We start from the raw sequence: 144,179 nt of genomic DNA, 5'->3' as shown, positions 1-144,179 counted from the left end.
GTATGTATGTAAATATTTAACCGATAAACTCTTAAACTACTTGTCACATACAACTGAAATTAACAGGAAATAGTAATCATACACCAAGGATGGTTTATAACGAGTAAAATCTTTGTTTGGATGGATGAATAACGCGTACAGAAATATGTCGGAAAGTTGAAATGTTCATTTCAATTTGCCTACATATTTCTATTATTTTTGTGCATGCGCGAATTCATTCATAGCTTGAAGTGGTTTGATTTAAAAATCTTCCTTATTTATCTGTCCATAGCTCAAACGGTAGGGAACGCGACTGGAGAGCGCTAAATGTATGGGTTTCGAGTCTAGCTGATGGTACCCAAACCCTTTTTTTTTATCTTTTGAAATCAGTACTATATATTAGGTACAATATGATATTCAATAGAGAATTGGCTCTGTAATAATAAATAAGAAATCTGCGTGAATTTAAATATATTTAAGCGTATTTTGCGACCGGGCATGACTGGACGCCCCTGCTAGTTTTAAATGAAACGATAAAGAAATAAAGTGAACGAATTTTGTTTAAATATTTATAACGTTTTTGTTTTTTTTACTAACGAGTCACTACTTTTCAAGGCCCAAAACCACTTTAGGATGAGAGTTAATACGATGGGTGGGTTGTCAGATGAAGAATATAACGAGAGGATTGAAAATGATGAAAACAGGATATATGGGAATAAAATTCGAAAATCGGAAAAGAAGTTGCAATTGTATTTTCTTTTAGTTACGCCATAATAAGCATATTTTTCCCAAACACACACACACATGAAAAAAAACTGGAATTGTAGAGATATCACTCAAACCAGTTATTATAGGTGCCGCAGGGCTTACGAAGAAGAGCCTGAAGTACTACCTAACTAATATTCCTGGTGGACCAAGTGCAAAAGAGATCTAGACAATTGCACTTAAGGGAACAACGAGGATACTAAAAAAAGAGCTCTCGGTTGGTTTTAATAAGCAATGCAATGTTGGTAGCTGAGCCACGCCCATACCCAGTGTTACAATCTTCAAAGGAAGAAAATAAAAAATAAAAAAATACACACACTCTCTCTCTCTCTCTCTCTCTCTCTCTCTCTCTCTCTCTCTCTCTCTCTCTCTCTCTCTCTGTGTGTGTGAGTGTGTGTGTGAAATATATACCGTATAAAAATAAGAGCGAAGAAGTAAAAAATACTATGAGTAATGAAAGAAGTTTGTTCGGTTATTTGGGGAACATTATTAACATTATTAACATTATTAACCGGTGCTATTCCATTTTTGTTTATAATGGACTATTCCAGTCTTTTTGAGTAGGATCAAAGTGTAGTATTTGTTATGATACTGCATGTAATTTTTTTGTCTGTTCTCGGTCAGTGAAGAAGAAATCATGCTAAACTGAGGCAGTTTTTATTTTATTTTATTTATTTATTTATTTTTTTTTTTTGTATCCCGATCCAGAGCACCCCTTTTTGGGAGCTGGATTTTCCCCACATTAAAAAGTGATCCTGTAGAGGAGGCAAGTAGATAGAAATAGTTCCAATCGTTTTATTCTTCGTTTTCTTTCTTACCTTCGACTATTAGTAAACTAGGTACGGGCAATAATTGCGGATAAAAAGATGGGGGGGGGAGGCATAGTTTTGAAAGCCGGTTTCGGGTTTATCATAATTTTTTTGTAGGTTTCTAACTACTTTTTTATTGTATTTGAAAGATAAAAGCCTAAAGTAAATTTCCAAAAAGAAAAACTATTTGTACACGTGCAAAAAAGTTATAAGGAAAAGTTTTTTCACGGCGATATTCGGAAGCTGACAAATTCAAAAAGAAAGCTTACTTAGCACCCAAAAGCGAGAGATTCTAGCTTCGCTTAAGCAAAAACAAACGAAGTCGTCTAAATGGATTCACAAAATGTCAGAAAGTCAAAAAGGCTATCTGAAAATGACGCCGGATAGTCGGGAGGTAGGAAGGTCTGTTTTTTGTTTGTTTATTTTTCTCAGCCGTGCATCCATACATTCCTATCGTGAACGTTTGTATAATTTTTACCATTTTTTAATTTAATTATTTTTCTGCGTTCCTGCTTTTAAATTAAGTTTTGTTATTTTTTATTTTTCAAGATTATATAAAAATTATGTTATTCCGTTTCACATTCATTCAAGCAAGGGAAATATTAGAATCCTACATATAAAAATTACGCGAAAATTTTTTGTATGAAAATATATAAATATTGTTTAATTCAATGATAATATCGGTAGTTCGAGAAAATAATTTTTCTTCGAATTATATAGCATTCATTAATACGGACTTTAGGGGCTTTTTCGTAATGTTCCTGAAAAAATTCATTTTTCTTTTTTATTGTTTTAATTTACAATGCTTTATTTTCATTTTAAAAAAAAGCAAAAGTAAATTCATTTTTTTACTCCTGAAAACGATAACTTTAGTAAATGTGTTTTTGTTTAAACAAAATAACATATTTCCACTAAGATTCAAATAAAAATGATAGGTTCATTATATTTCGTGATCATTATTTGATAAATACTGAAAAAATCATTAAAATTGGTTAATTTTCTGATTTTTTGTGAATTTTTAAGTAAAGGGAGAGGTCAGCATCGGCATTCATTTTGCACGTACCTATTGTAAACACTAAACAGATAGATAGATAGATAGATAGATAGATAGATAGATAGATAGATAGATAGATAGAGACAAACAGACAGAGTGTCGGGCCATAGTGGCAGATTTGATAAGATCAGGGAAAGATTTCCACCTATTAAAATTCGTAGCTTAAAATTGACAAAGTAAAACAAATTAATTTTTAAAATACATAATGCATATCAGGGACTTTTTCTTTTTTTTTTTTTTTTTTTTTTTTTAATGTGGTATTAATTGATAGTTCGCCGTCTACTCCTGATCCGTTCCGTAAATAAATCTCCATCGGAAATATTCGGATCAATATAGGTTCCCAATATGGGGGTACCCAATTGATTGGCACGGACATTTCCAGCCGATCTGGTCCGTAAATCGCAATCGGAAACATTTGGGTCGATATGGATCCACAGATCGACAAACTAAAGTAGAATTAAATTTAAAAGAAAAACAAACAAACGAACAAACAAACAAACAAAAAATAATTAATGTAGAAGCATAAGAAGCATAAAACGTTACCTTTGGTTGCACGTCTCAGACGTTCAGTTTGTTGTTCGAAACTTCGCTGTGAAATGTCGGGTGAGCAAATGTCAAAAGTGTTTTGTCACACAGTGTTATTGTAATCTGCTTTGTTCGACAATGACATAATAATCCCAGCAGATAAGACTTCAATTCAGTCAGCGCAGCCGCAGCACTATTACTGCAGACACATGCACCGCACCGCACTTATTCGCGTCACGTAACTCTTTTAACTATGTCAATATGCAGTCGTTCAACCCCTTTTCTTCCTTCTTTTTTCCCACACAAGGATTTTCCCTTTTATGTTTTATTATTTAAATAGCAGGACTACCCGGCGTTGCCATAAAAATCAAAACAAATTTGTGCGACATCTTTATATTAAAACATCTATCTGTCTATCTCCCTCGACTGGTCTCTCTGTCTCCTTTCTTCATTTTCTCATCTCCACCTCTCTTTCATCTTTGTCCATCCCATTCTTCTATTGAAAGTAGTAATAACCAACATAACATTGGAAATAGTTTAAAAAAAATAAAAATAAAATAAAATAAAAATAAAAACGACCCCATTACGAAATTCGGTCGAGTTAATTCTCACAGAATGAATTTTTTTTTTTTTTTCGAAATTTCAGATATTATACATGCGGAACAACGCCGATCAATACAAGAGCAACTTTGTGTTGGTCCATGTTTTACTTTTAGCTGGACATACAAACATACAAAAATACAGATGACTATAATAGATTAAATGTACCTATCCGGCATTGCCCGGATTGCAGTGCCGTCATTTCAATGTTTTAACTTATTTTTAACTTATATTGTTTTTACATTTTTAAAACTTATACAGAAAAGGAGACACCAGCGTAGCTAGGGGAAGGGGCGGTCTGCCCCGAGTGACAGCCATAGAGGGGTGACAAAATTTTCGCCCCAAAAAGATTTTCAGTCAGGCTAAGGTGCGAAAATAGTCGGAAATAGAAGTCACTTCTTATATATTATGTAATTTGAAAGTTTTAGTTTTTTTAACTAAAACTTTAAAATTACATAATATATATGATAAGTAAATTCTAAAAAAATTTTTTTAGAATATTACAAACTCTTAAAGTAAATTAACTAGTCATATTTTTATTGAAAACTCTAAACCCTGTACTTTTGAAATCATTTGATGATATTCATTTCATTTTTTAACTGTGAAAAAAAAATAGAAAGAAAGGAATATATATATATATATATATATATATATATATATATATATATATATATATATATATATATATATATATATATATATTAATGAGAATAATAATATTTCTCCTAACAGCCATCCTAACACTAACAACACTCATTATCTCCTCCAAAATAGTCCTCATACAATCATTGTCCCATCCTTTGTTGAACACTATGAACAAAATTCAAACTATTTAACTCATACAAATCAGCAAATTAATATTAATATCAGACCTCGAGCTTTTAATAAAGTACATACATATATCGGCGCTACTTCAACATTAATTAAGAAAAAAATATCAAACCACATTTCTTCTTTAAACAACCATAATTCTAATAATAACAAAGGAACTTCTCTAACCACGTTAATTAAAAAACTTAACTCTAATAATACCTCCTTCTCAATCAAATGGACTATCATAAAAAAGTTAAATCTTATACTCCAGGCTCTAAGTCATGTTGCCTCTGCACAACCGAAGCTATAACTATAATTAATTCTCCACAAAGTAACAATATAATAAATTCTAAAAACGAACTGATCTCTTTCTGTAAACATAAGTCCAAATTTAATTATGGTAATTTTGAAATTACATAGTTATTACTTTAACCTTTCAGATAGATATATAATTTTTCTTTAACTTTATCGTTTTTTCTACTTACTTTATTAATACTTTATAACTTAACAATCCTTTATTTTACTTCTATATTTCTTCTTTGTTTGGCCGGTTTTTTATCTGCAATTTCCGTCTTAGTCTTTAGATATTCCTATCTATCTAATATATCAATCTACCCACACATCTATATCCTGTATGTATATTTACTTATATTTTACTATATGCATTTACTTACATACTTACTTGCTTTATCCTGAATTTGCAGATACCGGCCATCCTCTCCCTTAAAAAAATTTTCATTTTTTTATTTTATATTTTATTTTTTATTTATTTATATTATTTATTTTTTATTTATTAATTAATTTATTTATTCCATTTAGTGTCTTTTAACAACTCTTGCTGACATTTTCTTAAGTAATAACCTGTACATTTCAGTTGACCTATTTTTTTGCCCTATATTTTTTCGCGCCTGTTAACATCTTTTTGTCTGTGTCATTTTGACATTTGCTTTTCTATTGTATATTTAATTCTATCACCATTTAATTTTTTTTCCTCTTCTTCTTCCCTGATCTTTCTTATTTACATTATGTCTCGGCAGCCGCGTGAAAAGCATATCTTATTTTTCTTTTATTAATATTATTGGAATTTCCCCCTTTTCCTTGTATATATTTGTGACTTATTCCATGGATTTCGGCCTTTTGGATTATTTTGGACCATCTTCTAATTACGTGATTTCCTTGGATTTTACTTGTGCAAATGGAAATCCAATGAACTTTCTTGGAGTTATATTTTTGGATTTTACCGTCATTAGATTATTTACCTTTCACCAGACTATCCATTCACGTATAATCACTCTTTTCTTCACCATATTCCCTCTGCTTCACTTTTTGTAATCAAGTAAGATCTTTGACTTACTTGCAGTTTCATCAAATACGTTTGTATGCAAAATCCGATTCCGCATTTTGTTAATTCCTACCCTCTGATGAGAAGGAAAGTATTTCTTCGAAACTCCGCGGATTAAGGACTATCCACTTATCAAGTATTTCCTTTTCAGATTAAAAATGTTTTTAACTCTTTCCCAAAGTGTTTTTTTAACATGTTTTATTAACTGTTTACTCTCATATATATATATATATATATATATATATATATATATATATATATGTGTGTGTGTGTGTGTGTGTGTGTGTGTGTGTGTGTGTGTGTGTGTGTATACATATACATATATATATATGTATACATATACATATATATATATATTTATACATATATATGTATATATATATGTATATCTATGCATATATATATATGTATATATAGATATATATATTTATATATATGTGTATATATATGTATATATATTTATATATATGTATATATACGTGTGTGTGTGTGTGTGCGTGCGTGCGCACGCGCGTGTCCGGGGTCTCCTAGCACGGCCACCGAGAAGGCCTGTTAACTGAAAAATGTCTGCAGGCAATGTAGGTAAGATTTGTCAGACTGTCAGTACTATATGAGGTCCATTGGAAAAGGAACAATAAAACATTTTTAAAAAGGAACGCCGTTCGATTAATACTGAAACTGAACTTTATTCAATATAAAATAAACATATTATCTATGTAAAATTAAGTAATTTTAAAGCAATATACAATTTAATACTGATAAAACTGAATTATGAATTTAGGGAACAAACAATTAAAGAAACATTACACACATATTTTTTGGCCTTCGGAACAAGATCAGTGTAGTATCTGTTTTGATGCTACACTTTACCTTTTCTGTCCTCAGTCGGTGGAGGAGAAATTTTTCATGACTGAGATTATTTTTGTTCCTATCCAGAGTGCCCCTTATTGGGAAGCTGGATTTTCCCCACAAAATTATATGTTGAAATATTTAAATAACTATTACTTTAAATACAGAAATTATATTTAAAGTTTTGGTTTTCTGTTCTTCTATGTCCATTTTTCCCCCATGTTTTTCATCAAAATGTGCAGCGTATTGTTTCACCGTCCATCATCAGTAATCGCTCACTGGCAGTAACCTGTGGTGTTCCCTGGAGACCAAGTGACAAGTCTCCCCAGATTTCCAGTGTTCTCCACTTCTTGACCACTTGTGCAGATGATTGTATGTTATCGCAACAGATATTGTCACTGATTTCTCGTTGGCATCGGCCATTGGTGTTTCCTGGGGTTTGAGTGACAAAATGCCTTCCCAAAGTACCAGATTTGAACTGAACACATCCAGTGGAGATTTGGTCAGTACTCTCTCCCCTCGATCTTCCCATCCTCCCTGACCCTTCACAACTAGTTGGTGCGGTGTGGCGCCAGTCGATGTTATCTACACCAGTTTTATTATTATTATTATTATTATTATTATTATTATTATTATTATTATTATTATTATTATTATTATAAGAATAAGGTTGCTTGTGCAGTATACGCACGTGTATTTTAAATAGTATTTTCAAGTTAAATTAAATTTTGGGTTTGTATTACCGTATACATAGATTCGAAAAAGTTGTAAAAAAACAAATATAGACCAAATAAATGTTATCAAAGCCAAGATAAGTTACTCTTCTACCTATCTGGAAATGTTTTTAGTGGTTTTACTCACTTTAAAACGTGTAATCGCTTCAAAAAGCATACACTGTTTATCGATATATGTTAAAAAGAAAAATGTCGCATGTTAGGTAGAAAAGTAACTTATCTTGCCTTTGATAGCATTTATTTGTTTTTTGACAACTTTTTCGAATCTATGTGTATAGTAATACAAACCTGTCATGTAAATTATTTACAGTTAAAATGTTATAAAAAAAACAAAAACTTGAAGTTTTAAAAATATTTCAAAGAAATAAATTACCGTAAACTGGGGTGACACTGGCCACCCTGGGTGACTTTGATCCTTTTAAAATAAATATAAATTAAAATAATGAGTAAGTAATATATGATCTCTGAATTTTAAATATAATTTCCAGGTCCTATACGATTTCATAATTTTACAGACGCGTTGTGGTGCAGCAGCAAATATTTGCTGCAGAGTTATTTGCACATTTATTTATTTTAATTTTATTTTAATGGCTCAGTCAACCCAGGTGGTCAGAGTCACCCCACCTTACGGTACGCCCAGTGCTAAAATATCGATAATTCACCGATCTTTAAAAAAAAAAAAAACTGCCGTGAAAAATGCTTACTTTAAAATATTTGAAAATATTCAGTGAAAAATTGTATCTATTATTAAAAAAAAAAAAAAGCACGAACTGAAAAATATATAAAAATTGTTTTGCAGTAAAAAAAATAAAATAAAATGAAATATTCGACTTTCTCCGATAAAAATAAAAGTTCAAACACGAATTCACTTACGATATTTTGATTAAAATTGTCCGAAATGTGCAATTATAATAATTATTATCCGAATGGAGAAGTGTTCTTTCTCTTTAGAACCTACATGGACAATCGGTGACTCATATTAGTAGCCATATTTTTTTATGTTTGTTAGCATGACTACGTGGTTAAATACTGGAAGCTGTCTATACCTACAACTTAATCAGGAAGTGACGTTACGCTGTCATATACATCGGTCTTCTTTCTCGGTAGCCACGCTCCTAGCCAGCATTGGCAAACCAATGGTAAAAAAGCGTGAAAAATCTTCTAACAATTTCAAAATGTTGGCGTCAAGTAAAGTGGACATTAAAGAAATTAGTGAATTCAAAAGTTTTCACACCTCTACGCAAAAACACTTTTTGGTGACATTTCTCCTTGTGTTTCAGTTTATGTATCTGCCCGGAGAAATATAAGGCAATAAATCCCAGACTACTGATAGGAATTATTTTTGCTAATTAGTATCTTTCATATGGTTTGACAATTTAGTTTTCATGTTTCTCAGCTACTACTGACAAGACACACAAAAGACAGTGTAAATTTTCCAAGATAAAAATGTAAGTGTATACTTTTAAAACTATTCAAAATGTGTTTCATGAATTGAAATTTTAAAACTATTCAAAATGTGTTTCATGAATTGAAATTAATTTAATTCAAGTCTGATGTAAATAAATTCATATTAAGAAGCCCACATATATAGTATGGGTCTACCCAAGTTGCACCACGACTGATTTTTGTTTCGCCATCTACCTAACACTGTACTTTATCCCTGAGTGGTGTTCGTTAAAGTTATATATATATATATATATATATATATATATATATATATATATATATATATATATATATATATATATAAGAGCAAATAGTTAATAAAACATGTTATAAATCTTCTTCTTCTTCTTCTATCTAAACTCCTATAAATTTGTTTTTCTTTTGGGTGTATTGATATTCATATTAAATCTCATCTTTTCTGTTTATTTAAAAAGAAAATACAATTTTCTTATATATGGATTATGGAATTGCATTCACTAGCAAAAGATCTAGCTAATTTGCATATTCTTTTACACATTCACTTTAATTAATTCCCTATTAGTTGCTTCGGTTTTCTAATGGGATAATCATCTTTAGTTAACTATTACGTGTAATTATATTCATGCAAGTATTCTACATGATTTATACTTGCATAATATTTGCGTAAAAACTTTATAGTAAACACAAAATTGTTTCCATATATATTTATGTATACGTATATATTTTTGTTTAACAAATTTTGCCTACCAAACTCCTACTAGAGTTTTTGGTCTACAGACATAAAACTTCATATATAAGGTATTTGAATCCATGCAAAACTTTATATTTAGGTTTAGCCCGGAAAAATCGATGCAAAAGTGTGAAAATTAAAAAAATGAAATTTGCCAGGTGAAGGTCGAACGCCGGCATTACGAATGCATGATGTAGTAGCTATTAGTCCATGTTTTAATTTTTAGCCTTGTAGTAAACATGTTTTCATAGCCCAGACATTGACGGCAGAGGAAAAATAAATTGTGAGCTGAACGTTTTGGTTTCGATTCTCGGTGGTGGCACATGAGTCTTTTTTTTTTTAATACTTTTTAAATCATTACTATATATTGCATCCAATCTATCTATCTATCTATCTATCTATCTATCTATATATATATATATATATATATATATAAAAGTGAAAATGTCTGTCTGCCTTTTCTATGTGGTAGTTAAGGAAGACTCTTATAGAGAAAGGCCTTACTTTACATATTCACAATTTTTAATATAAACATATGCACATAACCTTATGAACAGTACATAGGGCCCGAGCAAAGTGGGGCGGAACTGCTAGTATATATATATATATATATATATATATATATATATATATATATATATAGAGAGAGAGAGAGAGAGAGAGAGAGAGAGAGACAGGTGTGTGTGTGTGTGTGTGTGTGTGTGTGTGTGTGTGTGTGTGTGTGTGTGTGTGTGTGTGTACAAACATAGATCGTACGCAATACGGCGGGCACGAAAAGATGTAATAAAGGAACAGAACACAAATTTTAGCGAAACGAAATCATCGAGTCGACTGTACAGCCTAGCATTTTTTTACACACTACTTTTTTCTTGACTAAAAAAAGACATTAAAATTGCTTTGTTTACTATTCTGGAGGATTACATGATTTTTTTTTTAGTTATTTATTTATTTATTTTTTTTACATAGGCATCACCACATTATCAAGGCCAAGAGGCCACTCAAGGATAAGGGTTAAAGAGTGTACAGTAGAAATTGGACAATATAGTAATCATTAGTAATGAAAATTTGGTAAATTTGATAACTTATATGGAACGGCGCATCAAGAACTTATTTACGTTAGACTTGAACACAACCATATTGTAGTCAGTCGGAAAGCAGGAAAACGGAAGACAATTCCACAGGTGTGCAGTTCTAAGAAAGAAGCTTTGTTCATGGAATCTACGTTTAGGTTTAGGCACAGATAAAGAGTGGGGGGAATTATTGATAGTGTTTACAGCTAGACGAGTGTTTCTTGTGAAAGTTTGGCGTGGGGGGACCATAGATTGAAGCTCAGTCGAACACTTTCCATGAAAATAACGATACAGCAGAGACAAACTCGCAACATCTCTTCTGTGAGATAGAGATTGCAAGGAGGAGAAAAGGACATCTCCTACAAGGCTACGAAGTCTATTTTGAACTCTATCAAGGCAGGACAAGTCCTTTCTAGCAGCTCCTGCCAAGATGTGGCAACAGTATTCCATCCTTTCATTGTTTTTGTTTTACTTTTCATTTCATGGTTTTGTTTTGGTAATTTATTATACAGAGAAAGGACGATGAAATTCAATTTTTACGGTATCTTTTGTTTATTAGAATGTTATGTGAAACTACAGTTTAGTTGAATAATTTTTTTTTAGTTATTTGATTTCATTATTAACATATTCATAACAAGTACAGATTAGTTAACAATTAAAACATCCTTATTATCAGTTGTTGTTATCCGCAGTCGAGTAGTATTTTTCTTGCTAAGCTGTACAGTCGACTTGCTAATTTTGTTTCTCTAAGATTTGCGTTCCGTTCCATTTTTTACATCGATTCACAACCGCCATCTTCCGTACGACTAACATTGTTACAAACACACATTTTATATATATATATATATATATATATATATATATATATATATATATATATATATATGTGTGTGTGTGTGTGTGTGTGTGTGTGTGTGTGTGTGTGTGTGTGTGTGGCAACCTTGAGAAGATTCATCGGGAAGATAGCGGCCGTGAATGGATATTAAAAATGAAACGGAACGCAATTTTTGCGAAACGAAATTAACGAGTTGACTGTATAGCCTAGCAACAAAAAACGACAACTCGATTGCTGATAACACAATTTTGTGTTTTAATGTTTAACTACTCTGTACTTATTATATGTTAATATATATATATATATATATATATATATATATATATATATATATATATATATATGGAGAGAGAGAGAGAGAGAGAGAGAGAGAGAGAGAATAAATGCCAAAAAGTTATATTCCAAAATTCATTATGTTGGCCATCTTATAATTTATTCCTTTAATTCAGTTGACTTATTATAAGAAAATATATTTTTGAAGATTATATAGGTGCACAGTAGTGTCAGGTTTTCTGAAAAAGCGTGCATTTCATTTATTTTCAGAACTGAAACCTGGATAATCATGAAACGACTGAACCGTCCAAGCGGCTATCAGCAACGTCAAGCTAAAAAAGCAAAAAGGCAGCGCTAAATGACATTAAAGGATCTTTGCCGAAGTGGATACAAAAAACGGAAACTGTCAAAAGTTCTGATTTTATTGAAGCTGAAAGTAGAGCGCATGAAAAACAGTTCGAAAGCCATTTTTCAAATGATAGCAAACAATCGAGAGACCGCGACACAGAATAAACTTATATTGAAGATCATTATAATACAGCAATTGCAACTCGATCAGAAGAAGAGTTTGAAGGCTCAGTCGCCAGCACCGCCAGTAATTTGTCAACATTCAACGATGTGTCATCATGGCAAATTCCTGTGCCTGGTTGTGTAAGAATTGATATCATCAAAAGGGGGAGCGAGACATTTCAGAATAAGCAGGGATCTTTCAAGTCGGTTAAAAGACCAGGTTCAAAGGTTAAAAGTGAATTTCGGCAACTTTCTACAACCTGGTTTTATTCCTCATTGTCAAATGGCGACGATCGTGGATGGCTTACTCGCTGCGTGACAGAAAGTTGTACTGCTTTTGCTGCGGGTGTTTGCCAAAGATGACAAGGCTCCTGGAACATCTATTTTCGTCACTGGTTTTGAAGCCTGGTGGAAGCTAAATCCCAAAATGAACAGTCAAAGGACCATCTGTCGTGCTGGGAGAATTGGAAAACGCTGGCTTCACGACTCGAGCTGCAAAAAACTATCGATGCAGCACACATTTCCCTTATTGAAAAAGAGAAAAAGGAAGTTCGGAAACATTCTGCACAGAGTTTTAGACGTGATACTTTTTCTTTCACAACAGAACCTGGCATTTAGAGAACATTGCGAGAATACGTCCTCATTAAACAAAGGTAACTTCTTTAAACTTGTCGAATTGTTATCTCACTATAATGTAGTGTTAAAAGAGCATCTGTTCAGCCTCCAGCAAAGCGCGGACAGTCAGGCAATATATTCATACATGTCACCTGAAACACAGAACGAGTTTATTTCTCTTCTGGCAAAACATGTGATTGGAAAACTCGTTGCTGACATCAAGAATGCAAAATACTTTGGTATACTTTTTGATAACACACCAGACGTTTCGTATGCAGATCAAATGTCAACAGTAATTAGATATGTCCATATCAGCGTTGGTGTAGTTGAAGTGCGTGAGTCACATTCCTGGGATTTTTACATTTGAAAGGTAAAACAGCTACTGCATTGACTTACGAGATCCTCGAGAAATTAGAAAACGAAAGACTAGATATTAAGTTCTGTCGCGGTCAAGGGTACGATAATGTTGCAAACATGGCCGGAATTCATGGTGTGCAAAAAAAAAGAAGATCAAGGACATTAATCGAGGGGCCGTTTTTCTACCTTGTTCTAATCATTCTTTGAACCTTTGTGGGAAACATTCGTTTTCTAACAATCCCTCCAGTGTAACATTTTTTGGCAGTCTTGAGGCGCTGTCCACTTTTTACGCTCTGTCAATCCATCGCTGGGATGTCTTAGTAAAGTACACAGGTCTTATAGTGAAGAGATTATCCACAACTCGCTGGAGTGCACATGCTGATGCAGTGAAGCCGATGAAATAGAAGTATAAACAGCTTGTGGAAGTTATTGAATCTCCGTGTGATGCCGAAGAAACTGACGAGACAAGAGGTGTTGCCCACAATTTGTTACCAGCTATATGCGACTTTTCTTTCTTGTTATTCTAGAGTGACGTTTTACAAGAAGTAAACGTAACTCATAAGTACGTACAAACGCCAGGTATTATCCTGGGTGTGGTTGCTACCAAACTAAGGGCTTTCAGGGTCTTTTTGGAAGAGCAGCGTATGAATGTTGTTGCCAATGCCGTCCAGCAAGCATTTGCAAAATGTGGAAGAAACGAAAATTTATTTTTTACACATGTCTATTTCAAATTTGATATGATGAAACAAAATTGTAAAATAGCTTAAAAGTTTTTACGTTACATATGAAGTTTTGTTAATACGATTTTTCCGAACTTTTGAGCGCTTCTGGGCAGATATCGAGAAGAATCGGTACATGATGATGCACAAAAGCGATGAAGACCAAAAACCCAAATAACGCAAAATGGTTGCTAATTAAGGAGAAAATAAGTAAAACACCATTGGTAATGTTAAACTTTTATTTTAACAAAAGAAAAAACGAAGTAAAAGAATGTAAAGAAGATATGAAAAAATAATTTTGTAGATGCCTTTTTATGAAACCTATTAATTAAAATTTTTATTTATTCATTGTTGTTTGGGGGCCAATGTTGTTTTTTCGAGGGAGGTCATTGTTAGTTATTAATTTTTTGTTGATTGTTAGTAATCATGTTTATGTTCTTTTGTTTGGTTAGTTTTTATTTTTTTTAATGTAGAGGGTAGGGTGGTTGGCAAATTTTCTGTTGCTGCAAGAGCAGACGATAACCGAAAAGATAAAAAAAGAAAGGATAGGGAAAGTGGAAGAAAACTGAGGGTTATATTGAGCTACCTGGTTCATTATGCAGGCGAAAGGATCTTTGAATTTCTGTCTCCACATGAACTCTGTCAGGTAGCTTTCTAATAATTCCTCGTTGATCCCACATTCGATTTTGTTTCTTTGCTTTGCTTTCCTCCACATTCTCTCGACGTGGTTCGTTATCGCGGGTGTAGTAGGGTCAACAAAGTTTATAGATTCATTATCTTAATTATCTGGAAATTTTGGTAAAAAGAACTTTATTTAAATGTGAACTTTACCAAATAAATAATTGAATAAAAAAAAATTAATTTAAATTTTTTAGCTTCTGCTAACTTGAATTCGATTAGTTAAGCGTCTCGGTATATCCTAGTTCTTCTAGATATCTGCCTGGAAATTCTCGTAAAGGTTCGGAAAAATCGTGGTAACAAAACTGAATATTTTTCTTTCTAGTGTAGATTTAAATATAAAATAAAAAGATCGTTAACTCACTGTTTCGTTTGTGTGTGTGTGTGTGTGTGTGTGTGTTTTTAAATATTTTCTACATAAATATACATTTTATGCATAAGGAACTCTGATGCACACTTGCAAAGATTTCTCCCTCATTCCTATTTCTGTAACCCTTATTGTTTTGATAATGTAATAAAGTTCCTATGTACTTTTACAATTTATATTTTTATTCCATTGTTTGCTTTTAGTTGAGTCGAACTTTTTTTTAAATCTAGATAGAGTTACCTTTTTTTTTATTACACAGTGATCACCACTTATCAAGGCCCGGAAGCCACTGAACTCCAATCTCTGGTCCCCCCTCGCCAATCTTTCACGAAAAACACCTGTCTAGCTGAATCCACTGTGAAAAATTTCCCCCACTCTATATCTGTGCCTAAATCAAAACGCGGATTCCATGAACAAAGCTTCTTTCTTAGAACTGCACGCCTGTGGAACTCTGATCCGTCAGCCTGCTTCCCACCAGACTACAACTTGGATGTCTTCAAGTCCAATCTTAACAAATTCCTAATGAACCGCCCCCTTAAGTAAACACTTCATCAAATCTCCACACTAACGTAATGTACTTGCAATAACCCTTATCCCTGAGTGGCTTCCGGGCCTTGATAAGTGGTGATCACTGTGTAAAAAAAAAAAAATAAATAAATTTATGCGTAAACTTTAAGTAACTTACTATATATATGAGTCTATGTAATGGAGATGTTAGACACGTAAAATGAATTCTCTTTTTATGGCCTATAGTTAATTACTGTGTGATTTGATATGATTACTGTATTAATTTTGGAATTGTGTTATGGTTACTGTAGGTTATGTTTTCATGATTACTGTTCATGCATTTTTTATGAGTGCTGTATTGGTTTATGACTTTTATAGGTACTGTACAAATTTTGACTGGTAGTGTACTGGGCGATGAGTTTTGTAGAATAAGTGATGACGAACATTCATTCTAATATTTGAAAGCAACTTCATTCCTTGTTCATCAGAATGTAGAAAAGATGGTTAGTAGAGGAATGAGTTTATGTGATGGAGATGAAAAGTTAGGCGATCCTGGGAGAAAAGAAAAAGAGTTCATGCATGTGTGTTAAAGTTATAGTTTGGTGATAGTCATGATGGATCTTTTGTCTCCTTGTTGACGGACCCTGCTGTGCCCCAAGACAGGAGGGTGTTGTTCCTATTTACTTGCCTCCCCACTACGACAGAGTTAGACACAAGATGGGTTTTTAATGTGGGAAAATCCAGCTCTCCCAAAAGGGACACTCTGGATAGGAACAAAATTTTTAAATTGTCTCAGTCATGAAGGATTTCTCCTACACTGACCAAGGACAGAACAGATACTACACTCTGATTTTGGTCCGAAGACCTAGCATAGAGCGCAGGCGCACATGTGGCAACAGTGACCAACGTATGCAAAAGATGACATCACGACGAGGAAAAAGGAAAGAAAAATATTATAAAAAAAGAAAAAAGAGATAGACGTGTTACACAGGTGGCCCGAGAGCAATAGAAAAGGGTGCATGACAAGACAGGGACAGAGCACCACGTGTTTAACACAACAGAGTCTTGTTAAGCACATTGGAGTGCGAGAAGACTTTTGAACAAGAGACAGGGCATTATTCTTGAAAGTACCTTTAAATAAAAGCTGTTGTTGCATTAAAATAAAGGAAAGAAGTTAAATTCTCTCCTTTTCTTCTGTTCCTTGTTACGGTGTCTACATGTTAACACATGTGTAACGTTACATTGTTAATAGTATTGAAAGCCAGAAAGGAGAGAGAGAGAGAGAGAGAGAGAGAGAGAGAGAGAGAGAGAGAGAGAGAGAGAGAGTTGTCATGGTTTAACCTTTTTATGAACTTCGTCACGTGCTCAGCCTGCCTGAGAGATTGCATCTGATTGGGCGAGCCATAAGAAAAGTTAACTGTTAACCCCAAATCAGTAGTATAATAACATTTTTTATGGATAATATATTAATTTATAATTTTTTTTATAAGAACTATACTAGTTTATGATTATTTATGGGGACTGTACTTATATATGATTTTATAGGCACTGTACTTGTTTATGATTTTATAGGTACTGTATTTGTTTTTGATTTTTTTTATATATATACTTTATAATTTATGAGTTTTTTTATATATACTTTATAATTTATGATTTTTTTACATATACTTCATAATTTATGATTTTTTATGGGTACTGTAGTAATTTATTAAACTTATGGGTATTTATGATTTTATAAGAACTGTACTTCATTATTGTACTAATTCATGAATGTTATGGCTAGTATATTAGTTCATGATTACTTATGGTAATATAAAAAATATATTTTTATGTATAGTGTACTAATTTATAATTTTTATTACTGTGCTGTTCATGGTTTTTATGGAAACTGTACTCATTTATGATTTTCTTAGGTACTATACGAATTTATGGCTTTATATGGACTGTACTGGTTTGTGATTTTATTGATACTGTATTCATTTATGATTGTATGGGTACAGCACTCATAATTTTTATGGTTACTATCATAATTTATTATATCTTATGTGTACTGTACGAGTTTATGTTTTTTATATATACTTTATGATTTATGTTTTTTTATGGGTACTGTATTAATTTATTAATTTTATGGGTATTTATGAATTTATAAAAGCTGTAAGGTTTATGATTTTTTATGGATAATATACTAATCTATGTTATTTTTTTGTAATTATTCGTTTCTGATTTTGTAGCTATTGTACTAATTTTATGTGTATTTTTATTTTGTCATTAAATGTTTGCTGTTGATCTTTTATGTTTGTTATCGTTCTACTCTTTGTTATTGTTTCATATCTTTAAAGTTAAATCAATGATCGAGAAACAATAGTAGATAAAAAAAAAAACGTCCTAAATAAGAAGTGTCTTGACTGAACCGAAAGTCAATAATTGCATTGTGTTTATCACAATAACACTTGTTCAGCTAATCTGCTGCAATGCAGACCTGATTTGGGAAAGGGTTGAGGTTAGAGTTGGTTGATGGTGGTGATGATGAGCCGATATCGTTATGGTCCTGAAGACTGAACTATTACCAAACCCCTTCCGAAGTAGAAACTGGTAATAAATATAATGCATTAGGTTGGCAGTAAAATATAAATAATTACGATTGTACTAATAACGTATTTATTAGGTTAATAAAAAGAGTTAATTCATTATGCTGGTAGTAAAATATACTTCATTAGGTTTGTAGTAAAATATAATTCATTACGTCTGTAGTAAAATATAATTGATTATGTTGTTAGTAAAATATAATTAATTAGGATTGTAGTAATATTGTAGTAAAATTTATTAGATTAGTAATAAAATATATTTCATTAGCTTAGTAGTAAAATATAATTAATTAGGTTGGTAAAAAAAATACAAATCCTTAAAAAATATAATTGATTCGGATATGTGTGTATGTTTGTTTATGTGGTTTAACATACATTCATTCGTCCGTCTGTTTCTCACACTTGGGTTCTCCCCATTTTCTCTTTCCATGAACAAAGTTTCGTTCCATGTATGGAACACATTACCACAGGATTGCTTTCCCAGAGACTACAACATGATCTTCTTCAAACTCACAGACAATAGATACTTGCTAAAGTAGTCATCATAAGCAATAACATTTTGTTGATTTCTATTAATAATTTTCAATCCTCTCATAATATTCTTCATCATTCACCTGGCAATCCATCCATCTCATTAACCTTTATTTTCGACTGACTTCTGGCTTTGATAAGTTATGACTAGGGCTGTGACAACAGAATATTCTTATTAGTGTTTTGACTCTCAGGTATATATCCAACACAGTAAGACACAGTCAATCAACGGAGAACCACATCCGTCTAAATAAAATCATATAAGATATTAACGGATATATATACTCAAGAGTCAAAACAATGAAAAGAATATGCTGTTGTCACAACCCTAGCTATGACACATTACTATAAGGTCGAATGATTGTCGTATAATACAGTGTTGAAGAGAAGTGTTTTTTTGTTTTGTTTTGTTTTTTGTTTTTGGTGACATATATATTAACGTCTTAAATTACCAATCTGTTACATTGTATATTAGATTGAAATATACGCAAATATATTTGATTTAAGTACAGAAAACCTTTTTGGCAACCCAAACTTATTAACTTATTAACTTAACTAAATATTGGGAGTTTAAAGAGCCCTATCACGTTTTGGTGAAAGAAAAGGTTTTGTCTGTAAGAGGGAAATTAAGCAAGTATTTTGTTTCTAAATTTTTTTTTTTTAGATGCGGATTGATAATTCGTATTATTTGTATTATTCAGACTATTGTTCTCATCCTGAGTGTTATTTTCACAATGTCTTCGCCGATGTAACCTCCAGCTTTCTTCATGTGTATCTTGTAGAATTCAAGAATCTTTTTGTCAAACTCGGAAATCTGCACCAATTTCGAATGGAAACCTTCATTTAATCCGCGAGAGTAACCTGCTTTCATTACATCAGCAACAACCGAGAAGGAGTCCTTAGTAATTCCCAAGTGTATTCTTAGTATCGCCCGCACTGAGGATTGAACCTTCTACCTTCAGAAGAGTGTCACTTAGAACCGAATTGTACCTAGTACTTTATCCATTATGCCATGAGTCTATGGATTAAATAAAGGGTTCCATTCGAAATTCTGTGAAGATTCATGAATTTGACAAAAAGATTTCCAACTTTGATAAAATACCCCTGAGGAATATCAGAGGTTGCATCGGTCGAAACATTGTGCAAATCACACTCAAGATGAAAATAGTAGTCCAAAGAATCCAAATAATATGAATTATACAGACATTTTTTTTTCTGTCACTGTGTGCATATGCTGTATATGTAGACGAGATATACATGAATATGTGTATGTATATTTGCATAGCTGTTTTGTTAGTGAGAAAGTGTTTGTACTAACTTGTGTACAAGAGGTTGGTTAGCAATGTGTATATGTTGGTGCTGTGTTTAGTAGTTTGTGAAAGTCATCTGTTGCATTTGCTGTGATGCCCTCGGTATGGGCTGCTGAAACTTTTTTGTGAGATCCAATCTCACGTGTGTCAACTGTAGAAGAAAACAAAAAAAATTTTTTTAAATATGTGTTTGAACTTTTATAGTATACGTGGATTTTCACAACTTAATATTTCTTACACTGTGATTGGTTACTTTAGGTAGTATTATTAAGAAGGACGTAACATAGTTCCTTAACTTTCTGGATAGTCAAAACCAGATAAATTATAGCTTTCTATGATTGAAAGAAAATGCTGATTTGAGTTTTTTATCCATAAAGACCGATTTGTAAAAACAACATTGACTACCGTTGCTACTTCAAACAGAGTTATTAAGAAACATGAAAAATAGATACTTAACTTTCTAGAAGATAAAAAACAAATAGACTGTCTGTAGCTTTCTATTGTTTATTGCTATATTGTTTATCAAATATTTTCGGCATTTTTTAAACACAATGGTTTGCTTTTATTTGTTTGTTTGTTTCTTTCTTGCTGTTATTGTTGTTTTTGTTGTTATTGTTGTTTTTGTTGTTATTATTGTTTTTGTTGTTATTGTTGTTTTTGTTGTTATTATTGTTTTTGCTGTTATTATTGTTTTTGTTGTTATTGTTGTTTTTGCTGCTATTATTGTTTTTGTTGTTATTGTTGTTTTTGTTGTTATTATTGCTTTTGCTGTTATTATTGTTTTTGTTGTTATTGTTGTTTTTGTTGTTATTATTGTTTTTGTTGTTATTTTGTTTTTTGTTGTTATTATTGTTTTTGCTGTTATTATTGTTTTTGCTGTTATTGTTGTTTTTGTTGTTATTGTTGTTTTTGTTGTTATTGTTGTTTTTGTTGTTATTATTGTTTTTGCTGTTATTATTGTTTTTGTTGTTATTGTTGTTGTTTTTGTTGTTATTATTGTTTTTGCTGTTATTGTTGTTTTTTCTGTTATTATTGTTTTTGCTTTTATTATTGTTTTTGCTGTTATTATTGTTGTTTTTGTTGTTATTGTTGTTCTTTTTGTTGTTATTATTGTTTTTGCTGTTATTTTTGTTTTTGTTGTTATTGTTGTTGTTTTTGTTGTTATTATTGTTTTTGCTGTTATTGTTGTTTTTGCTGTTATTATTGTTTTTGCTGTTATTATTGTTTTTGCTGTTATTGTTGTTTTTGCTGTTATTATTGTTTTTGTTGTTATTGTTGTTTTTGCTGTTATTATTGTTTTTGCTGTTATTATTGTTTTTGTTGTTATTGTTGTTTTTGTTGTTTTTGTTGTTGTTGTTGTTGTTGTTGTTGTTGTTGTTGTTGTTGTTGTTGTTTTTTCTGCTATTGTTGTTATTATTGTTTTTGCTGCTATTGTTTTTGTTGTTTTTAAGCGAGTTGCATTACTGCATAGAACTCATAAATACTGAGCCTCAGGATTGTCTGGCCTTAACAAAGTTCTCCTTATCTATTTGTTAACCTGCAGAATTGCAGGGTTTTACCGTTGACACAGAGAGTTGTAAGGCTCTGAGGTAGTATGTGAAGTCTGGGAAGTTTTAGTTCAGAACACACATAGAAATGGTGGTTGTATGCATGCGGATGCAATATTGCCACCTTTACTCTATTGATTTACAAATTCGTGTCTGGCTTGTCTTTGTTTGCACAGAGGCAATGATGACCAGAGAACAATGGATAATAGTGCTGACATCTCTTCAACTTGCTGCTTTCACTTTACTTATTTGCAGTCCACACTTGACATGTCTTTGCTTATCACATGCAGAATCAGGAATCCTAATATTTTTCCTGATTCCAATACACTTACCGATTACGTACTAAATTCCCAAATCTGATACAATTACCAATTCTGAGTCTTTATAAATCTCTAAATGCTTAATTATAAAGTTGTTATTTTTCCTGTGCATATATCTTTTCTCCAATGTAAAAACAGACTTATGGGAGGGGGTGGTCTATAAATATTTGGTTCTACTGGTAATTTAAATCAATAAATATTTACTGTTTTATTATTATTAATATTATTATTACCAGCAGTGGAAAATTTTGTTTTTAACAAAATAAAAAAAAAAGGGACAATTAAAAAAAAAATCGGTTTTGGCATTAGAAAAGAGACACAGATTTTTCCAATTCCGATACCCACAAAAGTTCTGATTTTTCTGATTCCCGATTCTGATTAATCGACCCAACACTAATCAGGAACGACCATTGAACGATTTATCCTAATACTGATTCTTGCTGGATTTTTACCAGAGCCTTGTTAGCCAGATAGCTCTGACACTACCATGTTGCCACCACCCCTATCATGATGAGGAAAGGGAAAATTGTTGATTTTATTTTTGTTCACACACGACACACACACACAAAAAAAAACCACGTACAATTATAATCTTTTGGATTTTTAAGTTTTCCTCTGTTTATTGATGCTTCGCACACGATAACAAAATTTCATCGTCAGTTTACTGTTAGTCTTGCCTATTTACATCTGTGTGTATGCGTAGTGGAGTCGGGAAAGGTGAAAGTAGGAAAACACGACGACTGGTGAGAATACGAAGAACATTTATATCCAGAACAGGGTTAGTGATACAGGAAGATTAGTAAGTCCGTAGGGAGTCGTCTCTGTACGACATCCGGATAGCTCTCTTTGAGCGGTCTATACTTGTTGCTTATATGGCTAATGGATAAGTCCATCTTAATGATTATAAGGGTGTGTATGTCCCCACAACAGCATGTATGTGCATATGTTTATACAGTTTAACATAAATTCATTTGTCTGCCCGCCTCTCACATCTGGGTTCTCCCCATTCACTTTTTCCATGATCAGAGTTTCTTTCCAAAAAACTTTCCTCATCTGAAACACATTACTGCGGGACCGCTTTTCCAAAGTCTACTGACAATAGATTCAATCCATAAATCGTCTCCATAAGCAATAACCTTTCATAGTATTCTTCATCATTTAGCTGACAATCCATCTATCTCATTAACCTTTATTCCCGAGTTGCTTTTGGCCTTGATAAGTTATCAGACATTACTAATACAAACTGCTTAAAATTAAATTAAGGTGAAAAAAGGAAATGTGTAATAATCTGCTTTTCTCTTAAATCCATTCTTATCGCTTTCATGTTTTCTTTGGTTTGTATTTGTTAACTGGACCTTGCTACCTCAACTGTTCCACATCTAGTAAACCAAGAACTCTCATCCATTCATTCAACGTAGCCATACTATCAAAGCTTCTTCTTTTGCACACATCTCTTTATACTGTCCAGATTTAATCTTCCTCTGAGGTCATCAGATCTAAGCCAATCTTAAAGACTTATATTAAACATCCACTGTAATGTTATCATGTCATTTCTCTCCATGCAATGCATGTCCTCAACCCTCATTAACAAAGTTTCTCTTCCATACATCATCACAACAGTGGTAATGCTCTGTTGATTAATAATGTCAGAAGTTTTTTAACCTCTATCTGCTCTTGCAATCACACTAGCACCCGCTCCCCCTCCTGTGTTCTAATGGTATCACCTAGGTAACAATAGTTATCCACAACTTTTCCATCCAGATATAAGGTTGATTTAGTTTAGAGTCGACGAACTTTAAATTAAAATAAATCACAAAAATATTTTTATTATACAAATCGGTGGTTTATTCCAAAGATTATTTTCTGCCAGTTTATAATTATAATACAATTTTAGGCACATGGCCCCGCAGATCGTGCGTATACAGCATATAATCTAGAGGTCCAATTTTCACAAATTCTATGTATAATATTAAGCTATATTTCGGCTAAAACGCATCAAATGTTGTCTTCCAAGTAATGTATAGTGTTGGTTCCCGGACAATGTTACACAGGTAGTATATTTTGGTGATAGGGCATCATTAGAAGGTGCCAAGAACAGCACTAACAATTACTATACATGTAGGTAAATTGGTGAATGGAAAAGATGAATAAAAACATGAATGTTATGAATGGGTCACCAGTTAGCAAGTGCTAACTCAACAACGTGATTTTAGGAATGAAATGAGAAAACAAGAATTACTGAACAAAATATATTTATATCAACAATTTTACAGAAATGTCAAATATATTTTGAAATAATAAAGTTTGTAAGGAGGTTTTTAAAGTTCTTGAAAAAGAAATGTGCAAAATTTTGTTTCAAAGTTCAGTTGTGCGTACGTATGAATGTGTGTATGTGTGTGTGTGTGTGTGTGTGTGTGTGTGTGTGAGAGAGAGAGAGAGAGAGAGAGAGAGAGAGAGAGAGAGGGGGGAGAGAAAGAGAGAGAGGGTTTACCTTCTGGGTGGCATGTGTTCACTGAAGATAGAGCTGTAGGCTGAAAAGGACTTCAGCATACCACATTCCAGTCATCTGGTGTGGGCTTGGAGAGTCAAAGCAGGCACGTCTTGTCACGTCAGAGTCGCAGGTGTCCCAGGAAGAACTTTGAATTTCAGTTCATCAAACCACTGCTTGTAGAAATTCACACAGGATTGCTACTTTTGGAGTTTAGAACGATTTTCATTAATTGAAGATATTTTCAGTTTACATATTCCTGTGAAAATTTCTTACTGTTGGGAGTGACAAAAAAAGTGAATCCCAGTGAAACAGACAAAGAAAAAGGGTAGCAATTAAAGCCGTTTGTGTTTTAGTGTTCGTCCAAATCGCATCTCGATATAACAATCCTAATTCTACAACCAATAAAAAAGTGAAAAGGAAAGAAGAAAGAGCAAGCCAAACGAACAAGGAAAGAAAAGATGTAGCTTATCCTGTTCATTCTGCACATTGATTTCTTATTTACTAGATTTTCAATTCTACAACCATTAATTATCACTCTCAAACTTTTTATAGCATTCCTCCAAGTCTTTAGCTTAACAAATAGGTCTTCCATTCAACAAGATGTAAACATGTTACCCAATGTAGACACATTTTTCAGCTAGCATTTAAATATTCTTATCAGTTCACTTGACAACATATTCAGATAAAACATTTGGATCATTTTTATCTAACTAAATTTAGCATGATAAAGACTTTTAAAGCTTCTATAAAAGTTTATTTCAATTATTGGATAAGCGTGGAGTCCCAGATTGCGACCAGTATATCAATCTTTTTGTGAAGTATAATTTGTCTTTGTCTTTATTTAATAAAAAAAATAAGAAAACACTTTGTTATTGCTTTATTTATTTGGTTGCATTAGGTTGGTAGTAAAATATAATTTATTATGTTATAAGTAAAATATTATGCATTAGGTTGGTAGTAAAATATTATGCATTAGGTTGGTAGTAAAATATTATGCATTAGGTTGGTAGTAAAATATAATTTATTATGTTATTAGTAAATATTATTAATTACATTGGCAATACAATACAACTTATTATGCTGGTAATAAATATAATGCATTAGGTTAGTAGTAAAATGTAATTTATTAGGTTGATAGTAAAATGTAATTCATTATGCTGGTAGTAAAATATTATTAATTGCATTAGTAATACAAGTCAGTAGGTTCGTAATTAATTTTGGGTTGGTAGTAAAATATAATTAATTCAGATTGTATTAATATAGTATATATTAGGTTAGTAAAAAAATTCAATTCATTGTGCCGGTAGTAAAATATAATTTATTAGATCTGTAGTAAAATATAATTCATTATGTTATTAGTAAAATATAATTAATTAAGATTATAGTAATATATTATTTATTAGGTTAGTAAAAAAATATAATTCAGTAGCCTGGTAGTAAAGTATAATTTATTAGCTTAGTAATAAAATATAATACATTAGGCTGGTAGCAAAATATAATTTATTGGGTTGGTAATAAAATATAATTCACTGGGTTGGTAATAAAATATAATTCATTGGGTTGGTAGCAAAATATAATTTAATTATGTCAGTGATAAAATAGAATCTATTAAGTTTGTCATAAAATATAATTTAAAAGATTATCAGTGTAATGAAAACAGGACAAGAGATTCCGTCTAGTAATCTTTTATTCAATTAAAAATTTTACTACTCGTCTACTTGACCAGCTGAAATGTACATCTTTTATATCGTGGATTATCAAAGAGGAGATAATCCACATTCACAACAAACTGTAAAATATAATAAAGTTTGAAATAAAATAGGTTTGTGAGTTATTCAAATCTGTCATTTGATTTCGAAATCAATTTATTTTATGCTTACTTGAATATTCTAATATGTTGTATGTTGCTATTGTGCTTAAAAGAAAGGCAGCAAATAATTATGTATAAAAATAGGGTACATTTTATTTCTCGGTTTTAGTGAATATGTTGAGCCAGTGAGAGTAGAAAGGGTACAAAGTTGACGGAAATTGATCTCTCAAATTCACCAACCTGAACCAGCTTCGTTTTTTTTAAATGCTGACCAGTTAATATAACATTTTTGGACACCCAGTCATCTTCAACTTTAAGGATTCCAGCTATGCATTCGATATAGCCACACTCACTATGAAACATGATTTTTAGCTATGTAATGTTTACTTAGTGATCAATGTATTTTTGTTCACTATATTTGTTGGCAACTTTTGCATGTGTTTTTGAATCAAATCACCGGATGTCTATACTTCAAGCTAGGTGGGTGTTTCTGCTAATCTACCAGATGTTATTTTTTCTTGTCAGATGTTAGTTCCAGTACCATAGACATGATATTGAACAAGTATTGTAAAAATATTTAGATGCAGATATGTAAAAATTAAGATTAAAAATGGAAATGTCTACACAAGCTTAGTTTAAGCAAAAAGATGGAATCTTCCACTAGAGGCCAAGTTAGAAGTTAAACTGACGTGTACTGGTAATCACGTCATGGGAGAAATTAAGTGGCAGAAAAGCAAGAGCGGTCTTGCCTTTTCTGAATGTAGCATCGAAGTGAGGAGCCAATATTTTCTTAGGTCTCCGTCACTCTATGGAGTTTGGAAAGTGAAAATGCACTTCATCTAGATATAAATTACAATGAAAAGTAAAACTAGAACACAGAGTAAATAATAGAGTTATTTGTTGTTCTTTTTAATTGCTTTTATTATTCCAGCCAAAAGGAGAAAAAAAAAAAGAAGAAAAGAACAGTATCTCTATGGCTACTCTAGTCACCTTTACAGTGATACAAATAGCTGTTTCTATCCTCCAGAATAGGATAATGGGCACTTTGTATAAGTGCTTCACTACTTATTACAAAGTATTGCCTGCTGTGAAGTAGTTTGAAACTTGCCATTCAATGACTGTTTATGCTTTTCTCGGTACTTCTATGTTTACTGACCCGCATTTCCCATTCGATCATAAAAGTAAAGCAACGTTGAGCCTGGTCAGTACTAAAATGGGTGACCATTTTGGAATTCCAGGTGCTGTGCATGCTCTCTGCTTATCTCTGCATTGTTTCCAGATATCTAGCACTTCTCTTTGCCACTGGACTCAAGCAGTGCCGATTCAGGAGAGGTGTGGTTGGAAATTATGCAACCCTTGCTTCATAATTACGTATGCAGCTACGCTTACAGAGGATTATTATCTTTCGAGACTGAACAGAGGCTTCCAATTAAAATGAAGATAAATAGAGATACAATAAATAAAAAAATATTACATCAAATCAGATCTCCTCGCTATGGCTAACCTACATTAGCTTTTATGAGAAATGGTGCACCTTCTCCAAGCAATGTTACCTCAAGTAATAGCATGAAGCTGGATACTCCACCAGACTAGATGAATTCTTGTTCTGGAATCCAGTAAAATCAAGAGACCAAAACGAAAGATATAGTATAAAGTGTCAAAATAGTTAATTGGGGAGAGGAAAATTATGTTCCCAATTTCTTTACTAACTCAATGTTTGAGAGATAAAGAACTTTAATGGAACATTCGAATATCTATGTATCTCATATAGAGCCCTAGGTAGGAGGGAGACTTGACTTCTGAAAACTTCATCTGAAGAAAATAAAACAAAACACCTTAAGTTGAGGCCAACTCCTAGGATTTGATGAAATAGAAATGTTAATTTATTAGTCGTTAACTTTATGCGTTTTATGTTCTTATGTTTTATGTATTGGGTCTAATATAATATACTAATAAATACGAAATCTGCTTTAATCAAAATATCCTATTTAAGCGCATTTTATGACTGGGCAATGCCGGACAGCCTGCTAGTTTAACTACATTTATATTAATTGCTAATACTGTTCTTAGTACGTTTCCAAACGTTACTATCGATAAAAATACACTACCTGAAAACAGGAACAGCACTACACACTATTTCTTAGATAAGTTCCAGTAAAAGCACATCTTCTCAAAACTCCTTTCTGTTTATTTATCATTTTCTGTCCTATATAATTCTTTATTACCTTACTAGCAAGATTACCAGGCGTTGCCCGGGGCCATACAACCTTAATAATGGTTAAATAGTATGCACAACATCTTTATACAGGGTGTCTAAAAAATCACCGAAGGATTTTGAACATAAAAAGATTCTTGATTTTTGACAATATCTTTCTGTAATTTTAACACAATCTGACTAAGACATTAAGAAATTTTTAAAAAATGCAAAATTCAAACAATCTTTATTTATGAAAAATGTCTTTTAAATGTTGTCCATTTTCAGCTTAGCATACTTGTGCTTTTTCCAAAACATTATTCATGACAGATTGCAGAATCTCTGGATTGCGATTTAACTCCCTTATTTTGTTCCTGATGTTTTCCTTCAATTCTTGCAGGGTTTGTGGTTTGTTAACATAGACTCTTTCATCAAGATATTCTTACAAGAAAAAGTTGGGGCTAGTCAAGTCTGGGGAACATGGTGGCCATTTGACATTTGAGATAATATTGTCCCCAAATTGACCCCTGATTTTGGTAAAACAATTTCACAACTTACGTATGTTGTTCAATGCTATACTTATCCATAATTAATTTCCAAAATGTTATCTGTAAAATATCTGAAATAGAGGAAAATAATTATTAAAATGACACAGATTTTCAACCCTTCAGTGGCTTTTTGACCCTTTTTTCACCCTCTATTAAAATTTTTATCTCCCCATTTCTTTCTCCCTCTCTTTCTAACCAACTCTTTATCTTTCTTCCTTTTTCTCTCCTCCATTTTTCATTACTTCTCTCAAACTTTTTCTTTCACATCCGCCTAACTCATTCCTCTCTCTTATCTTAATGCATTGAAAAATAATGTAATTTATTTATCGGGGTTATCCCTTTTAAATGTAATACTTTTATTACTTTTATTTCTCCTGGACAACGCCAAGTAGAACAAAACACAATGACATTTTTCGATCCCGGGTAATTTCGTTTCTCCCAACCACTTTAATAATAATATGAATAAAAATTATGTTGATAATGAAAATAATCCAAACAGATTAAAATGTAATACTGTAATTTACATTTAATGCTCCCAAACAACTCCAATCAAAAATCAAAATCAGAAATGAAAAGTTTGTAAAGATTGAAAGGTCAAGAACGGTCAAGGGGAAAGATGTTTTTTTTTTATCTGTAAGGAGAATTTGAATAGATATATTCATTTTTCGATGCGAGTTTGCGAGTGTGTGTAAATCGGCTGTAGATGTATATTAGCCTGTTTTGCCAGTGAAAGAATGTATGCGTGAACTTGTGTGTTATAGAATAGTTTTTGATTGAATGCTCTTGTGTTTGTTAGTATGTCCTCGACACAGGATGGTACTCAAGGTATTATGTAAGGGTCGTTTTCACATGCGTTGACTGTGTGTTATATAATAGTGTACCAAAAATGTGCCATGTTACATTATCTAACATGAATGGCATCCATGTAAACGGTGTATACGTTTCATGTTTGTTTGTGACATGTCCTAAATCTGTTACTAAATGTCTATTAGTGGTTCTTCACTTTCTGAACCCGTTTTATGTTTCGTGATCGTCTAATGCTCATATGTGTGTGTGTGGGTGTCATATGTATATCTTCGACATACCTTTATCCTCTCTGCTCACTGAAACTGGTCCATCCTGACTTCATCTTGTTCTGGGAAGGGGCTGGAACCTTTTGGACGAAACATAGTGACTCCAAGACGATGATTGGTTTTCATATTAGATTTTATTTCACTTTCCAGGATGTCACGCAGATGAAAATGGAAACTGAGTTTCTTTGCTTGTGGTCTTAACAGTCCACATTGAAAGATACATCACTCACTCCCAAGAAGGGAGGAGAGACAATCGTAAAGCTCAACTGCTCTGCTTCAATCCCAAGTTCCAACTCCCTGATCTCCAGCTAACCTGATCACATGACTCACATGTAGATCCAATCAGCTGACCAGACCTTCCGATAAGCTTGTCTATGATCTAGCTTTGTTATACTTTGACAGGTTTTTATAAATATTCATCATATCCATCTCTTGTCTACCTCTCCAGTTAGATAGATAGATAGATAGATAGATCGATAGATAGATAGATAGATAGATAGATAGACAGATGGCTAGATCGATAATTTATTCTGTTCTACCTATTTCATAACATATGGAAGAGAAACCGGAAAAGAAAGAGAGATAAAGTTGTGTGTTTCGGTTTTTATATTATGTGCGAAATTTCTATTGATTCACAAATGAATCTAATTTCAATTACAAAAGACAAGTTCAATATTTAGTAATTAGATTTAACATAATGAATAGTTTGCTTATAGGCTGGGAGACCAGAGTTCAATCCCCAGTTGAGTCATACTGAAGATTAAAAAAATGGTACTTGATGATTCCTTGCAAAACACTTAACATTATAAGATGTAGACCAAGGATAAGTGGAATAATCCTGGGAAAGGAATGGCAACTTCCCTTAAACAGCGATGTTCTAATGGAAAGAAAGCTTTGGGGGTCACCTTCGATTATACTTGACTATTTGACTTTTACCTTTTAAATAGACCTTATAGATACTTTTATTTTTATGTTTCTTTTTGAGATGAGGATTGATAATTCGTATTATGTGGATTATTCAAACTACTGCTCTCATCTTGACTGTTATTTTCACAAAGTTTCGGTCGATTTAACCTTTGACCTTCTGCAGGTGTATGTTGACGAATTCGGGAATTTTTCCGTTGAACTCAGGAATCTGCACAGAATTTCAAATGGAACCCTTTATTTAATTCATGGATGAAGCATGCTCTCGTTCTGTCGGCCATAACCAGGTAGAAGTCCTAAAGTAATTTACAATTGTATTTTTGAGTGTCGCCAGTACTTCAGCCTCAAAAGAATGTAATTGACAACTGAATTTTTACCAAGTAGTTTCTTCCCCAGAACCGCTAGACTCTGGAATTCCATTCCAGGTTCCTGCTTCCCTAACTGTACTGACATGCAGAAGTTCAAGTGTAACGTGAACCGATATCTTGCTGCCCAAATCCCAACATAGTGCCCCAGTAGTTGCTGCCCCTGATAGTAGCCCCCTATACCAAAGTAGCAATGTGCCTTGTTTGGGGTGAAAATGTAATAAAAAAAAAAGAAAGAAAAAAAAGTACTTTATCGACTATTTATTTTACAAGGGTTCTTCTAAAATAAAGCTCTAACTTTTTTTAATTAAAAAATTTGAAGGGCCATGAAGATGGGAGTGGTACCATTAAAGCAAACGACCTTTTGTGCCCCAGAATTTATTTTTCTACACGGCCATCACCATTCTTTAACAGCGGTGAACAATGGCTGAGCATGCTTTGTCATATGAGGATCATTCCAAAAATAAAGCTTCCTATTTTTTTATTCAAAATTTGAAGAGCTACAAAGATTGGAGTAATACCATTAAAACGAGCAACCTTTCGTGCTCTAGAATCTTTTTTTTTATACATAGTCACCATTATTCTCAATGAATTTTTACCAGAATTCAAGGACATGCTCTACTTCTGATGCATGTCTATGACAGAGGTTGCTTTGTTAGAGTCTCACACCGTCAGAGATATGAAACTTTCAGATTATGAATGCATAAGTTGAATCAACTTAACAATGCAATTTGCAGTCTCCTCTGATCCATTCAGGCGGAAATAAAAAATAGGACACATTACTTTTAGAATGACCTTGTGTATAAGTCGATGTGCATTTTAAGACGAAAAATTGTGTCATTTTAGGTATTACCTGTGCATAAGTCGACTGTAGATTCTAGACAGTTAAATGGCCCATCTCTTGACTCTTTCTTGCACGGATAATTTCCTTTTTGATGTTTTTTTTTGTAAGACACATTATAAATTATTTCTCGACATCCGCAAGCGATAATACGGGCATTTACGCAAGTGTGGTCTATTCGATTTTCATATATAGAACCAACCCGCTGCACACTTACATGCACCGAACGCAAATGTTGCTAATCAGACATTCTGATCAATGACATGCTGCAGATTCCAGTTACTGTTTTTAGACATAATTTAACCGCATGTACCATAATAATGTAAATGCATGCATTGCATGATCCGTAATATACCATAATAATGTGAACGCATGTGTTAAGTGCCATTAAATGGTTTCATTAAATAGTTGCCATTAAATTGTTAAAACTTGTTGAACTGAGGGGAGAATGACATATCGTAAACACTACATTTCCTAACCTACTAAAAACTGTCATATCATCACCAATTACATCATATCAAACTTAGGCCTATAGCCACGTCTAGAGAGTGAACATTGCATGAGCTATTCCTATTATTATTAAGCCTCCCACTGAAAAATGGTGCATGTGCTTATATGCTGGCCAACACACGATTAATTTCTAGGATCACCAGTATATATCGAGTGCACAAACAAAATGGAGTTTTCTATGTTATGATCGAGCGCCAGGTTGCTCTTTAACAACATTTCATAAAACATTATGTATAAGTCGACCTCCAAAAAATAACCTTACAATCGTCTCTTAGAAATTCGACATATACAAGTATATATGATATGTCCTTATAATAATGTATACCTAAAGCAGGTCATCAGATTTTCAATCGTTTTAAAAAAATTCTGCATAGTAAACAAGAATCTGAGAAGTTTTACGGAAACAGATTCTTCTCATCAGAATTTCTAAAACAAGAGCATAAGCAGAGAAGAAACTGAGTAAATATTCTTCTATATATGATTGGCTGAAGGAAACTGTTGATTGGAGATTTTGTCCAATTGATAGTCAATACAAAAAAAAACAACATTTACTGCTATTTCTGCCTCTAATAGTTTTGCAAATATAAAGTTAACATCATTTAATAAACGTAAACTGTTATTATTAACATGTTCCGTTTTATCTTATTTTCTGATCACAATAAAACACAAGGATGATATTGCTACATGGAGAAAGAAAAAAAAAGTCTTGAACGTGGACAACACTTTATGAAATATTAATGTTATTGGAATTCATAACACTGTAATACTATCAACGTTCTTTCCCCAAAATAAATTGAGGGAAAATATAACAAAAGAAGAGGAAATAAGTTTACCAGCAAGACAAAGGTATAGAAAGTTGTTCATCAAGTAACACAAAAGAAAGCTAAAATAGGATTGTTAATCAAAGTGTGGCAGTAAGGGAAACAAAAAATCTGTCAATATATTTTAGATAGTTTTAGGAGTGGCAATACATTTTGCAATAGTTTGTGACAGTTAGGGACAGTTTACGGACAGTTTTGAGTTTGCAACAGTTGAGGACAGTTTTCCAGTTGAGCTCAGTTGTGAGTTTGACACAATGCAACACAGTTTGTGGCTTGGAGCACACCACAAGATGAACTGAAGTCAATCAACAACAAGACGCCTTGACATAGTATGTAGATGTGGATTAGAATGTTGTTTATTTATACTTGTGAACCCGTGATCACCCCCTTTGACAGACACCAATGTGAGAGACAATATCCAGAAGAGAAGATGAAAGAGAAGAAAATCACAGAAACAGTGTTGGGTTCGGCTGTTGTCAAATGAGAGGGAGCGCACGTGATTTTACAACACATTCATTAATTGGTCAGTAATTTTGCGACACCATGAACCCCCCCCCCTCTCCAGAGCCAAGAACCCAGATAATGTTAAGGAATAATATACAAAAAGAAAAATGAAAAAGGAATAAGATAACTTGGCAACAATAAAATGACAGTCAGATCTATTGAACTCCCTAGACAAGATGGTGTACTGACAATTGTTCATTAATTTGGTCAGCTGAGAGTGGCTGTGTAAATGGACAGATATAGTCAATTTCTGTGGATCAGCTAGGAATGACTGAGAGGAAGATCAGACATCTAGGATTTCCAGTCGAAGGTAGATATATTTAAGAGACAAGCAGATTGTACAGATTAGAGTGAGGTCAGTCAGAGTTCAGCTTGGAGGAGAATGATGAAACAAGGTTCACAAGATGAATTTGAGCAGACAATGATGAATGGTCTCAACAAATCTCGTGAGATCACAAATAAGTTTTAGCTGAAATCTGAATTGAAAACATAACTTAGATATGAATGCTAGAAGTGGGGCCCTAATGTCTCTCTCTCTCACACACACACACACACACACATACATACACATGTTACCAAAAATCAAATACACAATGTATACATATCTGCATTTGTACTTTTTTACGCAAGTCTATATTGTTTTTACTTGAACACAACTTGTAAACCAGTGAACACACTCTCGGCAACGAGAGACAACATAGCCAAAACAAAAAAGAAAACCTGGTGACACAAACATCAGGGGTAGCATGGTTTTACAATGGTTTCACTCTTTAAGTGTCGCATGGATTGGCCAACAGATAACTCATTAACTGTTCTCTTGAGAGTCACGTGAGTCAATCTATAAAAAGAAACAAGTGAAGCATACATGGTCTTCCATGAATGCACAGTGCATGAGGCATAAAAGAAAATGACTAAGTTCAGCATTTACCCCCCTCCCATTTTGCCCCAATAGTCCTCAGGGGACGTCAAATCCTGGTGAAAATGAACAAACAGTGCAGTTTTAGGCCTTAACATATTTAAATTTGAGTTCAGCACCATGCAAAACTGCTAAATAGACATACACAGAAAATTTTGGACAAATATGGTAAAATAGTCCCAAAAATGGAATGTTTTTATTGACCCTAAAAGAGCTCTTAGGGCACACTTAAGAGTTATCGCGAAGTAAAGACAAAGAAAATTATATAGAAATCAGTTACATTTTAGAAAGTTTTATAAAAAACCAAGACATCAGTTTTTTTTTTTAATAAGCACAAAAGCGTCAATTTTAGCCATTTTAACCGGAAAGGCACCCCTAGAGTTTTCCCGGAAAATCCGTTGTTACTTATTTACTCATATCATGTTTAATGTTTGTGCAAAATTTCAAAAAATTCCAAGGCGTAGTTACTGAGAAAAGTGTGGACAGATGAACGGACAAGGGTGAATTTACAGGTCCACTCTCCTTTTGTCGAGGGACCAAAAATTTTCCTTTTTTAAAAAAAAAAAAAAGTAATTTCCTTTTACTACCAAGATACTGACTGACTTTTTGGAAAACAAAAGCCCACAAAGACAGTCGCTAGTAGACAACCCACGCGTTCTCCACCTTCTCTGTTACCCACCATCTTGGACAAGCTTTGTGACAAACCTCTCAGATGGCAGTTTGAAGACAGCCATTCCTTTCTACCCGGTTTCCCCGCTTTAGTTGATATCAGCCTGGCTGCATTTGCAGCATACATCTACGAAAATAGTTCAAAGGCAACAGCCATTTCTTTGATGATAAAAGCAACCAGAATCAACAGACTCCCAGCATGCAAACTGTTACCACAACATTCTTCCTGAGATAAGTTTTAGTGAAAACATGTATCTGCAAATCTCTTTTCTGTTCATAGTATTCTCTGTTAGCTATAATTTTTTTTTTTTTTTTTTTTTTACTGGCCCAAGTAAAATTATAAACTTAAACTACAGGGTGATCGCTAGAAAAGTGGGAAATTTGAAGGTCAGCTTAGATCATGAATAAAATGCGTGATTGCTATTTATTTTATTGGTGCCGTGTGAGTGTTGTAAAAATAAATCGTTGTTTGACGCTGCAGTGAAGTGCATGGACGACATTTTGAGTATCTATGAGTATAATATAACATTTGTCTTTGAAAAACTTTGTAAAAATTATTCTTTGTAAAAATAAATCGTTGTTTGACAAATTTCCAGCTTTTCTAGCGACCACCCTGTATAATGTGCACTGAGAGCACTCAATGGAACTTACACCGACACCTTTGCAATAGACAGCACAGGAAACCATGTTAGTATCTTACAGAAGCTCGCTGTGTCAGAATTCAGATTACTTTTTTTTTCTTCTTTTTTTAATCGCATTTCTTACTTTTCAAAAAGTGGAAGTACATATTGAAATGTAAGTCTTATCATATTGAAATGTAAGTCTTATCATATTGAAATGTAAGTCTTATCATACTGAAATGTAAGTCTTATCATATTGAAATGTAAGTCTTATCATATTTAAATGTGTGTAAAAAGAAGAAACATGCCAGTTTCATGTTGACATACCAACTCTTGTCGGATCGCCAAAGTTAAGCGGCATTGAGCCTGGCCCGTACTAGATTTGTGACCATTTGGTCATAACAGGCGCTGTACCAGAGTGTTAAGTACAGTAAAACCCTGGGATACGTTTTATTTTCAGGTTACAATGTGGAATACAATGTTTTTCCTGGTCCCTGGTTATGGTATTTGGCCCGCCTTATGGTGTTATTCATAATGTTATTTGATTATATACATGTGTATTATATACTGGACTGTATTTTGTTACTAATTTTTAATGCCATATCCCGGGATTCTACTGTATAAGAAAAGCTAAAGGAATGAGGGATTTTTTGATAATTTATCTTTCAACATAGTCCCACATGATGCTTAAAAATTTTCATACACCTCTCATACGTGGGAAAATAGGGAAACTTCTATGCAGAAGGAAAAAAAAAAAATGCACTTATGTTACCGTGCCATTTTTAAAAAATAGTATTTTCAAATTAAATTCAAGTTTTATACCTTTTTTTTATTAAATTGTTAGGTGAAAACACCTTCCCCCATGTTAATAATGACTTCCTAAATAATAGCGTTATTTCAGCATGGTGACATAACTGTATAAGTTCCAAAACAAAATTAAAATACAACCCTGAAGACGCCTTTAAAAAGTATGTCAATATAACCTGTTAACCCACACATTGACAACAAGGGAACAGACACCTGCCCCTGGTCAGAAATTTTACTCTCCATCATGAGGTGAAGCTTTTTGGGAAGAGTATGCAGCTGCATAAAAATAACTGCATTTATGTGCATGCAATAAAACAGGTTTAATTCAATATAATCATGCACTTTTAAAACAAATCAAGGAGATTCTTTCCATAAGAATGTTGGATATTTTCTACATATTTAAATTTCTGGTCGACAACCTTCGTCTGTGCAAAGAGAAGGTTGTGTGTTCAGATCACGTCGGGGTCACCACTGTGTGGAGGGGACAGGATGGTCTGCTTGTGTGATAGATGATCCCGTCCCCATGTGTATGGTGAATGTATTGGAAAGCAAAAGGTTGCATAATGACGACGAAAACACACCGCAGTATATATCAGCGAAAGAATGCAGATTTATTTACAGGAGAATGAGAGTTCGTTGAGAATAAAAGTTCGTTACTTGCGATTAATAGCTGCAAGAGGCTGACGGTTAGTCAGGGCTGCTGTTGGTGATATTGGCCACCAACAGGAGTGACTCTTCGTTACATGTTGGCTGCTTGAGGACCCAGCGTGAAAGAAAGAGAGAGAGAAAAGAAAAAGAAAGAAACAGGAAGTCACGTGGCAGTGTCGCTCTCCGAGTTAAAGGACGACAATCGAATAAGCCTGGGAATGTCCATTCCCACAGATTTGTTTAGGTTTGCAATCTCCTTTTTTGTTTTTGTTTACTTGTGCAGGCAGAGTTAGACACAAGGTCGTTTTTTTTTAGGCGGGGGGGGGGGGAGGGAGGGCACTCTAGTATCAGTCATGAAGGATTTTCTCCTCCATTAACCGAAACCAAAAATTGAAGTGTAGCATCAGAACAGATGGTATTTATTTGCTTCCCCACGAAAGCAAATTAGACATAAGTCGTTTTTTATTGTGGGGGGGGGGGACCAGCTCCCCACAAAAGGGAACACTCTGGCAGTATCTAAATAAATAGTAATTGTTTTAGTATGAAGGGTTTCCCTACACTGACCAAGGACCAATTACAGAACAGATACTACACTTTGAGATATTAAATTTTTTATTCAGGAGTTTGATCCTGGTCCAAAGGCCAGGCTTTTATAAACTTTGTAAAGATCTTATTGAATTATTTTGCTGTTATCTACAATTTTTACATAAGCACTAGGGCTATGACAACAGCATATTCTTTTCATTGTTTTTTTTTTTTTACTCTCGGGTATATATCCAACACAGTTAATCAACTAAGGATCACATCACTCTACATAAAAACATAAGGCATCAATGGATATATGCCTGAGAATCAAAACAAGGAAAAGAATATGCTGTTGTCATAGCCCTAATAATCACATTGACAAAAAGGGTCATGCTAGATTGTGGAAGATGAGCAACATTGAGCCTGCCCAGTACAAAGTTGGTGACTAATTGGAAATACCAGATGCTATATGTGGGAAGATGGCAAAAAAAAAAAAAAAAAAAAAAAAAAAAATTAAAAAAACTCCTTGAAAAAAATAAATAAATAAAATAAAATAAAATTTTTTTTAAAAATTAAAAATACAACCCTGAAGATGCCTTTAGCAAGTATTTCATTGTAACCTGCTAATTGACATTTTGAGACAATGAAACAATCACTCCCTTGGTAGAAGTTCTGTTCTCAAGTATATGATGAAGCTCTTCAGAGAGAGAGAGAGAGAGAGGGAGAGAGAGGCAGAGAGACAGCAGACAGAGAGAGTATGCAATTCAGTTCATTCGTTAAAAGAATGAAATATATACTTTATGAAAAAAATAGAAAATAATTAAAAAGAAAAAAAAAACGACGAAGACTTTAAAAGAATTTAATTTTAATTTTCTTTATCATTGCAGTGAATGAATACAAAGCCGATTTGAAGTAAAAAATATTTCAGGCTAATATTTTCTTTTATCATAAAAATATACAACAAGCAAAGTATGAAATGATGTTACACATAAAAACAGAATTAGAACGAGACACAAGCATTTAATGAAAACAAAAACGTTTTTTTGTTAAAAGCAAAGCAAAAAAAAAAAAAAAAAACTTTTTTTTCTTTCAATGTAAAAATTTAAATAAATAATAAATGAAAATGACTAATTTATTTGTTTAGGATAGACTAGACTCTTAAGTCTTCATAGAGCAACAAGTCGAGAAGGAAAACTTCAAAATTACATGAGGCCAGGACACCTTGCGACTATATTGTGCCTCTCCTGAAGAAGCAAGTGAGGGTGGAGGAATTGCAAGATTAAAATAAGATAAGCCAAATGGTGGGGGTAGGGGAGGGAGGTTAGCCAGAACATGAGATCATCTACTCCCCCAATATGTGTTAATCTTACAGAAAACAACTCTGTTATAGTCAGCTGACATACTTCCTAACTTATAGTGTGTCTGCTACTGGATGCGATGACAGTGCAAATCAGTTTCTTTACTTTTTTTTCTCCCATGCCTATATCTCTCCTGTGCATGTACTCTTTATTTTTTACAGTGTAACCCGGATATGAGAGATTCAGATAATAATAATAATAATAATAATAAAAAACCTGGATATAAGAAAAATTTTCTATGGTCCCAAACTAGAGCCTATGTTAATGTACAGTTTAACCCGAATATAAGACATCCTGGATATAATATACCCGGATATAAGAGAGTTGTAGGAGGCAGGATTAATAGTCTCTTATATTCGGGCAATACTGTATTAGGTTTTTCCGATCTTTCTTCTTTATTTAATAATCATTGAACATTTTTTTCAGTCTTATTTTAATGAAAAATTATTGAAATTAGTTTAATTTTTTTTTTTAAGAATCATTGAAAATACTATTTTTAAATCTTTTTAAGTAATGAACTATTTAGTTTATAAAGTAATGCCAGCTAAAGAACTGCATTACCAAAACAGTAATGAAAGACATATTAGAAAAAAACTTTGAACACATTTAGTACAATGCAATGGTTGGCAAGGTATGGCTTATCACCAATAAATTTTTATTTTTATAATTTCATCAACATATTGCTTATAAAATTTTAAATATAATAATTTATTTTTTTAAATTTTATTAAAAGTGCAAATAGAATTCAATTGTGTTAATTTTGCATATTTTTCAATAATGTCCTTTTCTTATATTTTATTTCAATAAATCGCTTCACAATAAAAAGACTGAAGAAGAATAAAAGTGAAGGAACTGATTTGTCTTATCGCCACTTCCAGTAGAAGCCATGCTGGAAATTAGAAAGTACGTCAGTTGACTATAACTGACAATTCTGCAGAAAACTATGAAAAGAAAATTATAATTACATCCACACCCTGAAAATAATAATTAAAAAACAAAGAAAAACACACGTTTGCTGATAAAGAGATGGTATCAAATTTTTTTTTTAAGATCCAAATGATACAGAATGCTAACAGTTACATTTTTCAGTGCTTATTTTTATTGAAATCACTTCATATGAATCTCAATATACACAAACACATTTTTTTTCCTGGTTTGATGAGCATGATGGAGATATGGTCCCCAGGTAACCATATGTTGTTCTTTAATATGGAAGAATGTGGAGGGGCGTATGGATTACAATTGTAGACTATCGAACTAGCAAGCAGGGTACAAATCCTATTACGTTTTGCTTAAAAATTGGTGGAAATATAGTAAAAATTTCAAAAGTTAAATAAAGAGGTTAGCTATGTTGGCTCTTTTGACTTTTGGCAAACCAAGGGACGTAATTTATCAACTTATTTTTAGATTCTTTTTCAACAATTTTTTTTACCATATGTACATGACATTTTCTTAATGAATTCTACAAAATATTAAATCCTAATAGCTAATGAATTTGCATATTATATATATATATATATATATATATATATATATATATATATATATATATATGTGTTTGTGTGTGTATGAGGTTTTTTTAGTTTTTATTATGAATTAAATATTTTTTAAATTCCATAAAATTGCATTTTTAATGCAGTTTTTTATTTGTTTCTTCCAATGGAAAAGTTGTTTTCATTTAACTAGACAATAAAAATTGTTTTACATTTCTATTTCAGATTAAAAAATATAAAATGTAGATGAAATACAGAAAATCTTTAAAATCAATTATTGAAAAAAAAAAAAAAAAAAAAAAAAATCTAAAACTGAGATAAATTATCTCGGTTACTTTGCCACCCTAAAGTAAAAAAAACAAAAAAAACAATGTCTTCCTCTTCACAAAATTATAAACTGACTTTTCTTTTCGATGTATCTGATGAAAAGTAATTATATTTGCCACAAGCTTTACAATTAATTTTCAAAATACATACTTTTCCGACGAATACAATTTTTAAAAAACTTATATTATTGCTAGAATATTTAGATGCGAGGGAGTTAAAAAAAATCAGTATTTTTCCGCAAAGTACTGTGAAAATCTGTTAGAAGGCAAGTTAGATTTAGGGCTATGTTTCAGGATATTGGGTTAAAAAAAATAAAAAAGTCTGATGAGATTACTCTTTTTCTTAAAAATAAATTAGAAAAAAATATTTGCAGTAGTTTTCTTTTTAATCTAATATTGAGGAAAATGAAGATTAATAATTAAAATTATATTTGTTTATTTAATTAAAATCTTTTCACCATCATAGAACAAAGGATTGTGACAGTTTGTTTATCTTAACCTATCGTGGTAGTTGTTAACAGTTGCACTGAGAGCAGACTGTGATACAAGAAATTCTGCATAGACATAAAAAATGGTTTTATGTTGTTTTTATCAAATATTAATAAACTAGTAGACTGCCTGGTGTTGCCCAGTCATAAAATATGCATATTATATTTTAATTATTGCAGATTTCTTATTTATTATAAACAGAAATACCGTAGGTGTTAAATGTAACATTAAATTCTTTAAAAAAAAAAAGAAAAGAAATTGAGACATGTACGTGCAAGTATTGTTTTTCTAAATTGTTCACTTCTTTGTAAGTATATATATATATATATATATATATATATATAAAAAAAAAAATACTACTCGAGCTGAGATCAAAACTAGAACCTAAAAATAGTGAGTCAAGCATGATAACCATTAGACCAGCTTGATAGCAACTTTAAATAAATGTGTTTTCAAACCTATTTATCCTTAACATAAGGAAGCTATTATGTTTCTCGACCATGTATGCGCAATTCAAACCACTTGGCAAACAGATAACCCCCACATACAAACAGATAAAAATCTGACAACCCCCACATACCAATTTGCTAATTTTGACCACTTAGCAACCCTTTTTTCCAGATGAAAACCGATTAAAAAATTTTCCACATGTCTGAACACCTTATATACCAAATTTCAAGTCTGTAGATCAAAAATTCGTTGAGTATATAGGTTGAGAATTGTCCTCACACACACACACATTCTCACTTTTATAGATGATAAATTAGAAATCATTTCTAGATAAAAATCAATTTAGTATTACTTAACTTGGCGATAGTCATGCAGTATGGGTTGAGCTGGTTCCTCCCATAGAACACGCAGCATCCCAGATGAATGCCGATCACACATGAAGGTACATAGCAACATAGCCAACATCGTAGACCTGTGAATCTGATGCAGGCTCAGAGTCAGCTTTGATGGTCTGCAATTTCAGGCTTCTTTGTCAATTTTAGAGTGATTTTGGAGCAATTGATTCATGAATGAATGTTTAGTATTATGCATGTAAACTTGAGAAAAATTTCAACACTGTGTAAATAAGCAAAATAACACAGCAGGTCAATTTCGGTCAGCATCTTGTTTCGATTTTGCTTATTCATAATGTTGACACTTTTCAAGCATGTTTTTCCCAAGTTTATGTACGTAATACTAAATGGGTTTTAATTTGAAATGATTACTCATTTAATATTTAACAAAAGCAATATAAAATCATTTTTAATGCGCATATGGAATTTTGTTTCTTGCATTCTACTTTCAACATGACCTTTAATGATTACACCTATTCAGAGTAATTAGATTTTTAGAGATGTTTTTGCATCTCTAAGTCTGTCACATTTTGAAATATCTTTATTGGTCTGTCACACTTAAATTGGAAATAGTTTTTTTTTCTTTTTAGTTTTAAAAATCATTAAATCTGTAAATTAAATGGACGCAACTTTATATTTATTTTGGATTTAAACTGACCCCACTATTTGAAGTCAGAGTATTTTCAACATTCATCCTAAAAGACTATTTTTACAGGGAAAATAAACTTTCACAAAAACAACTTCCCCAAAAAAAAAAAAAAAAATTGGCATTTATAGTAACCAAAACATTTGCAGCGATTTTCCACATTCAGAAATAAACTTACATTTTTCATTCAATTATTTGTCAAGTGGTTTGAACCCTTGGTTCAGCTTCCTAATTACTGGTAGTTACCTCCCCTGATTTTCAGATTTTATTTTGCTTTAAAAAAAAGAATAGAAATAAATTAAAAAATGCTGATATTATTTTTGCGTTCTAGTTTGTTTGGTAATCTGAATTCTAGACATTTGGATGGTTCTCTTTTAAATCAACATCAGTAATGGTTCACACACCAAAAAGTAATAAATTATACTAAAATAAAAATAATAATAAAAATATAAGTATAGGTACAACATGAATTTTCCAGTAACTGATGGTCCAGCATCTTTTTACATCCAGACAAAAATCACTATAAGGAACTTGATAATCCAGCTGCAGCCAAACTAGTTTTCTGGTTGTCCAACAGATGGTGGCATGTGTATCGTGTCATTAATTTGCTCGTTTACATTGCACCTGCTGGTGGTAGCCTCCCTTTGTTTTCAGTTAATATTTTGCTCACATTTAATCAGTTGGGATTCACAGGCAAATAATGGCATTGATCTATTTCCATCAAAGAAAAAAAAATTAAGTTTCTAGCAATCCCTGGTGGTTTAGAAACATGGTAGGTGTATAGTTAGTGCATGTTAGAAGCCTGTTGATGAATTGTTATTAAGATTAATCGGATGGTCCAGCAAAATGGTTAATCAATGATGAGTAGAAAGCGTACTTTGGATTTATCTTCAGTAACCTTGTAACTCTTGTTGCCTTCCCCTATTTTGTCCTTTAGTTCTCACATTCTATGTGATGTTCCTGATAACGGGGTGTATTTATTTGCTTCTCCACTGAGCAAATTAGGCACAAGGCCGTTTTTTTAATGTGGAGAGAGAGGGGAAGGGGGAAGGGAAAAGGGGACCAGTTCCCGAGAGTTGGGAAATGGAAGCTGGATAGTGATTTGCCAGCTGACCTATGTAGGGTTGCCCCTACATGGGCCAGAAGATTGCCGCAAGGGCAATGGTCTTTGATTGCAGCATCTGCCGGAACAGATACTATACTTTGATCTTGGCCTGGAGGCCACAAAGTCTTGTTCCTGATAAAGGGGAACTAACTGCTGTTTTCTGGATTAACTGTTGTTTTAAATTGGATGGTATGTAGAGATTTCCAATCCTTTCATAGTATCATTCAGCTGTCAATTCAGCCATCTCCTTTACCCTTACCCTCGAGTGTTTTAGCCTTGAGAAATCATAATCCATTAGTAAATGCCAGAAAATCGGTGTTGTACCTGTATTAGAAAATATAAACTTCATTTAATTAACTCTACTTTTGTAAAAAAAAAAAAAAAAAAAAAAAACTTCCAGTGTTTCTAGTTTATACAAATAAAAAAAAAAATTTAATTTCAAGTGAAACAAATGGTACCTACATAATTGTCATGTCGCAAATAGTAACATATCCAAAAATTATGGAAAACGATAAGGTAGAAATATAATTATTAATGAAACACTGTTTTCGATAAAGTTATATGAGAGAATAAATTTTATCCGATATTTTGAATTACGTTAGTCACATGACGTAAGCAACAGAACTTAATTATTTCCCCAGTCAACTTGTCTCTTTTTTTTTTTTTTAGTAAGCATAATATAGTGATTTTGCTTCCTTTCAAAAAATGTCTTTTCATCAATAATCATTTTTCTACCTTATCGTTTTTCATAATTTTTGGATGTGCTACTATTTGCGACATGGCAATTACATAGGAATCATTTGTTTTACTTGAAATTCAATATTTTTTTGTTTGTATAAAATAGGAGCACCAAACTTTCTTTTTTTATTGTCTGCATTGCTGGAAAACTCTGTAGAGAATATAGAAACTTCTTTGGTTGGAATATCTATCAAGCTGTTTTGACTCTTTGTGGAGTTATTCTTTCAGATTTTAGTTCCAAAATCAAATGTATCTTCAAGACCATCAGCTGAACCATCCATGTGAACCAGAAAACCATTCCTTCTACCAATTTTAATACCATTTTAAACCATGCATCAGTAAAAAGAGTGAATTTTCTCTTGTTTCTCACTGAAGCAAGACAATGAGGCGGCCAGCACGAGTGATTACTCTGTTGCAGACAAAGATCCAAAAACCAATGCCTAGAGCACCTGAAAAATAAAAAAAATAAATAAATAAATAAAGTAAAAGATTCAAACACATATATTTTTTAAGTTAGAAAGAAATTGTATCAAGAATATTGTACAGGGTCGAACAATAAAATAGTCGCCATGATGACATGATTCTATTTTATTTTGATGAAAAACTGGTTTTCTTTTTTTTGTTGCAGACCATCTATTAGTTGGCCAGTTGTGTACAAATCCCAAAATCGATAGGAGTCTTGTTCAATGTTCAATGAGCAAAAGATCAGAGATGTGCCACTGTACAACTCATGCTCTCTACCGATCTAAGTTATGACAACAGGATCATTGCTAGCACCCTCAAAATGCATCACTCGATTGCCAGGAATAACATGAACGTTCCCAGGGTGATGAATATAAAGTTTCCAACCATGGTTATGGTCTTTGGTATGGTTTTAAGTGAGGACTACATCATGCCACCTCACATCTTTGAAGTCAGCTTGAAAGTCAACACCAAAGTGTACCTGGTTGTGCTGAAAAGTATAGTGATCCCCTGGTGCAATCGGGTGGCCGCTGGCAGATTTTGGGTGTGGCAGCAGGACGACACTGGCCAACACGTTCAAAGAGACCCAGACTTGGCTTCAGAAGGAGTGACACAACTTTGTATCCTTTTCTCACTGACCCCCTCCTCTCCCGACTTGAATACGCTGGACTACTTTATTTGGTCATATGTTGAGAACATCACCACTATGACCTCCCAGAACACCAAAGTCAGCCTGATCATCACCATCTGCCGTGTATTTGCCAAATTCCCGCTGATACTTGTGGAAAAGGCATACTCCCAGTTCCAGACCCGTATCGAGGCGGTGATTGAGGCTGAAGGCAGCTACATTGAATAGATATCAGTTCTACTACATAATCGAGTTACCAAAATTGATCTTTTCAATAAAAGTTTTTAAATAAAGCTGTAGCGTTGTTTTCTTTAGGGCAACATTTTTATCGTTCCACCCTGTATTGGACTGGGTTTCAGAATTTTTGAAATTATAAAACGTGTCCACCTGTGTTCAATGCACAGGTTGTGCTCGTTCTGTACCTCTATAAGGCCACCACTCGTGCACCTATGGAGAACTTTTGTCACATTTGGGTTGGTGCATCTGCTACTTGTCTCTCACTCCTGGACAGGGTTCAAAAGAGAGTTGCCAACCTGACAGGTCCTGAACTGTCATCTAGGCTTCAGCCTCTGTCCCATCGACGAAATGTTGAATCCCTCTGCCTGTTCTACAAGTACTTTAATGGTGAATGCTCTGATGAACTACAAACACTTGTACCCCCTTGACAGGAATACCCCCGACAAACCCGACAAGCAGCTAAATCCCACCCCTTCACAGTAGAGATCCCTAAGTGTAAGAAAGCATTCTACTTCAATAGTTTCTTCCCCAGAACTGCTAGACTTTGGAACTCCCTTCCGAAATTCTGCTTTCCCAACTGTACTGACAAGTGTAATGTGAACAGACATCTTGCTACACATCTCCCTTCATAATACCCCTGCAACTTATGTCCCCGATAGTGGCCCTCGACTTCAAAGTGGCACTGTGCCTTGTTTGGGGTGAAAATTGAATAAAAAACAATGACCTTCCACAACACCAAAGCCAGCCTGATCACTGCCATCTGCTGTGTATTAGCTGAATTCCTGCCAGTGCTTGTGGAAAAGGCATGCTCCCAGTTCCAGACTTGTATCGAGGTGGTGATTGAGGCTGAAGGCAGCTACATTGAATAGATGTAAGCTCTACTACATAATCGAGTTACCAGAATTGATTTTTTCAATAAAAGTTTTTAAATAAAGCTGTAGCATTGTTTTCTTTAGGGCGACATTCTTATTGTTCTATTCTGCATTGGATTAGGTTTCAGAATTTTTGAAATTATAAACGTGTCCATCTGTGTTCAATGCCGGTCTAAAATTGTTCTTCAAGTTAATTCTACCAAAGAATACTCTCTTCACGTCGTGTTTGAACATAACTGCTATTCTCAGAAATTTTGTATGACTATCACTTTCTATCCCGAGCAAAACTGAGTAGATTTTCTTGCATAAAGTAATATGACAAAACACAGTCACATTGTTTTTCCCAGGCGACACTGTCTTTGAACGTATTTGCTCTAACCAGGATATTATGCACTTTATGTAATAAAAATTATCACTCTTGCAAACAACCTTGTGTTTGCTTACTCTGTAAAATGACAGCAGAAAATGTAGAAAAGAAAAAGAAAAGACAAGCGTAATTTTGTGGGTCGCTCATTGGTGAACGTATGCCATTAATTTGCATATGTGCACACAATTGGTAACTGTTAAAAAGGACGAATTATAAAACATGAGGGTTGAGTTGAGTTTTTTATTGGACAGCTTAGAACGAGAATGAATGGTGGAAGATAATATTGAATATTGAATAGTTGTTGCAAGTTAAGGAAAAAAAAGACTTTTGTACATTGTATCGACAAGAAAATGTTTTCACATTGTCACATTTTTCTTTTTTGTTCCCTTTTCATTTTATAGAACTGACTAACTTCTACCCCTTACCATATATGCCTCAACATCAACAATAAATTAAGGGTGGTTTGGCTTTGATTGTTTTGTTTTACAGCAGATCAACTTTTTTTTTTTTTTTAGGTCATTTAATGCCAAATTTGGTCATTTTAGTAAAACTTTTTATGCTTCAAGTTCTTTATATCTTCAGATATTTATTCATAGTGTTTGGCTGTTTTGTAGAGGAAAATCTTTTTTTGTTTTTGGCTTTGCAGAACATGATTTTCATGATTTTGCAAAATGAAAGAAAAAAAAAAAATCAATAACATTAATGTTTTGTTCATTTTAAGTCAGGAAGCTGATATCTTCAAACAGCCTGACCTGGTAACACCAGAGATAAATTAAGGAAATAAGGACCCCAAAGAGCACGTAACGTCACCATCTCCATAAAGTGTCCTTTTTTTTTTTTTAATTTGAGACAATTCTTTGTTTCTTCGTGCTTTTATGAAATAATTTCAAGTAACCCAAAAGACAAAAAAGTATACAATATGAGGTGAGATTGGACTCTGTGTTTATGATCTTGATATCTGCATTCAATATCAGCCTAAGTTTGATTGTGACTTTCAAAACATTTAGCCCTCCCCCAGAGGGGGAGCTAATGTAACACTTTGAGAAGAAACCATCCTGAGGAAATAATAAAGGATGAACACTATAACAAATGTACAAACACACATTGAGATCGAAAGAGATTTCAACTCACCTTTGACACCTGTTGGAAAAGCCACCAGTTTTTGGAATGGGAAGAACCAACTAGATGAAAATTCCAAGAGTGGTTCATTTCGGAACATATATATTATCAAAAACATCATCAAAACCTGTAAAGCAACAATAAAAACGCACATTGTCACGTATATAGAATTTTAGGTGATTGTCAACTTTTTTTTACCTCCAGTTTCAGATTGTTTGGCTAATCAGACATGGTCAAGCGAACAAGAAAGTTATTCTTAGCATAGAAAAACAAGAGGAGAAAATCATTAATCAGAAGGGACCATATCTTGCTTGTCGCCGTCATCTCTACTATGGAGCAAAAACTGGAAGTGAAAAAGAGCAAACAATCTTGAACTTTTGAAGTTAAGGATTGGTTATGCGTATTATTTGGATTCATCAAACTACTGTTCTCATCTTGAGTGTCATTTTCACAATGTTTCAGTCGATGTAGCCTCCAACCTTCTTCAGGTGTATCTTGTCGAACTCTGGAATGTTTCTGCTGAACTTGGGAATTCCTGAGTTCGACAAAATACACCCAAAGAAGGTCAGAGGTTACATTGACTGAAATGTTGTAAAAATCACACTCAAGATGAGAATCCAAATAATACAAATCTTAAATTTAACCAAATTTCATGTTGCGATGACACTAAAGCTACATGCAGTGATGCATGCGCACTTGTGTGCCTTTTCGCAGAGATTAATTGGTACATACCCAACGTTGCTTGGGACCTTATTGCATTCAAATTTGTTTTGTAAACAAAGAAAGAGTTTAACGAGACTCTTGAAGATGAGGAGCGTAGTAGTCAGCAGTCAGATATTGACAATGATCAATTCAGTGCCTTAGTCGAAGCCAATCCACACACAACTGTTAGAGAACTTGCTTTTGAATTAGACGTAATGCATACAACGATTTCCAACCACTTAAGAGAGCATGGCATTAGAAACCAACAACAACAACAACACTCAGCATTAGCCAACAGAAAAAAATTAAGCCAGTAAAATAACTGATAAAAAAAAGTTAAAAAAAAAAAAAAAACGTTGAAAAAAACATTGATTTTTCGGTCTGGTGTAAGTCGACTATGACGGTTTTTCTTTCCATTCCAAACACAGTGGGATGATGTATGGAAACCTGGCTAGTGAGGGCTGAAGACATGTGTTGCATGGAGAGAAATGATATGAGCATGTTATTATGAATGCATAATGCGAGTCTGAAACACAAATTCAGATCTGACGACCACAGAGGAAAATTAAATCTGCACACTATAGGGTTTGGTTGTTTTACGGCATATCAACTTCTTCCATATTATTTAATGGCGAATCTAGTTATTTTGGAAATTGTATTCATATTGCATATAGTTATTTTGTAGAAGGTTTTTATTCTTCAAGCTCTTTGCATCTCCAATCGCTAGTTTGCAGTGTTTGGTTTGATTGTTTTATAGTGGATTTTATCATTTCCCTGCCCTGCATAATATGAGTTTTGCAATCGAAGAGGGAAAAGGGTTACAGTATTAATGTTTAGTACATTTTAAGTTGGGAAACCAGTAAGGAAGTGGGGAAGATAGAAAGAGAAAGGGGAAATGGGAAGAAGGAAAAGGGGGAAAAGGTAGGTTGTTGTTTTTGTTTTGAAGAACATAAATAAGTTTTGCAAAAGGAAGTAGAAAAACAAAAAGCATCAATGTTACGTGTATTTCGTCCCAGGAAGCCAATATCTTCAGACAGCCTGATCTGATAGCACGCGGACACTATAGGGAAATTTGGGAAGAACATAAGGCTTTGATGGTACGAGTACACCGAGAGAATGGTAATTAGTTTATGTTTTAGTAGATATAGAACAGCTGAAGCAGCAGGTACAGTTCACAGGGGAAGTTTAAAGAAAATATGGGAGGAAATGATGAGGATGGACTTAATGCAACGTACACACAACACTTTGTAGACTCAGTCACAAAGGAGACAAAGACGAGGAATAGGAAAGAAATTTAACTCATGTTTCGAGTTTTAAGAAAAGACCTTTATTCCTCATTCTCCCACCACGTGTTACACCTGTGACTCTCGTTTCTAATGTGATCCCGATCCTCTCAAATGTGATCCTGATCATCGATCTGCGCACAAGTTCTTTTTATATCTTTTTCTTTTCTTCCTTGCCGTGACATCAATTTGACATGTGACGCAGCATTTGCATACAGTGGCCATACGCATGTCCATGCTCTGTTACATTGATGGCATAAAGACCTAACCAGAGATAAGTTGAAATTAAATTTCTAAAAGTCATCCAATGTATGCAAGCATGTAAAATAGATGTTAAACTGTATATGATGATGCAGATGATGCTGCTATCAGCTTTCATTTGATCCCTTCTGTAAGTACCCGATTCGAAAATCACTTGGTGAAAACCAACGCCAACAACAAAAGTTGAAGAGCTACGAAGATAGGAGTGATACTATTTAAATGAGCGACGTTTTGTGCTTCCGAATTTATTTTTCTACATAGTCATCTCCATTCTCAATGCACTTTTGCCAGCAATGAAATGGTGACTGTGCATGGGTGTCTGGTGTGCACTTTGTCACTCACAGCTGTTGCCACTGTGAAATCGACGAACCCATCTACTGTATTATTTGATTGGAATTCATTATTGAGATGAGTATTATTTATTAATTTTATTTATTGCGGACTATTATCCTCTTTTTTTTTCTTTTTTTTTTTTTAGTTGCTGTTTCACGTTTTGGCCAGCTATTCCTCTGGCCTTCATCAGGTGGTAACCGCTACAGGATAGGAACTCCGAATCTCCTCACTGCATTCTCAGCAATTACTGCCATCCATAGTTGTTGTCGTCTCACCACATTTTTGGCCAAGTAAGGACTGAAACCGCTATCTTCACAAAATTCTCACCTGGAACCGTAGCGATTCAATGTCTCTATCCACTGCACCACGTGGTGAGACGACAACAACTATGGATGGCAGTAATTGCTGAGAATGCAGTGAGGAGATTCGGAGTTCCTATCTCGTAGCGGTTACCACCTGACGAAGGCCAGAGGAATAGTTGGCTAAAAAAAAAAAAAAAATGAGGATAATAGTCCGCAATAAATAAAATTACTACCCATCTACTGTGCTGACATTAACTGCATCAGCTCCGTAAACGTTCAACAGTTGCATGGAGGAATCCAATGACGCATCTCTACTTCCGAATCTCATACCGTCAATATTTGCAACAGAGAGATGCAACTTTCAGGTCATGAATGCATAAGCTCAGTCATCATAACAATGCAATTTGCAAAACCCTCTGATTAATTGGTATAGAATAAAAATTTGCAGGCATTACTTTTGGAACGCCACTCGTATATGTTCATTCCAACAAGTCCATATTATTAGTTCCTTCTGATAGTTAGCAGCTATAGAGAAAGTATTAACACCCACTTATGTGATTAACTATCCCGAGTAGCATATCAAGGAAAACCATGCTAATCTTTAGGATTTACGACAGGAGCAAAACTAGACCATTTCCCGTATACATTACTATCAGGAAGGGGTGTCCGGCTTTGCCTGAGCGTAAAATACATTTAAATATGATATCTTAATTTGTCCAAATTTCATATATATTATTATTATTATAGAGTCATGATTTCAAAAGTTAAAAAAAAAAAAAAGTATTTGGGTGTCGTCAGCTAGAATCAAAACCGAAACTGCAGCATTCAAAGCTGGTGACGTTACCACTGTACCAACGTGACACGCATAAGAACTGATTAAAAATTAGCTAAGATGAATGTACAAAATATATAAGGATTTTTTCAATTTGTGAACACTTAAAAACTATTTTAAACAGCTAAAGACCCATAAAAGAACGGCCCGTAAAAAATCCAATCATCTGAAGCCCCTAGTGCTGCTCTGCTACTTTTCGTTTCGGACGAGATATAGTTTGATAATATGAAGACGGACAGACTGATATATAGCCTTTTATATATTAGACAAGCAATTTACGCAACTTAAAATGTTCACATATAGCAATAAATCTTTTTATGTTTCTATGTTGGCCATTTGAGGCATTATCGGATAGCATTACAAAATTAATTAAAAGGTAACACGTGTCATACACTTGTGTTATCTCTTTTCTGATAGACTCAATTTGAACTTTCCAATCAAGTTTGGCAAGCTGTGATGTGGGAAGCAAAGTTGCTGGTAAAATTACACAAGCAGGGGACAAAAGGTGGAAACAATATAAGTATGTTTTCTGCTTAACAGCACTTACTGTGGCGTTCACTCTGGTCAGATCAAGCTGGTTTCCTCCAAATGGGGAAGTTTCTAGGGAATATTAAATTCACAAGCAGTCTTCATATCCCCATTATTCTTTTATATTTTGCATTACTGTCATCCCATATACAATGTCACCCATCTGGTACTGAACAGGTTCAACATTGCTTAACTTTTCTGATCTAATGACTAGGGCTATGACAACAGAATATTCTTCTTATTGTTTTGATTCGAGTATATATCCAACACAGACACAGTTAATCAACCGAGAATCACATGACTCTATATAAAAGCATATAAGATATCAATGGATACACACTGGAAAGTCAAAACAATGAAAAGAATATGCTTTAGCAGTGTGTAAAAATAAAAAAGTATCACCAAACCTGAATGATCTGTGATCCGATTTGAACAGCCATTGTAATCGCAGAAATCTTCTGACTCCTCGTACTTCCTACAAACAAAAGAAAAAAACAGAAAATTCTTTAAAAATAAATAATGAATGTGAACATGAAGGGGGTGGGGGGTATCATAATTTTATAATGGTTAAATGGTTAAATAATGGTTAAATGAAAGAGTAGAAATTGGATATCCATAACCATTATAATTAAAGTTTTAGTTGAGGGCTACGAATCTTCTAACTTCATGTTCGAAACAGAATGTACATTTCATTCACAGAAAAAAGTATTTCTTTACTTTATCTCTAGGAGGTTAGACACATGGCCAAGTGTGGATTAGATGAAGGTGTTTCTGTGACACAAACTGGATTTGAACCTGGCACACGTAGGTTTTCAGTCCATGGTGTTCACCACCGTTGTTTAACAGAAAGGACTTTTAATTTGGCAGTACTGAAAACAAAATAAAAACAGTAGTAGCCTTTACAAAGAAGGAGAGTGCCACGCATCTTGGTTGGTTATTTTACGGCATATCAACCCTTTTCAGGTTATTTAATGCCGAATCCAAAGATTTCGAAGAAAGATTTTTTAATAGAATATATTTGTTGTTTTCAAGTTGGTTTCTATTTAACCCATAGTTGGGACCCTAACAAGTACTACCACTCTGGATCAGACTGGACCTGGGAGCAATGGCAATTAAAGGATGGCTCCACACTCCCCAAAGCCCGCAAGCTGGGGGCTCACCACTGGATATAGTTTAAGGTCATATCTAGGACCTGCATCTTGGTAGGTTCTATTCTAAGCTGGTGGATTGGAAGTGACCAGCCTCAATTCATACCGCTGACTATGTGCAGGAAACATTGCGCAATCGAGTTGACTGACCGGTCCATGTTAATTCACCGAAGTTAAGCATTACTGAGCCTGGTCAGTACTAAAATGGGGGACTATTTGGGAATACCAGACGCTGTATATTCTCCCAGATCATTTTTACATTTTTTCCAGTTCTGAACTTCTTGCCACTGGAATCAAGCAATCTAAACTCAGGAGAGGTGCGATTAGAGATTGTGCAACCCTTGCTTCAAAATTTAGCGAGAGTCATTCCACCTCCCTCCAAGATGATCACATGATCATCATTCTTCCAATGGACAAACATCCATATGCAGGAAAATACTTGTATGAGCACTAAGAAGAATTAGTTTGACAAAGTGTATTCATATGCCAAGTCATCCAATTAGTTGATGGTCCAATTACTGAGTGATAAAACCTGTCTATTTATATCAAAAGAAAATAGTGCATCAAAATATGCGACTATTACAGTCACAAAACAGCATGCAGACTCAGCAGTTCACCAGAATTAAGTCTGATGGGCAAGAAGTCCAACTAACGCTCATTTTCATCGAGAGCCAATTGTAATTTGATTGATCAAAATTTTTAAATCAACAAACCTCTTTGTTTGACATCCTGTCCTAATTTATCGATTTTGCGTTGCAATTTGAAATACTTTGAAAATTCATCTGACATGCTAATCGTGTTTTGTTCGGCTTTCAAATCGCGTAGTTCTGCTCGTAAATCCATTTCTACTCCATCCACCTTGAATATCATTCGACAAAGCTGAAAAGAAAGAAAAAAATTTTAAAAAGAAAGTTAGCAAAAGTTCAACTAAAAAGTGAAAAAGTCATAGTTATTTAGTAGTTCATAGGGACACTGTTTAAAAAAAAAAAAAAAAAAAAAAAAAAATCACTACTTTTGCTTGGTTTTAGTCGACCAAGAGAAAAGTCCCTATTTAATAGCCTCCCCCAAAAAGTAAAAAGCCACCGTTTATCAAGGCCCAAATACCACTTGAGGATAAGGGTTAATGGGTGGCCAGTGAAACAACATTGTAATGATTGGTAGTGGTGTAAATTGGGTAGAATTTGATTATTTACATTGTACTTGAAAACAACCATGTTGCAGTCAGCTGGAAAGCTGTCCCATGGTATAGAGTTCCATAGGCGGGGAGCTCTAGAAAAGAAACTTTTTTCATGAAATTTGCACTTAGTTTTAAGCAGAGACAGAAAGTAGGGGAAATTGTTGACAGTGGTTTTAGCTAGATGAGTGGTTTTGGAGAATATTTTGCAGAAGGAAGATTATAAATTGAAGCTCAGTTGAGCACTTTTCATGAAAATAATGATAGAGCAAAGATAGACTCGCAGCGTCTCTTCTGTGAGAAAGAGGTTTTAAGGAGGAGAAAAGGACAATGACTACTAGATTTCAAAGCTGGTTTTGTACTCTGTGAGATACCTTATGCAGCAGTAGAATGATCCAATCATTTTTTTCAGTGACATTGGCCACAGATTTGATGTAAGTCTTCCATTTCAGGTCAGGAATGAAGGCCAACCCCAGAAACTTGTTAAAGCAGAGTGTTTCCTCAAGACAAGAGCCATTCACTTTAATTTAGACTAAGTAGGGATCAGAGCATTGGTGATGAAAAGATAGCAGTTTAGACATAAGATCATTTTTTTTATGTGTAGGATCTCCAGAGAAACAGAAGAGTCTATCAGATGTGCGTGTGAAGTTTGATGAATGTATGGAAGTGAAACCTGGTCAACAAGGGTTCATATGTGTTGTACAGAGAAAAATGAAATAAGATTCCATGAACAAAGCTTCTTTCTTAGAACTGAACACCTGTGAAATTGTCTTCCGTTTTCCTGCTTTCCAGCTTACTACAATAGGGTTGTCTTCAAGTCTAATGTAAACAAGTTTTTGATGAGCCGTTCCACTTAACAAATTTACCGAATTTCCATTAATAACGATTACTATATTGTCCAATTCTCTACTGTATACTCTTTAACCCTTATCCTCGAGTGGCCTCTTGGCCTTGATAAGTGGTGATGCCTATGTAAAAAAACAAAAAAACATAAATAAATAAAAAACAAATCCCGAGTTGTTGATGAAAGTGTAATGCAGGTGTTAAGGATAGGCTTAGATTTGATGATTTCAGAGGAAGATTAAATATGCACAGTATCGGGAGATGTATGCAGAATAAGAGACTTGGTCTAGTCATATGAAAAGAATGGATGAGAATGTTTTGGGTTAGTAGACGTAGAACAGCCGTGATAACAAATTTAACTCACAGAGGAAGTGAAGCTCTATGTTTGGATGAATGGGTCAAAGTGCATATAATTAGATGAAGATATATCATGTCAACGGCATTTACCAAGGAAATGTCAAGGGAACATTAAATTTACAAGCGATCTCCAGTCGCATGTATATCCCCGATCAGCGAAGATGATGTTAGGTTATGTCAATATACTCCTACATACAGCGCCTAGTATTCCCAAACGGTCACCCATTTTAGTACTGACCAGGCTCAATGTGGCTTAACTTTGGTGACGTAACGAGAACCAGTTTGTCATGGTGATGAGGCCGTATAGATGCAGATAAAGAGAGAATGACTCTCCACACATACATGCATATACTTTTTAGAGCCTTGTGTTTAACTTGTGAAACTTGTTTCACTTTTTTTGCAAATAAATTGCTCAAAGTGTAGCATCTGTTCTGCCAGCAGTCAGATAACAGAAATTCTTGATGACTACAGAGTTATTCTGGACAAGAACCAAATTTTTTAATCCAACTCTGAGACTTTAAAATAAGGAGTCAGATATTCTGGAATTCTAGAAGTCAAAGTCAACATTTTTAGAATCCTAGAGTTAGACTTTATACCTTGCGACTCCGCAACCCTGTTTGACGGAGATTATTTTCATATTTATCCCATCCAGAGTGCTCCCTTTTGGGGGAGGGAGCAGACACCTCTCACATTAAAAACCAAATTTTATCCTCATAGGGAGGCAAGTAAATAAGGACAATCTATAACATTAACAAAATTAATCTCTGCACTAACACATTAAAATTTACGGCACCTGTCCAGAATTCCCTCCCCCTTATGATAAAACAAAAATAAAGAAAAATATGTATGATGTACATACCCGTGATGTAAAAAAAAATATTCTAAAAATCACGTAAATTGATCAAGTAGTTTTATTTTATAACAAAAATAATTTTTAAATGAATTTGAGTTTTTCCAATGTCCTATTCCTCCTCATGTTAAGAACGACTTTCTAAAATCTAAATTTGTTGCTTCATACTATTTTCAAAATGGTGTCCTGAAATCGTTGTTTTTAGTTTAACCTTAACATTTGATTTTCTTATTTAAAAAAGTAACTACGTGATCAATTTTTGGTGTTGATCTTTTATAATATAAAAGCAGTTTCCATTAAAAAAAATATTCATTATTTGAACTGTTTTTTTTTTCTTTTTTTAAATACAAACATCATAAAATCCGAGGTATTAAATTTTGAAGACTATTTTTTATGAGGTCTGCTTTTGTTTTCAATTAACATCTAGTTTTATATAGTGTTTGATAAAAAAAAGAAAGAAAAAAAACAGTTTAAATAAAGAATATTTTCTTCTGCAAACTACTTTAAAATATATTTTCGTATGTTTGCTTGTAGTAAAAAACATTTCAAAGTGAGCAATGAAAAACTTTTACTTCTGGCAAAAACCTTGAGAGGGATTTTTTACAGTCTTCACCATCCAACCGACAAAGCCTTAGTCAACACAGGGATGCTGAACTTGAAGATAACCAAATAAGAATATTCGTAAACGGTTTCTTTTTTTTGGGGGGGGGTCCTTATTCAAATTGGCACTGATAGCAGAAATTAAAAGTAAAGAAAACACAGAAAAATCTGTATGATGTATGTACTCATTACAGAACAAAGATGTCATATTCCAAAAATTACGTAATTTGATCAAGTATTTTAATTTTTATTCAAGAAAATAAATTTTTATGAATTAGCAGTTTGTAGTGATTTTGTTGAGCATGATGAAATCTGATGAAATAACTAAGAGTGAAGCAATTCAAATTGAAGTGTCGAGGTAAAAAAAAAAAAAATCAACCTTATGTTCAATACAGTTTAGTAGTAAATCACTAAAAATCTTAAATTTTGATTTTTCTTAGTTAAAAAAAATAAAGATTGATTTATGTAATTTTTGGAATATGACATCTTCATTCTGTAACAAGTATGTACATCACAGTTTTCTGTATTTTTCTTTACTTTTGATAAGTGCCAATTTGAAAAAGCACCTTTTTGTTTTTCAAATAAATGTTTATTTTTGCACAATTTTTTGATAAAAAGTATTGTTTTTAAATTCAATAAAAATATTTCTGTAAACTTTTTTTATGAAAGAAGAGAAAATCTGTGGATAAACAGTGCTGCTCTTTGTAAAATTAAGAAAAAACACTACTCCTGGATCCGCTACCTCAACATAAAAGATGGCCACGGCTACTAGAGGTACATCACAGCCAGAAATAAAGCTCCCTACATGCAAATAGAAAAGTTAGGAAAGACTTTGAGTCCAAATTAGCCAGAGAGCAATGTTTCAACAATAAAGCTTTCTGGAACTATGTAAATAATAGAACAATTCAGTATGGTATTGCTGATCTGTGTAAAGAAGAAGGATCCTTTGCTTGCAATGATTAGGATTGTTGAATAAAAAGTACTACTGTTTGTGTTATGTTGATTAATCAGACTATTGTTCTCATCTTCTGTGTTATTAGCACAACATTTCATTTCTACTAAGAAACCCTCTTTTTCCTTAGTAGGAAAAGAATCATGTTCTCAACACATGAAGAAGGTCGCAGGTTGCAGCAACCAAAACGACGTGCTAATAACAACCAAGATGAGAATAATAGTCTGATTAATCAACATAACACAAGCATTCACATCTCATCTCAAAAATTCAGAATTGCAGTACTGCAGCATGTTCACGAAAGAGAATACATCTTCTCTTTCATCATTCACTAAAAAGCATACGGATTTGAAACTTTAAGGTCATCATCGGGACTAACAAATCACCAGGGCCAGACCATACTCACCCGCAGATCCTCAAGGAACTTGCTTGCATCCTTGCTACTCTCCTCTGCATCCTGTTCTCGTCAATAGATATGTAAATTGTCAGTGGAAGTCTGCCACCATAGTCCCCAATTTCCAAACAGTCTCTCTGAACAGTTCTTTGCAAGATCATGGAGCGGCTAATATCTAAGAGCATTACTGTCCACTTCAAGAAAAACAACTTGGGGAACAACACAGATTTACTTCTGGCAAGTCAACTGTCACTAACCGCATTGAAGCCCTGGACATCTAGACAGAGGCGTTAAGTTGTAATCTACCAGTTGATGTCATCTTTCTGGATTATGCTAAGGCTTTTGACACTGTTCCACATGAGCGACTTTTTGCACAATTGAGTACCTTTGAGATCCGGAGTTATACCTACAGTGGGTCTGTAGTTTCCTCCCACACCAAAACAGAGTTGTGGTCAATGGAACTTGCTCTGATTGGGCGAATGTAACTAAGCGGTGTGCTACAGGGTTCTGTTCTCGGCCCATTGCCATTCATCCTCTTTGTCGCTGATATCCAGAGATGCTGGAGTTTCATCCTCATGTTTGCTGATGATACCAACATTTTTCAAGTCATTACTGATTCACAGGATACCCAGCACTCCAGACTGCAGAGTGATTTAGACTAACTCCAATCCTGAGCGAAAATCATGTGTATGCAGTTCCATCCCAAGAAGTGTACAACAATGCCCTAGGTAATAAGAATCCGAAGAATTCATACACCATGAGATATAGTGATGGAAGCTGCTACACTCTGAATGAAAATGATGAGGAGAAGGATATTAGTGTCATCATTGACCAAAGGCTGTCCTTCAATAAACATGTTGAATTCCAAGTTAACAAAGCCAACTAGGTTCTTGAGGCCATCAAATACAAGTTTACAACTCTGGCCACATCATCTTTCCTGATTCTTTATAAGTCCCTAATCCGCTCACACTTGGAATATACTTCTGTGGTCTGGTACCCGAAGTTAAAAAAAAGAAATGATGCCCTGGAATGGGTCCAGCGTAAAACAAGACTTATATAGGGCATCCCCAACCTCCCTACTCTTGAATTCCACAGACAAAATGCAGATATAATACAGACCTATAAGATAAGGGGTTTCGATAATGTCCATTATAACAGACCTTACACTAACTGTGGCAATTGCATGTTCACTCCAGCCCATAACCCATCCATCAGGGGACATAACCTGAAGACGCAGATCCAGCATCATTCTGGCTCCTGTGGCCAGTTCTTCTCTAGCAGAGTTACTCTTGTTTGGAATGGGGCTAAGTTCCCATACCATTAATACCCCGTCAATAAATGTTTTCAAATCATACCTGACTGTAGAGTGGAAGGCCCACTAAGATCTATTAATATATCACTACCAATTTTCTTACAGAGCCAGTGAACCTACCCTCACGTTTTTTGTTTTGTCATGTGCATTACTGCTACTTAACTCTCTTCAACAGAAGTGGATCAAAACCTTGAGAAATGGTCTTAATACCCTAGTTGGATAACCAATGACCTAGAGGTAAATATACGATAATATAAGATAAGGCAATATTGAAATGAAACAAGACATCATGGAACGTTTTTTTTTTTTTTTTTTTTTAAATAAAATAACTGTTATTGTGTTTTTAGTAGAAAAAAAAGTCTATCATTATAGGTTACAAATATTGCACACTAGTATGATGTTATCTAGCTGTGTGTGAACTCTTCACCGTCTACTTCATAACAACTAAGAAAAAAATGTAATTTTACTAAATTTGCCGTAAAAATTACTTTTAACTATAAATAACTCAATTTTCGTAATTTTTGGATATATTACTATTTTGGAAAGGACAATTAAGTACATGATATTGTTTTTACTTAAAACAACATATTTTTAAGAAAGATCTGTCGATTCTATCTTAACAAGCACCACAATTTTAATGTGATTCGTTTTCAACAGACCTGAAAACCTAAACAAAAGTCCTCAATTTAAAGGCGAGTTGCAGTTAAAATAAAAATTTACCACATTTTTTTTTGTAATTATCGGTACTTCTACAGAATTTGAACCGACGGGTTTGTATTACTGTACACATAGATTCGAAAAAGTTGTCAAAAAAATAAATATATGACAAATAAATGTTATCAAAGGCAAGATAAGTTACTTTTCTACCTAACTGGATATATTTTTTGTGTTTTTATTCAGTGTAACATGTTTATTTAGCTCGAAAAACATGCAGTGTTTACCGATGCATTGGAAAATTTAAAATAGCGGCCGACTCTCTCTCGGAGAGGGTAAGTTTGGGAAAAAGTATTATAAATAATAAACTAGAAAAATACTGTTAAAAATTCGCTCAATATATGTTACCGTGACATAAGTTGACATATATTCGGTTGTTTTTTAATAGTATTTTGTCTAGTTTATTATTTATAACATCTTTTCCCAAACTTATCGTGTTAAAGAGACAGTCGGCCGCCATTTTGAATTTTCCAATACATCGGTAAACACTGCATGTTTTTCGAGCTGAATAAACATGTTACATTGAATAAAAACACAAAAAATATATCCAGTTAGGTAGAAAAGTAACTTATCCTGCCTTTGATAACATTTATTTGTTATATATTTGTTTTTTGACAACTTTTTCGAATCTATGTGTACAGTAATACAAACCCCCGTATTCAGCATAGCTGAAAACCTATACAAGTCGTCATTTAGAAGAATATTGTGGAGGTGGGGGTGGGGGGTGGACCTAATCTAAAAATCTCCCTTAAACCCTAACCTAAGTTTAAAGTTTCGTTTGACAAAAGTCGATCTGGTTCGGTTCAAATTTTGTAGAAGCACCAAATGATATATATATATATATATATATATATATATATATATATATATATTTGTATATTCAGAATAAATTATTCGGAAAAACAAACATTAAATGTGATATGTTTACATTTAATATTTTTAGGATAGTAATTTTAGTAAATTCACTTTTTACAATATATTTATTAGATTTTTACAGAATAACAAAGTCTCCCCACATATTAAGAATAAGTTTCTAAATAATAACGTAAACTGCAGAAGGACCGAAATGTTTTAGGTTTACATAGTTTTGATTTTTCGCTTTACCGTTTTATATTTTTGATAAAGTATCTCAATGCTAACTCCCACAAATGGGTGATTTTCTAAAATAACCAACAAAAACAATAAAAAGGTGTAATACATAACAAATAAATGTTACCAAAGGCAAAGTTTTAATTATTTAAAAAAGAAAGAACACATTTTTAAGGGCCAAAATAAAAATCATTCCGTGTTCAATGCTTGTTGTTGTTTTGCCGAGAAATGAATTACCATTTGAAAATTACTCACCGACCGTGAGACGATTGAACCATATTTGGTTAAATAATGCAATAGAAGAACCAAGATAAATATAAAGGCGGCGAGAAACATGACGACATTAACGTTTGACTGCTGCCGGCTTCTCCTCCGTGGGAGAAGATGGCAGGCATGAAATAGGAGAGTGCAATGTTGAAAGGGGGACAACTCTGTACAGGCGCAGTGTCTCAAAAAGGGTGGATTTAAAAACCGGCTAAATAGAAATTATGATTTCTATCCGGCATCACTCTAAGATACACGTGTAGAATCTGTTTTGTTTCTGGACGCCATCCTCCCAGGTATTATATCCTTTTGAAGACGATGAAAGGTTTATTTCTTTTGTCTGCTCATTTTGGAGAGGGAGATATTGCTTAGGGCCTTCATCCGCGATGGAGTCAAGTTATTTTTGTATTTGGCTCAGTGTCCCTTTTTTTTTTTTAGTAAGCTACTAGCAATGTAGATGTTGAAGCGGATAAACAACTCTGCAAGATAACGATGGGAAAATCTTTTATCCAGCTTTCAAGTTAAGATAAATATGTAGTATTTAGAAACAGTGGGAGGAGCTTTATTGTTTGTTTTTTGAGCAGTCTTTATCCAGAATGAAATTCCAACCAGGCTATTCTTGCATTCAGGCCAGAGTTCCTATTTATAATGCCTCCCCACGGGGCAGAGTTAGACACCAGGGTCGTTTTTTAATGTGGAGAAAAGGAACAAAAATAAAAATTGTCTCAGTCGTGAAGGATTTCTCCTCCACTAACAGAGAACAAGAAATTGAAGTGTAGCATCTGAAGAACAGATACTACACTTTGAGATATTAAATCTTTTATTCATGTTAAAAAAAATACAGAAAAAAAAACGAAAAACAAAAAAAAAAAAACAACGATGAACAAAAAACTTAGGCACATGGCCAACTCAAAAGGGGGGATTTTGGGGGTCGTTGGTCATCCTTGTCACTCCAGAACTAAACAAAGTCAAAAGTTTCTCCCAGCTAGTATCTTCTTTCACCATAATATCGCATTCACCCTTTCGTATTGGGGGACGTCCTAGTAACTCCCAATTTTTAAAACATTTTTTATTGACGTGTAAAAACAAAAAAGATAACAATAAAATGGTAACAATAATTCATTTGTGTCGAGGGCGGGGGAAGAAAAAACAAAAGGTGATTAGTAGGACCCTCCCAACCCCGTCTAATTGATAGACTGCCCGTTCCACTAGGTCTGTAAAAGGAACCTCGCTTCTGCGGGTCAGTCTCTAGGTGGGGATGCCCTCTAGATGGGGGTGAATGGAGAAAAGAAAATTTTTGTGGGTAAGGGATGGAGGTTAGTTTGTATTTCTTTTTCTCCAAGATGGGTAAAATTTAGAGGAAGGGGTGAAAACAAAAATTGCAGGTAAGAGGGGATGGGGATCTTGGAGGCTTCCTAATCGGGGAGGGATGGAACACACACTCAGCTAGCTGAGAGACTACTTGTTTAATTTTACTTTACAGAACTGCGCGTTCCACACCTAGGCGGGGAACACGTATTCAAATTTGGCTCCTCTTCGTACACACAGACTTGCCACATGTATCCATCTTCTGTCAAATGCTGCGCGATGCAGCCTTCTTCTATCACATCTGATCTTCACCCGTAGTTGGTGTTTAAAGAAAGCGATCAGATCTTGATCAGAAAAAGACAACACCCCCCGGCAACCTTGCAGACGCGACGTCCAAATCACCATTTTTGCCACGGCCAGGATCGTAACGTAGACCATTTGTCTTTCCCGGTCCCACGGCGGCCTCACGTTGTCCACAACATTGGATACAGTAATTGGGCGAGGATGCTCAGGATCGATGCGAGCCGTCACCCCACTGACATACGACCAGTACTGGCGGAGTTCGCGGCAATCGAAGAAAGCGTGATCCGTAGTTTCCACGGCCGTTGTCCCACAACGGGGACAATCAGGCGACTCCAAAAACCCAGAACTGCATTGTATGTTGTTGAGTGGAAGTGCATTTCGGGCCAATCGCCAGGTCAGAGAGAACTCCGAATTGTTCAGATGACTCGAACCTGGCGCCCAGCTCCACGCGGAGCGGATCTCACTCTGCTGCCACCCCAAATGCGCGCATAGCGGGTCGTCAGCGGCCCCCTTCACTAGATCCCTGTGGAGTTCCCTACGGGTAGCAGTCACAAGGTCACTGGACCTTGGTAGTCGTTTTAGCGCGGCTCGGCACTCTTTCATGTAGGCAGATTCTCCCCGCGGCCTGCGACGGCTCTCGATGGAAGGGTCGAGAACGAGGTCGGGGAAGGCGGCAGTAACCACGGGGTGCCACGGTTGGTCCTCCTGCATATAGTGGCTCAGGAAGGCCAGCCTCTCAGCATCTCGATGACACTTCAAGTCCGGCATTCCCAAGCCTCCCTCACACGGACGTTGAATACAGACCTGTCTGCTCACCCAGTGTCTTCCTCTGTCCCAAAGGAGCGAGGACAAGAGTTCGACAAGAGCTTTTAGGTGTTGTGCAGGCAGGGGAAGTACGGCCAGTCGGTAAAGGATGAGAGGAAAGACGTAAGTGGCGCACGCCTCAGCTCTACCCTTTAAGGAAAGTTTCCTAGGAAGCCACGAATTGACTGCAGCCTCCACCTTTGACCGTACCTCCAACCAATTCTTGTCAAGCTGGAGACCCGGTCCGAACCACACGCCGAGGATCCGGACCGGGCCATCTGTCCAGCTGAAGGGCGCAGGGAGGTTTGCGTTGCCACTCCATGCGCCCAACCGCAGTCCTACCGACTTGTTGCGGTTTATCTTGGCCCCTGTGATTCTTTCGTACTGTGTGAGTGCCTCCGACACGACCTCAATGTCTCTGAAGCCCGACGCGAAGATCGTGACATCATCGGCGAACGCGGATACCTTGGCAGCTGAGCCGCCAGGCAGAGCCATTCCACGCAGGGCCGAATTTGTCTCCCCATGTCTCAGCTTGCGGAGAAGTGGCTCCAAAGCCAGGACATAAAGCAGGGGCGACAGCAGACAACCCTGACGAACCGACCGAGAGATAACAAAGGGTTTCGAGCGCTTTCCGTTCACTTGCACGACAGCCATGGGCTGTCGATACATTATGGAGATCCACTTGCAAAAGTCCAGTTTAAAACCGGCGGCCTCTAAGACAGATGCCAGGAAACGATGGTCGACCCTATCGAAAGCTTTGGACTGATCTAAGTTTATCAGCGCGGCTTCCGTGTCGTCATCTATTCCCCCCTCTAGGATCATGCGGATCAGGTGCAAGTTGTTCTGAATCGATCTCCCCTTCACAGCGTAGTTCTGTTCCGGTTCAACCAACTCGTCGATAACAACCTGCAGCCGATTCGACAGGACCTTGGCCAAAATCTTCAACTCTGTGTTTAGCAGAGTTATGGGCCTGTAGTCGTCTAACTCTTCCCCTCCATGCCCGTCACCTTTCTTCAGCAATGTGATCACTCCCTTGGTCACCTGCCCTGGGATGGATCCCTGAGCAAACCAATGGTTGAACATATCCGTCAGAAGAGGCAGAAACATGGGCGACAGCCTCAAGTACAGTTCGTATGGCAGACCATCAAGTCCTGGCGATCTGTCACAGCTGACCTGCTTCAGCGCAGTAAAGACCTCCCGCTCCGTCACCCGGCCCTCGCAACTAGCCGCTCTAGCCGCCTTGAGGCGGGGAGAGTCGGCCAAATAGTCGCTAAACTCAAGGACCGGAAGATTGGGCTGCTGCGTAAAACGCTCCTCGAAATGTTCTCGAAACCCCTCGCAGATCTCCCGAGTCGATTCCAGGGTTCGTCCATTCGGATGTTTGATTTTTGCAATGTATTTGTCCGAGCCACGCCTAGAAACCTCACGGCGCACGTCTGCATCAGAATTGACTGCTTCGTTGCCTATCTTTCTAAGCCTAGCTCTAACTACTTGGCCTTCGTAACGCTCGCTAGTCTCGCGTAGAAGGTCCTGCTTAGCTAGTTCCTGACTAACCCTATCACCCTCCCCCGTAGCCTGGGCTAGTTTCTGCTCTAGCTTCTTCTTCGTCTTGGCCTTATCTAGTGCGAGGCGCTGGGCATACTTGACGGAGAAGCTTCTGATCTTGGCTTTGAGACCTAACCACCACTTACTCCCGGTAACCGCCCCCACTAGTGCCTTTTTAATCAATTCTCTTAACTGATCTTGGAAGTCTTGTATCTCCAGAAGGGAGGTGTTTAACTTCCAGTACCCCGCTAACTTAGGCCTATTTCCTAGCTTCAGCCGGGCCATAACTAATTTATGGTCCGTCTGGCCTAGCCAAGTGAACGTGGGACAAGATAAGAAGTCTACTTCGCCTCTCCTAACTAACATCCTGTCCAAATAGGTATTTGGATAGGAGGAAACGCTATTGGTCCACGTCCACATCTCCCGCCCCGGATGCTCGAACCGAAACCTGTCGACCAGACCGCATCTAGCCATCAGATCAGCCAGGCTGGACTCGCACCTCTCCGATCCTCTAACATCGCCTCCTACCTTATCTATCTCGGGGTCTAAGATGGCGTTCCAATCTCCTATTAGCACTACCCGCTTCCGACAATCTACAAACGCATCAAGCTGACTGAAGAATGAGACCCTCTCACGAGCGGTGCCGGGCGCATGAACCGCGATCACCCGAAACACAGAATCTTTTACGGCAACATCGGCCACAACCAGCCTGCCCACCGCATCTCTATAGACAACGTCGACCGTCGCCGACAGGGTACGTTTAACCAGCACGGAAACTCCCTTCCCCCGCGGGCTGCCATATGCTGAGAAAACCTCAAAATCTCTGGCCAGCACCTGACAGTCCACAGAGGAAACGAAATGCGTCTCCTGAATCGCAGCCACATCCACTCCCAGGGACAAGAGGTCGTGCCGGAGGCGAGCCGCCCGGCCCGATGATCTCAAGCCCCTCGCATTCAAACTAGCCAAATTCAAAGCCATGGTACCTACCTTAGGGTGTGTCACACTCAGCTCCGAAGTCAGCTGGGGAGAGGACGCCGACGTTATGTGCCATGCTCAAGGTGGTCAGGTTTTTCATATCCTGACCTTCTCTCGCAATGCCGCCGACGTCCAAAGGATAAATTAATTTTATGGCCCTGTAGAGTGACGGATGGACCAACACGGGGACCCTTCCCTTGCATTGTTTTGACAGTTCATCAAGAGAAGGGTCATTTTTTTTCACCAGTTCAATTCCCGGAAACGCCCCTTCAGCGGCCTGCAGCCTTGTCCACAAGTTGGTCTTGCAGGCCTCTGGAGTTCTGACAAAAGTTATTAGGAGTGGGGCGTCCGGGAAATTTGAGGGGATATTTACATCTTTCCCCTCTATCTGTTTGTAATCGAGCAGAGGTTTTAAGTTTTTCCTCTGCCGATGGGAAATGTCTGTGGCCACAGATAGAGGGTCTACATTACATAGTTCCTCAGGGGCATGGACCTTTGGTCTGCAAGAGGCAGAGGAGTCTCTCCTCTCCCTCGGTTCATTCTTTTCATTTTCTTTTTGGGGTAGTGGCTCAGTTTGCCTTGGTGTGGGGACGGGTGTTTGTGTGGTGCCTGGTGTTGGTGTTGGTGTGGTGTCTGGTGTTGGTGCGGTGTTTGGTGTTGGTGCGGTGTCTGGTGTTGGTGTTGGTGTTGGTGCGGTGTCTGGTGTTGGTGTGGTGTCTGGTGTTGGTGCGGTGTCTGGTGTTGGTGCGGTGTCTGGTGTTGGTGCAGTGTGTGGTTTGGGGGTGGAAGTGGATTTTGTTGTTAGGGGTGGTGTATGTTCACAGGGAGTGGGGGCCACCTTTTCTTCCTCTTTTCTTCTTTTGTTTTTCTTTTTCATTCTTTCGAATGAACCGGGGAGAGGTGAGGTTGAGTTCCTCTCCCTCTCACTTGCGGATTCATCCTCAGAGGAGCAGTCTTTTCTCCGCTTGATCCCCGTCTCGATTGGTGTGGGGACCGTTAGTTGTGTCTGCTCCTCTATTTGCTGCTGCAGCTGTTTTTGTTGTTGCTGCTCTCGCTGGTGTCGTTGCTGCTGCTGCTTCTGCTGCACTTGCTGATTTTGCTGCTGCAGTAGTTGTTGCTGCAGTTGTTTCCGCGGCATTGGCTGCGGTGGCTGTTGTTTTTGCTGCATTTGCAGAGGCTCCTGCCTCGATTTTTGGGCTGGTGGTGGGACAGTGGCAGAAGGGATTATGTGTTTCCGCTTTTGTCTCACTACCGTGCTCCATTCTTCCCTCTTGGGTGGTTTGGGTTTTCCTTGGAGCTGGGGTTGGTGTTGCAGTTGCAGGGGTTGTTGCCGCCTGTTTTGGTGCGGGCGTTGTCTCAAGGGTTGTGACCGCCTTTTGGGTTGTTGGATTAGGGGTTACCCTTTGGGGGCAACTCCTAGCCATGTGGCCCTGCTTTTGGCAGAACCAACAGTGTGGAGGACGGCCCTCCACCACTACCGTTATGCTGGCGTCTTTGTATGACAGCAGCGATGGTATTGCTCGAAAACCTTCCCTCTTCAGCCTTATTGCTATTGTGTAGCAGCCCAGGTGAGTCCCAGTTTTTGACCGTACTGGGGTCACCTGTTCTACCTCACCGTACTGGCTGAAGAGGCATCCTAATACTTCCGCAGGTATTTGGGTTGGCACATTAAATACCTGCACCAGAGTCCTTCTCTTGCCCTGGTATTCAGGTGTTAGTTTGACTCTCCCATGCTTTATTTCTTGGAGGGAGGAGGATGTCCCACACAGCGAAGCTCCTCTGGTACAGGTATAGTACTGGGATGTTAAGTTTGTGGAGAAGCCCCGCCATGTCTTCCTTCTTCATTCCTAGGAGCCGATTTTCCGGTATATCGGAAATGGCAAAGGACAGGACTCTGCCCTCAATCGCCTCCCAGGCACCTGGTATGGGTTTTATATCTGCCCCCTCTATGTATTGTCTGTACTTTGTCAGGTACAGGTCTCTATACTCTTGAGGGGACAGTTGTTTTTCTACGGTCTTCCCCCACGCAGACCCTCTTGTTGGTGTTGGTATGGGGTCTTTAGTGGGGTTAGACCGTTTTTGGTCTTTTATGGAGGTCGCCCCTGCCTGTTTCTTGGCGACGCTTCCTGCCTCCCCAGATGTCCTGGTCAGTCCTTTTGTGGAAGTGTCACATTTTTGAGCGGCGGCTCCCTTTTTAGTGTCTTTTTCGGGAGCAGCTTCCCGTTTTGGGGAGTCGGCCTCTTGGGGAGCATGATCGTTTTTGTTTACTTTGAGGCCATCTGCCCCTTCCTCGTTTGTGAGGTCCAGGCGGTATGCCCCCTCATTTTCTTGATCTGCTCCCCTTTTGGGAGAGCAGCCCTCCTGGGGAGCGCTGTCCCCTTTATTGTCCTTTTGGTCTGACACCTCCTCCTTTTTGTGGTTGGAGTGAGATGCTACGACCGATTTTGGTTTTGCTCCCCTTTGGGGGGAGTCGCCCTCGGGGGGAGCTGTTGTTAGATTTTCCCCCTCCTTGGGAGCGTCCACTGGTGTCATACCCGGGCGGTACGCCCCATCAGCAGTTGTTTTTTCTCCTGTTGGGGATTCGTCCTCTTGGGGAGCAGTAGCCCCCTGGCTGGGGGTATCCATATTGGTGAGCCCCTGGCTGAGGGTATCCATATTGGTGGCCCCCGGGCTGGGGGTGTCCGTTTTGGGTCCCTCTTTTAAAAAAATCACTGAAAAAAGTGACGTGGAATCAGCGTCCAAAGTGGGGAGCTGACTTTGGCGCCAAAAAGAGGTGGCGCCAAAAGGCGGCAAGAGGGGAGATAGAACTGAGAGAGGGAGTGGGAAGTTAGTGGAGGGAAGAGAGAAGGTGTTTCCGACCCTCCCTCGCGGGAAGGTCGTAAATTATCAGCTCGGATCCCCCCCCCCGTGGGGGAGGGGGGAGAGCAGAGAAAGACAGACAAAGTGGGGGTGCGGACAGAACGCGACCCAAAAAGCTTGTCAGGTGTTCCGGGCACGAGAATGTGTCACCAGAACAGCACTGCCTCGCACGATGTAGGTATCAGAACAGATACTACACTTTGATCTTGTTTATATATTTTATTGAGAAAGAAAAAATTGAACATAAAAAACGTACAAAAAATTCAATTCAACAAAATTAGGCACAAGGCCCTACAAGAAATTGGGAGGGGGAGGGTACAGGGTCTTTTTGACTATGTCACAGATGAGACTTTGAAGTCTTACTCTTGACTGGCAACATTTACCAAAATACCTCAATCACTCTGTGGATCCTAATCTAACTAATAACCCCAGCGTTCAATGTAAAATTTAACTATGTACAATTTGTATATTCATTTCTGTATGTTGTGTGTGCATTTTTTTTTTTTTTTTTGTGTGTGTGTGTGTGTATGTGTAAGAAAATAAAGTTCGATTTCATTAGAAAGAGTTCTTGAATTAATTGGCATAAAATGTTCGTGGAGTGGGAAAAAACTAATGAAAATGTTCATTTCAAAAAAAAGGAAAAAACTACTAATGTGTTGTTAGTAAGACCCCCCTGTACTATTCTATGTGGCTAGATCCCCCACTGTTTTCCGGGGAACCGAAAACAAGCAGAGCATCCCTAATGGGGTTTGGGGAAGTGGCCTTAATGGAGGTGGGAGAAAATAAAGCAACGGATGGAGGGGGTAGGAAGGTGACCTCTGAGTAGGGGGATGACCGGGGGCATCAGAAAATAAAGATGAGGAGCAGGGGGGTTGGGCAGACTCAGAGGTTCTCTAATACCAAAAAATAAAATCAGGAACAGGATCTCATTTGTACCACCAGTCAAGAGTTACTTTACTGAACTTATAATGCTAACCTAGGCGGGATGGGTTCCGTAGGACCCAGCACCGCCCATGCCATGCCTAAGGAGGGAACACGTATTGAAACTTGGCTCCTCGACGGATGCACAAACTAGTGCTGTGCACCCACCTCTTGTAAAATTCCACTCTAGGCAACCTCTTCCAATCGCATCTGATCTTTACTTTAAGCAAATGTTTAAAGTAAATGATCAGATCCCGATCAGGAACAGATGTCCCTTCGTGGACCAACTTGAGGCGCGTGATCCAAATGGTCATACGCGCTACTGCTAGGATCGCCAGGAAAACCAAACTTTCCTCCCTGGGGAACGGCGGCTCCATGTTGTACACAAAAGTTCCTACGTCGAGATCGAGCAGACACTCGGCATCGATGCGAGCTGTTACCCCCTCGACGTACCTTAATAGGGGCTGTATCCGGCTGCAACTAAAAAACGCGTGCTCGATTGTTTCGGGCTCGCGTTCGTCAGAGCACGGACAGAAGCGGCTGGTATGTTCTTTATACCGGAAAAGTACGTCGAAGAGGGGCAGCGCATTTCGGACCAGTCGCCAAGTCAGGGAGAATTCCGAGTTATTCAGAATCTCCCGTCCCGGCGCCCAACGCCATTGAGAACGGACAACCTCCATCGACCATCCCATCCGCCTACAAAGTGGATCCTTCGCGGTCCCCTCCACTAAATCCCGATACAGTTTCTTCCTTGGCTGATCGAGGACATTGGTCCCCGGCAAAGCTCTAAGAGCGGTTCGGCATTCGGAGAAGAACTTGGACTCCCCCTTCGGTCTACGACGACCTTCTACCGAAGGGTTGGGTTTGAGATTGGGAAACGAGTTCTCAACCACAGGGACCCAAGGAGCGTCTCCTTCAAGCGAACGACCCAGGAAAGCCAATCTCTCGGCGTTTCTATGACACAAGAGACTGGGCTGACCCAGGCCTCCCTCGCTCAGATTTTGAACACAGACCTCTCTGCAGACATAATGCTTACCCTCGTTCCACAAAAGTGAATCGAGGTGCCCTTGTAAGCGGGTTAGTCGTTCTGCAGGGAGAGGAAGTACAGACAAACGGTAAAGGATGAGCGGAAAGACGTATGTAGCACACGCCTCCGCCCGACCCTTCAAGGACAATTTCCTTCCAATCCAAGTCTTTACTGACGATTTGACCTTAGACTGTACTTCCGACCAATTCTTTTCCAGCTGAAGTCCCGGTCCAAACCAGACACCGAGAATGCGGACCGGTCCATCGGTCCAGCTGAAAATACCTGGAAGCGAGTTTACCCCGGTCCAGGCCCCCAACCGCAGGCCAACAGAGTTGCTACGGTTGAAGATGGCCCCTGTTACTTCTTCGTATCGAGCGAGCGCCTCGACCACCGCTTGAACGTCCGTGAGGCAAGACACGAACACGGTGACGTCATCGGCGAACGCGGAAACCCTGGCTCGTGTGCCTCCAGGGAGAGCTATTCCGCGCAGGACTGGTGTAGCCGCCTCGTCCCTTAACTTGCGAAGGAGGGGTTCCAACGCCAGGACATACAACAGAGGCGACAGCGGACAACCCTGTCGCACCGACCGAGAGACAGCGAATGACTCCGACAGCTTACCGTTGATCTGCACCGCTACCGTCGGCCTGTCATACAGAACAAAGATCCACTTGCGGAAGTCCGGATTAAATCCGGCGGCCTCTAGCACAGATCCTAGGAACCGATGGTCGACCCTATCGAATGCTTTGGACTGATCCAAACTGATCAGCGCGGCTTTGGCGTCGTCTTCTGTCCCCTCTATGATCGAGCGTATCAAGTGCAAATTGTCTTGAATCGATCTCCCCTTCACAGCATAAGTCTGGTCCGGTTCGATCAAGTCAGTGATGACAACCTGCAAGCGATTCGCAAGAATCTTTGCCAAAATCTTTAACTCTGTGTTTAGCAGAGTCAAGGGCCTAAAATCATCAAAGTTTTCCCTCCCACCATGCCGTTGACCTTTCCTCAGCAATGTGATCACACCTTTGGTCACCTGTCCAGGGATGGAACCCTGGGCAAACCAATGGTTGAACATATCCTTCAGAATAGGGACCAACATGGGCGACAGCCTCAAGTAAAACTCGTAGGGTAAACCATCAAGCCCCGGGGATTTGTTATAGCCGACCTGCTTCAACGCAGTAATGACCTCATGTTCAGTAATAAGACCATCACAGCTAGCCGCCCGAGCCGCCGTGAGGCGGGGCGAGTCAGCCAAATAGCTGCCAAACTCATCAACCCTGAGTCCGGGTAGTTGGGTGAAGCGCACCGATAGATGCTCCCGAAACCCCTCGCAGATCTCCCGAGTCGATACTAAGGGGTGTCCTTCCAGGTTATGTACTTTACGAATGTACCCATCCGAACCGCGCCTTAAAGCAGCCTTACGCTCAACAGCGTCAACATTCACAGCCTCGTTAGAAACTTTGTTTAACCTAGCCCTAACTACTTGACCTTCATACAGCTCGCTAGCCAAGCGGTTGAGATCTTGTTTAGCTAGTGCTAACTCTAGGGGGTCCCCCCCCTCCACCGCCCGGGTCAGCTTATCCTCTAAACGCTTCTTTGCCTTAGCCTTATCTATCGCGAGGCGTTGGCTATACTGGACAGAGAAGCGCCTAATTTTGGCCTTGAGACTAACCCACCACTTACTCCCTGTAACCGCCCCCACTAAAGCCCGCTGAATTAGCTCAGTGACCTTCAACCGGTAGTCCTCCAGCTCCAACAAGGTGCTGTTGAACTTCCAGTATCCGGCCAGTTTAGGCCTAGCACTTAAGTTCAAACGGGCCATAACAAGTTTATGGTCCAAGTGTCCTAGCAAGTGGAACGTGGGGCAAGATAGGAAGTCTACATCGCCTCTTCTAACTAACATCCGATCCAAGTAAGTGCTTTGATGGGAAGGCACTACAGGATGCCACGTCCACATCTCCCGCCCCGGATGATCCAGACGAAATCTGTCGACGAGATCGCACGAGGCCATCAGGTCAGACAGACTGCTGTCACACCACGCCGACCCGCTAGTCCCCCCGACCTTATCTATTTTGGGATCAAGGATTGCATTCCAATCCCCCATTAAAACTAACCGTTCCGGATCCACTAAGAAGCCCTCCAACCGTCGAAAAAAGGTTGCCCTCTCTACAGCAGCATTGGGAGCATAAACAGCAACAATCCGAAAAACACTACAATTAACAGCAACATCAACAACAAGCGCCCGCCCGTCCTCGCCTGCGTGAACAACATTCACCGACGCTGACAGGGTGCGACTCACTAGCAAGGAGATTCCACGACTATAGGTATTGCCATATGCTGAGTAGACATCGTAATCGTTTACCAGCACCTGACAATCCCCGTCACAAACAAAGTGGGTCTCCTGGATAGCGGCAATATCTACCTTGAGGGACACCAAGTCTCTCACAACGCGCGAGGCCTTGCTTCGACACCTGATGCCCCTCACATTCAATGTAGCCAAGTTCAAAGACATGATCACTTACCTCAAGCACTGTCACAGACGGGTCTGAAATCCCGGACAGTGAGGACATGGCAGGCCTGGCCAAGGCTGCCGGTAAGTAAATCCGATGAAGGTGATCCATCCTTGGCCACGCCCCCCACGTCCAGGGGGAAGGTTAGTTTGAGTGCCCTGTATAGCGATGGGTGTACATACATGGGGATTCTACCCTCACATTTAAAGAAAATGTTGGTCAGTGAAGGATGGTCCCTATCCACCAGCTGCTGGCTTGGGATCGCATTCTTCGCTGCCTTAATCATTGCCCACATTCCTCCAGTCCTACCGTCCTTGTTGACCCTAACGAAAGTGGTCAACAAGGGAGCGTCCTTGAATTTAGTGGGGTCTGTTACTAGGTCTCCACCGACTTTTTCAAAGTTTTTGAGTTTATTGTACCGGACCTTCTGTTGTCCTTTAAGGTCCGGAGCCGGTTGGAGAGGGTCTGTTTCACAAATCCTGCTTCCTGGCAGGAAGGGGAGCTTTTTGGTCCGTTCAGTGCGGACTTTGGGAGTGGGGGAGGGGACCTCTTTTGGTTGATGGGGAGGCTGAGCGCTTGGGGAGGGGGTAGCCTGCTCGTTTTCTTCTTTTTGGCTCCTGTCACGGGATGAGGGGCGGGAAGAGTTTCTTGGGGCCTTTATAGGAGAGGGGGAAGGTTGTTCGGGTTGCTGGGGTGTTGGGATCACAGGGGGCTCATCCTGTGTTGTTGTTGCGAGGGAGTCCTTCTCAGTCTCAGTGGGGGTAGGAGGGTTTGCGCGTGTCTTGCGGCTTTTCCTCCTCCTGGCCCTCCTGATCTCTGTTGCGCTCAGGGCCATAGAGACTGTTGTTGTCTCTTCCTCTGCCTCTGACGCGGCCTCCTCCTCAGATTCTGGTAGTTTCCTCTTGTTTGAGGAGGAGGGTGTCTGTGTGTCCATTTTCTCCGTCTCGCTCTTCGGTTGTTCTTGGTCTTGGGTGACTGTCTGCAAGGATGGCTGTTTGTTGATCTTGCCTTTCTTTACGACCGTCACCCAGCCTGTCGGTGCCTCTGGAGGATTTGCGGCCGGCGCGGGAGCAGCGGCTTGATTTGTTGTCACGCTTGTTCCCGCCGCTTTTGTGGGCTTCTTCCCTCCATTCCTCTTTGGACAGTCCTTCGCCATATGCCCTTGTTGTGTGCACAGCCAGCAATGAGGCCTCCTCCCTTCCACTATAAGGGAGAGTGTCCACTCTCCGAACTTGAGTGTGGCTGGGATGGCGTAGAATCCAGCCTTGTCCAGGACCATCTGTACTTTGTATTCCCGGTCATGATGTTTCTTAATCCGCGGACCGGGGTGACTTCCTCTACGTCTCCATACTGGCTTAGGATAGCCCCCAGTTGTTTGGCCTCCATATAGCAGGGGACGTTTAGAGCAGAAACATTTGCTCTCCTCTTGTTCATATAGATGGGTTGGAGCTTTATGTTCCTGCTCTGATGGCAGGTTCTGGACAGCCTGACTGCGTCTTCGGAGGTGGGGAGCAGAACATCCCACTGTGCGTAACTCCTTCTACAGATGTAGTTGGCGGGAATGTTCTGCTCCAGCAACACGTTCATCATGGTGTCCTTGTTGACGCCCGTCAGACCCCTTGTCTTGGTGTCTGAAGTTATCAGCGAGAGCACTCTTTTCTCCAGAACTTCCACTTGACCCGGGAGGGGTTGGATGTTGTTCCCCTGGGTATACTCCTTGTAAGTGGAGTCGAAGAGTGCTCTGTAGTCTTCGGGCGTCAACTTCCCTTGCTGCTCTTTGGGGCCCCATACCGGTCCTCCATCCTGGTGGGTGTCAGCTGGACTCGGGTTGGGGGGCGTAGCTGGTGTTGTGGGGCTCTCTCTTGTTATGGGCATTTTTGGTTTCGGAACTGGGCCGTTACTAGGCAAAGTAGGCCATTGTGTCTTTGGCGTTGTTTCGTCCTGGCTTGGTTTGCTTTCCGGGCCGCTCCCCTTTCTTATTTTCTTCCTTTGCTGGGTGGCTGTTCCCTTGGGGGATGGAGGTGTCTCCCCTTCTGGTGCCGTGTTCCCAGCTGGAGCCTTGGTGGGTACTGTCAAGGGTGTCTCTCCTTCCAGCTTGCTTTTGTTACCACTGGCCAGAGAGTCACCCCTTTTCCGTATTTGGTCCTCTGGGGGAGTGTTGGGGGGGCCAATCACTGTCTTCCCCGCCGAATAGTGAGCAGATAGAGGCTATTATATCTTCATCCAGCGCCTCGGTTTGGTCCGCGGTGCTGTTTTCCTCCTTTTCTGTTGGGGAGTCGCCCTTTGGGGGAGCGGGGGATGGGTTCCCCGGTCTTCCTCCCTTGGTTCTGCCGTCCTGGGGTGCAGCTGGTTCGCTGGGTTCTGCACTTTCCCCAGCTAGTGAGTTAACGGCAGCTTTTTCCGCTGGGTTGCCCTCGTGGGGAGCGGTTGCCGGTGCTTTTCGGGGGGTCGCCGCGGGCTGTGGCCCTACCCTCCCGCTTTCTTCCAAGGTCGCCGCGCGCCGGGGCCCTACCTTGTTTCCTGGCGCCGTCTCGCCGGGAGATGCATCAGCTCCCTCACATAGGGAGTCGTTAGCAGTTGAGATGCTGCGCATTTGGGGTGACGTACCCCTCCTGCCTGGCATCGTGGCGGTTGCACTGGCCGCTGGCGCGGACCAAAGTGTAGTGGGGGAAAAGAAAACCCAGGGGAATGGAGGGGGAGGAGGGGGAGGAGCGGACTTTGAAGAAATTAGAGTTTTTGACTTCGGTGCTAGCGGGTCAGAGTGCCGCGTCGCAATTAAGAGAGAGAGGGGATAGGCATCCCTGCCCACAGAGGGGAGCAGAAACGAAGCACCCGCCCTACCCTACGTCACCCTACCCACTAACTTACCCCAACGGAAGCGAGAAAGAGAACCCTGTCTGCTCGATCCACTGGGAGAGCAGCGAAGATAGACAAAGTTTGGGCCTGGCAGGTCAGAGTGCTGCTCAGGCAATTAAGTGTGGAGAAATTAGACCATCCCCTGTCTCTAGAGGGAAGAGACCGGAACGAAGAAAAAACGCATGCAAAAAACAACAAAAGCAGGTCTCAACTACCAGCTAGTGGTGTTGGTCCCGAGATTCCAGTCTCCCAAAAGAGGGGATCGGTTTCCGGGTCCAAGCTCCCACAAATGTGGAGTCGGTCCTCTAGGTCCTGACTCCCCAAAGGAGGGGGTCGGTCCTTGCTAACAAAAGTTAGTAAGAAAAAACACCTTAACCTAGCCCGAAAGCCCGGTGGTGGGTCAAGTTTAGTAACTGAGAGAACAGATACTACACTTTGATCTTGTTTATATATTTTATTGAGAAAGAAAAAATTGAACATAAAAAACGTACAAAAAATTCAATTCAACAAAATTAGGCACAAGGCCCTACAAGAAATTGGGAGGGGGAGGGTACAGGGTCTTTTTGACTATGTCACAGATGAGACTTTGAAGTCTTACTCTTGACTGGCAACATTTACCAAAATACCTCAATCACTCTGTGGATCCTAATCTAACTAATAACCCCAGCGTTCAATGTAAAATTTAACTATGTACAATTTGTATATTCATTTCTGTATGTTGTGTGTGCATTTTTTTTTTTTTTTTTTTTTTTTTGTGTGTGTGTGTGTATGTGTGAGAAAATAAAGTTCGATTTCATTAGAAAGAGTTCTTGAATTAATTGGCATAAAATGTTCGTGGAGTGGGAAAAAACTAATGAAAATGTTCATTTCAAAAATAAGGAAAAAACTACTAATGTTTTGTTAGTAAGACCCCCCTGAACTATTCTATGTGGCTAGATCCCCCACTGTTTTCCGGGGAACCGAAAACAAGCAGAGCATCCCTAATGGGGTTTGGGGAAGTGGCCTTAATGGAGGTGGGAGAAAATAAAGCAACGGATGGAGGGGGTAGGAAGGTGACCTCTGAGTAGGGGGATGACCGGGGGCATCAGAGAATAAAGATGAGGAGCAGGGGGGTTGGGCAGACTCAGAGGTTCTCTAATACCAAAAAATAAAATCAGGAACAGGATCTCATTTGTACCACCAGTCAAGAGTTACTTTACTGAACTTATAATGCTAACCTAGGCGGGATGGGTTCCGTAGGACCCAGCACCGCCCATGCCATGCCTAAGGAGGGAACACGTATTGAAACTTGGCTCCTCGACGGATGCACAAACTAGTGCTGTGCACCCACCTCTTGTAAAATTCCACTCTAGGCAACCTCTTCCAATCGCATCTGATCTTTACTTTAAGCAAATGTTTAAAGTAAACGATCAGATCCCGATCAGGAACAGATGTCCCTTCGTGGACCAACTTGAGGCGCGCGATCCAAATGGTCATGCGCGCTACTGCTAGGATCGCCAGGAAAACCAAACTTTCCTCCCTGGGGAACGGCGGCTCCATGTTGTACACAAAAGTTCCTACGTCGAGATCGAGCAGACACTCGGCATCGATGCGAGCTGTTACCCCCTCGACGTACCTTAATAGGGGCTGTATCCGGCTGCAACTAAAAAACGCGTGCTCGATTGTTTCGGGCTCGCGTTCGTCACAGACCGGACAGAAGCGACTGGTATGTTCTTTATACCGGAAAAGTACGTCGAAGAGGGGCAGCGCATTTCGGACCAGTCGCCAAGTCAGGGAGAATTCCGAGTTATTCAGAACCTCCCGTCCCGGCGCCCAACACCATTGAGAACGGACAACCTCCATCGACCATCCCATCCGCCTACAAAGTGGATCCTTCGCGGTCCCCTCCACTAAATCCCGATACAGTTTCTTCCTTGGCTGATCGAGGACATTGGTCCCCCGGCAAAGCTCTAAGAGCGGTTCGGCATTCGGAGAAGTACTTGGACTCCCCCTTCGGTCTACGACGACCTTCTACCGAAGGGTTGGGTTTGAGATTGGGAAACGAGTTCTCAACCACAGGGACCCAAGGAGCGTCTCCTTCAAGCAAACGACCCAGGAAAGCCAATCTCTCAGCGTTTCTATGACACAAGAGACTGGGCTGACCCAGGCCTCCCTCGCTCGGACTTTGAACACAGACCTCTCTGCAGACATAATGCTTACCCTCGTTCCACAAAAGTGAATCGAGGCGCCCTTGTAAGCGGGTTAGTCGTTCTGCAGGGAGAGGAAGTACAGACAAACGGTAAAGGATGAGCGGAAAGACGTATGTAGCACACGCCTCCGCCCGACCCTTCAAGGACAATTTCCTTCCAATCCAAGTCTTTACTGACGATTTGACCTTAGACTGTACTTCCGACCAATTCTTTTCCAGCTGAAGTCCCGGTCCAAACCAGACACCGAGAATGCGGACCGGTCCATCGGTCCAGCTGAAAATACCTGGAAGCGAGTTTACCCCGGTCCAGGCCCCCAACCGCAGGCCAACAGACTTGCTACGATTGAAGATGGCCCCTGTTACTTCTTCGTATCGAGCGAGCGCCTCGACCACCGCTTGAACGTCCGTGAGGCAAGACATGAATACGGTGACGTCATCGGCGAACGCGGAAACCCTGGCTCGTGTGCCTCCAGGGAGAGCTATTCCGCGCAGGACTGGTGTAGCCGCCTCGTCCCTTAACTTGCGAAGGAGGGGTTCCAACGCCAGGACATACAACAGAGGCGACAGCGGACAACCCTGTCGCACCGACCGAGAGACAGCGAATGACTCCGACAGCTTACCGTTGATCTGCACCGCTACCGTCGGCCTGTCATACAGAACAAAGATCCACTTGCGGAAGTCCGGATTAAATCCGGCGGCCTCTAGCACAGATCCTAGGAACCGATGGTCGACCCTATCGAATGCCTTGGACTGATCCAAACTGATCAGCGCGGCTTCGGCGTTGTCTTCTGTCCCCTCTATGATCGAGCGTATCAAGTGCAAATTGTCTTGAATCGATCTCCCCTTCACAGCATAAGTCTGGTCCGGTTCGATCAAGTCAGTGATGACAACCTGCAAGCGATTCACAAGAATCTTTGCCAAAATCTTTAACTCTGTGTTTAGCAGAGTCAAGGGCCTAAAATCATCAAAGTTTTCCCTCCCACCATGCCGTTGACCTTTCCTCAGCAATGTGATCACACCCTTGGTCACCTGTCCAGGGATGGAACCCTGGGCAAACCAATGGTTGAACATATCCTTCAGAATAGGGACCAACATGGGCGACAGCCTCAAGTAAAACTCGTAGGGTAAACCATCAAGCCCCGGGGATTTGTTATAGCCGACCTGCTTCAACGCAGTAATGACCTCATGTTCAGTAATAAGACCATCACAGCTAGCCGCCCGAGCCGCCGTGAGGCGGGGCGAGTCAGCCAAATAGCTGCCAAACTTATCAACCCTGAGTCCGGGTAGTTGGGTGAAGCGCACCGATAGATGCTCCCGAAACCCCTCGCAGATCTCCCGAGTCGATACTAAGGGGTGTCCTTCCAGGTTATGTACTTTACGAATGTACCCATCCGAATCGCGCCTTAAAGCAGCCTTACGCTCAACAGCGTCAACATTCACAGCCTCGTTAGAAACTTTGTTTAACCTAGCCCTAACTACTTGACCTTCATACCGCTCGCTAGCCAAGCGGTTGAGATCTTGTTTAGCTAGTGCTAACTCTAGGGGGTCCCCCCCCTCCACCGCCCGGGTCAGCTTATCCTCTAAACGCTTCTTTGCCTTAGCCTTATCTATCGCGAGGCGTTGGCTATACTGGACAGAGAAGCGCCTAATTTTGGCCTTGAGACTAACCCACCACTTACTCCCTGTAACCGCCCCCACTAAAGCCCGCTGAATTAGCTCAGTGACCTTCAACCGGTAGTCCTCCAGCTCCAACAAGGTGCTGTTGAACTTCCAGTATCCGGCCAGTTTAGGCCTAGCGCTTAAGCTCAAACGGGCCATAACAAGTTTATGGTCCGAGTGTCCTAGCAAGTGGAACGTGGGGCAAGATAGGAAGTCTACATCGCCTCTTCTAACTAACATCCGATCCAAGTAAGTGCTTGGATGGGAAGGCACTACAGGATGCCACGTCCACATCTCCCGCCCCGGATGATCCAGACGAAATCTGTCGACGAGATCGCACGAGGCCATCAGGTCAGACAGACTGCTGTCACACCACGCCGACCCGCTAGTCCCCCCGACCTTATCTATTTTGGGATCAAGGATTGCATTCCAATCCCCCATTAAAACTAACCGTTCCGGATCCACTAAGAAGCCCTCCAACCGTCGAAAAAAGGTTGCCCTCTCTACAGCAGCATTGGGAGCATAAACAGCGACAATCCGAAAAACACTACAATTAACAGCAACATCAACAACAAGCGCCCGCCCGTCCTCGCCTGCGTGAACAACATTCACCGACGCTGACAGGGTGCGACTCACTAGCAAGGAGATTCCACGACTATAGGTATTGCCATATGCTGAGTAGACATCGTAATCGTTTACCAGCACCTGACAATCCCCGTCACAAACAAAGTGGGTCTCCTGGATAGCGGCAATATCTACCTTGAGGGACACCAAGTCTCTCACAACGCGCGAGGCCTTGCTTCGACACCTGATGCCCCTCACATTCAATGTAGCCAAGTTCAAAGACATGATCACTTACCTCAAGCACTGTCACAGACGGGTCTGAAACCCTGGGCAGTGAGGACATGGCAGGCCTGGCCAAGGCTGCCGGTAAGTAAATCCGATGAAGGTGATCCATCCTTGGCCACGCCCCCCACGTCCAGGGGGAAGGTTAGTTTGAGTGCCCTGTATAGCGATGGGTGTACATACATGGGGATTCTACCCTCACATTTAAAGAAAATGTTAGTCAGTGAAGGATGGTCCCTATCCACCAGCTGCTGGCTTGGGATCGCATTCTTCGCTGCCTTAATCATTGCCCACATTCCTCCAGTCCTACCGTCCTTGTTGACCCTAACGAAAGTGGTCAACAAGGGAGCGTCCTTGAATTTAGTGGGGTCTGTTACTAGGTCTCCACCGACTTTTTCAAAGTTTTTGAGTTTATTGTACCGGACCTTCTGTTGTCCTTTAAGGTCCGGAGCCGGTTGGAGAGGGTCTGTTTCACAAATCCTGCTTCCTGGCAGGAAGGGGAGCTTTTTGGTCCGTTCAGTGCGGACTTTGGGAGTGGGGGAGGGGACCTCTTTTGGTTGATGGGGAGGCTGAGCGCTTGGGGAGGGGGTAGCCTGCTCGTTTTCTTCTTTTTGGCTCCTGTCACGGGATGAGGGGCGGGAAGAGTTTCTTGGGGCCTTTATAGGAGAGGGGGAAGGTTGTTCGGGGTGTTGGGATCACAGGGGGCTCATCCTGTGTTGTTGTTGCGAGGGAGTCCTTCTCAGTCTCAGTGGGGGTAGGAGGGTTTGCGCGTGTCTTGCGGCTTTTCCTCCTCCTGGCCCTCCTGATCTCTGTTGCGCTCAGGGCCATAGAGACTGTTGTTGTCTCTTCCTCTGCCTCTGACGCGGCCTCCTCCTCAGATTCTGGTAGTTTCCTCTTGTTTGAGGAGGAGGGTGTCTGTGCGTCCATTTTCTCCGTCTCGCTCTTCGGTTGTTCTTGGTCTTGGGTGACTGTCAGCAAGGATGGCTGTTTGTTGATCTTGCCTTTCTTTACGACCGTCACCCAGCCTGTCGGTGCCTCTGGAGGATTTGCGGCCGGCGCGGGAGCAGCAGCTTGATTTGTTGTCACGCTTGTTCCCGCCGCTTTTGTGGGCTTCTTCCCTCCATTCCTCTTTGGACAGTCCTTCGCCATATGCCCTTGTTGTGTGCACAGCCAGCAATGAGGCCTCCTCCCTTCCACTATAAGGGAGAGTGTCCACTCTCCGAACTTGAGTGTGGCTGGGATGGCGTAGAATCCAGCCTTGTCCAGGACCATCTGTACTTTGTAGTCCCCGGTCATGATGTTTCTTAATCCGCGGACCGGGGTGACTTCCTCTACGTCTCCATACTGGCTTAGGATAGCCCCCAGTTGTTTGGCCTCCATATAGCAGGGGACGTTTAGAGCAGAAACATTTGCTCTCCTCTTGTTCATATAGATGGGTTGGAGCTTTATGTTCCTGCTCTGATGGCAGGTCCTGGACAGCCTGACTGCGTCTTCGGAGGTGGGGAGCAGAACATCCCACTGTGCGTAACTCCTTCTACAGATGTAGTTGGCGGGAATGTTCTGCTCCAGCAACACGTTCATCATGGTGTCCTTGTTGACGCCCGTCAGACCCCTTGTCTTGGTGTCTGAAGTTATCAGCGAGAGCACTCTTTTCTCCAGAACTTCCACTTAACCCGGGAGGGGTTGGATGTTGTTCCCCTGGGTAAACTCCTTGTAAGTGGAGTCGAAGAGTGCTCTGTAGTCTTCGGGCGTCAACTTCCCTTGCTGCTCTTTGGGGCCCCATGCCGGTCCTCCATCCTGGTGGGTGTCAGCTGGACTTGGGTTGGGGGGGCGTAGCTGGTGTTGTGGGGCTCTCTCTTGTTATGGGCATTTTTGGTTTCGGAACTGGGCCGTTACCAGGCAAAGTAGGCCATTGTGTCTTTGGCGTTGTTTCGTCCTGGCTTGGTTTGCTTTCCGGGCCGCTCCCCTTTCTTATTTTCTTCCTTTGCTGGGTGGCTGTTCCCTTGGGGGATGGAGGTGTCTCCCCTTCTGGTGCCGTGTTCCCAGCTGGAGCCTTGGTGGGTACTGTCAAGGGTGTCTCTCCTTCCAGCTTGCTTTTGTTACCACTGGCCGGAGAGTCACCCCTTTTCCGTATTTGGTCCTCTTGGGGAGTGTTGGGGGGCCAATCACTGTCTTCTCCGCCGAATAGTGAGCAGATGGAGGCTATTACATCTTCGTCCAGCGCCTCGGTTTGGTCCGCGGTGCTGTTTTCCTCCTTTTCTGTTGGGGAGTCGCGCTTTGGGGAGCGGGGGATGGGTTCCCCGGTCTTCCTCCCTTGGTTCTGCCGTCCTGGGGTGCAGCTGGTTGGCTGGGTTCTGCACTTTCCCCAGCTAGTGAGTTAACGGCAGCTTTTTCCGCTGGGTTGCCCTCTTGGGGAGCGGTTGCAGGTGCTTTTTGGGGGGTCGCCGCGGGCTGCGGCCCTACCCTCCCGCTTTCTTCCAAGGTCGCCGCGCGCCGGGGCCCTACCTTGTTTCCTGGCGCCGTCTCGCCGAGAGATGCATCAGCTCCCTCACATAGGGAGTCGTTCGCAGTTGAGATGCTGCGCATTTGGGGTGACGTACCCCTCCTGCCTGGCATCGTGGCGGTTGCACTGGCCGCTGGCGCGGACCAAAGTGTAGTGGGGGAAAAGAAAACCCAGGGGAATGGAGGGGGAGGAGGGGGAGGAGCGGACTTTGAAGAAATTAGAGTTTTTGACTTCCCCTCACGGGGATGTCGGGTTAGCAGCTCAGATCCCCCCGCGAGGGGGGAGAGCAGAGAAGAAAGACGCAGTGGGTGCTAGCGGGTCAGAGTGCCGCGTCGCAATTAAGAGAGAGAGGGGATAGGCATCCCTGCCCACAGAGGGGAGCAGAAACGAAGCACCCGCCCTACCCCACGTCACCCTACCCACTAACTTACCCCAACGGAAGCGAGAAAGAGAACCCTGTCTGCTCGATCCACTGGGAGAGCAGCGAAGATAGACAAAGTTTGGGCCTGGCAGGTCAGAGTGCTGCTCAGGCAATTAAGTGTGGAGAAATTAGACCATCCCCTGTTTCTAGAGGGAAGAGACCGGAACGAAGAAAAAATGCATGCAAAAAACAACAAAAGCAGGTCTCAACTACCAGCTAGTGGTGCTGGTCCCGAGATTCCAGTCTCCCAAAAAAGGGGATCGGTTTCCGGGTCCAAGCTCCCACAAATGTGGAGTCGGTCCTTTAGGTCCTGACTCCCCAAAGGAGGGGGTCGGTCCTTGCTAACAGAGGTTTGTATGAAAACACCTTAACCTAGCCCGAAAGCCCGGTGGCGGAAAGTTTAGTAACTGAGAGAACAGATACTACACTTTGAGATATTAAATCTTTTATTCATGTTAAAAAAATACAGAAAAAAATCAACGATGAACAAAAAACTTAGGCACATGGCCAACTCAAAAGGGGGGATTTTGGGGGTCGTTGGTCATCCTTGTCACTCCAGAACTAAACAAAGTCAAAAGTTTCTCCCAGCTAGTATCTTCTTTCACCATAATACCGCATTCACCCTTTCATATTGGGGGACGTCCTAGTAACTCCCAATTTTTAAAACATTTTTTATTGACGTGTAAAAACAAAAAAGATAACAATAAAATGGTAACAATAATTCATTTGTGTCGAGGGAGGGGGAAGAAAAAACAAAAGGTGATTAGTAGGACCCTCCCAACCCCGTCTAGTTGATAGACTGCCCGTTCCACTAGGTTTGTAAAAGGAACCTCGCTTCTGCGGGTCAGTCTCTAGGTGGGGATGCCCTCTAGATGGGGGTGAATGGAGAAAAGAAAATTTTGTGGGTAAGGGATGGAGGTTAGTTTGTATTTCTTTTTCTCCAAGATGGGTAAAATTTAGAGGAAGGGGTGAAAACACAAATTGCAGGTAAGAGGGGATGGGGATCTTAGAGGCTTCCTAATCGGGGAGGGATGGAACACACACTCAGCTAGCTGAGAGACTACTTGTTTAATTTAACTTTACAGAACTGCGCGTTCCACACCTAGGCGGGGAACACGTATTCAAATCTGGCTCCTCTTCGTACACACAGACTTGCCACATGTATCCATCTTCTGTCAAATGCCGCGCGATGCAGCCTTCTTCTATCACATCTGATCTTCACCCGTAGTTGGTGTTTAAAGAACGCGATCAGATCTTGATCAGAAAAAGACAACACCCCCCGGCAACCTTGCAGACGCGACGTCCAAATCACCATTCTCGCCACGGCCAGAATCGTAACGTAGACCATTTGTCTTTCCCGGTCCCACGGCGGCCTCACGTTGTCCACAACATTGGATACAGTAATTGGGCGAGGATGCTCAGGATCGATGCGAGCCGTCACCCCACTGACATACGACCAGTACTGGCGGAGTTCGCGGCAATCGAAGAAAGCGTGATCCGTAGTTTCCACAGCCGTTGTCCCACAACGGGGACAATCAGGCGACTCCAGAAACCCAGAACTGCATTGTATGTTGTTGAGTGGAAGTGCATTTCGGGCCAATCGCCAGGTCAGAGAGAACTCCGAATTGTTCAGATGACTCGAACCTGGCGCCCAGCTCCACGCGGAGGGGATCTCACTCTGCTGCCACCCCAAACGCGCGCATAGCGGGTCGTCAGCGGCCCCCTTCACTAGATCCCTGTGGAGTTCCCTACGGGTAGCAGTCACAAGGTCACTGGACCTTGGTAGTCGTTTTAGCGCGGCTCGGCACTCTTTCATGTAGGCAGATTCTCCCCGCGGCCTGCGACGGCTCTCGATGGAAGGGTCGAGAACGAGGTCGGGGAAGGCGGCAGTAACCACGGGGTGCCACGGTTGGTCCTCCTGCATATAGTGGCTCAGGAAGGCCAGCCTCTCAGCATCTCGATGACACTTCAAGTCCGGCATTCCCAAGCCTCCCTCACACGGACGTTGAATACAGACCTGTCTGCTCACCCAGTGTCTTCCTCTGTCCCAAAGGAGCGAGGACAAGAGTTCGACAAGAGCTTTTAGGTGTTGTGCAGGCAGGGGAAGTACGGCCAGTCGGTAAAGGATGAGAGGAAAGACGTAAGTGGCGCACGCCTCAGCTCTACCCTTTAAGGAAAGTTTCCTAGGAAGCCACGAATTGACTGCAGCCTCCACCTTTGACCGTACCTCCAACCAATTCTTGTCAAGCTGGAGACCCGGTCCGAACCACACGCCGAGGATCCGGACCGGGCCATCTGTCCAGCTGAAGGGCGCAGGGAGGTTTGCGTTGCCACTCCATGCGCCCAACCGCAGTCCTACCGACTTGTTGCGGTTTATCTTGGCCCCTGTAATTCTTTCGTACTGTGTGAGTGCCTCCGACACGACCTCAATGTCTCTGAAGCCCGACACGAAGATCGTGACATCATCGGCGAACGCGGATACCTTGGCAGCTATGCCGCCAGGCAGAGCCATTCCGCGCAGGGCCGAATTTGCCTCCCCATGTCTCAGCTTGCGGAGAAGAGGCTCCAAAGCCAGGACATAAAGCAGGGGCGACAGCGGACAACCCTGACGAACCGACCGAGAGATAACAAAGGGTTTCGAGCGCTTTCCGTTCACTTGCACGACAGCCATGGGCTGTCGATACATTATGGAGATCCACTTGCAAAAGTCCGGTTTAAAACCGGCGGCCTCTAAGACAGATGCCAGGAAACGATGGTCGACCCTATCGAAAGCTTTGGACTGATCTAAGTTTATCAGCGCGGCTTCCGTGTCGTCATCTATTTCCCCCTCTAGGATCATGCGGATCAGGTGCAAGTTGTTCTGAATCGATCTCCCCTTCACAGCGTAGTTCTGTTCCGGTTCAACCAACTCGTCGATAACAACCTGCAGCCGATTCGACAGGACCTTGGCCAAAATCTTCAACTCTGTGTTTAGCAGAGTTATGGGCCTGTAGTCGTCTAACTCTTCCCCTCCATGCCCGTCACCTTTCTTCAGCAATGTGATCACTCCCTTGGTCACCTGCCCTGGGATGGATCCCTGCGCAAACCAATAGGTGAACATATCCGTCAGAAGAGGCAGAAACATGGGCGACAGCCTCAAGTACAGTTCGTATGGCAGACCATCAAGTCCTGGCGATCTGTCACAGCTGACCTGCTTCAGCGCAGTAAAGACCTCCCGCTCCGTCACCCGGCCCTCGCAACTAGCCGCTCTAGCCGCCTCGAGGCGGGGAGAGTCGGCCAAATAGTCGCTAAACTCAAGGACCGGAAGATCGGGCTGCTGCGTAAAACGCTCCTCGAAATGTTCTCGAAACCCCTCGCAGATCTCCCGAGTCGATTCCAGGGTGCGTCCATTCGGATGTTTGATTTTTGCAATGTATTTGTCCGAGCCACGCCTAGAAACCTCACGGCGCACGTCTGCATCAGAATTGACTGCTTCGTTGCCTATCTTTCTAAGCCTAGCTCTAACTACTTGGCCTTCGTAACGCTCGCTAGTCTCGCGTAGAAGGTCCTGCTTAGCTAGTTCCTGACTAACCCTATCACCCTCCCCCGTAGCCTGGGCTAGTTTCTGCTCTAGCTTCTTCTTTGTCTTGGCCTTATCTAGTGCGAGGCGCTGGGCATACTTGACGGAGAAGCTTCTGATCTTGGCTTTGAGACCTAACCACCACTTACTCCCGGTAACCGCCCCCACTAGTGCCTTCTTAATCAATTCTCTTAACTGATCTTGGAAGTCTTGTATCTCCAGAAGGGAGGTGTTTAACTTCCAGTACCCCGCTAACTTAGGCCTATTTCCTAGCTTCAGCCGGGCCATAACTAATTTATGGTCCGTCTGGCCTAGCCAAGTGAACGTGGGACAAGATAAGAAGTCTACTTCGCCTCTCCTAACTAACATCCTGTCCAAATAAGTATTTGGATAGGAGGAAACACTATTGGTCCACGTCCACATCTCCCGCCCTGGATGCTCGACCCGAAACCTGTCGACCAGACCGCATCTAGCCATCAGATCAGCCAGGCTGGACTCGCACCTCTCCGATCCTCTAGCTCCGCCTCCTACCTTATCTATGTCGGGGTCTAAGATGGAATTCCAATCCCCCATTAGCACTACCCGCTTCCGACAATCTACAAACGCGTCAAGCTTACTGAAGAATGAGACCCTCTCACGAGCGGTGCTGGGCGCATGAACCGCAATCACCCGAAACACAGAATCTTTTACGGCAACATCGGCCACAACCAGCCTACCCACTGCATCTCTATGGACAACGTCGACCGTCGCCGACAGGGTACGTTTAACCAGCACGGAAACTCCCTTCCCCCGCGGGCTGCCATATGCTGAGAAAACCTCAAAGTCTCGGGCCAGCACCTGACAGTCCACAGAGGAAACGAAATGCGTCTCCTGAATCGCAGCGACATCCACTCCCAGGGACAAGAGGTCGTGCCGGAGGCGAGCCGCCCGGCCCGATGATCTCAAGCCCCTCGCATTCAGACTAGCCAAATTCAAAGCCATGGTACCTACCTTAAGGTGTGTTACACTCAGCTCCGAAGTCAGCCGGGGAAAGGACACCGACGTTGTGTGCAATGCTCAAGGTGGTCAGGTTTTTCATGTCCTGACCTTCTCTCACAATGCCGCCGACATCCAAAGGGTAAGTCAATTTAAGGGCCCTATAGAGTGACGGATGGACCAACACTGGGACCCTTCCCTTGCATTGTTTTGCGAGTTCCTCAAGGGAAGGGTCATTTTTCCTAATCAGTTCAATTCCCGGACCAGCCCCTTCAGCGGCTTCCAGCATTGTCCACACGTTGGTTTTGCAGGCCTCAGGAAGCCTGACGAAGGTTGTTAGCCGTGGGGCGTCCGGGAAATTAGAGGGGACATTAACGTCTTTTCCCCCTATCTGTTGGCAGTCCAGCAGAGGTTTTAAATTTTTTCTCTGCCGGTGTGGTACGCCCATTGCCACAGACAGGGGGTCTACAGAACAAAGTTCCTCTCTCGTTTCGAGGGCGAGAGTCCCTGTTGAAGTGAGTCCGTAAGTGGGAGAATCTGAAGGGTCTCTCCCCCTCCCGGGTTCATTCTTTTCTTTCTGGGATGGCGGCTCAATTTGCATTGGTGTGGGGACGAGTGTCTGTGTGGTGTCTGGTGTTGGTGTTGGTGCGGTGTCTGGTGTTGGTGTGATGTCTGGTGTTGGTGTTGGTGCGGTGTCTGGTGTTGGTGTTGGTGCAGTGTCTGGTGTTGGTGCAGTGTCTGGTGTTGGTGCGGTGTCTGATGTTGGTGTTGGTGTTGGTGCGGTGTCTGATGTTGGTGTTGGTGTTAGTGCGGTGTCTAGTGTTGGTGCAGTATGTGGTATGGGGGTGGAAGTGGGTTGTGTTGTTGTTAGAGGTGGTGTATGCTCACAGGGAGTGGGGGCTGCCTTTTCTTCCCCTTTCCTTTTCTTTTTTATTCTTTTGAATGAACCGGGGAGTGGTGAGGTTGAGTTCCTCTCCCTCTCACTAGCAGATTCATCCTCAGAGGAGCAGTGTTTTCTTCGCTTGATCCCCGTCTCAATTGGTGTGGGGACCGTTGGTTGTTGCTGCTCCTCTAATTGTTGTTTCTCCGGTTGATGCTGTTGCTTTTCTGGTTGCTGCAGCCGTTTTTGTTGCTGCTGTTCTGGCTGTTGCTGCTGCTGCTGTTTTTGTTGTTGCTGCTGTTTTCGTGGCATTGGTTGTGGAATTGGCCGCGGCAGCTGATGTTGTTGCTGCGGCTGGTTCAACGGCTGGTTTGGCTGCTGCTGCTGTGTCTGCTGCCATGGCTGTTGCTGCGGCTGTTGTGGAGGCTGCTGTTGTTGTTGCTGCCTCGGTTGTTGGGTTGGTTGTGGGACGGTGGCAGATGGGATTGTGGGCTTCCGTTTCCGCCTCATTACCGTGATCCATTCCTCCCCTTTGGGCTCCTGCACAGTTTTGGGTTTCCTCGGTGCTGGGGTTGGTGCTCTGGTTGCAGGAGTTGTGACAGCCTGTTTGGACACTGGTGCTGTCTCAGAGGTTGGGACCGCCTTTAGTGTCACTTGAGTAGGATTTGACCTTTGAGGGCAGCTCTTGGCCATGTGACCCTGTTTTTGGCAAAACCAGCAGTGCGGACGACGCCCCTCCACTACTACTGTCATAGTTGCCTCCTTAAATGTCAGCTGTGCTGGTATCGCCTGGAAGCCTTCTTTCTTTAGCCTCATGGCCACAGTGTAGCTGCCCAAGTGCATGCCGGTTTTCGACCGCACTGGGGTTATTTTTTCCACCTCGCCGAACTGTGTGAAGAAGGATCCCAGGATTTCTGCTGATATTTGCATAGGTACATTGAATACCTGCACCCGGGTCCTTGTCCTGCCCTGGTATTCGGGCTTTAGTTTTGTTCTCCCATACTTAATTTCCTGTAGGGAGAGTCTCTCCGCATCTTCCTTGGTGGGTAGGAGGATGTCCCACATGGCGTAGCTCCTCTGGTACAGGTATAATACCGGGATGTTTAGCTTGTGTAGGAGCCCTGCCATGTCTTCCTTTTTCATCCCTAGGAGGCGGTTTTCCGGCATATCCGAGATGATGAGGGAGAGCACTCTGTCTTCGATTGCCTCCCAAGCGCCTGGCACTGGTTTAATTTCTGCCCCCTCTATGTATTGTCTGTACTTGGTCAAGTACAAGTCTCTATACTCTTGAGGGGACAGTTGCTTCTCTACAGTCTTCCCCCATGCCGACCCTCTTGTTGGTGTTGGATCTTTGGTGAGGTTGGACTGTTTTTGCTGTTCCTTGGCGGAAGGGTTGCTATTTTGAGGCGCATTTCCCTTTCCGCTTTCCTTTGGGACCGACTCTCCCTGCTCTATACTTCTTCCAGGAAATACTTCCCTTTTTGGGGAGTCGGCCTCCTGGGGAGCGTTGTCCTCTTTATTGTCCTTGGGAGCTTTTGCCCCTTTTGTTTTGGGGAGGTCTAGGCTGTATGCCCCCTCGTTTTCTTGATTTGCTCCCCTTTTGGGGCAGTAGCCCTCCTGGGGAGCACTGTCTCTCTTATCGTCCTTTGGGGCTACTGCCTCTTGATTTTTGTAGTCAGAGCGGGATGCCCTGTCCAACATTGTTTTTTCTCCCCTTTGTGGGGAGTCGCCCTCTTGGGGAGCACTGTCTCCCTTATCGTCCTTTGGGGCTACTGCCTCTTGATTTTTGTTGCCGGAACGGGATGCCCCGTCCAACATTGTTTTTTCTCCCCTTTTTGGGGAGTCGCCCTCTTGGGGAGCTGCTGGTGAGTTTTCTCCCTTCTGAGGGGCGTCCTTTGGTTTAGTGTCCGGGCGGTATGCCCCGTTGCTTTTTGCTTCCCCTGTTGGGGAGCCGTCCTCTTGGGGAGCAGTTTTTCTTGTGGTAGCCTCCTGGCTGGGGGTATCTGTATTGGTGGTCCCCGGGCTGGGGGTGTCCATTTTTGAATAAAAGCTCTCTCTTCCCTGTATAAATTCACCAAAATGAGTGACGTGGAGTCGACGTCCAAATTGGGAGCCGACTTTGGCGCCAAAAAGAAGTGGCGCCAAAGGCGGCAAGAGGGGAGATAGAACTGAGAGAGGGAGTGGGAAGTTAGTGGAGGGAAGAGAGAAAGTGTTTCCGACCCTCCCTCGCGGGAAGGTCGTAAATTATCAGCTCGGACCCCCCCCCGTGGGGGAGGGGGGAGAGCAGAGAAAGACAGACAAAGTGGGGGTGCGGACAGAACGCTACCCAACAAGCTCGCCGGCCACGAGAATGTGTCGCCAGAACAACACTGCCTATCGCTGTGTATGTATCAGAGAACAGATACTACACTTTGATCTTGTCACGAGTACACTTTGATCTTGACCCAAGTCTGCTAGATAGGAAAACATTTTCATCTGATCTTCCCTTTTCTGCTTCGTTGGAATTCACTTTCTTTGCCATTCCCAAAAGTAAGTTCTAACGTGTACGTGTACATGGGAAATAAAAAGTACTTGCAATCAATGAAAATCTTTCCAACCGCCTCTAAAAAAGTAACATGCCAAAGAAATAAGCAAATGCGAAATTAGAAATCCATATAAAGTGAGGAGACAAACAGCCAATACAAGAGAGACTCTTCAACAACCAACAATACAAAAGGAACCGAAAAATGCTTACTTAACACTCAAAGCAAAAGAACTCAGTGGCTCATATCCTAGCTTCAACTTTTACACACTATACATGCACTGCAAGAACAAAGGTAAATACACACACATACACAATGCTACGCTGCCTAGTACACTATGAAGATTTTTTTTTTTTTACTCACGTTAACCCCTAACAAGGCATATCGCCACTTGGACATAAGGGGCTATTATTTGGAGCCATGCTTAGCAAAGATTAACAAGATGTTGGTTTATATCACATTTAAACTTCTGCATATTAGTACAGTTAGGGAAGCAGGTAGCAGGAAGGGAATTCCAAAGTCTAGCTGTTTAAGGGAAGAAACTATTAGAATAGAAAGTTTTCTGGCATTTAGGGATCTAATTAGTATTCACGCAACTTCTTTACCCAAACACACCTTGTACTATGGACCTTTACTAAAATGAAACTTTCATATTCTTATTTCTTACAGAAAAATGTTTTCTTATAAACTTTCTTATTTCTCCATTTTACATTCAGAAAATTGTTTATGTTTTAGGTAGTCATTGCTATCTGGTGACCCTTCAGTTATTTCAATGTTTCATTGCATCCATGATAAATATCCTTCAGTTTTCCTCCTTCTCTAAAACATAACTTTTATACCCCTTCATATAAATGTCGGTGTGGTTCTTGGCTATATACAAGCCTGGGACCACACCACAGGTCTATTGTTTTTTGTCTACTCCTTTCACAGATGGGTTTATTGCTTATTGCTCAAGGCACCCTCATTCATAAAAAGGTGCCAAGGGGATTGATACTTTTGCAGCCAGATCAGATTGCCACTTTTTGAGGTAAGTTAGATGCTCACTGTAGTGACCAGCTAAATCAAGTCGCTTGTCATGTAATTAGAAGAATCTATTCAGCCGGAATTTATTAATTTCAGGAACAATTTGATTTTGTCACTGTTCACCCATGCAATTCTATCAGCGCATAGAGACGAAGCTGTAACGTGTTCTTTTTACATACAAATCCATAGAAATACATTTTTGTCTATTCGCATGTAGGCAGTAAACAGGTTGGAACATTCTAGAAAGCCTGTATAAAAGTGCAGACATGCCAAAATACAAACCAGTTTAGGCAGTGTTACTTCAAGTCCCTGTCGTTGTCACCACCCGTAATTATCACTTGCATCTAGCGCCATCTGAAAGGCGTTAAAACTACATCATTGAGAAGACCAAGTTCAAACTGCAATGGATAAATTACTCAATCCTTTAGCAATGGAGCTCACGCAGACAACAAAGATGAATATTTTTCTTTACAAAACTCTTACCTTCCTGGTATACTTTCATTCGCGAGGTTTCTCCATAAAATATGTCAACAATAACAATTTCCTCAGTCAAGGAGGATTTGCTCAGTCACAAAAAACTTTCAGCAAATATCCTTACAATTACACAAATATTATTTTTTTACTTGAATTATAATTCTGAATTTTCGTCTTATAAAAATACACATTTTCCAGCTTCATTCGTGGACTTTAATCTTTTATATTTCATGCTTATAGGAGATCACAAATATTCAAGAATGACTATAACTTGCACATCTCCCATACACAAAAAAAAAAAAACTATTTCTGGTTAAATAAAATTTCTTATTTTAAGTTTTAGAATTTGTTCCTGAGTTTTTGCTATTTACTGATTCCGTTTTTTTGTTTTTCTTGTTAGGGAAAGGAATTTCGACCTATGCTCCCGTCACATAAATTCAGAAGCCGGTTGATGCCCCTTTTTCCTAGACCACTTTAAAGTAATTTTTCTCTTCTCATTACCAGTGGTCTATTGCCAGGCTTAGCTCTTGGTGATGTAGGTTTTTCTTGTTGATCCATAAACAAAATGGCAATAATTTTTTATCCCTCACCCCTCCAGTTTGTGGTTGAAAGACACTTTTGTATGTGCGATTTAAAGGGCATGATGCCAATTTGATATAATTGAGAATGTCAAATTTTCTCTTCTTGTTCGTGTGCCTCTACGTATAGACTCTCAACTTCAAATGCTCCTATTGCCAGTCTTAGCTTTGGGTTATGAATAGTGTTTAACTCTTTGATGTAGGATTTAATTGTTGATCCATAAAGAAACAATGATAATCCAGTTTGGATTTTTCTAGTGCTTGTTAGAGTTTTAGAACCGTTTTTTTTTTTTTTATCGGACCCCCCACTCCACCCCAGTTTGTATGTGTAGTAGTTGAAGAGATTTGTTACACCTTTTTTTTTTTTCAGGTATTTAATATGCGGTAAGAAAGTGAGTTTTTGGCCAAAGGTAACACTGAGGTACTTATATTGTTTAGCCATGATTACTGTGTCCTTGCAGCGGTCGATGTTTACACATCGATGTACAAAATCAAAATGCATAAACACATTTCTATGCATATCGTCTGCACATACATTATCCTAAATAAAAACAAATAAAAACCAAAACAGTTTGAAAGCCAACTTTTCTTTCAATAAAGCAGTGGAATCTAATTGACCTAAGTTTATGAACCAGTGTCGCTGGCCCTTTCCTTTGGCAATACCTTTCTCCACTAAAACGCGCACAAATGTGACCTTTTGGAACGTGTCCTTACACGTCCTTGACCCCTGATCGCGGCCCAGCCACGATCTGCACCCTGGTCGGCACAGTTATGATATGTCGACTGGGCAACCAGGTCTGCCAACCGTTAGTACGTCGCGTCACCCAGTGAGTTCTTCGTTAAGGCGTTGGGGATTCTTCTCGGATGCTCGGTCCTCAAGGCCTGTTCTCCGTGGATCGTCTAGTTATCCTGGGTGTTCGTTGACGGATACGGTGTCACAAATGGCAAATAAAGAATGTACATATATAGGGATCAACGCACATCAGCAACAAAACTCCGGAGGTTGGTTAATATAATATATATTTCGGAAATTCATAAAAGAAGTATTTACAGCATATACATATAGTTGACAATTAATTCAAGCAAGCAGTTAGTTCTACAACTGAGCTTCTGTTGTTGAAATACCTGGTCGGTATCGCGGACTTTGCGTAATTCTCATTAAGTGATCGACACCTTATAAGCGTTGAGTTATCAGGCAACAAGCGAGGGGGAGAGAGAGAGAGGTGATTCTGCCGAGACTTATCTCTCTTCTTCTGTTCTTCTGTTCTCTCTTACTCTTTTCCTTCTCTGACTTAATCTCTGATTTTTCATTTCTTTTATAATACAATTATGGAATGATGACGACACCCATGTTCGTCATCGACCAATCAAATTGCTTGATTATAATTCGACGGGGCCTTTTCTCATTGGTTGATTATACTTCGACAGGGCCCTTTTTCATTGGTCCATTTCCAAAATTGGATTGACTCCTCCCTTAATTAACGCCCAACTTACACGTTGTATTAATTAACTCCTCCCTTACTAATGGAATTTTTCATATACAGGAAAATTATTTTTCCTCTGACTTAAAGCAAATCACGCGATTTTATTTGTTTTAAAATTATCTATTGATCTCACCCCCCGCCTTGATAATTCAAAGGGATTTTAGTTTATCTTTGAATTAAGTTCTGGCTGTCGGCCATTTTATTATATCAGACATTTTGTTTACGTCAAAAGATCAAGAATGCATTTGTCGCCTTGAACTTATCGGACAACACATTTTCCCATCCGAGCAAACATATTTCATAACTTTCGTTCGACCTGATTCACCAAATGACAACTCTCGATACGTTATTTTATTGTTTTGAAATTTCGGACAATTCATTTTTTTTCCTCTTCTTTGTTCTAAACATAATGCCGAGTCACTGCGTGTGTTTCTCTTAGATCAAAAACAACCCGACCTTTCAACTTGTCAAATTCACAGGTCAACTTTGGCTCATAGTTTTGCCAATTGCGGGTGTGAAATCCCCACCCCTCCGGCTCCTGTACACTATGATTTCGGCCCTTGGAGATCAAACATATTTTATGCATTCTTTTTTCGCTTTTGAAGTCTAGAATGTAATTTATCCTCTCGCTACAAAGGCACTCTTGCCGCCGCCATTTCAACAACAGACTTAGCTCAGAATTTATTCACAAATAAAAATTAATAATAATTTTTATTACTTCAACCCGATCATCATCCGGGAACAAAAAATTACTTTTAACCAAAATAAACGTCACATCAACCCTACCGGTCTGAGGTGGCCTCTCTTTAGTGTTACACAAACACACACACACACACACACATAACTCATTGACTTATTGTCGTCTGCCAATCTATATAAATTTATTCATTGAAATATTTCCAATCTTTTCACTGAACTCATAAGATCCAATCACTGAAATTTTTATAAAAGTTGATACATGATGGAATATATTCAAAACAAAAAAAAATAAAAATCTTAATGCCACATAATCTCCTATTATATAAAGGATAGTTGTCTGTATGTAACTAAAAGTAAAAAATTACACAAGACACACCTACAAAACTGATGTATTCTTTTTCAGTGCTACCTCAAAATATAAGCACATTTTTTGTAGGATTCATTCTTTTAAGAATCACCAAAAACAGAATTAGTCAGGGAAGGGGAGGGCGTTAATATTTAGAGCCATTTTTTATGTTGTTATATAGTAAATTGTTAACAATCTTTCTCAAGTTATCAGATAAAGCAAGAGAATGGATGATAATGAGGAGAGTAAAGAGAGAGAGAGGGGGGATAATAGAGAAAGGGAAGAAAGAGATGAGAGGAGAGATGGGAGGAGAGAGGAAGAGAGAGGGTATAGAAAAGTATATGAAGAGAGAGTCAGAGAAAATATTGGCGGGGGGGGGGGAACAAAAAAAAAAGCAAATAAAAATGATTTTACCATTATTTCTGATATTTCAAAGTTTTAAAATTCCTCATTTAAATTTTATTCAAAATAAGTGTCTTCTAAAAGTATTTTACTTTTATTTTTAATTTTGTTATTAAAAGTGCAGATAAAGACTAATTGTGTTATTTTTATTGGTATAACTTTGTTAATTTTTATTGCAGAGTTTCCAATAATGCCCCTTTTCTTATCTTTTATTTCAATAAATCGCTTCACAATAGAAATACTGGAGAACAATAAAAGTGAAGGAACTGATTTGCCTCGTCACCACTTCCGGTAGTAACCATGCTGGAAATTAGGAAGTACGTTAACTGTATAACTACATAAATTTGTTACTTCACACAGCTTCTTTAGAAGAGTTAAATTTTTGATTGGGGTAGGTTGATATTTTTATATTATGAAAGTTGGTCATTTCCAAGTGGGAGATGACATGTTTCTTCTTTTCTACTTCTATTAATAATCTCCTGCATTGGATGTTCTTCACTATTTTAGTGGAAATCTTTAAGGATGTTACTTTGTGTATAAGAAAAAGGGGATAAATTTGGTCTCTTCCACAGATTCTAGGATTATGAATTTGGGAAAGTTTTCCATAGTTTTATGATCTTCTTCAAAGTCAAAATTCACATATTTTTTTTTTTTTTTTTACACAGGCAACACCACATTATCAAGGCCAAGAAGCCACTCGAGGATAAGGGTTAAAGAGTGTACAGTAGAAATTGGACAATATAGTAATCATTAGTAATGGAAATTCTGTAAATTTTTTTAACTTATATGGAACGGCGCATCAAGAACTTGTTTACGTTAGACTTGAACACAACCATATTGTAGTCAGCCGGAAAGCAGGAAAACGGAAGACAATTCCACAGGCGTGCAGTTCTAAGAAAGAAGCTTTGTTCATGGAATCTACGTTTAGGTTTAGGCACAGATAAAGAGTGGGGGGAATTATTGATAGTGTTTTCAGCTAGACGAGTGTTTCTTGTGAAAGTTTGGCGAGGGTGGACCATAGACTGAAGCTCAGTCAAACACTTTTCATGAAAAAAAATACATCAAAGACAAACTCGCAACATCTCTTCTGTGAGATAGAGGTTGCAGGGAAGAGAAAAGGACATCTCCTACGAGGCTACAAAGTCTATTTTGAACTCTATCAAGGCAGGACAAGTCCTTTCTAGCAGCTCCTGCCCAGATGTGGCAACAGTATTCCATACTTGGACGTACCTGGCTCTTATATAGATAGAGAATTACATTAGCAGTGAGATATCTACTGGATCGATAGAAAGATCCCACCATTTTTCCAGCGGCCTTGACAACAGATTTGATGTACGTATTCCATTTAAGATCAGGAGTAACGTTCAAGCCCAGAAGCTTGTCAAAACTTGAGGCCTCCTAAAGACGAGAGCCATTCATTTCAATTGATGCCAGATGTGGATCAGAATGTTGATGATGTAAAGAGAGAAGCTTGGTTTTAGATGCATTAAAAGTAACCAGCCACTCCTTTCCCCATTGTACCACTTGGTTGTTTACTGTCTTAGATGTGCTACCATAAATGGTAGTGTCATCAGCATAAATGTCTACAAATGATGTAAGGATGTGATTTGGAAGATCATTAATGTAGATCAGGAAAAGAGTTGGGCCCAGGATGAATCCCTGAGGGACTCCAGCATTAATACTGTGAGCTTCTGATTTTTGCACCTCAACTACTACTTTTATGAACCTATCAGAAAGAAATGATTTAATAATTGAGAAGACATTTCCAGCTATACCATAGCTAGAGATCTTGTGAAGTAAACCTTTATGCCATACTCTATCAAAGGCCTTAAATATGTCAAGAGCAATTGCCCTAGAAAGGTTGCCTCCGTCGAGAGATTTGCTAATCCTATGAGATATAACTGTAAGCACATCTGCTGTAGATCTAGCAGAACGGAAATCATATTGAGTGTCACTAAGAAGGTTATTTTTGTTGAGATGGTTGATTAGTTCTGTATTTAACACAGATTCCAGCAACTTACTCATGACGCACAGGAGACTTATTGGCCTGTACCGAGAGGGGGATGAGCGATCACCTGAATTCTTAAATACAGGGCATACTGATGAAATTTTCCAGGGAGATGGGAAACTATTCTCCTTAAGACAACGTTTAAACAGTTTTGTAAGTATGGGCACTAGTTCAGGTTGAAGTTTTTTGAGTGCTATAATTGGAATACCGTCAGGGCCAGTAGCTTTAATGGAATCAAGGTTTTTGATTAGCTTGGCAACATCACGTACAGATATACATATATCACATAGCGTGTTTTCTGATACAGGAGGAAATATTGGGGGTTGGCGGCCTTGGTCGCAAAGAGAAGAATTAGCTGCAAAGTTCTTGACAAAGAGTTTGGCTTTGTCTGATGCTGACGAGATTACCTCAGGTTCATTGATAATAGTTGGGATGGAGCACACGCTTCTGTTCAGGATTCTGTTTGCTATTTGCCAAAACTGGTGGGAACCAAGCCGTTGCTCAACTACTTTGGACTTGATGGACTGAGCATACAACTCTCTTGCATTCTTTATTACTTTCTTACAATGGTTGCTAGCAGTCCTGAAAGCGGTTTTAGTTTCCATACATCTATTACGTTGGAAGCAGTGGAAAAAGTGATTTCTGTGTGCAATGGCAGCAGCACATTCTGGAGAGAACCATGGCTGGCTGTTATGTTTTTGCTGGAACTTTTTTGAGGGTATGAAACGGTCTATCCCTACAATTAACCATTCCGTCAGGTCTGATACTATAGAGGACACATTCTTTTTAAACATGGAACGCAGAGGTAGATCCGATATAAATGTATGGAAGCTATCCCAGTCAACCTTAGTGTATTGATATACTGTACGATGGAGAGGTACGTCTGGGGACTTACCACATTTCATTTTTATCTTAATTGATACAACAGAGTGGTCGGAAGATCCAAGAGGAGACAGAACAGAAACTGAACATAGTTCAGGGCAAGTTGTGAGAAAAAGGTTTAGTAGACTCGCATACTGGCCGTCATTGTCGGGCACACGGGTTGGTTCGTGAACAATCTGAGTGAGGTCATAAGCAATCTAGAAATCATGACAGAACTCCCCTCATCATCGGTCTTGTTTGAGTGGGTCAACTATTCGACGTTGTGAACATTGAAGTCTTCACATACGTGAATGTTAGCTGAAGGATAAGCAGATAGGACTTGGTCAATTTTCTCAGATATGCTTTTGAAGATAGTAACTCTGCTGTTGTGGGGGCGATAGATAGTAAATATAAATGCAGTACTGTGAGCTAATGCAACCCAGAAGCACATATAGGGTAAGTTAGGATCTTCTCTGGAGATGTCCCTACCACATGGAAAGCTATCTTTTATATAGGCACATATTCCATGCCCATGGCGATCTTAGGGGTCAGATTTAGAAGTTAAGTTAGAGTATCCTTTAATTGCAAACTCTTCTAGGGAAATAGCCTGTTCAATGTCAGTTTTGCTTAAAAATAAAAGGTCTGGTTTAGTCTCCTGTAATTGGGTTTCAACCTCTGGAAGGTTAGAACGTAGACCCCTGATGTTGGAGAAGGAGACATGGTAGTTGGAAAACCGGGTTTAATTGTGTATTTTTTCTTGAAACTTGTCATGATGGAATTTTGGAATTTGTGGACTAGGTCGTCAGATTTGCTTAGAGCAGGAGAGAGAGGGGAAACTAAGAGAGAAAAAGAAACAAAGAACTTTTTTTTTTTTGTAGAACATGATAAGGTAAAGCCGTAACAATTACTCACTAATATGGCATCGAGAGGCTCCACCAGAAGCTACTGCATGGTCCAGAATCCATTCACCAAATGGCAATACAGCAGCCCTAGTACTTTGCACCTGCTGATAGGACAGCCTCCTTAGTGGTTCTTGTATTCTAGTCTGCCAACATTTCCAGTTTCCATTTTCTTTTAAAACGTTTCTCCATCACTGAAATATCTTGATGGAATGTCTTGCCATGTTCATCACTCATATCACCAAGATTCTCAGCAAAATTCTTGAAAGTGACGATTTTTCCAAAAAAACTTTACCTAATTTGACAAAAAAAGGCCAGAAATTAATTTTTCATCCCATTGTGCATATAAAAATGGTCACAGATGTTCTGTACTTCTGGGAGTGTTACACAGTGTAATCTATAAAAGTGTGTGTGTGTGTGTGTGTGTGTGTGTGTGTGTGTGTGTGTGTGTGTGTGTGTGTGTGTGTGTGTGTTCAGAGAGAGAAATGGGCTGTGCGGAAAAGCAAAGAGGGATTGAGTTGGAAGAAGAAACCAAGGGAGAGAGAGGTAGAAGTTTTGAGAGCAATATGTGACATTTTTATCCCGGGTAACACCAGGTAACCTTATTAGTAATTTATTTTTAGTCTGCCAAACTCAAATTTGAAATAACTTTTAATCAGTGAGTCACCCTCAAGTTTTAAATAGTATTCAACAGTCTGTAATGCTAAAGATTTGAATAGCTTTTTATTAGTTTGCAAGGTTTAAGTTTAGAATAACATTTTATCAGTGCGTCACGCTCAAGTTTGAAATAGTATTTTGTAAGTCTGCCGAGCTGAAATTAGACACAGCATTTTATGAGTGTATTCTACTGAAATTTAAAATCACATTTTGCCCATGTCTCATAATCAATTTTGAAATAGTATTTTAACAGTGTATCATGTTCAAGTTTGAAATAGCATTTTATCAGTGTCCTATGCTCAAGTTTTAAATAACATTTTATCACTTTGTTATGCTCAAGTTTAAAAGAGAATTAGTACATCTGTACTGCTCAAGGTTGAAATAGTATACATCAGTTTGGAATGTTTAAGATTTAAAGAGCTTTTTATCAATTTTTCAGGCTCAGGTTTAAAATATCATTTTATCACTTTGTTATGCTCAAGTTTGAAAGAGAATTCGTCAGTCTTTCCTGCTCAAGGTTGAAATAGCATTTTTTTTTTTTTAGTGTGTCACATTTAAGTTCAAAATAACATTTTTTTAGTGCGTCAGGCTTAAGTCTAAAATAGCATTTTACTTGATATGTCATGCTTCAACTTGAAATAGCATTTTATCAAGTCTGTAATGTGTAATTCTAAATAGCATTTTATCCCTGTGTCACGCTCACATTTGAAATATAATTTTGTTGAAACTGTCACATTAAAGCTTGAAATAGTATTTGTATTATTATACTGATCCACTATTCATTTTCCTGTATGATGCAAGGGTTGTGCAATTACTAACTGAGAAGTAGAAATCCAGGATGACGGAATAAGCAGAGAAAGACTGGCGTAATTTTAGAAATTTACTTCACTTTGATCAGTTGCACAACTAAAGCTTGAGAGTCTAGTCTACATTACTTTTTTGTCAGTCTGTCAAGCAAAGTTTAGAAAGGTATTTTGTCAATTGACCATGCTCTTCCAAGAATATTAGTGAAAGTGATGCAGAACTCGAACCTAGAACGCCGAGCCCGCAGTCTGTACCTGTAACTAGCATACTACACCACTCCCCTACCAATTACCAAATAATAGGGAGCAAAAAGTACAGTTGTATACTGTCTTAGTTAAAACCTTTATTCTCATGGTTTAAGAATGAGAGAGATTGAGTGAGAAAGAGAGAGAGAGAGAGAAAGTGTGTGTGTGTGTGTGAGAGAGAGAGAGAGAGAGAGAGAGAGAGAGAGAGAGAGAGAGAGAGGTAGTAATTTGTAGTTTTCGCGTAGGTATTTCTATGGGGGTGGTGGTGTGGTAGTGAACTAATTGTAGGGTTCTCTTTTGAGACTTTCGTCTGAAGTCAAGGTAAAGAAAGGTATATTCGTAAGAAATGTTCTAGCAACTACGAAACGAATTGAAAGAATATTCTAGCAGGAGTAGCATTTAACAAATACATATATATAAAAAAAAATACGTGAACTTAAAACTCTTAAGAGAAATTATCTCCCGGCAGTCTTTTGGTTAAACGCGGACAGAAAAGAAAGTTTTTTTTTCTTTCTTTCTTTTTTAACAGTTACAGTTGGGACCATTTTTGCAGGCGATATTATTATTTTTTATCTATGCAATTATACATTTTAAGAATTCTTTGCGATTAGAAGAACTGTCTACGTGCGACTTGCAGCTGATTTCTTCGATTGGTAGAAAAAAGTGAGTTTGTGTGTTTTTTTGTTTTTTTTGTCTAAAAAAAAAAGGTCTTGTAGGGGTAAGTAGAGGTAATCAAAGTTTTTTGTGTCATTGTGTCATTCGTCACGCCCTTTCCTTTTTTTTTAAATTTTTTGGTCCAAGTCCAGATTTCAAGTTACTTAAAAATACAGAAAAAATGTTATGGTAAAGGTGTATGTATCCGTCACGGAATGAAAATGTCATATTGCAAAAGTCACGTAAATTGATCAAGTAGTATACAGAGAAAATATTTTTTTAAATGATTTTGAGCGATTTTAGTAGTAAATCGTAGCCATTACAAGATTGATTTTGATCTCGGTTGTTCGAATTGAGTTGTCTCCCTTTATTTATTAAACATGGCGGATAAAGATACAGCGTCATAAAATTGGATGTTCTTTATTAAAAAAAAACAACAAAAAAAACTATTTGATCAAGTTACGTGATTTTTGGACGAGTACATACATCATAAAGATTTTTCCTTTTTTTTTTTTTAATTAGGTTGAACTCTGGACTTGCACTCTTTCGTTAAAAAATTGCATCAAAGGACTTTAAGTAACACACCTCTCTTAGAGGAGAGGCAGGGGCACATAATATTTCTATTTCATACACCAGCACTCCAGCAGTACCATACGAAAACGAAATACACACACACACACACACACACACACACACACACACACACACACACACACACACACAAGTTTTTTGGGTTTTTTTTGTTTTGTTTTTTTCCACTATTAACTTTTACTTATCGATCTCATCACAAATTTTCCATAAAATCGTAAATATTGGCACTTTTTCGGAACAGATAATAAAATCGAAATATTGAATTTCAATTGAGCAAAACTTTTTACGCCAAAAGAGAATTCCATCAATAATCTATGACGGGAAAAATAGTGTTGTGACGATTAATCGGAATTGAAAAAATTGTGATTTTACGTTTTTCAATTTTTGAAATGACGATTGGCTATTCGTATTGTTTGGAATCATCGGACTACTGTTGTCATCTTAAATGTGATTTTCACAACGTTTCGGTTAATATAACCTCCGACCTTCTTCAAGTGTCTTGTCGAACTCCGGAATTTGGACGGAATTTCGAGTAGAAATTCTTTCATTTACTACACAGTTCCCCTTGGTGTACCGTCAGCCATGACTGGATAGAGGTCCTAATTGTATTTTTTTTTTTTCGGTCGCCCACACTGAGGACTGAACTATCAACTTTCAGGAGAATCACTTTTTACTGTACATTTTTCCAAGTAATCTAACCTCCACTACTGCGACTGCGCCACGGACCCTTGCAGAAATTTTAGTGCGAATTTTAGGAGCCTTAAACCTATTTTTATTTCTAGTTGTTAATACAACTATTTATTACTATATATATATATATATATATATATATATATATATATATATATATATATATATATATATGTTTTTATTTATTTATTACTCGTATATATTATCTATTGTTTATAATTAACTAGCCTGGGTGCGTTACTGCGTTGCCCGAGTGTTTGGAGGTGAGTGTTGAGGGTTGAGCGGAAAAAAAAAATGTGGTAGGCAAGCAGGCTCGAACTCGTACCACGAAGGAGGAAAAGAACGTGAAAAAAATCGTGACGTCTTTACCGTTGCGTCCATCACCAAACCGGAAGTGGTGAAGGTTTAAATTAAGGCTAGTCAATCGAAAAGAGGGGATGACTTTTAAAAATATCGACGAAAAAAAGCGACCCCTCCTTTTTGAAAAGTGCCCAGTTGAGGGTGAAGGATTAAGGAATTAATGTTTTTTTCGATATTTGTCATCCGAAGGGTCATGCTTCAAAATGTTTTTGTAAACTCGTGAAAAATTTTTTTTAGATCAATTAAAAAGCATAAAAAAACAACGTAAAAAAAAAATGAGCCATTTTTTTAAAACTTAATTATTTCAAATGTCCGCTAAAAAGATTCCTCCGCGATATAAGTCACTTCACTATGCGCGTGTGCACGCGAACGTATAGAAAACACGACGGGTTTGATTATCAGATTCATTGTCAGCGACCTCGAATACCATTAAAAAAAAACAAATTAGAGTGGTCTGGTCAGGTCAGTGTTTCGTTTCTGTTGTAGCGTAAGGTAACATTTACAAAAAAGTGTATCAAATATAATTTTAATGTATTAATATAATTTCTTTTCAATGAGTGAACTGAAAATATACAATAAATGTTTCGATTTTTGCGTTATTTATTTTGTTATATATTTTTGCGTTATCGTAAAAATTTGTTTACGGTCAGTTCTCTTTCGAAGAACAGGAGTTGATAACTCGTCTCTTTTGCTAATATGTAACTGACATGCAGAAGTGCCGTAATTTTTACGAAAAATTGGGAGAAATTGCACTTTTCTTAGATGTAAACACCTTGAAGATTGCGAATACAGGGGCATACGTTTCTCTTCTTGCCACTTTAATGGCCGACGTACTTTTTTTAGACCATAGCCACAGACATTTTTTTAAAACAAAAAACACGATAGTCGTTGTTTTACTTTCGTAATTTTTTGACATATTACTATTTTCGACATGAAAATTAAGTACTGTTGTTTCTGCTTAAAACCACATATTTAAAATCTCGATCTCAGATCTGTCGACTTTACAAGCGCCTAATATTTTGTTCGTTTGCTTATTTGAAAAAAAAAGATTTTTTTTAATCGTTTCTTGTGCTGATGACAACTCCGAGCAAAACTTTAATAAATATCGAGTGACGGAACTTGAAGATAACCAAACAAATATTTAAGTCACGTAGAGACGAGAAACAGATACACGAAAACTATTAAGAGGATTTTTATTTCGAACTTTCGTAGTCTTCTCAAATAAAAAAAAAAAAAAAACGGTTGTTAACTATTTTTATTTTTTTTTATTTTAAGAAACATTTATTTTAGGTTTCATTAGTGTTTCTTTATTTTTCAACGTTAAGAAAAAAAAAATAAAATAAATAAGGCAAAAGACATGTAACTGGATCCGTCGCGTACAAAGGGTTTTTTTATGCTTCTTATTTTGGCAATAAGATAGAAGAAATCTAAGCGGTGTTAGTGGAGGAGGAGGGGTCGTATCAATATTTGACTTGTTGATATAAAACTGCATGTGTTGCTACAGACTTTGCTTTACTTTTGCTCATAAAACAAAACCTGTCTTGTATCAGATCGGAGTATGGTCCTGCTCTGTCCCAAGAGATAACCAGCCCATGCGTTACCTCCTCCTCCGAAAAAAAAAGGGGATTTGTTTATTGTCGATCGCCAGAGGCGACCCGCCGGGAAATATTGCCTGCGTTAATTACGGTAGATTTTTGCACCCTTTCTCTGTGACCTTCGTTATATATATATCAATTAATATTTATTATTAAAGGGTCTCTTGGAGGCCTGGGCCGTGCAATGTGCATTCACTCCCTTTTAGGAGGGCTGCTCCCCCCCCCTCATCTCTTAGTGGTCCGTGTCATACGTTTATGTTTACTCTTGGTGAAAAACATGGGAACTGCTACTGCTCTACATTTACCTGGCACGCGTCCTAGAGCGTATGTTAGTATGTAGTCGGGTTCTGTTGAGTGTCAGGAAGTAGAGAGAGAGGGTATCATCCCAGGTATTATCTCTCCCTTCAAGAGAACCGATTGCTAATCGCCTAAAAGGGCATTCATTGGTTATTGCAGAAATTAACTCCTCCTCCCTTTAGCAGGGGCTGGATTCCCCATTATAAACAGATCTCACGTCAGTCCACACACAGGCTTTGTGGGGAAGAAAAGTACATTTGCGTTTGCACATCTTGAATTAAAAGCAAGCACGTGTTCGCTGTGCATTAATCTTAAGTATGTCGGGCGTGTAAGTTATTTCTGCTTTGACTTTTCGACGGTTTCGGGTCTGTTCCACCGATTTTTACCATTTAAACGAGAAGATTTCAACTTCATGTATAAATAATAAAGGTAAGAAAAACGTGTACAGATGACACCCATCCCTTCACTATTTTTTTTAAGTGTTTAGTTATTATCACCTTCATAAGAAAGACCATTGCATTAGTTATTCATTTAATGGTATTTATATACTAACATTCTATACTTTTTATAATCAGTTACCATAAAGGATAAAATAAGATACATACGCACAGTCACACACAATGGTTATATTTACGATTACTGCTTCAACAAAACTTCCGGTTGCTTCTTCGGTCTTAATCGATTTTTTTGCGGTATCTTGTTTATTAAATTGTAATGCGAAATTACAGAATAGGTGAAGGAAGGAAGTGCCCCATCATCTCCACCCCCATGTTAAGAGGGTTTTTTGTAAATAATACGTTATTTAGAGAGAGCATTCTTAACATGAGGCAATCCGGAAGTGAAATGAAAACGGTAATCGTAAAAATAGCATTTTTTAATAATAAAAAAAAAAAAAAAAATCAGGAATTATCAACTTTTTGGTATTATTATACAAACACCGTGACAGCGTTAGGGTTAGGGTTAGGATTAGGGTTAGGGTTAATTCGCTGTCACGGTGTTTGTATAGTTTTACCAACTTTTTTAGTTATAAAAAATCTAATGACAGCAGAAATTATTTTAACGGAAATACAGTTGAAAAAATTAGCCCAAAACAACGGTGCCAGGAGGCATCTTGTTTATTAACGCAAACGGAACTAAATATATTTTCGCTTAAACATTCGTTTTTTTTTTCTTTCTTTCTCACGCAAATAGATTTGTTTTTCTTTTAGTATTTTTTTTTTTTTTTTTACATGAGGTCCCCCTCCACAATTTTCTTTAAAATGACAACCGTATATCAGTTTTCGACTATGCTGAATACGAAAATTCCATTTAAATTTTACAGAGACAAGTAGTTATCGAGGTTTGTCGGCCATGTTTTTACGCGCGATAAACACGTCTACTTCTCTAATAACTTGTACCTATTTACTATGCCTCCCCACGGGACAGAGTTAGACACCAGGGTCGTTTTTTTAACGTGGAGAAAAGGTACAAAAATAAAACCAACCTCTTATACCTGAAGGGAGAGATAATGCATAGAAGGATGCATCTGTACCTCATCCCCACAAAAGGGAGCTTATTGCTGTCGAGTCAGCTCCTGCTTTGTCGGGATGATTGCCGGATCTCTGACAGCTGCCTATTCCTGCGACTCTGGTCAGCACGTAATCTAAGCACCCCGAACACGTAATTAACAATAAGTTGTTGAGGTGTAAGTTGACGGATGGGGTCCCAAATTCTAGTCTCGTTTTTAGTTTCAGAGAAGTTAGGTCACGTGGTACTAGCTAACCAGTGTGACATCAATTAACATAGCCTCCTCTTTTTTTTTTTTTTTTATCTATGCGGTCTTTCTATTGTAACAGAGCGCGTATAGGCGCATGTGAAAATATCAGAAGCAGCAAAGGATAACTGGCTAATGAAAATAATAGCAGCAGCAGCCGTTAAAGCACGTATGCAAATTAGCATGTGTGTGTGTGCAACCTTGCGTCACAAGAAAAGGAGAGAAAAATACACCAGGTGCTCGAAAAAGAAACAAAGTACAAGCTGGGCAAGATTGACGTGTGAAAAATCGAAAGCGAGAAAATGCTGGCACGAGGAGATAGACTTTAAAAAGCGCGCGCGTGTGTGTGAAAAGACTTAGGAAATATAATTAAATGAGTTATTTTGGATGAACCACGAATAAAGCCATTTCAATTGCACTATAAAAAAATGTGTCGAGTTGGATTTTTATTTCTTTCCTATTTTTTTGTTTGTTCTTGTGGCAATACCCCCCCTCATCCCACCCTTAAAAGTCTAACAGGTAAAGGTAAATATGCACTTCGGGTGCGTAAATTATTTGACCTATATAAAATAAATTATTTAAAAATTTTTTTTTAGACTCAATGAACAACAGTAAAAAGTTACATGTAATGATGACCATTTTCTTTTTTTTTTTTTTTCAAATTAAAAAACCACATGACCGCCATTCCATGTAATCTTTTTGCTGTTATCCATTGAGTCTAATAAGGAATGTCAGCATAAAGAATAAATTGTAAGATGGTGAACATCATGAAACTTGGAATATTAACTTTTGTCTTTTATCTTATATATATATGAGAGAGAGAGAGAGAAAGGATATATTTTCGTGTTGCTTTCAAGGTTCTCTCTATTGACCAGTTGTAGTTCTCAAAGGAGCTGAAGTAGTTCTTAAGTACACAGATGAAATAATGTGCCCTGCAAGCTGATTGCAGGAACATTTCTCGAATTGACTGGACTACTTCATAATCATTGGAGTTCTCAAAAGTGGCATAGGAACTTTTGGCATCAGGCTGGACTTCTCCATCTTCATCAGAGCTTTCAGAAGGGGTGCTGGAACTATCGGCATCAGCGTTGAGGTTCACAGTTTTACCAGCACGGCCCCGAGAAATAGGTCGGATCCACAGGTCATCGTTGGATGATTCACCATCACTGCTACTTGCCAACTGGTTCGTATTTAGGGTGGGCCGAACATCCCTCACATGGCGTGGGGTACCATCGACTAGCACAGCCTGCTCACTGATGATGTCTGTGATTCATCCTCTTTGAAAGCTGGTTGTGTATTGGCTATTGGGAGGCTTCACCCAGACGGTGCCCCCTAAGTCATGCCCCTCGAATTCCCTGCCAATCAGACAGACAGACGTCAATGTCCTTGATGCGCACTCGATTGCATTGGCAGGTGCGCTTGCACCAGTCACGGCATCCTTTAGTGTTGCATTATATCTATAGACCGCCTCTGCGATCGTGCATTGTTTTCTTGCCACAATCCTCTTCACGCTTTGGTGGCACCGCTCTGCTATGCCGTTGCCACTCGGCACATATGCACATTGGTGTCTGAGCCAGATCTATACGCTTCAGATACTTCAGTGTCGTAGGTGGATGCCTTAACCACCGTGGAATTAAGGAAATTAAGTATCAAGTTGATTTTTTTTTTCCCTCCTCAATCAGATCAAGCTGGATCTCTTCTCTGCTGCCTCACTCATTGCTTTCAGTGGTCTGCAAAAAATCCATAAAGCTTACATAACCTGTTCATAAGCAGTTCAGGTGAGGTATGAAAGAAGATTAAGCAATAGTGCTCTAATCACTTGTGTAGCACTATGTGAGTTTGAACATGCCTGTATTATCTGAGTGAACATCTATAATATAAAAGCAAAAGTGTGTGTGTGTGTGTGCATTTTTTTTGTATGCTCGCCGTATGTCTGGGTTTGACCTTTACTCGTGATCTGAAATGGAACACATACATCAAGTCTGTTGCCAAGGTCCCTGTAAAAATGGTGGGATCCTTCTACCACTCCAGAAGGTAGTTCACTGCTGATGCAATTCTCTATCTATATAAAAGCCAAGTGCGTCCAAGGATGGAGTACTGCTGCCACATCTGGGCAGGAGATGCTAAAAACAGTCTATCCTGCTTTGACAGAGTACAAAATGGACTTTGTGTCTTAGTGGGGGATGCCTTTTTCTCTTCCCTGCAACCTCTCTCCCACAGAAGAGACGTTGTGAGCCTGTCTTTATTTTATCATTATTTTCATAGCAAGTGCTCGTCTAAGCTCCAATCTCTGGTCCCCCCTCGCCAATCTTTCACGAAAAAAAACACCCGTCTACCTGAAACCACTGTCAATAATTTTCCCCACTCGTTATCTGTGCCTAAATCAAAACACAGATTCCATGAACAAAGCTTCTTTCTTAGAAGTGCACGCCTGTGGAACTCTGTTCCGTTTGCCTGTTTCCCACCTGACTACAACTTGGAAGTCTTCAAGTTCAACATAAACGAATTCCTGATAAATCGCCTTCTTAAGTAAGACACTTTATCAAATCTCCATTACTAATGATTGACGCGATATTATCCCATTGATTACTGTACATGCAATAACCTTTATCCCAGAGTTGCTCCCTGGCCTTGATAAGTGGTGACTACCATGTTTAAAAAAAAAAAAAAGAAGGCTTTTTTAGGGGGGGGGTGCTCGGGGGGGGGGGGGGGTTACTGTTTCTTAAAATATTTTATATACTCCTTAGATTATAATATGTCCGATTTACGAAAGGAGGTTGTCTGTATATTTTATTTCAGTGACTTTTATGTTACAAAATTTGTACTGTGATGTTTGACCTAGGAAACCACACGTTGACGTTCGTTTAGCCACCTGCTTTTTTAAATGTTTAATTTCAATCATTATCACTTCTCTGCCCTCGTATCATCATGGTAAGTTATCAGGCTATTCACTTCAAGGCTTTGGGTTCAAGCCTACCTCCCTACAAAACTTTCTTTTTTCTTTTACACAGACAAACACCCAGGCAACGCTGGGCACCCCCACTAGTCTAATATATAAATATCACCTATCTGTTTAAATATATGTATGCATGTATATTTGTATGTCTGCCTAAAACTTTTGACAGAGGCGACACAAGATCAGTATTGTTTTAAAGCTCTACTCTTTAGACGACAAATATCGAAAAATTGACTAAAAACATTAAGTCTTCCACTCTAAACTGGGCACTTTTCTATAGGGAGGGGTCGCTTTTTTCACCAATATTTTCGAAAGTCATCCCCTCTTTTCGATTGATTTAATTTAAATATTCGTCACTTCCGATTTGGCAATGGGCACAACAGCAAAGACATCACTTTTTTTTTTTTTCACATTCTTTTCCTCCTTCGCGGTACAGGTTCGAGGCTGCCTGCCTACCTACTACCTTTTTTTTTTTTTTTTTTGTTCAACACCTCCAAACACCCTGGCAACACCGGGCACCCAGGCTAGTCATACATATAAAAGGCAAAATGTGTGTGTGTGTTTGTATATCTTGCAAAAACTTCCGAATGTGACAAAATCAGTGACGTTTAAAAGCTCAGTCTCTCGGACGACAAATATTGAAAAATTGACTCAGAACATTAATTCCTTCACCCTCAACAGGGCAGTTTTCTACAAGGAGGGGGTCGTTTTTTTTTGGGGGGGGTTTGTCACCATTATTGCAAGTCATCGTCTCCTTTCGATTGACTACCCTTAATTTCAACCCTCGCGACTTCCGGTAAGATGTTAGTTTTTTTTTTCACCTTCATTTCCTCCTTTGCGTTACAGGTTTGAGCTTCTTTTTTTTAACACCTCTCTCCACCCTTACTGCACCACCTCTCCACACCAAGCAACAAGTGATTACACAACAAAAAAATATAGATCTTACTCGTGAACAAGACTATGTCCTTTCATTTAAGAAATCAAGAGAAATAACTTTAAATATTTTAAAAGATTTCTTGGTCGCCTGTGTATCACCATGTGAGCTTGAACATGTCTGTATTATCCAACTGAATAATATGTACGACTTTATGGAAAATTGGGAGAAATAGCATTTTCCCTAGGTGTGAACACCTTGAAGATTGTGAATACAGCGAACATACATTGATTATATTACGAAAGAAAAATAGTTTTGTCCATGAGTCAGATCTATGTTCCTTCATTTACGAAATCAGTAGGAATAACTCTAAATATTTAAAAAGATTTCTTGGTCCTTGTCCAGAATTCCACCTATATTCAAAAAGTAAGAAAAATTTGTATGATGCATATGTACTTGTGACGGAAAGAAAATATTGTATTCCAAAAATTCACGATAATTGAGCAAATAGTTGATTTTTATAAAGAAAATCATTTTTAAGCAAATTTAAGTTTTTGTCAATACCTCCCTCCTCTCCCATGTTAAGAATGGCTTTCTAAAAATCTAAAAAATTTGAATTATTTGGAGTTATCTCCCTTCTTCTTCACTGTTTTTAAGATGGCATTGCGAGATGATCTCTTGTAGTTTCGTCATAAAATTTTCTTATTTAAAAATAAAACTACTTGATCAATTTACGTGATCTTTTTGCGTACAATATTTTCATTTCATTACAGAATTTTTCTTTATTTTTAACTAGCAGTTCAGCCCAGCTTTGCTCAGACCCTATGTACTGTTTATAACTTTATGTGCATATGTATATATATATATAAAAAAGTTTGACTCATGTCCAGGTAACCTACATCTAAAATTTCAAGTGTTTAAACCCAAAATTGGCGGAGGAGTTTGGTAAAGTCTGTAAAGGTCAACTCTTTCAACTTTAACCTCTTGGCAGCCAAATTTCTAGTCAAAAACAGATTAAAAAGCTTGCCCTATGTCTGAATACACTTTATGTAAAATTTCAAATGTTTAGATCAAAAATTGGCTGAGAGGTTAAATTTTTTTAAATTTTGACCCCAATTTCGACCCCTTAACGTTTATTGTTTTGAACTCAAATCAAGTTAAAAAGTTTGATCCATGTCCAAGGAACCTACATCTAAAATTTCAAGTGTTTAGACCGAAAATTGGCAGAGGAGTTTGGTAGAGTTTTCAAAGGTCAAATCGTTGTACTTTGATCCCTTGACAGCCAAATTTCTGTCCGAAAACTGATTAAAAAGATTTTCCCAAATCTCAATACTCTTACGTCAAATCTTGAGTCTGTAGACTGAAAATTGACAGTTATTTAGTAGGGAAATGTACACACACACACACACATTTTCACTTTTATAGATATACTAGCATTTCAGTCCGGCGTTGCCTGGCAAAAAAAAAAAAAAGTGGTAGTAGGAAGGCAGGCTCGAACCCGTACCGCGAAGGAGGAAAAGAATGGGAAAAAAACCTGACGCCTTTGCGGATACGACCACCGCCAAACCTGAAGTGACATAGGTTTAAATTAAGGCTAGACAATCTAAAGGAGGGGGATAACTTTAAAAAATATCGGCGACCTCCCCCCCTGTAGAAAAGTGTCTAGTTGAAGGTGAAGATATTAATGTTTTTAGCCAATTTTTCGATATTTGTTGTATGAAAGGTCAAACTTCAAAACGATACTGATCTTGGTAAAATCTGTCGCCTCTGTCGAAAGTTTTAGGCAGACATGCAAACATGCATTTATATATTGGTAACTAAATATTTTTGACCCAAACTGATGAAAAAGCTTGCCCTATCTCTGAATACCCTTTATGTAAAATTTCAAATGTTTAGACCAGAAATTGTCTGAGTAATTTGGTAGAGACCCTAGAGGTCAAATTTTTTTAAACTTTGATCCCTATTATGACACCTTAAAATTTATTGTTTTGGGCTCAAATCAAGTTATTAAGTTGGATCCATATCCAAGGAACCTATATCTAAAATTTCAAGTGTTTAGACCCAAAATTGTCGGAGGAGTTTGGTAGAGTACTCAAAAGTCTAATCGTTGAACTTTTACCCCTTAACGGCCAAATTTCTGGCCAAAAACCGATCACGAAGATTTTGCCAAATCTCAGTACCCTGTATATTAAATTTCGAGTCTGTAGACTGAAAATTGACAAAGTTATTGCGTAGGGAAATGTACACACACACACACACACGTTCACTTTTATAGATATATAGATAGATATAGAGGGAATTCTGGACAAGCACTGATTGTTTTTTTTTTATTATTATTCCAACACAATCCAGCAAAAATTAATAATGAATGATACGTAGCTTTTAATATGTTGTGTTATTCTTTCCATTTAACGAAAAGTCAGAACTTTAAAAGTTATATTTAGTTGAAACATTTTTCGATTCATTATTTATCATTGCATTTATTAATCAAGTTTCTCTGTGTGACTGGCTATGTTGAATGATTGTACAGAATAGTGTATTTTTAAACAAACGCATTTCGGGTGAAAACATTATTACGTATTTATAATTCCAAAAATTATGGAAAATGACCCAGTAGAAAATGTGCTAGATCTATTTTTCGAAATAAATTGTAGAGGCTAACAATCGTACATTTCCTATTTTTTTTAATGACGAATTGCAAGGAAAGCAAGGGAGTTAAGTCAGTTTGTCATATAGAATTAGTCGCACAACGCTTCCATGTTAAAACATACTATAAAAATTTGATGAATTCTATTTTTACTTGTAATTATTTTTCTACTCGATCATTTTTCATAATTTTTTGGAATTTCGACCTGACATGTAAGTATTGTCTGTATTTTTGAGATGAGGTGTTTTCATTGATTGAGATTGTCGGACTGACTTCCTCATCTTGGTTATTGTCACAACGTTTCGGCCGTTTTGCCCTCCGGCCTTCGTCAGGTAAACCGTTTGTTAGGAGTCTCGAACCCAACCCTTTATTATTATTACGGGGGTACTGTGTTCGAACTCCAGCTAGGCTTTGGGACATAGTTGCTGATTCTCTGTTTTTCAATGTTACTTTTTCACTGTCTTCGTTCAGGATTGAACTCAGCACCTTTGGGTAACTGTAAACTTTGATACAACGTCTAGGACCAATCGGCCATATGTCACTAGAGCATCACATGTTTACCTCATCTCCAAAGCCACCAGAGTTAAGGCCATTGTTGAGATTGCTTGTTTTCTGTTGACTGATGTGTAGTTCTAGGAGGACTATCTCTCCAAATTTTGATTTCTCACTCTTTGAGTAGGGGTTAATTTATTGCTGATCGCCTGAGGCGCCCTTACTGAGGAATGCCACCCAGGTACTCTTTTTTTTCTGAGGTTAGCTTTTTAAATCCGACTTTCCCGAGGTTGTGTCACATCAGCTTGTGCATGTGTATGAGCGGTATCGCTATGTATATATTTTTTTATTTTTGTTTTTACTGTCAATTTTTTCAGTGAATTATTACGGAAGGGACACTAATCTATCAGATTATCAAAAAAAAAAAAATAAATAAATAAAAAAAGTCGATATTTAAATATTTGTAAGGGGTGCTCAGTTACTAATGTAACCTTCACCCATTCGATCACCCATTTTAGAACCACTTGACATTTTTAAGCCAAATTTTGTGAATTTAGCTTTTTTTTTTTTTTTTAAACAGTTTGCCCCTTTTTTTTAAAATTTAACTTGAAATTTGCCCTTTTCCAATTATTTTATATACATATTTATGATTATCTTCAAGTTTTGTCATTCGACATTTGTAAAGTTTTTGCCAGGATTAATTTTTTTTTTTTTTTTTTCAAATTGTTTTTTTTTTTCTTTTTTGTAATACGCAATCTTCAAGTTTCATCACCTGACATTTTCATTTACAATTTTTAAATTAACAGGAAAACTCTTTGGTATACTTGTGTGCCTGCACAGTTCCTAATACAATAAATCTATCCTCCATATTGGAACCACTCGATAAGAACATGCACACCCCTTTTTCAAAAAAGATTTTTCATTTCTCAATCTAAGGGCAATAAGTAATGGTCAATGTGCACCTTTTTAATTTAACTGCTGTTTTATGAAATTTATTTTAATTGTATCAATTTGTGATGTAATAAATGCATCTCTTTATTTTTTGATTATGATCGATAATTTGGATTATTCAAACTATGATGCTAGTCTAGGTTGTTTTATTCATAATGTTTTGTTCAATTTAACCTTCGGTCCTGGATATGACCTTAAACTATATCCGATGGTGAGACCACAGCTTGTGGGTTTTGAGGTGTGTGGAGCCACCCTTTAATTGCCATTGCTCCTAGGTCCACTCTGACCTGGAGTGGTAGTACCTGTTAAGGTCCCGACTATTGGTTAAATAGAAACCGACTTGAGAAAACCAAATATAAATAAATAATAATTAATAAAATTATTAGAAAATTGTTCTTAAAAATCACTGGATTCGGCATTAAATAATCTGAAAAGGGTTGATATGCCGTAAAACAAAACAACCAAACCAAAATTAAATTTTTCTTTAATATTTAAACTCAACGTATAAAACAAACATCTCAGCTCAGGTTGTGTATGTGTATTTACAAATGACAAGTTCGTTGGCAGTCAACCGGTGTCGATTGAAAAGTGTCCCCTTTAAATCTCTCGGCTTCTGGAATCCTTATTTCATACTTCATTCTGTAAATAAAAAGTAAAAGTCGGTTTATATATATACTAGCATTGCCCGGGTGCTTGGGGGTGTGTGTGTTTGGAGGGGAGGGGGCAGATCAAAACAAAATGGAAACTAATAAATAAGTGAAGTAATAACCCTGTTTAAATTGTAAAATCAATCGGAAAAACAAAAAAAAAAAACAGCAAAAAAAGTTTTGGGAGGGAGGTAGGCTCGAACCCAAAGCCTTGAGGTTAATAGTCTGATGACTTAGCATGACACCACGAAGGTAGGGACTCGAGAACAGCCGAAAATAAACGTTTAAAAATGCAGGTGGTTGAATATGAATGTATAGTTTTCTAGGTCAGATATCACGCCATCGTAGTTGTACCTATTTACTATGCCTCCCCACAGGACAGAGTTAGACATCGGGGTCGTTTTTTAACGTGGAGAAAAGGTACAAAAATAAAAAATTGTCTCAGTCGTCAAGGACTGCTCCTCCACCGAAAGAGAACAAGAAATGGAAGTACAGCATCTGAAGAACAGATACTACACTTTGATCTTGCCCCAAAGAGTAGTAGTAGTAGTAGTAGAGAAAACTTATTCACAGCGCAAATTTTTCTGTAAGATAAGAGTCGCTGAAATAAAAGATATTTACGATGTTGTTTCGTAAGTCTTCGATATTATAATTCAAGGAGTATATAAAAATTTAACGAGGTCATTAAGAGTGCTCAATAAAAGAAGAGCAAGATATATTTTTATTAATACAGACTATTTACAAGGCCACGACACTGACCATGCTAATATTTTGGACAGATGGTTGGTTAAACCACAAGTCCTTGTCAGGCGACTTCTGGTTTTCTTCTGTGGAAGACAAACTTTTTTTTTAAAGTCACCTGACAAAAACTTGTGGTTTTATACCAACCATGTGTCTGAAACATTAGCATGTCCAGTGTCGCAACCTTGAAATTGTCTACATCAATACATATATATATATATATATATATATATATATATATATATATATATATATATATATATATTTAAAAAAAAAAACAGTTGGAGATTTTTTTCCCCTGGATTAAAAAGGATAAAAGTTGGTAATTAGAAAATATTAACTACTGTATTCTTCCGATTAAGCTTGTGTTAGATTGTTTAAATCAAGAAATGTGATTTTGGAAAGTTATATATATATATATATATATATATATATATATATATACACACACACACACACAACTACAGTTTTTAAACAAGGGAACATTCCATGGTATCTTTTCAGCTAATTGTATTTGAGGGCATATGATAAATCTTCAGCCGGAAGTGCTACTAACCGAAACAAAGCATTTTGTCTATTAATTAGCATTCTGCCATGTGATAATTAACAGGTTAAATGCGAAAGCCATTGTCAATGAGTTCACTTCTTGTGATGGCTTTGTGTAAGTGGGGATCTATAAAAACGAGCACCTGCACGTATATTAGAATTTAGAAACATCTGTTTGTCTGCCAACTAAGTTTAGGCCATTCTACACACAAACTGGAAATCAAGTTAGATTTATACTCCCCGACCCTTTGTATAGATTCAATACTAGAAGAATACTTGTCCCAAGAAGGCTAGAATTAATTCCTCGAACACAACAATTTTGCAACACTTTTTGCTCCATGACTGTCATGCTTGACTCATTTCAGGAACAATAGACATACTCAGGGACTAAGAATATAGTTATACTTAACATATTATTGGGTAAGAATATAGTTATACTTAATATATTATTGGGTAAGAATATAGTTATACTTAATATATTATTGGGTAAGAATATATTTATACTTAACATTTTATTGGGTTATAATATAGTTACACTTAACATATTATTGGGTAAGAATATAGTTACACTTAACGTATTATTGGGTAAGAATATAGTTATACTTAACGTATTATTGGGTAAGAATATAGTTATACTTAACATATTATTGGGTAAGAATATAGTTATACTTAACATATTATTGGGTAAGAATATAGTTATACTTAACGTATTATTGGGTAAGAATATAGTTATGCTTAACGTATTATTGGGTAAGAATATAGTTATGCTTAACATATTATTGGGTAAGAATATAGTTATACTTAACATATTATTGTGTAAGAATATAGTTATACTTAACATATTATTGGGTAAGAATATAGTTATGCTTAACATATCATTGGGTAAGAATATAGTTATACTTAACATATCATTGGGTAAGAATATAGTTATACTTAACATATCATTGGGTAAGAATATAGTTATACTTAACATATCATTGGGTAAGAATATAGTTATACTTAACATATCATTGGGTAAGAATATAGTTATACTTAACATATCATTGGGTAAGAATATAGTTATACTTAACATATCATTGGGTAAGAATATAGTTATACTTAAAATATCATTGGGTAAGAATATAGTTATACTTAACATATCATTGGGTAAGAATATAGTTATACTTAACATATCATTGGGTAAGAATATAGTTATACTTAACATATCATTGGGTAAGAATATAGTTATACTTAACATATCATTGGGTAAGAATATAGTTATACTTAACATATCATTGGGTAAGAATATAGTTATACTTAACATATCATTGGGTAAGAATATAGTTATACTTAACATATCATTGGGTAAGAATATAGTTATACTTAACATATCATTGGGTAAGAATATAGTTATACTTAACATATCATTGGGTAAGAATATAGTTATACTAAACATATCATTGGGTAAGAATATAGTTATACTTAACATATCATTGGGTAAGAATATAGTTATACTTAACATATCATTGGGTAAGAATATAGTTATACTTAATATATTATTGGGTAAGAATATATTTATACTTAACATTTTATTGGGTTATAATATAGTTACACTTAACATATTATTGGGTAAGAATATAGTTACACAACGTATTATTGGGTAAGAATATAGTTATACTGAACGTATTATTTGGTAAGAATATAGTTATGCTTAACATATTATTGGGTAAGAATATAGTTATGCTTAACATTATTGGGTAAGAATATAGTTATGCTTAACATATTATTGGGTAAGAATATAGTTATACTTAACGTATTATTGGGTAAGAATATAGTTATGCTTAACGTATTATTGGGTAAGAATATAGTTATGCTTAACGTATTATTGGGTAAGAATATTATTATGCTTAACATATCATTGGGTAAGAATATAGTTATGCTTAACATATCATTGGGTAAGAATATAGTTATACTTAACATATCATTGGGTAAGAATATAGTTATACTTAACATATCATTGGGTAAGAATATAGTTATACTTAACATATCACTGGGTAAGAATATAGTTATACTTAACATATCATTGGGTAAGAATATAGTTATACTTAACATATCATTGGGTAAGAATATAGTTATACTTAACATATCATTGGGTAAGAATATAGTTATACTTAACATATTATTGGATAGCGATTCGTAGCAGTTATGCCCCCCCCCCCCGACGAATCATGACATGCACTTCTGTAAATACTTTTGCTAATGCATTTTTTTTTTTTTTTTGCTAATTATATCACTGTGCTTGTTTTGATATTTACTGGTCTGACACTCTACAACAGCTATGAAGATTAAAATCAAGATGCAATGATACTAAACCTTATGTCTAGAATCCGAGTTACAATTTTGATCAAAATCATGTAATGTCTACAATTTAAAGCAACGTTGTAAAAATTACATTAAAAATGAGAATAGCAGTCCGAATAATCCAAATTATTAATCCTCATCTGCAAAATTCAAAAACATAATAAGAATATTATTGCAAACTTAAGTATGACAGCACCTTTTCTTATATGGTTTTCACGTTGCTGACACTGTTTCATTCATCAGATCTTGCTTCTGCTTGCAGTTTAAATGGGACTCCCAGACATCTAATCATTTCAGCATCACCCTTTTCTACTCATCACAGAATTTGTTATCAGGATAATTCCCAGATAATACAAACTAAACTATTTATTAGCCTGTTTATTCTCTTTCATTTGTTTGCTTTGGCAATACATGCTTTATTTCGATTGTGTTTAGAGACTTTTTATAATGGACTCTATCTTTAGTAAATATACCTGTTATATAATGGACAACATGAAAATACAAAGTTTTAATATTTTGTGCCTCACTTTTAACAATGCGACGTCAGCTGCATGACTATCTTTCACCCTATAGTGTTTCCATGGTGAGAAATATGCGTTTGGTTTTGCTAAGTCATCAAGTTTTCTTTATTCAATTCATTATTTTCAATCTGCTTATAATATTTATTATCATTCAACTGACAATGTAGCCATCTCATTAACCCTTATCCTTGTGTGGTTTTTAGCCTCGATATGTGATAACCAATTAGTTTAATATATAAAGTTACCCTGTCAGACTTTCAAAGTCAGATCCAAATTAATTTTTAAACTGACAAATCATTCTTTGCTTCTGACTAGCCAATTTTCATCCATAATTCTTGTACCATGTGTAACAGTATATGGCAGCTATATGCAAATACCAGGCTGTGAGCAAAACAATGTCACAGTAAGGAAAAAGATAAAGACTAAAAAAGGACATAGAGCATGTTCGAGAGCACATTCGGAACACCATTTGAGAGGACAGACGTCAGAGAGAAGGAGCGCGATCACATTAAAGTCATCACAGCCGTAACAAGAAGTTATGTGTAGCGAGAGAGTGAGGAAGACAGGTCTTTTCTTAATACGTGAAACAGGAGTTAAAGTTCTTTCCTATTCTTCGTCTCCTTTGTGACTGAGTCTACGTGTTGGGTCCCGAGTGTCTACACGTAAACGTGTGTGTAAACATTACACCTGTTATTAACAGGCTCCTTCAGTTTTTGACAGACTATAGATACCCACGAAGTGTTGTCTGCGTATTAAATTTTTGTGGCAGGAGGTGCACAATCTCCAACCATGCCTCTCCTGAGTCGACATTGTTAAATACCAGTTGCAAATGAAGTGTACGTATAGGACGATTGGAAACAAATGCCGAGATAAGCGGAGGGCACGTACAGTGCCTAGAATTCCCATATGGTCACTCATCTGGTACTAAGCAGGCTCAACATTGCTTAACTTCAGTGATCTGATGAGAGCCGGTGTGTCAACGTGATTATGCCGTATATATATATATATATATATATATATATATATATATATATATATATATATATATATGTACACCTGTTATTGGAAATATAACATATTTTGCTAAAATTTATTTCAACAATTACTTACTTTGCTCAGAGGACTGATTTCATGAAACATTTTTGGCTGATAATGTATCCATGGCATCAACACTAACCTTTTAGCCTTGATAAATGGTGACTCGGTTGTGAAAAAAAAAATTTAACCCCCTCCCCCTCCCGGATGTCAATAAACTTTTCATCTAGTATCAGTTAAACTAATGTTATGACTATTATCGTAACAAAATAAAAATGAAAAATTTTTTGTTTGGGACATCTAGTCGTCTTCAGTTGTATAAAAGGGCAAATGTTTGTGGATTTCCTGCATATTTCTCAAGACATTTTATTCTTGCATTACTTCTCCTGTTTTCTAGACGGTGATAGCTGATTTGGCGTCCCCGATGAAACATCTTCCAACAGATATTTTAACTGAAGGAATTTATTACATTCTTAGACAAATTATTATCATCATCATCATCATTATTATTAGTAGTAGTAGTAGTATTATTAGTAGTATTATTATTATTATTAGTAGTAGTAGTAGTAGTAGTAGTAGTAATAATATTTGTATTATTATTATAATAAGTAGTTTGGCGTAAGAATGATTATAAGTAGTAATTTTAACAACTATCTCCAGGAATGGAATTATATATGGCACAATCACGGTGACACACTGGTTCTCGCCAGATCATCAAAGTTAAGCAAAGTTGAGCCTGGCCAGTATCAGATGGGTGATCATTTGGCAAGGTGAGGCACTGTGTATACTGCGAGGTAAAATACCAGGTTGGGAAACTGACGCGGTCTATCCTTCTCTCGAGGGTAGATGGGCCTCTCTTAAGCCTTGGTAGGCAACTCAAGGCTATGGATGGACCTTCAGAAATTTCTTTGGTGTCGAAGATTTAAACAAATGAAAGCAATTATATATAATATATATTAATATAATGTACTGGATTCGTAATTATTATGCAGCTTAAATTTAATTGTATTTAATAAATGTGTAATTTTGCTATTGAAACGTTCATTATTGCTACATTAACATTTTTTTACGTGTATTTCATATAAAAAAAACTTTATATGAATACGTTAACGTTCTTTTTTAGTTTTTTTTTTATTTAGTTTTTTTTTTTTAATTCAATTTTCACCCCAAACAAGGCACAGTGCCACTTTGAAGCAGGGGGCTACTATCAGGGACTTAATTTGCAGGTACATTATGAAGGGAGATGAGTAGAAAGATGTTTGTTCACATTACACTTGAACTTCTGCATATCAGTTCAATTGGGAAAGCAGAATCCCGGAAAAGAGTTCTATAAACCTGCAGTTCTGGGGAAGAAACTATTGGAGTAAAAGGCTTTCTTGCACCTAGGGATCTCTACTGTAAAGGGATGAGACTTAGTAGCTTGTCGGGTTTGTCGGGGGTAGTTACGTTGAGGAGGTACAAGTGTTTGCAGTTCGTCAGAGCATTCACCATTAAAGTATTTGCAACATCTCGTCAATGGGACAGAAGCTTAGATGACAGTTCAGGGCCTATTAGGTTGGCAACTCTCTTTTGAACCCTGTCCAGGAGCGAGAGACAAGCAGCAGATGCACCAGCCCATGTGACAACAGTACTCCATACATGGGCGAATGGTGGCCTTATAGAGGTACAGGATACTTTCAGGCGTAAGTAGTTTTCTAGCACGGTAGAGGGAGCCAATTTCATATAAAAGATATTTTAGTATTATTATTTATCATCTTGAGTGTGATTTTCACAACGTTTTGGTCGATATAACCTCTGATCTTCTTCAGGTGTATCTTGTTGAACTCAGGAATTTGGATGGAGTTTCGAGCGGAACCTTTTATCTACTTCACAGGGGTAACATGCTTTGGTCCCATCAGTCAGAGGTCCTAAGTAATTCACAAATGTATATTTCAGTCACCCACACTGAGGATTGAACCTTTAACCTTCAAGAGAATATCACTTTACAATTGACTTTTCCCAGTACTCTAACCACTGTGCCACAGGTTCTTACAGACAATTCTAGTACGAATTTTAGGAGCCTTAAACTTATTTTTATTTCTAATTGTAAATATCACCATTTATTACTAATTATTACTATATATTAATGTATATCTTATCTCTATACTTATTACTTGTATATATTAATGTTTTTACTTATTACTTGTACATATTATCTATTGTTTATAATTACTGGTTCCTATATCGTATTGAATTCTAATACTAGGTCTACTTAATAGTTGATTATTCCCCATATGAAAATAAGTGGAACAATGTAAACAATTCTTATTTTTATTTACGTGTAATGTTTATTTCTTGTAATTGTTAACTTTCTTTTGCTTGTGAAGCATTCTTAAAAGTAAATAAACATTTTTTTACAGAAAAGTATCATTCTTACGCCAAACTACTTATAATAATAATAATACAAATACTACTACTACTAATAATCATCATCATCGTCATAATAATGGGTGTGTGATAAATTCCTTCAGTTAAGATATCTGTTGGAAGATGTTTCGCCGGGGACGCCAAACCAGCTATCACCGTCTAGAAAACAGGGGAAGTAATGCAAAAATAAATTGTCTCAAGATATATGCCAGAATGCCATGTTCATTCATATGTTCAGTTAAAACTTGAAAAATGCACAATAAACATTCACAAAGTTGATATATTTTTTTAATTAAGTGGTCATTTATATCATTTAATGTTATCAAGGCATACACATATTTTTTTAATGTAATCATGTAGTTTGTTTTCTAAACAGTAAGGTAGTAGTAATTGTCTGTATTTTGGAGATGTTTTTATTGATTGAGATTGTCGGACTGACTTCCTCATCTTGGTTGTTATAGTCACAACGTTTCGGCCGTTTTGCCCTCCGGCCTTCATCAGGTGTTTTGTATCGAACTGGGGAACCGTTTGTTAGGAGTCTTGAACCCAACCCTTTATTATTATTACGAGGGTACCGTGTTCGGACTCCAGCTAGGCTCTGGACATAGTTGCTGATTCTCTGTTTTGAATGTTACTTTTCACTGCCTTCGTTCAGGATTGAACTCAGCACCTTTGGGTAACTATAAACTTTGATACAACATCTAGGACCACTCGGCCTTATGTCACTAGGACAATTCTTAGTTGTTTTTTGTTAATGTTAAACCTATGGTGTTTATTCAAGGTTTTCTCTGTCTATCAGAGGTGTCCAAATTGCATTCAGCTCTATGCTTGGTTTGCTCAGTAGGTTGTTATGTCCGAGCATGTGAGCTGTTTCTTTAAGTTTTCTCACTTTCCAGTGGGTTTCTCTGTTTATTATTTTTACTTCATCCCATAGGGGGCGATGGTCCCCCCTCTCCATCTAGATATGGTTGGCTATACCCGATTTTTCCGTCTCCCTTTTAGTTACCGCTTTTCGGTGTTCTTACACCCTTACTTTAAGGGGGTGGCATGTTTCACCCTTGTAAACCTTTCTGCAACTGCATGGGATGGAGTATATGCAGTTCTTGGTCATGTTCTCCTCCATACGGGGCTTCACTCATACCAGGTGTCGTCTAAGTGTTGACTCGCTCTTGAATACCGTCCTGATGTTGTAGGGGGCACATATTCTTTGAATCTTTTCGGAGATGCCTCATATGTATGGTAGGCAGACCGTTGGAGGTTTTTGGGTTTCATTCTCCTCTCTTATACTATTAACACGTCTGGTGGATAGTATGCTATCGGGGTAGTTGTTACGACGGAGGGTATTCTTCAACCTGACCATTTCTTGGTGGTATGTAATGGTGTCGCTACTTATTATCTCTGCTCGATGTTGTAAGCAATGTGCGATTCCATGTTTGATACTTTATGGGTGATGGGAGTTGAAGTTAAGATATTATCCGGTGAAGGTAGGCTTGCGATATACGTATGTCTTAAACCCATGCTCTGTGCGTGATATGAGTATATCAAGGAAGGCCAGTTGGTTATCTTTTTCTTTCTCCATTGTGAACTGTATCGATGGTCTTATTGAGTTCACATGGTCTAGGAGAGCCTGGATGTCTTCCTGATAGGGCCAGAGTATGAAGGTGTCATCAACGTATCTTGGCCACATGGTTGGCTTTAAGGGAGCTGAACCTAAGGCCATGTCTTTGAAGTATTCCATGTATATGTTCGCCATCACTGGTGATAATGGCAAGCCCATAGCTAGCCCCTCCTCTTGCCAATATAGGTCAGTACCCATTCTGAAGTAGGTTGTTTCTATGCAGAATGTCAGCATTTCCATTAAGTTTGGCAATGGTACACATGTGCGCTCTTCTATGGAGAGGTCCGCAGCTAGTTTGTCTTGAATTACTGCTAGTGTTTCACTAGTTGGGACTTTAGTGAACAGGCTAACCACATATAGGCTTACCATTTGGTTTGTACTGATGGGTGCTCCCTTCATCAGTTCCGTGAAGTGGGCAGAATTTTTTACATGTGTTGCTGACTTGCCTGCTAATGGGTTTATTATATCCACAAGGTACCTGCTCAGTGGGTGGCATGCTGAGCGTCGGCAGCTCACTATGAGTCTGAGTGGAATACCGTCTTTGTGTATCTTGGGGAGATCGTACATATGTGGTAGCTTACTAACTAAAGGGAGGTAACTCTGATTTTTTTTTTTTATAATTATTTCCCTTTTGCTGACTTGGGTTGTGTGTATGCGGGAAGAATGACTGCCTGAAGAAAAAAAGGTGGGGGGGGGGGGCGAGGAGAGGGAGGAGGAAACGGCGAAGGGAGGAGCAATAGAAGTTATGTCACAATTTTTTTTTTCTCCAGGCAATGCCGAGTAGCCATGCTAGTTAAAGATACCATGAATTATTATTTGCAAGTAAATTCCTTCTCCTGCATTTTTTTTCTTTCTTCCCGACAGTTTGTTAATTTGTTTAATTCATCCTTGTTTCATTCTGCTGTACTGTTATTATTCGCTTCCTGTTCGAACTGTCTACGATCAAACATGGTGGCCGACCTTACATAGTGCGAGCTGACTCATCCACCAGTGCCTCTTCTTGTACAGTACTGATTAGTTAGAGGCTTATTTAAAAGAAAGATGGAGGGTGGGGAATAAATAAATGGCCGAAAGTCTGTAGATGATTCTAGAAGATAGTATTTAAAAGAAGAAAAGACTTATTTTATTTGTGTGTTTGTGATGGGAAGGGTCATTATGTCAGTCACATTTCTGTTTTGAATACGACTAGGTGTACTTGTCAGAAATTCCATTGAATTAAGCTATCATTAAAGGTAACTAGCAAGACTACCCAGCGTCGTCTGGTATCCTGATTTCTGTAAATAACATAAATTACAAATAATAATCATAATAATGATAAGCCTCCGCAAAGCCCCAGTCTGCTTCGCACTCATCCAGTGGAGGTCTGGTTAGTGGTTTCTTTTTAGAGGAGGAAGCACTCACCAGACCTCTACTGGATGAGTACAAAGAGGACTGCGATCATGAGAAGGCTTATTGCCACTCAAACTCTAGCAAGGACCAATGGTTACTGCTAACAAGAAATCAATAGTAAACAACTGTCGCGATAATGCAAATTAATTTGCAAAGGTTATTAGAAGAAGTGAAGAGTACTGAAAATCTGGGGAAACTTGTTGTCACTCAGACTCCAGGGAAAACTGCAGGTTGTTTTCAAAGAGAAATTTTTGATGATCTGTGTGAAAACTCAGAGTGAAATAATAATAAAACTAAATAAGGATTTTTCTTGAAATTTCATCTGTTTTTATCATTATCACCTGTTCTGTAGTCTCAGTCTTTCTTTTGCTTCCAATTTCTTTTAGTATTTTTTTTTTTTTTTTTCAAAATTTTTTATGGTTGTTCCTAGTTCGCCTTCGATTATTAGTGTTATATTGATATTATTTATGTTGCACAAATTTTCAGTTCTCTGGCAAGTTCTGTATTTACTTTGTTTTTCTGCCTCTATGATTCTCACTTTCTAACCTGTTAAAACTGTAAATTCTATGATTTGGCAGTTTTTTCTTAACTATTCTGAAATCTAGTTTCCTTAATTCAAATGTTTAAGTTCATTTAAGGACAAAATCAGAATAATAATAAAAAAATAATTATGCGGTTGAACTCACAACCTCTGTCTCGAAATATGATGTGCTAACCAATTGATTAACAGAAACACTATTGATTAAAATGGTACAATTGTAAATCAATAGATTCCAAAACAAAAATTGATATTTGTTTTATCGATTTGAAGAATATTTAGAAAGTGAAATTCATTTTAGTAATCTGTAGAATATTTTGCTGACAATTATTTCCATGGTAAAAAAGACAGAATATTTATTGGTTGAAAAAGAATTAACAGTAATGTCGCTACATAGGGTTTGCGGGTGATATAAGAAAAACAAGGCATTCAAAATGTTTCTTATCTTAAACATTATTACATGGGGAGTCATTTCGTGTAAAAAGTTAATTTATTTTAGCCATCGAAACTGGAGAAATGCACGATTAAAATGTGTAAGCATTCAATAAGCAAAAAATCAACATGGCTGCTCGTAGACCAAGAAGCAACCGTGACCTTGTGATCAAAAAACTAAGATTGAGTCAAATGTAATGAATCAATACAACTTTGGTGAATCTGTTTGTATCTTTATGAATGAATTCATGTGGAGAGCGCGAGTGGCACAAATGAATTTGGCAAAATCCTTTGCTGCATCACATGCATTTATTCTACATAAATTTAGTTTTTCATTTTAAATTAAAATTAAATTTGACTTAAAAATAAAAGATGTTTAAAAGTTACTTAAATTATTTGTCATTCTAAAATATAGAAAAAAAATTATTCTACATAAGTAAAAAAAAAAAAAGTTGTTTTAATTGTCATGAAATGCATATGATGCAACAAAGGATTTTGCCAAATTATTTGTCCCACTTCCTCTCGCCACATACATTCATAAAGATATGAACAGATTTACCAAAGTTCTGTTGATTCATTCCGTTTGACTCAATCTTAGTTTTTGATCTCAAGGTCAAGGCTGCTTATTGGTCTCTGTATAGGCAACTGGACGGCCATATTGATTTTTTTATTCCGAATTAAAGAAGAGACATATACATTTTATTTCTGACAACTACTTTTATGGAAGAAAAAATATGTAATTCTTTTATTTAAAAATATTGACCGTCAGACACGTAAAGTAAATTATACAGATTGATATAGAAAGTATGTAATAGTATTTTTTGCATTTTTTTGAAATCCCATTAATAATTATAACCTGCCATTTAAAAATTTAAAAAAATGATAAACTGTAATGTTTTTTTTGTAAACAAGTTCCAGCATATCTTCTACTTTATCATTCTTCGTGATTTTTACTAATTTTGACATGACTTGTAAGTATCTAATGGTATTTTTATCTAAACTGCCTTATTTTTCTTTAAAGATCCCTTCCTTATTACTGCACAAGCACCTTATTTTTATATAGATAATCTGATTTAAAATTTTATTTATTTCTTTTTTTTTTTTTATGTAGGTTGATTCAAGTGTCAAGATGTCAAACATGATAGACCAATGGCGTGATGAGTTGATGTCAAGGTTACAGAAGAATGACGAATGGGATTTGTGGTTGGAACATTTTCTTGAATCTGTCACGGATGCAGATCGCTTTAAGTCTGTCTATGAACTACCATTTATAGATGATGTCATTACGATTACGATGCCGGAATCATCTAAATGTCCCGATGATTCCACAGAAATGCGAGAGATGGGAAACGATGAGTTCAAACAAAAAAATTACGCTGAAGCGTTTGAGTACTATACCCAGAGTATACTGAAGGCGCCAGCTGGAAGCGAAGAATTGGCACTCGGTTATGCTAATCGGTCAGCCGTGACGAAAGAAGAGAAGAAATATGAACTCTGTCTCAAAGATATCGAGCTTGCTCTCTCACATGGCTATCCGGTAAACCTGAAGCATAAAATCCTCGAAAGGCAGGGCCGATGTTATTACGAACTCGGCTTATATAGTGAGGCGGCTAAGAGCTTCGAAAAGGCAATCTTCAAACTACAAAAGGCGAAACTAAAAAAAGAAGAAATGGAAACTCGAGAAAAGAAACTAAACGCCTTGCTTGAACGTTGCAAGGATAAGCCTGATGATGAAAAAACATTGAAGGGTTCCAAATATATGGATCCGCTCCCAGAAATTACTGACATAAAAAGTGAGAAATTTCCATGTGCCTCGGATTCATTTTCTCTGAAGTATACCAAAGAAAAAGGAAGATACCCTGTTGCAACTGCTAATGTCAAGGTCGGAGATATTTTGGTTGTCGAAGAGCCATATTGTTCGGTCATAAATCATAAATACCTTGCTACCCACTGTCACTTTTGTTGTGAGAGAGCAGAGGTTCCGGTTCCTTGCAGTGAATGTTCCAATGTAGTTTACTGCAGTCTTAAATGCCAGGAAGCGTCTTGGGAAACAAGTCACTCTTTGGAATGTTCCATTCTTCCTTTGGTCACTGAATTGGAGTCTGATATTGCACAATTGTCTTTAAGAATGGTCGTAAAAGCAACTTTTAAATACCTTAAGGAATTTAAAGAGAAATATGGCAAAAGTAACGAACAAGAGACGGAGGTAGAGAATACCTGTTCGCTTGGGTTTAATGAAGATGGTGTCTATGACTCCCACGATTACTGGGCTGTCTATAACTTAGTCAACCATACCTTTGACAGGAAGTTTCCAGATTTGTTCCGTCGGACAGTGATGGCAGTTTATTTGCTCAAGTGTTTAGAGAAAACTGAATATTTTCCGGCAGATGATGAAGAATGCAGCCAAACTGATCACATTGAAGTTGGCAGCCATATCTTGCGCCATCTTCAGATGCTGCCGTGCAATGCTCATGAAGTCACAGAGTTTCTTATCGAGCCAGGAGAGATGCTCACTTCCAATTCCATCGGGATCGGATCGGCCATCTATGCCACTCTCAGTCTATTTAACCACTCCTGTGACCCGAACGTGGTCAGGCATAGCTATGGAGACAAGTGTGTAGTGAGGGCAATCCACAACATCAAAAAGGGAGACGAGATCGTTGATAGTTACAGCATAATCTATCCAACAATGGAAAAGGAGAAACGACTGAGTGATTTGCGTCGGCAGTACTATTTTGAGTGTGCATGCCTTGCCTGTAAGAAGGATTGGCCCATGTATGAGGAACTGATGAATGTTCCGCCGTCTTTTAAGTGTGACAAATGTGATACTCCGATCGGAAGTCTTGAAGGAGAAGGAGGTGAAGAGACAACTAATGACTGCGAGAATTGTGGCCACAGTAACTATGTGGCAAAGAAGGTACAGACTATTGTGAGTTACGAGTCTGATTTCAATACAGTTTTCAGCCAGGTCCTCTCGGGTGATATCACAAAGCAAAGTCTGAGCTTTTTGATTGAACATCAAATTAGACTGGAGAATTGGATGAGTCGCCCATGGCAAGATATCAACAAATGCCAAGAAGCCATCAAGCAATGTTATAGCATTCAATCCAATCATTACACTTTAAGTAAGAAAAAAAAGTAAAGCGAAACCACAAGCAAGAAGTAACTCCCAAGAAATAATAATTCTCCACAAAAATTAATTCCCAACACAAAAAAAGGGTGCTTCTACATTATACAGACATAAAAAAAGACAATTTTTAAAATTGAATTTCAAGTGAAACAAATAGTATCTACGTAATTGTCAGTTCTCAAATATTCAAAAATTACAAAAAACGATTAGGTAGAAAAATAATTATTCATATAAAAAGACATTTGCAAAATCTAATGATTTCTAATTGGTTCCCCTTTTGCTTACATCATGTGACCTATTATGTCTTACCCAGAATGTAACCGCATTGGAACTGTTTTTCATGATTAATTATTTTTTTTTACCTTATCGTTTTTTGTAATTTTTGGATATTTTACTATTTGAGACCTGACAATTACGTAGATACCATTTGTTTTACTTGAAATTCAATATTTTTTTCGTTTGTATAATATAGAAGCACTCCAAAAAAGTAATTTCTACATTAAAAGGAAGTAACTTTCAACATAAAAAAACTCCCAGCACAAAAAAGAAGTAATTCTCAACATAAAAAAAATGAAAGTAATGCAACATTTGTAAATCTAAATGCAAATTAAAATGTATTTTTTACCAATGTCACATCTCGGCTGTTTTTAACTCATTAGTTAAGCAGCTAATAAAATATTTTGAAGCGAATACTTTGTTCATTTTTTTTTTGTTTTCTCAAATTTTATAATTTTGTAGATGAAGATTTTTTTTTAAAATCACATTTTCACCCCAAACAAGGCACATTGCCACTTTGATGTAGGGGGCTACTATCATAGACATAAGCTACAGGGATAATATGTGGGGAGTTGGGCAGCAAGATGTCGGTTCACGTTACACTTGAAATTCTGCATGTCAGTACAGTTGAGGAAGTAGGAACCCGGAAGGGAATTCCAAAGTCTAGCGGTTCTGAAGAAGAAACTACTGGAGTAGAAGGCTCTCTTACATCTAGGGATCTCAACTGTTAAGGGGGTGGGATTTTGCTGCTTGTTGGGTATTTACGTCGAGGGGGTACAAGTGCTTGCAGTTTGTTGAAGCATTCACCATTAAAGTACTTGTAGAAGAGGCAGAAGGATGCTACATTTCGTCGATGGGATAGAGGCTGAAGCTTAGATGACAGTTCAGAACCTATTAGGTTGGCGGCTCTCTTGAGCCTCGTCTAGGAGTGAGATTTAGATATTCAGACTACTCTTAGCTATTTTTACACCATTATGACTAATGTAGATTCCAACCTTTAAGAGCTTTTCATATTTGGAAATTTTTATTTCAAATTGAGAACTCTTCGTTTAATTCTACGGTGCTCGCTTTGACTCTGAAGAAATTTGCAGTTAACATAGGCTGAAATGTAAAAATAATGCTCAAGATGAGAAGGTTCATATAATCTAAATAATATCTATTTATACTTTTGTTATCTTTGAGGTTTGAAAGACTGGTGTTCTTACTCTCATTTCTTATTCTCACATCTCACCTTTCATTGGTTGTCTATAAAGTCACTTGTGGAAGTGCTGTTTCTCCTATGCCAACCACATAGCTTTCGACAATGTGTTATCTATATACTAGTGTTGAAATGATTAGTCAAAATTGGGAATTGAAAAAGAAATTGGAATTTTCAGCGTGAAAGGTCCTTCTCACGAAACCAAATGTGAAAGGATCTGTGTCATCTTTACCAAATGCAACAAATCTTTGTCACGCAAGAGTCAATACTCGGTCACGGGACCAAATGTGAAAGGTCACTGCATAGCAGGATGCATCTTATCTATCTTGGTACACAGCATCACATGTAAAAGATCGCTCCAGTGTTACTTCGCTGGGTGTTACGTCCGTCTTCAATAGAGGTCGGGTGTTCTCTCGTTCATTTCTCGAACCACGGGTTCATATGCTGTCTGTTTTGTAGCACTTGTCGTTCGCTGAAAATTTAGCAGCTCAAAGATGTCACCATGCATGCGACAAGAGAAAAATCAACTTCACACAAAAAAAAAACCTCAAAAAAACTTCAAGGTTTTTTTCTACACTAATTATTAAAGTCCAAAAACAACATAATATCTATCATAATATTGTAAAAGGAATTTGTAAATTGTTTCAGCAGTTTTACTCAAGATCTGTTTTTCCCTCGAGTGAGAGGCGGCAACAGGTAGTAAATAAGAGAGAGGATGGCGAACTTAGTTTGGTGATTTAAAACCGAAAAACTTCAACTGAACTGACTTCTCACTCGTAACTTGCAAAATCAATTCTGCAGTGGCTTTTATAGTAAGAGGTGGTGTGGGGGCCAAGATATGCTGGGTCCCCTTTCAGCCAATCACCTCGCTTCATCTCTTAATGGGACCTTCTCTGGTTGGTTAGTTGGCCAACATATCCCTGCATACTAATTAGGGACTTTTCCCAAAAGTATTGCATGATTCATATCTGTTCACATGACTTAGAGGTCAATACCTTGACCTCCAGGTCTGTGATCAGCAAGTTATTGTATCATTATTAAATTTTAACTCTTTTTCGTATTTGATATATTAAAATCCATCAGGTCATTCGCTGTTGTCCGAGAGAGCTTACACAACAAAAGCTTTAATGACCCTTTAATGATGCCATTACATCAGAATTGGAAAAATTTTTAGCTTAATTTTACAATTCCATAAAACATTAATTTAATTTTTTTAAACTTAATTTTCCACAGCTCATACTAAAAATTATATCTATTGATTTTAAATTACCAGTAAAACTAAGATCTGTAGAGCACTTTTATCCAAATGTATTTTAACCATTACAAAAATACATGCATATATTACATGAGTATTTATGGAAATTAGTTTGAAAAAAAAAAAAAAGAAAAAAAAAAAGAAATTTTGGCTATATATTTGGAGATTTAAAAAGAATTGAAATCTGGAATTTAAAACAAAATTAATACTTGCATCAAAATTGAGAAAAACATTGGCATCATCCCATCACCCATCACTAATATATTTTTGCACGGAAGATATTTATGGCAATTAAGTTACACAGAGGTGTCTGCAGAGAATTGTTAAACTAAAGTTTCCCTTTGGGGGGATTAAACATGGATGCCTATGTGTAATTTGATTGCCAGAAACATTTTTTACCATAACTAGATCATTGTTAAAGTAAATATTGAAAATCCGTAATGTTGACCAAGTCCTTACCATGGGCGTGGATTCGGCCCAAAGAAATAGCTTGCCTCGAATTCGAATTAAGACAGTAAATTGAATCAGAAATTAAAATATGAAACGAAACATTATATTATTTTTCCCCCCATTTTTCTCAGTTATTTATGATCGAAATGAAACGAAACGGCTTTATTTGTTTTCTTTTTGCATGTTTTTTTTTGTTTTCTTTTTATTTGTTTTTTTTTTACATTAACGGTGCCCGGAAAACTCGTCCCGGGAAAACTCGTCCCCTTTCGCTAGGTAGGAAAACTGGTCCCTTATTGAATAAATATCGATTGAAAGCACATTTTATGATCGTTCTTGAAGGAGATATTGTTTTTTTTTTAAATAGACTATAGCCCCCCCCCATAATATTTAAAAAAAAATATTTTTACCTGTTTAATGTTTTTTTTTTTTTTTTTTTTTTTTTTTATAAATAAAATCGATTTTCTAAGTGTCCGTTTTCTACCTAACTGGCTAAGTTCTTAGTGGTTTCACTTATTTTAAAGCGTTTATTATATTCATAAACGAGACCGCATATTTTTTTATACAAATATAAAAAGAATTTACATATTTACTGTTGTTATAAAAGGGTAAAATCGATTTTTCTACTTCGCCGACTATGTTGTGTGTTGTTTAATTTATTTGGAATCGTTTATTCGGTAAAGAAAAAAAAACACAGAAAACGGGTTTGTATTACTGTACATGTTTATTCAGCTCGAAAAACATACAGCGACAGCGTTGACCGATGTATTGGAAAATTCAAAATGGCGGCCGACTCTCTCTTAAACACGGTAAGTTCGGGAAAAGGTGTTATAAATAATAAACTAGACAAAATACTATTAAAAAAAACACCGAATATATGTCAACCTATGTCACGGTAATATATATTGAGCGAATTTCTAACAGTATTTTGTCTAGTTTATTATTTATAACACCTTTTCCCGAACTTACCGTGTTTAAGAGAGAGTCGGCCGCCATTTTGAATTTTCCAATACATCGGTAAACACTGCATGTTTTTCGAGCTGAATAAACATGTTAAATTGAATAAAAACACGAGAATTATATCCAGTTTGGTAGAAAAGTAACTTATCTTGCCTTTGATAACATTTATTTGTTATATATTTGTTTTTTTAACTACTTTTTCGAATCTATGTGTACAGTAATACAAACCCAAATTTTAATCTTTTTTAAAATATAATTTAGAGAGGGGGGGGGGTTAAAACTATATCTCCCTCCGAAAAACAACCAACAAAAAATGAAATTAAAAAGATTCTTGATAAACGATAGCGGAGTTTTCAATAAAATTGATTAATAAATTTATTTAGTGATTACTTTTTCTCTGAATGATTGATTTTAGAATTTTGAAGTAAAAATTTAAAAAATTAAAAATGAGTTAACGAGAGATTGTTAGCACATATGGCATCTCTCGCGCCAAAAATATATTTCGCTTTTAATTTATTAGTTAATTTTTGCAAAATTTGACAGGACGACAATAAATGTGGATAATTGATAGAATTATAATTTTAAATAACGCATGAGTGCATTTGGTATGAGAGAAAACGAAAACATAACAACAAAAAACTATCATAATTAAAAAACGAAAACAAAAAAGTAACGCTCCCAGTTTTTAATTTTTTTGTTTTGTTTTTTATTATTGTTTTTGACTCCAAAAAACATCGTTAAAATAAGAACCAAATAAATTGTAATTAACTTTGCATGAACATAATAAACGCTTTAAAATAAGTGAAACCACTAAGAACTTAGCCAGTTAGGTAGAAAACAGACAATCGATTTTATTTAAAAAAAAAAAAAAAAAACATTAAACAAATAAAAATATTTTTTTTTAAATATTATGGGGGGGGGCTATAGTCTATTTTAAAAAGCAATATCTCCTTCAAGAACGATCATAAAATGTGTTTTCAATCGATATTTATTCAATAAGGGACCAGTTTTCCTACCTAGCGAAAGGGGACGAGTTTTCCCGAGACGAGTTTTCCCGGGACGAGTTTTCCTAAATTCATCGATTTTATTTTAAAAAAAAACAAAAAACATTAAACAAATAAAAATATTTTTAAAAAAAATATTAGCTGGGGGGCTATAGTCTATTTTAAAAAGCAATATCTCCTTCAAGAACGATCATAAAATCGATATTTATTCAATAAGGGACCAGTTTTCCTACCTAGCGAAAGGGGACGAGTTTTCCGGAGACGAGTTTTCCGGAGACGAGTTTTCCTAAATTCAAAAAAATATGCGGTCTCGTTTATGAACATAATAAACGCTGTTATTAAAAACACAAAAAAAACATTAAACAAGTAAAAATATTTTTTTTTTAAATATTATGGGGAGGGGGCTATAGTTTATTTTAAAAAAACATATCTCCTTCAAGAACGATCATAAAATGTGTTTTCAATCGATATTTATTCAATAAGGGACCAGTTTTCCTACCTAGCGAAAGGGGACGAGTTTTCCGGAGACGAGTTTTCCGGAGACGAGTTTTCCGGAGACGAGTTTTCCCGGCAACAACTAAAACATCTCCTTTGCGTTGCGCCTGCGTGGGGATAAGTCATTGTTTTTTTAGGGTGTTCGGCAGGGAACTCTTACCGCGACCAGTACCGAATATATATTTGTCAAAATAGACAACTATTTTTGGTAAATGTTTCGTTTAGGTCCACCTCCACAATTTTCTTAAAAATGACGACATTTAAAGGTTTTCGACTATGCTGAATACGAAAATCGCATTGAAATGTTGCAGAGATAAGTAGTTATCAAGATAGAAAAAAATGCATTATGCACGGTAATTTTGGCGGCCATTTTTTACGCGCATGCGCGCGCGCCCTAAGCAATCAGAATTTTACACGAAGGAAAAAAACCAAGATGGCCGCCAAAATTACCGTGCATAATGCATTTTTTTCTATCTTGATAACTACTTATCTCTGCAATATTTCAATGCGATTTTCGTATTCAGCATAGTCGAAAACCTATAAATGTCGTCATTTTAAAGAAAATCGTGGAGGTGGACCTAAACGAAACATTTACCCTATTTTTTAAAAAAAAGTAAGGTTTTTAATTGAAAAGACTTTAAGAGTTAATCTTGGAAGTTAACTTTACGGTTTCGTTGTAATACTTTTAATTTAATCGATTTCGAATTTTATTTTCACTTTAAAAAATATTCGTGTATTTCTTATATATACATATATATATATATATATATATATATATGGCAAAATAGACAACTATAAAAAAAAACTTTTATAATTATTGTAATGTGTTTATATTTTAAATAGTTTTTTTTATTAAGTGAAAAGAGACTGTTTAAGAGTTAATCTTGGAGCTTATCTAATCCCATAAAAGCAGACATTTGTTGCGGACCAGGATATAAAATACCCTAACTCGCTACAAGAAAAAATAATCTTGGCCTTCGGGCAGGGATCAAAGTGTATTATCTGTTCTTCAGATGCTGCACTCCAGTACTCCACTGCACTTCAATTTCTTGTTCTATGTCAGTGGCGGAGGAATCCTTCACGACTGAGACAATTTTTATTTTTGTTCCTTTTCTGCGCGTTAAAGAAAAACAACCCTGACTGTCCCGTGGGGAGGCATTGTAAATAGGTACTCTCTTTACTGTTTGGTAAGTAAACAATACTTTTAAGGTAATCGTGAAGAAAGAGAGAGCCTGTTTCCTCCGTTTGACTATAGGTGGCGTTACTGTCTGTGCACCCAGTTACGGAAGCACAAAATGTATATAATGGCACCTTTGAAATAAAAATAAATGTTTTTGTTATATTTTAATTTTAAACATGTTTTTTTTTGTTTGTTTTTTTGCAAACATATTTACGTTTTCTTTTGTTTTTTTTTTTGTTTTTTTTTCCAAACATATTTAAGTTTTATTTTTCCAAACATTTACGTTTTGTTACTGGTTTATTTTCAAACATTTACGTTTTTGTTTGTTTTTATGTTTTTTTTTTTATTTTGCAAGCATAAACTATGTGTTTTTGCTATATTTTTCTTTTAAACATATTTATGGGTACAACCGTTTTTCCGTGAGTATTTTTTACGCTCTTATAATAAAAAAAAAATTAACGTTTTTTTCTTTTATCTTTTTTTTATGGACCCCCCCCCACTTTTTTCTTAATTTTTCTGCACTTATTTTACCTTTTCCGCGAGTATTTATATATATATTTGAAAAAGGATATTGTAAAACCTTATTGAAACTACTATTAAAAAATAGCGCGGTACAATAAGTGCATAAGCAAACTTTTCAAAAAGAAAAATATTTCAAAAATATTTAGTTTGTGCTTGCAAAAAAAACAAAACAAAAAAAAACGTAAAAACAAACAAAAACGTAAATGTTTGAAAATAAACAAATAAACTTAAATATGTTTGCAAAAACAAAAAAAACGTAAATATGTTTGAAAAAAAAAAAAAAAAACTTAAATACGTTTGCAAAAAAAAAAACAAAACAAAAAAAACAAAGAAAAACATGTTTAAAATTAAAATATAACTAAAAAATTTATTTCTATTTCAAAGGTGGCATTATATACATTTTGTGATTCCATAACTGGGTGGACAAACAGTAACGCCACCTATAGTCAAACGGAGGAAACAGGCTCTCTCTTTCTTCACGATTACCATATAGGTATATATATATATATATATATATATATATATATATATATATATATATATATACTAGCAGTTCCGCCCGGCTTTGCTGGGGCCCTATGTACTGTCCATTACTTTACGTGCCTATGTATATATTAAAAAGTGTGAATATGTATGGTAATGCCTTTCTAGCAGTGTCAGAAATTTCGTGAAAATAGTGAATAATTCCACCCCATCTTTCCAAGCTTATAACTCCTCGAAAAATGTAATTCAAGCCCTAATTTTTTTTTTCAATTAAAGGAGTAAGGACCAAGGTTTTATTTAAAAAAAAAAACAAAACAAAACAATGCGTTTTTTTTTTTTTTTAAAAGGTTTTAAACTTCGGACTTTACAGGTAAATTTCTAAAAAACTGATTTTTTTTTTTGTTTTAAATTTGAATATATTATTTATTGACCTTTTCTCTTCAATTTGTGATATATAAACCTATTAAACATAAATTAATTATTTACTTTTTAATAGACATTTCAAAATGAGAGGCGTAAATTATTCGACCCCCTATCTTTCTAAGCTTATAACTCCTCGAAAAATGTAATTCAAGCCCTAATTTTTTTTTCAATTAAAGGAGCAAGGACCAAGGTTTCATTAAAAAAAAAAAAAAAAAGACAAAAAGAAAAAATGTGTTCTTATAAAATAAGGTTTTAAACTTCGGACTTTACAGGTAAATTTCTAAAAAACTGATTTTTTTTTTTGTTTTAAATTTGAATATATTATTTATTGACCTTTTCTCTTCAATTTGTGATATATAAACCTATTAAACATAAATTAATTATTTACTTTTTAATAGACATTTCAAAATGGGGGGGGCGTGAAAATGGGGGGGCGTGAAAATGGGGGGACGTGAATTTAAAAAAAACGTTTGTCTAAAATATTATATTCGGTTTATTGGAAAGAACATACAATTTCACATTGACCCTGAAAATATCGTAAAAATAGAATCAATAGAAAAATTTTGATAGATTTTTAAAATTTAAAAATTTAAAAATATTGAGTTTAAAAATTGAAAAATATTGAGTTCGGAAAATTCATTACTGTTTTAAAAAAAAAATAAAAATATTTTTATTACTTTTAAAACAACTGTAATAGTTTATTTTGGAAGTATAATCCATAAAGAAAATAAATAACCCACTTTTAACAGAGAAATTACGAGATTTTTATATTGTATTCGCAGTTTCGTGTTAGGGGTGTCAAAAATTCCTACAAAAATTCTGATACTGCTAATGCCTTTCTATATAATAGTCTTCCGGGTTTGTGTTACTGTACACATAGATTCGAAAAAGTTGTCAAAAAACAAATATATAACAAATAAATATTACCAAAGGAAAGATAAGTTACTTTTCTACCAAACTGGATAATTTTTTAGGGTTTTTATTTAATGTAACATGTTTACCAGCTCGAAAAACATACTGTTCACCGTCTCACCGATGTATTTGAAAATTGCAAATGGCGGAGCACTCTCTGGTAAACACAGTAAGCTTGGGAAAACGAGTTAAAACTAAAAAATACACAAAATACTGTTAAAAACCCACCGAATATATGTCAGCCTATGTCATGGTAACATATACTGAGCGAGTTTCTAACAATATTTTTATTAGTTTTAACTCATTTTCCCAAGCTTACCGTGTTCACCAGAGAGTGCCCGCCATTTGCAATTTTCGGATACATCGATAAACATTGTATGTTTTTCGAGCCTAATAAACATGTTACATTGTATTCCGGCATAAACATAAAGCTCGAGACAATAGTCTCTAACCAAGATCGTCTTATAACAAAGGCCACGCTCTAACCCCCTTTCACAACAAAAGGAACTAACTTCCCTATACACCGCTTTTGGTTACTATGGGAACAGCTAATTTTTGTGATGATTCGATTCAACGACTCGGTTGAAAGTAGAGTTGTAACGAACACAAGCTATTCCGGCATGACGTCAGGATTTGACCCCAAGCTAATTCCCCTGTTTGATGGCAGTAGCACTGATCACTCAGTGCAGGAATGGGTGGAAAAAGCAGAATTAATATGTCAGCTCAGTGGGGTGAAGCGTATAGAATGCGTGGTCCCAATGCGCCTCACTGGGGGAACATATGCAGTATACCAGCAGTTGGCTGATGAGGAAAAAACAGATTTTGCCTGCATCAAGCGCGCCCTTTTTACACCATTTGCATTAGATCCAATTACTACATGGAAGGAATTCATGGCCCGAAAATTACATCCCGGGGAAACGGTGGATGTGTATCTGGCTGAGCTAAAAAAGCTATCGGTCCTTTTTGGAGGGATGTCAGACAAAGGCTTGGTGTGCGCCTTTGTTGCAGGATTACCTAAGAGTGTGGAAGATCTGCTCCGTGCCTCATCCCAAGTGGACGAGATGGACATATCGGAAGTATTGGCGCGGGCACGAGCAATACTAAAGAAAAGCCCTAACACTATAGACCAAGTGGCAGCTGTACAATCATCACAGGTTGGATTGCAGGACCTGGGCGCAGCTACAGCCTGCTATAAGTGTGGAGGACCCAACCATTTGGCCCATGATTGTCTTTCGTCACGTCAACCAACTCGGAAACTTGACGGGCCGCAGTGCTACAAGTGCAAAAACTGTGGACACCTGGCCCGCACCTGTCCGGGAAACGGGCAAGGGGAAGAAGCTACAGCGCCAGTCTTCTCCCCAGATCGTCATTGAGCAGGGCGCTACCCACTGTAAGCATACACATTAATGGAAGCGAGCGCCTTGCGCTTGTGGACACTGGGTGCACCCAGACTCTCGTAAGCAAGATATGCTGTGCCACTTGGAAAGCAGAGAGAATTCCGGTACTAACTGTAGGTGGGGGTTCACTAGCCTCTTGTGGGGTGAGCATTATCCGCGCAAGCATCAACGACGGGCCTGCAGTAGCCGTGCGAGCCCTGGTGATGGAGGGAGAGCTTCTCGGGTACGACCTACTCTTGGTATGGACTTGATGTGAGGAACATGTTTGTGCTGCCATAACTCTCGATGAGCCTGACTTTCATGCAGAGTATGATAGAAACACCAATGCATGGACGGCGTCTTGGAAGTGGGCAAACGATCAGCCACCAATATCCTTGCGAAACCGGTTATCGGAATATCCCCCACACTTGTGGCTAAGGGAACAGTATGAAGAAGAATTGCAAACGTGAATCGACAATGGCTGGCTTCTTCCATACCCAGAGGATGAGCTTGGTTCGGTCTAAATGTGGCCCCAGGCATTATGACAGCAATCATGCATGCTATCCGGCAGCAAG

The 144,179-nt window shown here is 38.0% G+C and overlaps 2 protein-coding genes across 6 annotated transcripts; one reads left to right on the top strand and one right to left on the bottom strand.

The window, feature by feature from the left end:
* Positions 1 to 43,929: 43,929 nt before the first annotated feature.
* LOC145276798 (guided entry of tail-anchored proteins factor 1-like) lies at positions 43,930 to 62,889 on the bottom strand. The gene is made up of 5 exons (XM_080128112.1): positions 62,727 to 62,889; positions 54,900 to 55,065; positions 53,446 to 53,513; positions 48,810 to 48,924; positions 43,930 to 45,561 (listed from the first exon to the last, which is right to left on the bottom strand). Exons 1-5 carry the CDS (start codon positions 62,805 to 62,807, stop codon positions 45,479 to 45,481), a joined length of 513 nt encoding a protein of 170 aa, XP_079984238.1. The 5' UTR covers positions 62,808 to 62,889; the 3' UTR covers positions 43,930 to 45,478.
* Positions 62,890 to 62,898: 9 nt separating this feature from the next.
* LOC145276796 (protein-lysine N-methyltransferase SMYD4-like) lies at positions 62,899 to 133,763 on the top strand. 5 transcript variants are annotated; one of them, XM_080128109.1, is made up of 2 exons: positions 62,899 to 63,031; positions 131,055 to 133,763. In XM_080128109.1, the coding sequence occupies exon 2, from the start codon at positions 131,073 to 131,075 to the stop codon at positions 133,083 to 133,085; it is 2,013 nt and encodes a 670-aa protein (XP_079984235.1). In that variant the 5' UTR covers positions 62,899 to 63,031; positions 131,055 to 131,072; the 3' UTR covers positions 133,086 to 133,763. The 5 variants fall into 5 exon arrangements, with proteins under 5 accessions (XP_079984235.1, XP_079984237.1, XP_079984236.1 ...); XM_080128111.1 differs by lacking the exon at positions 62,899 to 63,031 and adding an exon at positions 93,569 to 93,684; XM_080128110.1 differs by lacking the exon at positions 62,899 to 63,031 and adding an exon at positions 104,381 to 104,533.
* Positions 133,764 to 144,179: the final 10,416 nt, after the last annotated feature.

This window comes from Euprymna scolopes, chromosome 5 (genome assembly GCF_053919585.1).
Source record: "Euprymna scolopes isolate OS-2025 chromosome 5, ASM5391958v1, whole genome shotgun sequence".
In the NCBI taxonomy this organism is placed as follows: Eukaryota; Metazoa; Mollusca; class Cephalopoda; order Sepiida; family Sepiolidae; genus Euprymna; species Euprymna scolopes.
The sequence above is the reverse complement of the archived record's forward strand: the minus strand, read 5'-3'. Positions and strand labels throughout refer to the sequence as shown.

What these genes read in the sequence shown, in the direction of transcription:
- LOC145276798 (XM_080128112.1), bottom strand. Translation starts at nt 62,807, where the DNA reads ATGTTTCTCGCCGCCTTTATATTTATCTTGGTTCTTCTATTGCATTAT. An exon ending in ACAGGATGTCAAACAAAGAG is followed by an intron (nt 53,514 to 54,899) that starts GTTTGTTGATTT and finishes TTTTGTTTGTAG; the next exon opens with GAAGTACGAGGAGTCAGAAG. An exon ending in TTTTCCAACAGGTGTCAAAG is followed by an intron (nt 45,562 to 48,809) that starts GTGAGTTGAAAT and finishes TTTATTTTTCAG; the next exon opens with GTGCTCTAGGCATTGGTTTT.
- LOC145276796 (XM_080128107.1), top strand. Translation starts at nt 106,517, where the DNA reads ATGCGCGTGTGCACGCGAACGTATAGAAAACACGACGGGTTTGATTAT. An exon ending in AATTAGAGTGGTCTGGTCAG is followed by an intron (nt 106,628 to 131,054) that starts GTCAGTGTTTCG and finishes TTTTTTATGTAG; the next exon opens with GTTGATTCAAGTGTCAAGAT.